The sequence below is a fragment of the Camelus bactrianus genome, chromosome 27 (assembly GCF_048773025.1).
Source record: "Camelus bactrianus isolate YW-2024 breed Bactrian camel chromosome 27, ASM4877302v1, whole genome shotgun sequence".
Taxonomy (NCBI): Eukaryota; Metazoa; Chordata; class Mammalia; order Artiodactyla; family Camelidae; genus Camelus; species Camelus bactrianus.
The window spans coordinates 1,932,479-2,076,657 of NC_133565.1; positions in this window are offsets into that span (position 1 = coordinate 1,932,479).

Here is a 144,179-nt window from a genome sequence, read left to right on the forward strand (position 1 = left end):
AGCCGTCCTTCACCTAGCTTGTTGGGAACACAAAGTTTCTCTTCAGTTGCAAACTCCACTCCATACATATATATGGGGTTGGTACTAGCTCCAACTCGCCTTTACAGTGAAAATTGCAGGAACTTCAAACTGGCACTAGGAAACAGACCGAGGAACCAGAGTTAAAGTTTCTCTTGCAATCCGTTCCATTTGTGCTAGATGAACGAACGTCTCTCCACCTGCTCAGTTCTGAGAGATAATTGTGTGTGAAAGCCGTACTTCACCTAGCTTGTTGGGAACACAAAGTTTCTCTTCAGTTGCAAACTCCACTCCATACATATATAGGGGAAGAACTAGCTCCAACTCGGTTTTACAGTTATAATTGCAGTAACTTCTAACAGGCACTGGGAAACAGACTGAGAAACCAGAGTAATGTTTCTCCTGCAACCCGTTCCCTTTGTGCTAGATGAACGAACGTCTCTCCACATGCTCAGTTCTGAGAAATAATTGTGGGTGAAAGCCGTCCTTCACCTAGCTTGTTGGGAACACAAAGTTTCTCTTCAGTTGCAAACTCCACTCCATACATATATATGGGGAGGTACAAGCTCCAACTCGGTTTTACAGTGAAAATTGCAGGAACTTCAAACCGGCACTAGGAAACAGACTGAGAAACCAGAGTAAAAGTTTCTCCTGCAACCCGTTCCCTTTGTGCTAGATGAACGAACTTCTCTCCACATGCTCTGTTCTGAGAGATAATTGTGTGTGAAAGCCGTCTTTCACCTAGCTTGTTGGGAACACAAAGTTTCTCTTCAGTTGCAAACTCCACTCCATACATATATATGGGGAGGTACTAGCTCCAACTCGGTTTTACTGTGAAAACTGCAGGAACTTCAAACCGGCACTAGGAAACAGACCGAGAAACCAGAGTAAAAGTTTCTCCTACAACCCGTTCCCTTTGTGCTAGATGAACGAACGTCTCTCCACATGCTCAGTTCTGAGAGATATGTGTGTGTGAAAGCCGTCCTTCAACTAGCTTGTTGGGAACACAAAGTTTCTCTACAGTTGCAAACTCCAATCCATACATATATATGGGGAGGTAATAGCTCCAACTCGGATTTACAGTGAAAACTGCAGGAACTTCAAACCAGCACTAGGAAACAGACCGAGAAACCAGAGTAAAAGTTTCTCCTGCAACCCGTTCCCTTTGTGCTAGATGAACGAACGTCTCCCCACATGCTCAGTTCTGAGAGATAAGTGTGTGTGAAAGCCGTACTTCATCTAGCTTGTTGGGAACACAAAGTTTCTCTGCACTTACAAACTCCACTCCATACATATATATGGGGATGTACTGGCTCCAACTCGGTTTTACAGTGAAAACTGCAGGAACTTCAAACCGGCACTAGGAAACAGACTGAGAAACCAGAGAAAAGTTTCTCCTGCAACCCGTTCCCTTTGTGCTAGATGAACGAACGTCTCTCCACATGCTCAGTTCTGAGAGGTAAGTGTGTGTGAAAGCCGTCCTTCACCTAGCTTGTTGGGAACACAAAGTTTCTCTGCAGTTGCAAACTCCACTCCATACATATATATGGGGAGGTACTAGCTCCAACTCGGATTTACAGTGAAAACTGCAGGAACTAGAACCCGGCACTAGGAAATAGACCGAGATACCAGAGTAAAAGTTTCTCCTGCAACCCGTTCCCTTTGTGCTAGATGAACGAACGTCTCTCCACATGCACAGTTCTGAGAGATAAGTGTTTGTGAAAGCCGTCCTTCACCTAGCTTGTTGGGAACACAAAGTTTCTCTTCAGTTGCAAACTCCACTACATACATATATATGGGGAGGTACTAGATCCAACTCGGTTTTACAGTGAAAACTGCAGGAACTTCAAACCGGCACTAGGAAACAGACTGAGAAACCAGAGTAAAAATTTCTCCTGCAAACCGTATCCTTTGTTCTAGATGAACGAACGTCTCCCCACATGCTCAGTTCTGAGAGGTAAGTGTGTGTGAAAGCCGTAATTCATCTAGCTTGTTGGGAACACAAAGTTTCCCTACACTTGCAAACTATACTCTATACATATTTATGGGGAGGTACTAGCTCCAACTCGGTTTTACAGTGAAAACTGCAGGAACTTCAAACCGGCACTAGGAAACAGACCGAGAAACCAGAGTAAAACTTTCACCTGCAACCCGTTCCCTTTGTGCTAGATGAACGATCGTCTCTCCACATGCTCAGTTCTGAGAGAAAAGTGTGTGTGAAAGCCGACCTTCGTCTAGCTTGTTGGGAACACAAAGTTTCTCTTCAGTTGCAAACTCCACTCCATACATATATATGGGGTTGGTACTAGCTCCAAATCGGTTTTACAGTGAAATCTGCAGGAACTTCAAACCGGCACTGGGAAACAGACCGAGATACCAGAGTAAAAGTTTCTCCTGCAACCCGTTCCCTTTGTGCTACATGAACGAAAGTCTCTCCACATGCTCAGTTCTGAGAGATAAGTGTGTGTGAAAGCCGTCCTTCACCTAGCTTGTTGGGAACACAAAGTTTCTCTTCAGTTGCAAACCCCACTCCATACATATATATGGGGAGGTACTAGCTCCAACTCCGTTTTACAGTGAAAAATGCAGGAACTTCAAACCGGCACTAGGAAACAGACCGAGAATCCAGAGTAAAAGTTTCCCCTGCAACCCGTTCCCTTTGTGCTAGATGAACGAACGTCTCTCCACATGCTCAGTTCTGAGAGATACGTGTGTGTGGAAGCCGTCCTTCACCTAGCTTGTTGGGAACACAAAGTTTCTCTACAGTTGCAACTCCACTTCATACATATATATGTGGAGGTACTAGCTCCAACTCGGTTTTACAGTGAAAACTGCAGGAACATGAAACCGGCAGTAGTAAACAGACCGAGAAACCAGAGTAAAAGTTTCTCCTGCAACCCGTTCCATTTGTGCTAGATGAACAAACGTCTCTCCACATGCTCAGTTCTGAGAGATAAGTGTGTGTGAAAGCCGTCCTTCACCTAGCTTGTTGGGAACACAAAGTTTCTCTTCAGTTGCAAACTCCACTCCATACAAATATATGGGGTTGGTACTAGCTCCAACTCGGCTTTACAGTGAAAACTGCAGGAACTTCAAACTGGCACTAGGAAACAGACCGAGAAACCAGAGTAAAAGTTTCTCCTGCAATCCGTTCCCTTTGTGCTAGATGAACGAACGTCTCTCCACATGCTCAGTTCTGAGAGATAAGTGTGTGTGAAAGCCGTCCTTCACCTAGCTTGTTGGGAACACAAAGTTTCTCTTCAGTTGCAAACTCCACTCCATACATATATAGGGGAGGTACTAGCTCCAACTCGGTTTTACAGTGATAATTGCAGGAACTTCTAACAGGCACTGGGAAACAGACTGAGAAACCAGAGTAATGTTTCTCCTGCAAACCGTTCCCTTTGTGCTAGATGAACGAACGTCTCTTCACATGCTCAGTTCTGAGAGATAATTGTGGGTGAAAGCCGTCCTTCACGTAGCTTGTTGGGAACACAAAGTTTCTCTTCAGTTGCAAACTCCACTCCATACATATATATGGGGAGGTACAAGCTCCAACTCGGTTTTACAGTGAAAATTGCAGGAATTTCAAACCGGCACTAGGAAACAGACTGAGAAACCAGAGTAAAAGTTACTCTGCAACCCGTTCCCTTTGTGCTAGATGAACGAACTTCTCTCCACATGCTCAGTTCTGAGAGATAAGTGTGTGTGAAAGCCGTCTTTCACCTAGCTTGTTGGGAACACAAAGTTTCTCTTCAGTTGCAAACTCCACTCCATACATATACAAGGGGAGGTACTAGCTCCAACAAGGTTTTACAGTGAAAACTGCAGGAACTTCAAACCGGCACTAGGAAACAGACTGAGAAACCAGAGAAAAGTTTCTCCTGCAACACGTTCCCTTTGTGCTACATGAACGAACGTCTCTCCACATGCTCAGTTCTGAGAGGTAAGTGTGTGTGAAAGCCGTCATTCCCCTAGCTTGTTGGGAACACAAAGTTTCTCTTCAGTTGCAAACTCCACTCCATACATATATATGGGGAGGTACTAGCTCCAACTCGGTTTTACAGTGAAAACTGCAGGAACTTCAACCCGGCACTAACAAACAGACCGAGATACCAGAGTAAAAGTTTCTCCTGCAACCCGTTCCATTTGTGCTAGATGAACGAACGTCTCTCCACATGCACAGTTCTGAGAGATAAGTGTTTGTGAAAGCCGTCCTTCACCTAGCTTGTTGGGAACACAAAGTTTCTCTTCAGTTGCAAACTCCACTCCATACATATATATGGGGGGGTAATAGCTCCAACTCGGATTTACAGTGAAAACTGCAGGAACTTCAAACCAGCACTAGGAAACAGACCGAGAAACCAGAGTAAAAGTTTCTCCTGCAACCCGTTCCCTTTGTGCTAGATGAACGAACGTCTCCCCACATGCTCAGTTCTGAGAGATAAGTGTGTGTGAAAGCCGTACTTCATCTAGCTTGTTGGGAACACAAAGTTTCTCTGCACTTACAAACTCCACTCCATACATATATATGGGGATGTACTGGCTCCAACTCGGTTTTACAGTGAAAACTGCAGGAACTTCAAACCGGCACTAGGAAACAGACTGAGAAACCAGAGAAAAGTTTCTCCTGCAAACCGTTCAATTTGTGCTAGATGAACGAACGTCTCTCCACATGCTCAGTTCTGAGAGGTAAGTGTGTGTGAAAGCCGTCCTTCACCTAGCTTGTTGGGAACACAAAGTTTCTCTGCAGTTGCAAACTCCACTCCATACATATATATGGGGAGGTACCAGCTCCAACTCGGATTTACAGTGAAAACTGCAGGAACTTCAACCCGGCACTAACAAACAGACCGAGATACCAGAGTAAAAGTTTCTCCTGCAACCCGTTCCCTTTGTGCTAGATGAACGAACGTCTCTCCACATGCACAGTTCTGAGAGATAAGTGTTTGTGAAAGCCGTCCTTCACCTAGCTTGTTGGGAACACAAAGTTTCTCTTCAGTTGCAAACTCCACTACATACATATATATGGGGAGGTACTAGATCCAACTCGGTTTTACAGTGAAAACTGCAGGAACTTCAAACCGGCACTAGGAAACAGACTGAGAAACCAGAGTAAAAATTTCTCCTGCAAACCGTATCCTTTGTTCTAGATGAACGAACGTCTCCCCACATGCTCAGTTCTGAGAGGTATGTGTGTGTGAAAGCCGTAATTCATCTAGCTTGTTGGGAACACAAAGTTTCCCTACACTTGCAAACTATACTCTATACATATTTATGGGGAGGTACTAGCTCCAACTCGGTTTTACAGTGAAAACTGCAGGAACTTCAAACCGGCACTAGGAAACAGACCGAGAAACCAAAGTAAAACTTTCACCTGCAACCCTTTCCCTTTGTGCTAGATGTACGATCGTCTCTCCACATGCTCAGTTCTGAGAGATAAGTGTGTGTGAAAGCCGTCCTTCATCTAGCTTGTTGGGAACACAAAGTTTCTCTTCAGTTGCAAACTCCACTCCATACATATATATGGGGTTGGTACTAGCTCCAAATCGGTTTTACAGTGAAATCTGCAGGAACTTCAAACCGGCACTGGGAAACAGACCGAGATACCAGAGTAAAAGTTTCTCCTGCAACCCGTTCCCTTTGTGCTAGATGAACGAAAGTCTCTCCACATGCTCAGTTCTGAGAGATAAGTGTGTGTGAAAGCCGCCCTTCACCTAGCTTGTTGGGAACACAAAGTTTCTCTTCAGTTGCAAACCCCACTCCATACATATATATGGGGAGGTACTTGCTCCAACTCCGATTTACAGTGAAAAATGCAGGAAATTCAAACCGGCACTAGGAAACAGACCGAGAATCCAGAGTAAAAGTTTCCCCTGCAACCCGTTCCCTTTGTGCTAGATGAACGAACGTCTCTCCACATGCTCAGTTCTGAGAGATACGTGTGTGTGGAAGCCGTCCTTCACCTAGCTTGTTGGGAACACAAAGTTTCTCTACAGTTGCAACTCCACTTCATACATATATATGTGGAGGTACTAGCTCCAACTCGGTTTTACAGTGAAAACTGCAGGAACATGAAACCGGCAGTAGTAAACAGACCGAGAAACCAGAGTAAAAGTTTCTCCTGCAACCCGTTCCATTTGTGCTAGATGAACAAACGTCTCTCCACATGCTCAGTTCTGAGAGGTAAGTGTGTGTGAAAGCCGTCATTCCCCTAGCTTCTTGGGAACACAAAGTTTCTCTTCAGTTGCAAACTCCACTCCATACATATACAAGGGGAGGTACTAGCTCCAACACGGTTTTACAGTGAAAACTGCAGGATCTTCAAACCGGCACTAGGAAACAGACTGAGAAACCAGAGAAAAGTTTCTCCTGCAACACGTTCCCTTTGTGCTACATGAACGAACGTCTCTCCACATGCTCAGTTCTGAGAGGTAAGTGTGTGTGAAAGCCGTCATTCCCCTAGCTTGTTGGGAACACAAAGTTTCTCTTCAGTTGCAAACTCCACTCCATACATATATATGGGGAGGTACTAGCTCCAACTCGGTTTTACAGTGAAAACTGCAGGAACTTCAACCCGGCACTAACAAACAGATCGAGATACCAGAGTAAAAGTTTCTCCTGCAACCCGTTCCCTTTGTGCTAGATGAACGAACGTCTCTCCACATGCACAGTTCTGAGAGATAAGTGTTTGTGAAAGCCGTCCTTCACCTAGCTTGTTGGGAACACAAAGTTTCTCTTCAGTTGCAAACTCCCCTCCATACATATATATGGGGAGGTACTAGATCCAACTCGGTTTTACAGTGAAAACTGCAGGAACTTCAAACCGGCACTAGGAAACAGACTGAGAAACCAGAGAAAAATTTCTCCTGCAACCCGTATCCTTTGTTCTACATGAACGAACGTCTCCCCACATGCTCAGTTCTGAGAGATAAGTGTGTGTGAAAGCCGTAATTCATTTAGCTTGTTGGGAACACAAAGTTTCCCTACACTTGCAAACTATACTCTATACATATTTATGGGGAGGTACTAGCTCCAACTCGGTTTTACAGTGAAAACTGCAGGAACATGAAACCGGCACTAGGAAACAGACCGAGAAACCAGAGTAAAACTTTCACCTGCAACCCGTTCCCTTTGTGCTAGATGAACGATCGTCTCTCCACATGCTCAGTTCTGAGAGATAAGTGTGTGTGAAAGCCGTCCTTCATCTAGCTTGTTGGGAACACAAAGTTTCTCTTCAGTTGCAAACTCCACTCCATACATATATATGAGGAAGTACTAGCTCCAACTCGGTTTTACAGTGAAAACTGCAGGAACTACAAACCGGTACTAGGAAACAGACCGAGATACCAGAGTAAAAGTTTCTCCTGCAACCCGATCCCTTTGTGCTAGATGAACGAACGTCTCTCCCCATGCTCAGTTCTGAGAGATAAGGGTGTGTGAAAGCCGTCCTTCACCTAGCTTGTTGGGAACACAAAGCTTCTCTTCAGTTGCAATCTCCACTCCATACATATATATGGGGAGGTACTAGCTCCAACTCGGTTTTACAGTGAAAACTGAAGGAACTTCAAACTGGCACTAGGAAACAGACCGAGAAACCAGAGTAAAAGTTTCTACTGCAACCCGTTCCCTTTGTGCTAGATGAACGAACTTCTCTCCACATGCTCAGTTCTGAGAGATAAGTGTGTGTGAAAGCCGTCCTTCACCTAGCTTGTTGGGAACACAAAGTTTCTCTTCAGTTGCAAACTCCCCTCCATACATATATATGGGGAGGTACTAGATCCAACTCGGTTTTACAGTGAAAACTGCAGGAACTTCAAACCGGCACTAGGAAACAGACTGAGAAACCAGAGAAAAATTTCTCCTGCAACCCGTATCCTTTGTTCTACATGAACGAACGTCTCCCCACATGCTCAGTTCTGAGAGATAAGTGTGTGTGAAAGCCGTAATTCATTTAGCTTGTTGGGAACACAAAGTTTCCCTACACTTGCAAACTATACTCTATACATATTTATGGGGAGGTACTAGCTCCAACTCGGTTTTACAGTGAAAACTGCAGGAACATGAAACCGGCACTAGGAAACAGACCGAGAAACCAGAGTAAAACTTTCACCTGCAACCCGTTCCCTTTGTGCTAGATGAACGATCGTCTCTCCACATGCTCAGTTCTGAGAGATAAGTGTGTGTGAAAGCCGTCCTTCATCTAGCTTGTTGGGAACACAAAGTTTCTCTTCAGTTGCAAACTCCACTCCATACATATATATGAGGAAGTACTAGCTCCAACTCGGTTTTACAGTGAAAACTGCAGGAACTACAAACCGGTACTAGGAAACAGACCGAGATACCAGAGTAAAAGTTTCTCCTGCAACCCGATCCCTTTGTGCTAGATGAACGAACGTCTCTCCCCATGCTCAGTTCTGAGAGATAAGGGTGTGTGAAAGCCGTCCTTCACCTAGCTTGTTGGGAACACAAAGCTTCTCTTCAGTTGCAATCTCCACTCCATACATATATATGGGGAGGTACTAGCTCCAACTCGGTTTTACAGTGAAAACTGAAGGAACTTCAAACTGGCACTAGGAAACAGACCGAGAAACCAGAGTAAAAGTTTCTACTGCAACCCGTTCCCTTTGTGCTAGATGAACGAACTTCTCTCCACATGCTCAGTTCTGAGAGATAAGTGTGTGTGAAAGCCGTCCTTCACCTAGCTTGTTGGGAACACAAAGTTTCTCTTCAGTTGCAAACTCCACTCCATACATATATATGGGTAGGTACTAGCTCCAACTCGGTTTTACAGTGAAAACTGCAGGAAATTCAAACTGGCACTAGGAAACAGACCGAGAAACCAGAGTAAAATTTTCTACTGCAACCCGTTCCCTTTGTGCTAGATGAACGAACGTCTCTCCACATGCTCAGTTCTGAGATATAAGTGTGTGTGAAAGCCGTCCTTCACCTAGCTTGTTGGGAACACAAAGTTTCTCTTCAGTTGCAAAATCCACTCCATACATATACATGGGGAGGTACTAGCTCCAACTCGGTTTTACAGTGAAAACTGCATGAACTTCAAACCGGCACTAGGAAACAGACTGAGAAACCAGAGAAAAGTTTCTCCTGCAACCCGTTCCCTTTGTGCTAGATGAACGAACGTCTCTCCACATGCTCAGTTCTGAGAGGTAAGTGTGTGTGAAAGCCGTCCTTCACCTAGCTTGTTGGGAACACAAAGTTTCTCTTCAGTTGCAAACTCCACTCCATACATATATATGGGGAGGTACTAGCTCCAACTCGGTTTTACAGTGAAAACTGCAGGAACTTCAACCCGGCACTAGGAAACAGACCGAGATACCAGAGTAAAAGTTTCTCCTGCAACCCGTTCCCTTTGTGCTAGATGAACGAACTTCTCTCCACATGCAAAGTTCTGAGAGATAAGTGTTTGTGAAAGCCGTCCTTCACCTAGCTTGTTGGGAACACAAAGTTTCTCTTCAGTTGCAAACTCCACTCCATACATATATATGGGGAGGTACTAGATCCAACTCGGTTTTACAGTGAAAACTGCAGGATCTTCAAACCGGCACTAGGAAACAGACTGAGAAACCAGAGTAAAAATTTCTCCTGCAACCTGTATCCTTTGTTCTAGATGAACGAACGTCTCCCCACATGCTCAGTTCTGAGAGATAAGTGTGTGTGAAAGCCGTAATTCATCTAGCTTGTTGGGAACACAAAGTTTCCCTACACTTGCAAACTATACTCTATACATATTTAAGGGGAGGTACTAGCTCCAACTCCGTTTTACAGTGAAAACTGCAGGAACTACAAACCGGTACTAGGAAACAGACCGAGATACCAGAGTAAAAGTTTCTCCTGCAACCCGATCCCTTTGTGCTAGATGAACGAAGGTCTCTCCACATGCTCAGTTCTGAGAGATAAGTGTGTGTGAAAGCCGTCCTTCACCTAGCTTGTTGGGTACACAAAGCTTCTCTTCAGTTGCAAACTCCACTCCATACATATATATGGGGAGGTACTAGCTCCAACTCGGTTTTACAGTGAAAACTGCAGGAACTTCAAACCGGCACTAGGAAACAGACCGAGAAACCAGAGTAAAAGTTTCTACTGCAACCCGTTCCCTTTGTGCTAGATGAACGAACTTCTCTACACATGCTCAGTTCTGAGAGATAAGTGTGTGTGAAAGCCGTCCTTCACCTAGCTTGTTGGGAACACAAAGTTTCTCTTCAGTTGCAAACTCCACTCCATACATATATATGAGGAGGTACTAGCTCCAACTCTGTTTTACAGTGAAAACTGCAGGAAGTTCAAACCGGCACTAGGAAACAGACTGAGAAACCAGCGTAAAAGTTTCACCTGCAACCCGTCCCTTTGTGCTAGATGAACGAACGTCTCTCCACATGCTCAGTTCTGAGAGATAAGTGTGTATGAAAGCCGTCTTTCATCTAGCTTGTAGGGAACACAAAGTTTCTCTTCAGTTGCAAAATCCACTCCATACATATATATGGGGTTGGTACTAGCTCCAACTCGGTTTTACAGAGATAAATGCAGGAACTTCAAACCGGCACTAGGAAACAGACTGAGAAACCAGAGTAAAAGTTTCTCCTGCAACCTGTTCCCTTTCTGCTAGATGAACGAACGTCTCTTCACATGCTCAGATCTGAGAGGTAAGTGTGTGTGAAAGCCGTCCTTTACCTAGCTTGTTGGGAACACAAAGTTTCTCTTCATTTGCAAACTCCACTCCATACATATATATGGGGAGGTACTAGCTCCAACTCGGTTTTACAGTGAAAACTGCAGGAACTTCAAACCGGCTCTAGGATACAGACTGAGAAACCAGAGAAAAGTTTCTCCTGCAACCCGTTCCCTTTGTGCTAGATGAACGAACGTCTCCCACATGCTCAGTTTTGAGAGGTAAGTTTGTGTGAAAGCCGTGCTTCACCTAGCTTGTTGGGAACACAAAGTTTCTCTTCAGTTGCAAACTCCACTCCATACATATATATGGGGAGGTACTAGCTCCAACTCGGCTTTACAGTGAAAACTGCAGGAACTTCAACCCGGCACTAGGAAACAGACCGAGATACCAGAGTAAAAGTTTCTCCTGCAACCCGTTACCTTTGTGCTAGATGAACGAACGTCTCTCCACATGCACAGTTCTGAGAGATAAGTTTTTGTGAAAGCCGTCCTTCACCTAGCTTGTTGGGAACACAAAGTTTCTCTTCAGTTGAAGACTCCACTCCATACATATATATGGGGAGGTACTAGATCCAACTCGGTTTTACAGTGAAAACTGCAGGAACTTCAAACCGGCACTAGGAAACAGACTTAGAAACCAGAGTAAAAATTTCTCCTGCAAACCGTATCCTTTGTTCTAGATGAACGAACGTCTCCCCACATGCTCAGTTCTGAGAGATAAGTGTGTGTGAAAGCCGTAATTCATCTACCTTGTTGGGAACACAAAGTTTCCCTACACTTGCAAACTATACTCTATACATATTTATGGGGAGGTACTAGCTCCAACTCGGTTTTACAGTGAAAACTGCAGGAACATCAAACCGGCACTAGGAAACAGACCGAGAAACCAGAGTAAAACTTTCACCTGCAACCCGTTCCCTTTGTGCTAGATGAACGATCGTCTCTCCACATGCTCAGTTCTGAGAGATAAGTGTGTGTGAAAGCCGTCCTTCATCTAGCTTGTTGGGAACACAAAGTTTCTCTTCAGTTGCAAACTCCACTCCATACATATATATGGGGAAGTACTAGCTCCAACTCGGTTTTACAGTGAAAACTGCAGGAACTACAAACCGGTACTAGGAAACAGACCGAGATACCAGAGTAAAAGTTTCTCCTGCAACCCGATCCATTTGTGCTAGATGAACGAACGTCTCTCCACATGCTCAGTTCTGAGAGATAAGTGTGTATGAAAGCCGTCCTTCAAATAGCTTGTTGGGAACACAAAGCTTCTCTTCAGTTGCAAACTCCACTCCATACATATATATGGGGAGGTACTAGCTCCAACTCGGTTTTACAGTGAAAACTGCAGGAACTTCAAACTGGCACTAGGAAACAGACCGAGAAACCAGAGTAAAAGTTTCTACTGCAACCCGTTCCCTTTGTGCTAGATGAACGAACGTCTCTCCACATGCTCAGTTCTGAGAGATAAGTGTGTGTGAAAGCCGTCCTTCACCTAGCTTGTTGGGAACACAAAGTTTCTCTTCAGTTGCAAACTCCACTCCATACATATATATGAGGAGGTACTAGCTCCAACTCGGTTTTACACTGAAAACTGCAGGAACTTCAAACCGGCACTAGGAAACATACTGAGAAACCAGAGTAAAAGTTTCCCCTGCAACCCGTTCCCTTTGTGCTAGATGAACGAACGTCTCTCCACATGCTCAGTTCTGAGAAGTAAGTGTGTGTGAAAGCCATCCTTCACCTAGCTTGTTGGGAACACAAAGTTTCTCTTCAGTTGCAAACTCCACTCCATACATATATATGGGGAGGTACTAGCTCCAACATGGTTTTACAGTGAAAACTGCAGGAACTTCAAACCGGCACTAGGAAACATACTGAGAAACCAGAGTAAAAGTTTCCCTTGCAACCAGTTCCCTTTGTGCTAGATGAACGAACGTCTCTCCACATGCTCAGTTCTGAGAGGTAAGTGTGTGTGAAAGCCGTCCTTCACCTAGCTTGTTGGGAACACAAAGTTTCTATTCAGTTGCAAACTCCACTCCATACATATATATGGGGAGGTACTAGCTCCAACACGGTTTTACAGTGAAAACTGCAGGAAATTCAAACTGGCACTAGGAAACCGTCCGAGAAACCAGAGTAAAAGTTTCTACTGCAACCCGTTCCCTTTGTGCTAGATGAACGAACGTCTCTCCACATGCTCAGTTCTGAGAGATAATAGTGTGTGAAAGCCGTACTTCACCTAGCTTGTTGGGAACACAAAGTTTCTCTTCAGTTGCAAACTCCAATCCATACATATATATGGGGAGGTACTAGCTCCAACTCGGTTTTACAGTGAAAACTACAGGAACTTCAAACCGGCACTAGGAAAAAGACCGAGAAACCAGAGTAAAAGTATCTCCTGCAACCCGTTCCCTTTGTGCTAGATGAACGAACGTCTCTCCACATGCTCAGTTCTGAGAGATAAGTGTGTATGAAAGCCGTCCTTCACCTAGCTTGTTGGGAACACAAAGCTTGTCTTCAGTTGCAAACTCCACTTCATACATATATATGGGGAGGTACTAGCTCCAAATCGGTTTTACAGTGAAAACTGCAGGAACTTCAAACTGGCACTAGGAAACAGACTGAGAAACCAGAGTAAAAGTTTCTACTGCAAACCGTTCCCTTTGTGCTAGATGAACGAACGTCTCTCCACATGCTCAGTTCTGAGAGATAAGTGTGTGTGAAATCCGTCCTTCACCTAGCTTGTTGGGAACACAAAGTTTCTCTTCAGTTGCAAACTCCACTCCATACATATATATGAGGAGGTACTAGCTCCAACTCGGTTTTACAGTGAAAACTGCAGGAACTTCAAACCGGCACTAGGAAACATACTGAGAAACCAGAGTAAAAGTTTCCCCTGCAACCCGTTCCCTTTGTGCTAGATGAACGAACGTCTCTCCACATGCTCAGTTCTGAGAGGTAAGCGTGTGTGAAAGCCGTCCTTCACCTAGCTTGTTGGGAACACAAAGTTTCTCTTCAGTTGCAAAATCCACTCCATACATATATATCGGAGGTACTAGCTCCAACTCGGTTTTACAGTGAAAACTGCAGGAAATTCAAACTGGCACTAGGAAACGGACCGAGAACCCAGAGTAAAAGTTTCTACTGCAACCCGTTCCCTTTGTGCTAGATGAACGAACGTCTCTCCACATGCTCAGTCCTGAGAGATAAGTGTGTGTGAAAGCCGCCCTTCAAATAACTTGTTGGGAACACAATGTTTCTCTTTAGTTGCAAACTCCACTCCATACATGTATATGGGGAGGTACTAGCTCCAACTTGGTTTTACAGTGAAAACTGCAGGAACTTCAAACCGGCACTAGGAAACAGTACGAGAAACCAGAGTAATAGATTAACTTGCAACCCGTTCCCTTTGTGCTACAGGAAAGATCGTCTCTCCACATGCTCAGTTCTGAGAGATAAGTGTGTGTGAAAGCCGTCCTTCACCTAGCTTGTTGGGAACACAAAGATTCTCTTCAGTTGCAAACTCCACTCCATACATATATATGGGGAGGTACTAGCAACAAAGCGGTTTTACAGTGAAAACTGCAGGAACTTCAAACCGGCACTAGGAAACAGAACGAGAAACCAGAGTAAAAGTTTCTCCTGCAACCCGTTCCCATTGTGCTAGATGAACGAACGTCTCTCCACATGCTATGTTCTGAGAGATAAATGTGTGTGAAAGCCGTCCTTCACCTAGCTTCTTGGGAACAAAAAGTTTCTCTTCAGTTGCAAACTCCAATCCATACATATATATGGAGAGGAACAAGCTCCAACTCCGGTTTTACAGTGAAAACTGCAGGAACTTCAAACCAGCACTAGGAAACAGACCGAGAAACCAGAGTAAAAGTTTCCACTGCAACCCGTTCCCTTTTTGCTAGATGAACGAACGTCTCTCTACATGCTCAGTTCTGAGAGATAAGTGTGTGTGAAAGCCGTCCTTCACCTAGCTTGTTGGGAACACAAAGTTTCTCTTCAGTTGCCAACTCCACTCCATACATATATATGGGGAGGTACTTGCTCCAACTCGATTTTACAGTGAAATCTGCAGGAACATCAAACCTGTACTAGGAAACAGACTGAGAAACCAGAGTAAAAGTTTCCCTTGCAACCCGTTTACTTTCTTCTAGATGAACGAACGTCTCTCCACATGCTCAGTACTGAGAGATAAGTGTGTGTGAAAGCCGTCCTTCACCTAGCTTGTTGGGAACACAAAGTTTCTCTTCAGTTGAAAACTCCACTCCATACATATATATGGGGGGTACTAGCTCCAACTCGGTTTTACAGTGAAAACAGTAGGAACATCAAACCGGCACGAGGAAACAGACTGAGAAACCAGAGTAAAAGTTTCTCCTGCAACCCGTTCCCTTTGTTCTAGTTGAACGAAATTCTCTCCACATGCTCAGTTCTGAGAGATATGTGTGTGTGAAATCCGTCCTTCATCTAGCTTGTTGGGAACACAAAATTCTCTTCAGTTGCAAACTCCACTCCAAACATATATATGGGGAGGTACTAGCTCCAACTCGGTTTTACAGTGAAAACTGCAGGAACTTCTAACCGGCACTAGGAAACAGACCGAGAAACCAGAGTAAAAGTTTCCCCTGCATCCCATTCCCTTTGTGCTAGATGAACGAACGTCTGTCCACATGCTCTGTTCTGAGAGATAATTGTGTGTGAAAGCCGTAATTCACCTAGCTTGTTGGGAACACAAAGTTTCTCTTCAGTTGCAAACTCCACTCCATACATATATATGGGGAGGTACTAGCTCCAACTCGGTTTTACAGTGAAAACTGCAGGAACTTCAAACCGGCACTAGGAAAGAGACAGAGATACCAGAGTAAAAGTTCCTCCTGCAACCCGTTCCCTTTGTGCGAGATGAACGAACGTCTCTCCACATGCTCAGTTCTGAGAGATATGTGTGTGTGAAAGCCGTTCTTCACGTAGCTTGTTGGGAACACAAAGATTCTATTCAGTTGCAAACTCCAATCCATAAATATATATGGGGAGGTACTAGCTCCAACTCGGTTTTACAGTGAAATCTCAGGAACATCAAACCTGCACTAGGAAACAGACTGAGAAACCAGAGTAAAAGTTTCCGCTGCAAACCATTCCCTTTCTTCTAGATGAACGAACGACTCTCAACATGCTCAGTTCTGAGAGATAAGTGTGTGTGAAAGCCGTCCTTCACCTAGCTTGTTGGGAACACAAAGTTTCTCTTCAGTTGCAAACTCCACTCCAAACATATATATGGGGAGGTACTAGCTCCAAATCTGTTTTACAGTGAAAACTGCAGGAACTTCAAACCGGCACTAGGAAACAGACCGAGAAACCAGAGTAAAAGTTTCTCCTGCAACCCGTTCCCTTTTTGCTACATGAACGAACGTCTCTCCACATGCTCAGTTCTGAGAGATAAGTGTGTGTGAAAGCCGTACTTCACCTAGCTTTTTGGGAACACAAAGTTTCTCTTCAGTTGCAAACTCCACTCCATACATATATATGGGGAAGTACTAGCTCCAACTCGGTTTTACAGTGAAAACTGCAGGAACTTCAAACCGGCACTAGGAAAGAGACAGAGATACCAGAGTAAAAGTTCCTCCTGCAACCCGTTCCATTTGTGCTAGATGAACGAACGTCTCTCCACATGCTCAGTTCTGAGAGATATGTGTGTGTGAAAGCCGTCCTTCACCTAGCTTGTTGGGAACACAAAGATTCTATTCAGTTGCAAACTCCAATCCATACATATATATAGGGAGGTACTAGCTCCAACTCGGTTTTACAGTGAAAACAGCAGGAACATCAAAACGGCACTAGGAAACAGACTGAGAAACCAGAGTAAAATTTCTCCTGCAAACCGTTCCATTTGTGCTAGATGAACGAACGTCTCTCCACATGCTCAGTTCTGAGAGATAAGTGTGTGTGAAAGCCGTCCTTCACCTAGCTTGTAGGGAACACAAAGTATCTCTTCAGTTGCAAACCCCACTCCATATATATATATGGGGAGGTACTAACTCCAACTCGGTTTTACAGTGAAAACTGCAGGAACTTCAAACCGGCACTCGGAAACAGACCGAGACACCAGAGTAAAAGTTTCCCCTGCAACCCGTTCCCTTTGTGCTAGATGAACGAACGTCTCTCTACATGCTCAGTCCTGAGAGATAAGTGTGTGTGAAAGCCGCCCTTCAAATAACTTGTTGGGAACACAATGTTTCTCTTTAGTTGCAAACTCCACTCCATACATGTATATGGGGAGGTACTAGCCCCAACGCGGTTTTACAGTGAAAACTGCAGGAACTTCAAACCGGCACTAGGAAACAGTACGAGAAACCAGAGTAATAGATTAACTTGCAACCAGTTCCCTTTGTGCTACAGGAAAGATCGTCTCTCCACATGCTCAGTTCTGAGAGATAAGTGTGTGTGAAAGCCGTCCTTCACCTAGCTTGTTGGGAACACAAAGTTTCTCTTCAGTTGCCAACTCCACTCCATACATATATATGGGGAGGTACTTGCTCCAACTCGATTTTACAGTGAAATCTGCAGGAACATCAAACCTGTACTAGGAAACAGACTGAGAAACCAGAGTAAAAGTTTCCCTTGCAACCCGTTCCCTTTCTTCTAGATGAACGAACGTCTCTCCACATGCTCAGTACTGAGAGATAAGTGTGTGTGAAAGCCGTCCTTCACCTAGCTTGTTGGGAACACAAAGTTTCTCTTCAGTTGGAAACTCCACTCCATACATATATATGGGGAGGTACTAGCTCCAACTCGGTTTTACAGTGAAAACTGTAGGAACATCAAACCGGCACGAGGAAACAGACTGAAAACCCAGAGTAAAAGTTTCTCCTGCAACCCGTTCCCTTTGTTCTAGTTGAACGAAAGTCTCTCCACATGCTCAGTTCTGAGAGATATGTGTGTGTGAAATCCGTCCTTCATCTAGCTTGTTGGGAACACAAAGTTTCTCTTCAGTTGCAAACTCCACTCCAAACATATATATGGGGAGGTACTAGCTCCAACTCGGTTTTACAGTGAAAACTGCAGGAACTTCTAACCGGCACTAGGAAACAGACCGAGAAACCAGAGTAAAAGTTTCCCCTGCATCCCATTCCCTTTGTGCTAGATGAACGAACGTCTGTCCACATGCTCAGTTCTGAGAGATAAGTGTGTGTGAAAGCCGTCATTCACCTAGCTTGTTGGGAACACAAAGTTTCTCTTCAGTTGCAAACTCCAATCCATACATATATATGGGGAGGTACTAGCTCCAACTCGGTTTTACAATGAAAACTGCAGTCACTTCAAACCGGCACTAAGAAACAGACCGAAAACCAGAGTAAAAGTTTTCCCTGCAACCCGTTCCATTTGTGCTAGATGAACGAACGTCTCTCCACATGCTCAGTTCTGAGAGATAATTGTGTGTGAAAGCCGTAATTCACCTAGCTTGTTGGGAACACAAAGTTTCTCTTCAGTTGCAAACTCCACTCCATATATATATATGGGGAGGTACTAGCTCCAACTCGGTTTTACAGTGAAAACTGCAGGAACTTAAAACCGGCACTAGGAAAGAGACAGAGATACCAGAGTAAAAGTTCCTCCTGCAACCCGTTCCCTTTGTGCGAGAAGAACGAACGTCTCTCCACATGCTCAGTTCTGAGAGATATGTGTGTGTGAAAGCCGTTCTTCACGTAGCTTGTTGGGAACACAAAGATTCTATTCAGTTGCAAACTCCAATCCATAAATATATATGGGGAGGTACTAGCTCCACCTCGGTTTTACAGTGAAATCTCAGGAACATCAAACCTGCACTAGGAAACAGACTGAGAAACCAGAGTAAAAGTTTCCGCTGCATACCATTCCCTTTCTTCTAGATGAACGAACGACCCTCAACATGCTCAGTTCTGAGAGATAAGTGTGTGTGAAAGCCGTCCTTCACCTAGCTTGTTGGGAACACAAAGTTTCTCTTCAGTTGCAAACTCCACTCCAAACATATATATGGGGAGGTACTAGCTCCAAATCTGTTTTACAGTGAAAACTGCAGGAACTTCAAACCGGCACTAGGAAACAGACCGAGAAACCAGAGTAAAAGTTTCTCCTGCAACCCGTTCCCTTTTTGCTAGATGAACGAACGTCTCTCCACATGTTCATTTCTGAGAGATAATTGTGTGTGAAAGCCGTACTTCACCTAGCTTGTTGGGAACACAAAGTTTCTCTTCAGTTGCAAACTCCACTCCATACATATATAAGGGGAAGTACTAGCTCCAACTCGGTTTTACAGTGAAAACTGCAGGAACTTCAAACCGGCACTAGGAAAGAGACAGAGATACCAGAGTAAAAGTTCCTCGTGCAACCCGTTCCATTTGTGCTAGATGAACGAACGTCTCTCCACATGCTCAGTTCTGAGAGATATGTGTGTGTGAAAGCCGTCCTTCACCTAGCTTGTTGGGAACACAAAGATTCTATTCAGTTGCAAACTCCAATCCATACATATATATAGGGAGGTACTAGCTCCAACTCGGTTTTACAGTGAAAACAGCAGGAACATCAAAACGGCACTAGGAAACAGACTGAGAAACCAGAGTAAAATTTCTCCTGCAAACCGTTCCATTTGTGCTAGATGAACGAACGTCTCTCCACATGCTCAGTTCTGAGAGATAAGTGTGTGTGAAAGCCGTCCTTCACCTAGCTTGTTGGGAACACAAAGTATCTCTTCAGTTGCAAACCCCACTCCATATATATATATGGGGAGGTACTAACTCCAACTCGGTTTTACAGTGAAAACTGCAGGAATTTCAAATCGGCACTAGGAAACAGACCGAGACACCAGAGTAAAAGTTTCCCCTGCAACCCGTTCCCTTTGTGCTAGATGAACGAACGTCTCTCCACATGCTCAGTCCTGAGAGATAAGTGTGTGTGAAAGCCGCCCTTCAAATAACTTGTTGGGAACACAAAGTTTCTCTTTAGTTGCAAACTCCACTCCATACATGTATATGGGGAGGTACTAGCTCCAACTTGGTTTTACAGTGAAAACTGCAGGAACTTCAAACCGGCACTAGGAAACAGTCCGAGAAACCAGAGTAATAGATTAACCTGCAACCCGTTCCATTTGTGCTACAGGAAAGAACGTCTCTCCACATGCTCAGTTCTGAGAGATAAGTGTGTGTGAAAGCCGTCCTTCACCTAGCTTGTTGGGAACACAAAGATTCTCTTCAGTTGCAAACTCCACTCCATACATATATATGGGGAGTTACTAGCCCCAACGCGGTTTTACAGTGAAAACTGCAGGAACTTCAAACCGGCACTAGGAAACAGAACGAGAAACCAGAGTAAAAGTTTCTCCTGCAACCCGTTCCCTTGGTGCTAGATGAACGAACGTCTCTCCACATGCTCTGTTCTGAGACATAATTGTGTGTGAAAGCCGTCCTTCACCTAGCTTGTTGGGAACACAAAGTTTCTCTTCAGTTGCCAACTCCAATCCGTACATATATATGGGGAGGTACTAGCTCCAAATCGTTTTTACAGTGAAAACTGCAGGAACTTCAAACCGGCACTAGGAAACAGACCGAGAAACCAGAGTAATAGTTTCTCCTGCAACCCGTTCCTGTTTTGCTAGATGAACGAACGTCTCTTCACATGCTCAGTTCTGAGAGATAAGTGTGTGTGAAAGCCGTCCTTCACATAGCTTGTTGGGAACACAAAGTTTCTCTTCAGTTGCAAACTCCAATCCATAATTATATAAGGGGAGGTACTAGCTCCAACTCGGTTTTACAGTGAAAACTGCAGGAACATCAAACCGGCACTAGGAAACAGACCGAGAAACCAGAGTAAATGTTTCTCCTGCAACCCGTTCCTTTTGTGCTAGATGAACGAACGTCTCTCCACATGCTCAGTTCTGAGAGATAAGTGTGTGTGAAAGCCGTCCTTCACCTAGCTTGTTGGGAACACAAAGTTTCTCTTCAGTTGCCAACACCACTCCATACATATATATGGGGAGGTACTTGCTCCAACTCGATTTTACAGTGAAATCTGCAGGAACATCAAACCTGTACTAGGAAACAGACTGAGAAACCAGAGTAAAAGTTTCCCCTGCAACCCGTTCCCTTTCTTCTAGATGAACGAACGTCTCTCCACATGCTCAGTTCTGAAAGATACGTGTGTGTGAAAGCCGTACTTCACCTAGCTTGTTGGGAACACCAAGTTACTCTTCAGTTGCAAACTCCACTCCTTACATATATATGGGGATGTACTAGCTCAAACTCGGTTTTATATTGAAAACTGCAGGAAATTCAAACCGGCACAAGGAAACAGACCGAGATACCAGAGTAACAGTTTCTCCTGCAACACGTTCCTTTGTGCTAGTTGAACGAACGTCTCTCCACATGCTCAGTTCTGAGATATGTGTGTGTGAAAGCCGTCATTCATCTAGCTTGTTGGGAACACAAAGATTCTCTTCAGTTGTAAACTACACTCCATACATATATATGGGGAAATAATAACTCCAACTCGGTTTTACAGTGAAAACTGCAGGAACTTCAAACCGGCACTAGGAAACAGACCGAGATACCAGAGTAAAAGTTTCTCCTGCAACCCGTTCCCTTTGTGCTAGATGAACGAACGTCTCTCCACATGCTCAGTTCTGAGAGATAAGTGTGTGTGAAAGCCGTCCTTCACCTAGCTTGTTGGGAACACAAAGTTCCTTTTCAGTTGCAAACTCCAATCCATACATATATATGGGGAGGTACAAGCTCCAACTCGGATTTACAGTGAAAACTGCAGGAACTTCAAACCGGCACTAGGAAACAGACCGAGATACCCGAGTAAAAGTTTCTCCTGCAACCCGTTCCCTTTGTGCTAGATGAACGAACGTCTCTCCACATGTTCAGTTCTGAGAGATAAGTGTGTGTGAAAGCCGTCCTTCACCTAGCTTGTTGGGAACACAAAGTTTCTCTTCAGTTGCAAATTCCACTCCATACATATATAATGGGAGGTACTAGCTCCAACTCGGTTTTACAGTGAAAACTGCAGTCACTTCAAACCGGCACTAAGAAACAGTCCGAAAAACCAGAGTAAATGTTTCCCCTGCAACCAGTTCCATTTGTGCTAGATGAACGAACGTCTCTCCACATGCTCAGTTCTGAGAGATAATTGTGTGTGAAAGCCGTACTTCAACTAGATTGTTGGGAACACAAAGTTTCTCTTCAGTTGCAAACTCCACTCCATACATATATATGGGGAGGTACTAGCTCCACCTCGGTTTTACAGTGAAAAATGCAGGATCTTCAAACCGGCACTAGGAAAGAGACAGAGATACCAGAGTAAAAGTTCCTCCTGCAACCCGTTCCCTTTCTGCTAGATGAACGAACGTCTCTCCACATGCTCAGTTCTGAGAGATATGTGTGTGTGAAAGCCGTCCTTCACCTAGCTTGTTGGGAACACAAAGTTTCTCTTCAGTTGCAAATTCCACTCCATACATTTATATGGGGAGGTACTAGCTCCACCTCGGTTTTACAGTGAAAAATGCAGGGACTTCAAACCGGCACTAGGAAACAGACTGAGATACCCGAGTAAAAGTTTCTCCTGCAACCCGTTCCCTTTGTGCTAGATGAACGAACGTCTCTCCACATGCTCAGTTCTGAGAGATAATTGTGTGTGAAAGCCGTACTTCAACTAGATTGTTGGGAACACAAAGTTTCTCTTCAGTTGCAAACTCCACTCCATACATATATATGGGAAGGTACTAGCTCCACCTCGGTTTTACAGTGAAAAATGCAGGATCTTCAAACCGGCAGTAGGAAAGAGACAGAGATACCAGAGTAAAAGTTCCTCCTGCAACCCGTTCCCTTTCTGCTAGATGAACGAACGTCTCTCCACATGCTCAGTTCTGAGAGATATGTGTGTGTGAAAGCCGTCCTTCACCTAGCTTGTTGGGAACACAAAGATTCTATTCAGTTGCAAACTCCAATCCATAAATATATATGGGGAGGTACTAGCTCCACCTCGGTTTTACAGTGAAATCTCAGGAACATCAAACCTGCACTAGGAAACAGACTGAGAAACCAGAGTAAAAGATTCCGCTGCAAACCATTCCCTTTCTTCTAGATGAACGAACGACTCTCAACATGCTCAGTTCTGAGAGATAAGTGTGTGTGAAAGCCGTCCTTCACCTAGCTTGTTGGGAACACAAAGTTTCTCTTCAGTTGCAAACTCCATTCCAAACATATATATGGGGAGGTACTAGCTCCAGATCTGTTTTACAGTGAAAACTGCAGGAACTTCAAACCGGCACTAGGAAACAGACCGAGAAACCAGAGTAAAAGTTTCTCCTGCAACCCGTTCCCTTTTTGCTAGATGAACGAACGTCTCTCCACATGCTCAGTTCTGAGAGATAATTGTGTGTGAAAGCCGTACTTCACCTAGCTTGTTGGGAACACAAAGTTTCTCTTCAGTTGCAAACTCCACTCCATACATATATATGGGGAAGTACTAGCTCCAACTCGGTTTTACAGTGAAAACTGCAGGAACTTCAAACCGGCACTAGGAAAGAGACAGAGATACCAGAGTAAAAGTTCCTCGTGCAACCCGTTCCATTTGTGCTAGATGAACGAACGTCTCTCCACATGCTCAGTTCTGAGAGATATTTGTGTGTGAAAGCCGTACTTCACCTAGCTTGTTGGGAACACAAAGATTCTATTCAGTTGCAAACTCCAATCCATACATATATATAGGGAGGTACTAGCTCCAACTCGATTTTACAGTGAAAACAGCAGGAACATCAAAACGGCACTAGGAAACAGACTGAGAAACCAGAGTAAAATTTCTCCTGCAAACCGTTCCATTTGTGCTAGATGAACGAACGTCTCTCCACATGTTCAGTTCTGAGAGATAAGAGTGTGTGAAAGCCGTCCTTCACCTAGCTTGTTGGGAACACAAACTATCTCTTCAGTTGCAAACCCCACTCCATATATATATATGGGGAGGTACTAACTCCAACTCGGTTTTACAGTGAAAACTGCAGGAACTTCAAACCGGTACTAGGAAACAGAACGAGACACCAGAGTAAAAGTTTCCCCTGCAACACGTTCCCTATGTGCTAGATGAACGAACGTCTCTCCACATGCTCAGTCCTGAGAGATAAGTGTGTGTGAAAGCCGCCCTTCAAATAACTTGTTGGGAACACAATGTTTCTCTTTAGTTGCAAACTCCACTCCATACATGTATATGGGGAGGTACTAGCTCCAACTTGGTTTTACAGTGAAAACTGCAGGAACTTCAAACCGGCACTAGGAAACAGTCCGAGAAACCAGAGTAATAGATTAAACTGCAACCCGTTCCATTTGTGCTACAGGAAAGAACGTCTCTCCACATGCTCAGTTCTGAGAGATAAGTGTGTGTGAAAGCCGTCCTTCACCTAGCTTTTTGGGAACACAAAGATTCTCTTCAGTTGCAAACTCCACTCCATACATATATATGGGGAGTTACTAGCCCCAACGCGGTTTTACAGTGAAAACTGCAGGAACTTCAAACCGGCACTAGGAAACAGAACGAGAAACCAGAGTAAAAGTTTCTCCTGCAACCCGTTCCCTTGGTGCTAGATGAACGAACGTCTCTCCACATGCTCTGTTCTGAGACATAATTGTGTTTGAAAGCCGTACTTCAACTAGCTTGTTGGGAACACAAAGTTTCTCTTCAGTTGCCAACTCCAATCCGTACATATATATGGGGAGGTACTAGCTCCAAATCGGTTTTACAGTGAAAACTGCAGGAACTTCAAACCGGCACTAGGAAACAGACCGAGAAACCAGAGTAATAGTTTCTCCTGCAACCCGTTCCTGTTTTGCTAGATGAACGAACGTCTCTTCACATGCTCAGTTCTGAGAGATAAGTGTGTGTGAAAGCCGTCCTTCACCTAGCTTGTTGGGAACACAAAGTTTCTCTTCAGTTGTCAACACCAATCCATACATATATATGGGGAGGTACTTGCTCCAACTCGATTTTACAGTGAAATCTGCAGGAACATCAAACCTGTACTAGGAAACAGACTGAGAAACCAGAGTAAAAGTTTCCCCTGCAACCCGTTCCCTTTCTTCTAGATGAACGAACGTCTCTCCACATGCTCAGTTCTGAGAGATAAGTGTGTGTGAAAGCCGTCCTTCACCTAGCTTGTTGGGAACACAAAGTTTTTCTTCAGTTGCAAACTCCACTCCAAACATATATATGGGGAGGTACTAGCTCCAACTCGGGTTTACAGTGAAAACTGCAGTAACTTCTAACAGGCACTAGGACACAGACCTAGAAACCAGAGTAAAAGTTTCCCCTGCATCCCATTCCCTTTGTGCTAGATGAACGAACGTCTCTCCACATGCTCAGTTCTGAGAGATAAGTGTGTGTGAAAGCCGTCCTTCACCTAGCTTGTTGGGAACACAAAGATTCTATTCAGTTGCAAACTCCAATCCATACATATATATAGGGAGGTACTAGCTCCAACTCGGTTTTACAGTGAAAACTGCAGGAACATCAAAACGGCACTAGGAAACAGACTGAGAAACCAGAGTAAAAGTTTCTCCTGCAACCCGTTCCCTTTGTGCTAGATGAACGAACGTCTCTCCACATGCTCAGTTCTGAGAGATAAGTGTGTGTGAAAGCCGTCCTTCATCTAGCTTGTTGGGAACACAAAGTTTCTCTTCAGTTGCAAACTCCACTCCATAAATATATATGGGGAGTTACTAGCTCCAACTCGGTTTTACAGTGAAATCTCAGGAACATCAAACCTGCACTAGGAAACAGACTGAGAAACCAGAGTAAAAGTTTCCCCTGCAAAACGTTCCCTTTCTTCTAGATGAACGAACGACTCTCCACATGCTCAGTTCTGAGAGATAAGTGTGTCTGAAAGCCGTACTTCACCAAGCTTGTTGGGAACACAAAGTTTCTCTTCAGTTGCAAACTCCACTCCAAACATATATATGGGGAGGTACTAGCTACAACTCTGTTTTACAGGGAAAACTGCAGGAACTTCAAACCGGCACTAAGAAACAGTCCGAAAAACCAGAGTAAATGTTTCCCCTGCAACCAGTTCCAATTGTGCTAGATGAACGAACGTCTCTCCACATGCTCAGTTCTGAGAGATAACTGTGTGTGAAAGCCATACTTCAACTAGATTGTTGGGAACACATAGTTTCCCTTCAGTTGCAAACTCCACTCCATACATATATATGGGGGGGTACTTGCTCCAACTCGATTTTACAGTGAAATCTGCAGGAACATCAAACCTGTACTAGGAAACAGACTGAGAAACCAGAGTAAAAGTTTCCCCTGCAACCCGTTCCCTTTCTTCTAGATGAACGAACGTCTCTCCACATGCTCAGTTCTGAGAGATAAGTGTGTGTGAAAGCCGTCCTTCACCTAGCTTGTTGGGAACACAAAGTTTCTCTTCAGTTGCAAACTCCACTCCATACATATATAAGGGGAGGTACTAGCTCCAACTCGGTTTTACAGTGAAAACTGCAGGAAATTCAAGCCGGCACTAGGAAACAGACCGAGAAACCAGAGTAAATGTTTCTCCTGCAACCCGTTCCTTTTGTGCTAGATGAACGAACGTCTCTCCACATGCTCAGTTCTGAGGGATAAGTGTGTGTGAAAGCCGTCCTTCACCTAGCTTGTTGGGAACACAAAGTTTCTCTTCAGTTGCCAACACCACTCCATACATATATATGGGGAGGTACTTGCTCCAACTCGATTTTACAGTGAAATCTGCAGGAACATCAAACCTGTACTAGGAAACAGACTGAGAAACCAGAGTAAAAGTTTCCCCTGCAACCCGTTCCCTTTCTTCTAGATGAACGAACGTCTCTCCACATGCTCAGTTCTGAGAGATAAGTGTGTGTGAAAGCCGTCCTTCACCTAGCTTGTTGGGAACACAAAGTTTTTCTTCAGTTGCAAACTCCACTCCAAACATATATATGGGGAGGTACTAGCTCCAACTCGGGTTTACAGTGAAAACTGCAGTAACTTCTAACAGGCACTAGGACACAGACCTAGAATCCAGAGTAAAAGTTTCCCCTGCATCCCATTCCCTTTGTGCTAGATGAACGAACGTCTCTCCACATGCTCAGTTCTGAGAGATAAGTGTGTGTGAAAGCCGTCCTTCATCTAGCTTGTTGGGAACACAAAGTTTCTCTTCAGTTGCAAACTCCACTCCATAAATATATATGGGGAGGTACTAGCTCCAACTCGGTTTTACAGTGAAATCTCAGGAACATCAAACCTGCACTAGGAAACAGACTGAGAAACCAGAGTAAAAGTTTCCCCTGCAAAACTTTCCCTTTCTTCTAGATGAACGAAAGACTCTCCACATGCTCAGTTCTGAGAGATAAGTGTGTGTGAAAGCCGTACTTCACCAAGCTTGTTGGGAACACAAAGTTTCTCTTCAGTTGCAAACTCCACTCCAAACATATATATGGGGAGGTACTAGCTACAACTCTGTTTTACAGTGAAAACTGCAGGAACTTCAAACCGGCACTAAGAAACAGTCCGAAAAACCAGAGTAAATGTTTCCCCTGCAACCAGTTCCAATTGTGCTAGATGAACGAACGTCTCTCCACATGCTCAGTTCTGAGAGATAACTGTGTGTGAAAGCCATACTTCAACTAGATTGTTGGGAACACATAGTTTCCCTTCAGTTGCAAACTCCACTCCATACATATATATGGGGAGGTACTTGCTCCAACTCGATTTTACAGTGAAATCTGCAGGAACATCAAACCTGTACTAGGAAACAGACTGAGAAACCAGAGTAAAAGTTTCCCCTGCAACCCGTTCCCTTTCTTCTAGATGAACGAACGTCTCTCCACATGCTCAGTTCTGAGAGATAAGTGTGTGTGTAAGCCGTCCTTCACCTAGCTTGTTGGGAACACAAAGTTTTTCTTCAGTTGCAAACTCCACTCCAAACATATATATGGGGAGGTACTAGCTCCAACTCGGGTTTACAGTGAAAACTGCAGTAACTTCTAACAGGCACTAGGACACAGACCTAGAAACCAGAGTAAAAGTTTCCCCTGCATCCCATTCCCTTTGTGCTAGATGAACGAACGTCTCTCCACATGCTCAGTTCTGAGAGATAAGTGTGTGTGAAAGCCGTCCTTCACCTAGCTTGTTGGGAACACAAAGATTCTATTCAGTTGCAAACTCCAATCCATACATATATATAGGGAGGTACTAGCTCCAACTCGGTTTTACAGTGAAAACTGCAGGAACATCAAAACGGCACTAGGAAACAGACTGAGAAACCAGAGTAAAAGTTTCTGCTGCAACCCGTTCCCTTTGTGCTAGATGAACGAACGTCTCTCCACATGCTCAGTTCTGAGAGATAAGTGTGTGTGAAAGCCGTCCTTCATCTAGCTTGTTGGGAACACAAAGTTTCTCTTCAGTTGCAAACTCCACTCCATAAATATATATGGGGAGGTACTAGCTCCAACTCGGTTTTACAGTGAAATCTCAGGAACATCAAACCTGCACTAGGAAACAGACTGAGAAACCAGAGTAAAAGTTTCCCCTGCAAAACTTTCCCTTTGTTCTAGATGAACGAACGACTCTCCACATGCTCAGTTCTGAGAGATAAGTGTGTGTGAAAGCCGTACTTCACCAAGCTTGTTGGGAACACAAAGTTTCTCTTCAGTTGCAAACTCCACTCCATAAATATATATGGGGAGGTACTAGCTCCAACTCGGTTTTACAGTGAAATCTCAGGAACATCAAACCTGCACTAGGAAACAGACTGAGAAACCAGAGTAAAAGTTTCCCCTGCAAAACTTTCCCTTTCTTCTAGATGAACGAAAGACTCTCCACATGCTCAGTTCTGAGAGATAAGTGTGTGTGAAAGCCGTACTTCACCAAGCTTGTTGGGAACACAAAGTTTCTCTTCAGTTGCAAACTCCACTCCAAACATATATATGGGGAGGTACTAGCTACAACTCTGTTTTACAGTGAAAACTGCAGGAACTTCAAACCGGCACTAAGAAACAGTCCGAAAAACCAGAGTAAATGTTTCCCCTGCAACCAGTTCCAATTGTGCTAGATGAACGAACGTCTCTCCACATGCTCAGTTCTGAGAGATAACTGTGTGTGAAAGCCATACTTCAACTAGATTGTTGGGAACACATAGTTTCCCTTCAGTTGCAAACTCCACTCCATACATATATATGGGGAGGTACTTGCTCCAACTCGATTTTACATTGAAATCTGCAGGAACATCAAACCTGTACTAGGAAACAGACTGAGAAACCAGAGTAAAAGTTTCCCCTGCAACCCGTTCCCTTTCTTCTAGATGAACGAACGTCTCTCCACATGCTCAGTTCTGAGAGATAAGTGTGTGTGTAAGCCGTCCTTCACCTAGCTTGTTGGGAACACAAAGTTTTTCTTCAGTTGCAAACTCCACTCCAAACATATATATGGGGAGGTACTAGCTCCAACTCGGGTTTACAGTGAAAACTGCAGTAACTTCTAACAGGCACTAGGACACAGACCTAGAAACCAGAGTAAAAGTTTCCCCTGCATCCCATTCCCTTTGTGCTAGATGAACGAACGTCTCTCCACATGCTCAGTTCTGAGAGATAAGTGTGTGTGAAAGCCGTCCTTCACCTAGCTTGTTGGGAACACAAAGATTCTATTCAGTTGCAAACTCCAATCCATACATATATATAGGGAGGTACTAGCTCCAACTCGGTTTTACAGTGAAAACTGCAGGAACATCAAAACGGCACTAGGAAACAGACTGAGAAACCAGAGTAAAAGTTTCTGCTGCAACCCGTTCCCTTTGTGCTAGATGAACGAACGTCTCTCCACATGCTCAGTTCTGAGAGATAAGTGTGTGTGAAAGCCGTCCTTCATCTAGCTTGTTGGGAACACAAAGTTTCTCTTCAGTTGCAAACTCCACTCCATAAATATATATGGGGAGGTACTAGCTCCAACTCGGTTTTACAGTGAAATCTCAGGAACATCAAACCTGCACTAGGAAACAGACTGAGAAACCAGAGTAAAAGTTTCCCCTGCAAAACTTTCCCTTTGTTCTAGATGAACGAACGACTCTCCACATGCTCAGTTCTGAGAGATAAGTGTGTGTGAAAGCCGTACTTCACCAAGCTTGTTGGGAACACAAAGTTTCTCTTCAGTTGCAAACTCCACTCCAAACATATATATGGGGAGGTACTAGCTACAACTCTGTTTTTCAGTGAAAACTGCAGGAAATTCAAACCGGCACTAAGAAACAGTCCGAAAAACCAGAGTAAATGTTTCCCCTGCAACCAGTTCCAATTGTGCTAGATGAACGAACGTCTCTCCACATGCTCAGTTCTGAGAGATAACTGTGTGTGAAAGCCGTACTTCACCAAGCTTGTTGGGAACACAATGTTCCTTTTCAGTTGCAAACTCCAATCCATACATATATATGGGGAGGTACAAGCTCCAACTCGGATTTACAGTGAAAACTGCAGGAACTTCAAACCGGCACTAGGAAACAGACCGAGATACCCGAGTAAAAGTTTCTCCTGCAACCCGTTCCCTTTGTGCTAGATGAACGAACGTCTCTCCACATGTTCAGTTCTGAGAGATAAGTGTGTGTGAAAGCCGTCCTTCACCTAGCTTGTTGGGAACACAAAGTTTCTCTTCAGTTGCAAATTCCACTCCATACATATATAATGGGAGGTACTAGCTCCAACTCGGTTTTACAGAGGAAACTGCAGTCACTTCAAACCGGCACTAAGAAACAGTCCGAAAAACCAGAGTAAATGTTTCCCCTGCAACCAGTTCCATTTGTGCTAGATGAACGAACGTCTCTCCACATGCTCAGTTCTGAGAGATAATTGTGTGTGAAAGCCGTACTTCAACTAGATTGTTGGGAACACAAAGTTTCTCTTCAGTTGCAAACTCCACTCCATACATATATATGGGGAGGTACTAGCTCCACCTCGGTTTTACAGTGAAAAATGCAGGATCTTCAAACCGGCACTAGGAAAGAGACAGAGATACCAGAGTAAAAGTTCCTCCTGCAACCCGTTCCCTTTCTGCTAGATGAACGAACGTCTCTCCACATGCTCAGTTCTGAGAGATATGTGTGTGTGAAAGCCGTCCTTCACCTAGCTTGTTGGGAACACAGATTCTATTCAGTTGCAAACTTCACTCCATACATATATATGGGGAGGTACTAGCTCCAACTCGGTTTTACAGTGAAAACTGCAGGAACTTCAAACCGGCACTAGGAAACAGACCGAGAAACCAGAGTAACAGTTTGTCCTGCAACACGTTCCCTTTGTGCTAGATGAACGAACGTCTCTCCACATGCTCAGTTCTGAGAGATACGTGTGTGTGAAAGCCGTACTTCACCTAGCTTGTTGGGAACACAAAGATTCTCTTCAGTTGCAAACTCCACTCCATACATATATATGGGGAGATACTAACTCCAACTCGGTTTTACAGTGAAAACTGCAGGAACTTCAAACCGGCACTAGGAAACAGACCGAGATACCAGAGTAAAAGTTTCTCCTGCAACCCGTTCCCTTTGTGCTAGATGAACGAACGTCTCTCCACATGCTCAGTTCTGAGATAAGTGTGTGTGAAAGCCGTCCTTCACCTAGCTTGTTGGGAACACAATGTTTCTCTTCAGTTGCAAATTCCACTCCATACATATATAATGGGAGGTACTAACACCAACTCGGTTTTACAGTGAAAACTGCTGTCACTTCAAACCGGCACTAAGAAACAGTCCGAAAAACCAGAGTAAATGTTTCCCCTGCAACCAGTTCCATTTGTGCTAGATGAACGAACGTCTCTCCACATGCTCAGTTCTGAGAGATAATTGTGTGTGAAAGCCGTACTTCAACTAGATTGTTGGGAACACAAAGTTTCTCTTCAGTTGCAAACTCCACTCCATACATATATATGGGGAGGTACTAGCTCCACCTCTGTTTTACAGTGAAAAATGCAGGATCTTCAAACCGGCACTAGGAAAGAGACAGAGATACCAGAGTAAAAGTTCCTCCTGCAACCCGTTCCCTTTCTGCTAGATGAACGAACGTCTCTCCACATGCTCAGTTCTGAGAGATATGTGTGTGTGAAAGCCGTCCTTCACCTAGCTTGTTGGGAACACAGATTCTATTCAGTTGCAAACTCCAATCCATACATATATATAGGGAGGTACTAGCTCCAACTCGGTTTTACAGTGAAAACGGCAGGAACATCAAAACGGCACTAGGAAACAGACTGAGAACCCAGAGTAACTGTTTCTCCTGCAACCAGTTCCCTTTGTGCTAGATGAACGAACGTCTCTCCACATGCTCAGTTCTGAGAGATACGTGTGTGTGAAAGCCGTACTTCACCTAGCTTGTTGGGAACACCAAGTTTCTCTTCAGTTGCAAACTCCACTCCTTACATATATATGGGGATGTACTAGCTCAAACTCGGTTTTATATTGAAAACTGCAGGAACTTCAAACTGGCACTAGGAAACAGACCGAGATACCCGAGTAAAAGTTTCTCCTGCAACCCGTTCCCTTTGTGCTAGATGAACGAACGTCTCTCCACATGCTCAGTTCTGAGAGATACGTGTGTGTGAAAGCCGTACTTCACCTAGCTTGTTGGGAACACCAAGTTTCTCTTCAGTTGCAAACTCCACTCCTTACATATATATGGGGATGTACTAGCTCAAACTCGGTTTTATATTGAAAACTGCAGGAACTTCAAACCGGCACAAGGAAACAGACCGAGATACCAGAGTAACAGTTTCTCCTGCAACACGGTCCTTTGTGCTAGATGAACGAACGTCTCTCCACATGCTCAGTTCTGAGATTTAAGTGTGTGTGAAAGCCGTCATTCATCTAGCTTGTTGGGAACACAAAGATTCTCTTCAGTTGCAAACTCCACTCCATACATATATATGGGGAGGTACTAGCTCCACCTCGGTTTTACAGTGAAAAATGCAAGATCTTCAAACCGGCACTAGGAAACAGACTGAGAACCCAGAGTAACTGTTTCTCCTGCAACCCGTTCCCTTTGTGCTAGATGAATGAACGTCTCTCCACATGCTCAGTTCTGAGAGATAAGTGTGTGTGAAAGCCGTCATTCATCTAGCTTGTTGGGAACACAAAGATTCTCTTCAGTTGCAAACTCCACTCCATAAATATATATGGGGAGGTACTAGCTCCAACTCGGTTTTACAGTGAAAACTGCAGGAAATTCAAACCGGCACTAGGAAACAGACCGAGATACCAGAGTAAAAGTTTCCCCTGCAACCCGTTCCCTTTGTGCTAGATGAACGAACGACTCTCCACATGCTCAGTTCTGAGAGATAAGTGTGTGTGAAAGCCGTCCTTCACCTAGCTTGTTGGGAACACAAAGTTCCTTTTCAGTTGCAAACTCCAATCCATACATATATATGGGGAGGTACAAGCTCCAACTCGGATTTACAGTGAAAACTGCAGGAACTTCAAACCGGCACTAGGAAACAGACCGAGAAACCAGAGTAAAAGTTTCTCCTGCAACCCGTTCCCTTTGTGCTAGATGAACGAACGTCTCTCCACATGCTCAGTTCTGAGATAAGTGTGTGTGAAAGCCGTCCTTCACCTAGCTTGTTGGGAACACAAAGTTTCTCTTCAGTTGCAAATTCCACTCCATACATATATAATGGGAGGTACTAGCTCCAACTCGGTTTTACAGTGAAAACTGCAGTCACTTCAAACCGGCACCAAGAAACAGTCCGAAAAACCAGAGTAAATGTTTCCCCTGCAACCAGTTCCATTTGTGCTAGATGAACGAACGTCTCTCCACATGCTCAGTTCTGAGAGATAATTGTGTGTGAAAGCCGTACTTCAACTAGATTGTTGGGAACACAAAGTTTCTCTTCAGTTGCAAACTCCACTCCATACATATATATGGGGAGGTACTAGCTCCACCTCGGTTTTACAGTGAAAAATGCAGGATCTTCAAACCGGCACTAGGAAAGAGACAGAGATACCAGAGTAAAAGTTCCTCCTGCAACCCGTTCCCTTTCTGCTAGATGAACGAACGTCTCTCCACATGCTCAGTTCTGAGAAATAATTGTCTGTGAAAGCCGTACTTCACCTAGCTTGTTGGGAACACAAAGATTCTCTTCAGTTGCAAACTCCACTCCATACATATATATGGGGAGGTACTAGCTCCAACTCTGTTTTACAGTGAAAACTGCAGGAACTTCAAACCGGCACTAGGAAACAGACCGAGAAACCAGAGTAATAGTTTGTCCTGCAACCCGTTCCCTTTGTGCTAGATGAACGAACGTCTCTCCACATGCTCAGTTCTGAGAGATACGTGTGTGTGAAAGCCGTACTTCACCTAGCTTGTTGGGAACACCAAGTTTCTCTTCAGTTGCAAACTCCACTCCTTACATATATATGGGGATGTACTAGCTCAAACTCGGTTTTATATTGAAAACTGTAGGAATTTCAAACCGGCACAAGGAAACAGACCGAGATACCAGAGTAACAGTTTCTCCTGCAACACGTTCTTTTGTGCTAGATGAACGAACGTCTCTCCACATGCTCAGTTCTGAGATATAAGTGTGTGTGAAAGCCGTCATTCATCTAGCTTGTTGGGAACACAAAGATTCTCTTCAGTTGCAAACTCCAATCCATACATATATATGGGGAGGTACTAGCTCCAACTCGGTTTTACAGTGAAAACTGCAGGAACTTCAAACCGGCACTAGGAAACAGACCGAGAGACCAGAGTAAAAGTTTCTCCTGCCATCCGTTCCCTTTGTGCTAGATGAACGAACGTCTCTCCACATGCTCAGTTCTGAGAGATAAGTTTGTGTGAAAGCCGTCCTTCACCTAGCTTGTTGGGAACACAAAGTTTCTCTTCAGTTGCAAACTCCACTCCATACATATATATGGGGAGGTACTAGCTCCAACTCGGTTTTACAGTGAAATCTGCAGGAACTTCAAACCAGCACTAGGAAACAGACCGAGAAACCAGAATAAAAATTTCTCCTGCAACCCGTTCCCTTTGTGCTACATGAAAGAACGTCTAACCACATGCTAAATTCTGAGAGAAAAGTGTGTGTGAAAGCCGTCCTTCACCTAGCTTGTTGGGAACACAAAGTTTCTCTTCAGTTGCAAACTCCACTACATACATATATATGGGGAGGTACTAGCTCCAACTCGGTTTTACAGTGAAAACTGCAGGAACTTCAAACAGGCACTAGGAAAGAGACCGAGAAACCAGAGTAAAAGTTTCCCCTGCAACCCGTTCCCTTTGTGCTAGATGAACGAACGACTCTCCACATGCTCAGTTCTGTGAGATAATTGTGTGTGAAAGCCGTCCTTAATCTAGCTTGTTGGGAACACAAAGTTTCTCTTCAGTTGCAAACTCCACTCCATATGTTATATTTGACGTACTAGCTCCAACTCGGTTTTACAGTGAAAACTGCAGGAACTTCAAACCGGCACTAGTAACAGACCAAGAAACCAGAGTAATAGTTTCTCCTGCAACCCGTTCCTTTTGTGCTAGATGAACGAACGTCTCTCCACATGCTCAGATCTGAGAGATAAGTGTGTGTGAAAGCCGTCCTTCACCTAGCTTGTTGGTAACACAAAGTTTCTCTTCAGTTGCAAACTCCACTCGATACATATATATGGGGAGGTACTAGCTCAAACTCGGTTTTACCCTGAAAACGGCAGGAACTTCAAACCGGCACTAGGAAACAGACTGAGAAACAGAGTAAAAGTTTTTCCTGCAACCCGTTCCATTTGTGCTAGATGAAAGAACGTCTCTCCACATGCACAGTTCTGGGAGATAATTGTGTGTGAAAGCCGTACTTCAACTAGATTGTTGGGAACACAAAGTTTCTCTTCAGTTGCAAACTCCACTCCATACATATATATGGGGAGGTACTAGCTCCACCTCGGTTTTACAGTGAAAAATGCAGGATCTTCAAACCGGCACTAGGAAAGAGACAGAGATACCAGAGTAAAAGTTCCTCCTGCAACCCGTTCCCTTTCTGCTAGATGAACGAACGTCTCTCCACATGCTCAGTTCTGAGAGATATGTGTGTGTGAAAGCCGACCTTCACCTAGCTTGTTGGGAACACAGATTCTATTCAGTTGCAAACTCCAATCCATACATATATATAGGGAGGTACTAGCTCCAACTCGGTTTTACAGTGAAAACGGCAGGAACATCAAAACGGCACTAGGAAACAGACTGAGAACCCAGAGTAACTGTTTCTCCTGCAACCCGTTCCCTTTGTGCTAGATGAACGAACGTCTCTCCACATGCTCAGTTCTGAGAGATAAGTGTGTGTGAAAGCCGTCATTCATCTAGCTTGTTGGGAACACAAAGATTCTCTTCAGTTGCAAACTCCACTCCATAAATATATATGGGGAGGTACTAGCTCCAACTCGGTTTTACAGTGAAAACTGCAGGAACTTCAAACCGGCACTAGGAAACAGACCGAGATACCAGAGTAAAAGTTTCCCCTGCAACCCGTTCCCTTTGTGCTAGATGAACGAACGACTCTCCACATGCTCAGTTCTGAGAGATAAGTGTGTGTGAAAGCCGTCCTTCACCTAGCTTGTTGGGAACACAAAGTTCCTTTTCAGTTGCAAACTCCAATCCATACATATATATGGGGAGGTACAAGCTCCAACTCGGATTTACAGTGAAAACTGCAGGAACTTCAAACCGGCACTAGGAAACAGACCGAGAAACCAGAGTAAAAGTTTCTCCTGCAACCCGTTCCCTTTGTGCTAGATGAACGAACGTCTCTCCACATGCTCAGTTCTGAGAGATAAGTGTGTGTGAAAGCCGGCCTTCACCTAGCTTGTTGGGAACACAAAGTTTCTCTTCAGTTGCAAACTCCACTCCATACATATATATGGGGAGGTACTAGCTCCAACTCGGTTTTACAGTGAAAACTGCAGGAACTTCAAACCGGCACTAGGAAACAGACCGAGATACCCGAGTAAAAGTTTCTCCTGCAACCAGTTCCCTTTGTGCTAGATGAACGAAAGTCTCTCCACATGCTCAGTTCTGAGAGATAATTTTGAGTGTAAGCCGTCCTTCACCTAGCTTGTTGGGAACACAAAGTTCCTCTTCAGTTGCAAACTCCACTCCATACATTTATATGGGGAGGTAATAGCTCCAACTCCGTTTAACAGTGAAAACTGCAGGAACATCAAACCGGCACTAGGAAACAGACTGAGAAACCAGAGTAAAAATTTCTCCTGCACCCCGTTCCCTTTGTGCTAGATGAACGAACGTCTCTCCACATGCTCAGTTCTGAGAAATAATTGTCTGTGAAAGCCGTACTTCACCTAGCTTGTTGGGAACACAAAGATTCTCTTCAGTTGCAAACTCCACTCCATACATATATATGGGGAGGTACTAGCTCCAACTCGGTTTTACAGTGAAAACTGCAGGAACTTCAAACCGGCACTAGGAAACAGACCGAGAAACCAGAGTAAAAGTTTCTCCTGCCATCCGTTCCCTTTGTGCTAGATGAACGAACGTCTCTCCACATGCTCAGTTCTGAGAGATAAGTTTGTGTGAAAGCCGTCCTTCACCTAGCTTGTTGGGAACACAAAGTTTCTCTTCAGTTGCAAACTCCACTCCATACATATATATGGGGAGGTACTAGCTCCAACTCGGTTTTACAGTGAAATCTGCAGGAACTTCAAACCGGCACTAGGAAACAGACCGAGAAACCAGAATAAAAATTTCTCCTGCAACGCGTTCCCTTTGTGCTACATGAAAGAACGTCTAACCACATGCTAAGTTCTGAGAGAAAATTGTGTGTGAAAGCCGTCCTTCACCTAGCTTGTTGGGAACACAAAGTTTCTCTTCAGTTGCAAACTCCACTACATACATATATATGGGGAAGTACTAGCTCCAACTCGGTTTTACAGTGAAAACTGCAGGAACTTCAAACCGGCACTAGGAAACAGACCGAGAAACCAGAGTAAAAGTTTCCCCTGCAACCCGTTCCATTTGTTCAAGATGAACGAAAGTCTATCCACATGCTCAGTTCTGTGAGATAATTGTGTGTGAAAGCCGTCCTTAATCTAGCTTGTTGGGAACACAAAGTTTCTCTTCAGTTGCAAACTCCACTCCATATGTTATATTTGACGTACTAGCTCCAACTCGGTTTTACAGTGAAAACTGCAGGAACTTCAAACCGGCACTAGTAACAGACCAAGAAACCAGAGTAATAGTTTCTCCTGCAACCCGTTCCTTTTGTGCTAGATGAACGAACGTCTCTCCACATGCTCAGTTCTGAGAGATAAGTGTGTGTGAAAGCCGTCCTTCACCTAGCTTGTTGGTAACACAAAGTTTCTCTTCAGTTGCAAACTCCACTCGATACATATATATGGGGAGGTACTAGCTCAAACTCGGTTTTACCCTGAAAACGGCAGGAACTTCAAACCGGCACTAGGAAACAGACTGAGAAACAGAGTAAAAGTTTTTCCTGCAACCCGTTCCATTTGTGCTAGATGAAAGAACGTCTCACCACATGCTCAGTTCTGAGAGATAAGTGTGTTTGAAAACAGTCCTTCACCTACCTTGTTCGGAACACAAAGTTTCTCTTCAGTTGCAAACTCCACTCCATACATATATATGGGGAGGTACCAGCTCCAACTCGGTTTTACAGTGAAAACTGCAGGAATATCAAACCGGCACTAGGAAACAGACTGAGAAACCAGATTAAAATTTCTCCTGCAACCCGTTCCCTCTGTTCTAGATGAACGAACGTCTCTCCACATGCTCAGTTCTGAGAGATAAGTGTGTGTGAAAGCCGTCCTTCATCTTGCTTGTTGGGAACACATAGTTTCTCTAGAGTTGCAAACTCCACTCCATACATATATATGGGGAGGTACTAGCTCCAACTCGGTTTTACAGTGAAAACTGCAGGAACTTCAAACCGGCATTAGGAAACAGACTGAGAAACCAGAGTAAAAGTTTCTCCTGTAACCCGTTCCTTTGTGCTAGATGAAAGAAAGTCTCTCCACATGCTCAGTTCTGAGATATAAGTGTGTGTGAATGGCGTCCTTCAACTAGCTTGTTGGGAACACAGAGTTTCTCTTCAGTTGCAAACTCCACTCCATACATATATATGGGGAGGTACTAGCTCCAACTCGGTTTTACAGTGAAAACTGCAGGAACTTCTAACCGGCACTAGGAAACAGACCGAGAAACCAGAGTAAAAGTTTCTCCTGCAACCCGTTCCCTTTGTTCTAGATGAACGAACGTCTCTCCACATGCTCAGTTCTGAGAGATAAGTGTGTGTGAAAGCCGTCCTTCACCTAGCTTGTTGGGAACACAAAGTTTCTCTACAGTTGCAAACTCCACTCCATACATATATATGGGGAGGTACTAGCTCCAACTCGGTTTTACAGTGAAAACTTCAGGAACTTCAAACCGACACTAGGAAACAGACCGAGATACGAGAGTAAAAGTTTCTCCTGAAACCCGTTCCCTTTCTGCTAGATGAACGAACGTCTCTCCACATGCTCAGTTCTGAGAGATAAGTGTGTGTGAAAGCCGTCCTTCACCTAGCTTTTTGGGAACACAAAATTTCTCTTCAGTTTCCAACTCCATTCCATACATATATATGGGGAGTTACTAGCTCCAACTAGGTTTTACAGTGAAAACTGCAGGAACTTCAAACCGGCACTAGGAAACAGACCGAGAAACCAGAGTAAAAGTTTCTCCTGCAACCCGTTCCCTTTGTGCTAGATGAACGAACGTCTCTCCACATGATCAGTTCTGAGAGATAAATGTGTGTAAAAGCCGTCCTTCATCTAGCTTGTTGGGAACACAAAGTTTCTCTTCAGTTGCCAACTCCAATCCATACATATATATGGGGAGGTACTTGCTCCAACTCGGTATTACAGTGAAAACTGCAGGAACTTCAAACCGGCACTAGGAAAGTGACCGAGAAACCAGAGTAAAAGTTTCTCCTGCAACCCGTTCCCTTTGTGCTAGATGAACGAACGTCTCTCCACATGCTCAGTTCTGAGAGATAAGTGTGTTTGAAAGCCGTCCTTCACCTAGCTTGTTGGGAACACAAAGTTTCTCTTCAGTTGCCAACTCCATTCCATACATATATATGGGGAGTTACTAGCTCCAACTCGCTTTTACAGTGAAAACTGCAGGAACTTCAAACCGGCACTAGGAAACAGACCGAGAAACCAGAGTAAAAGTTTCTCCTGCAACCCGTTCCCTTTGTGGTAGATGAACGAACGTCTCTCCACATGCTCAGTTCTGAGAGATAAGTGTGTGTGAAAGCCGTCCTTCACCTAGCTTGTTGGGAACACAAAGTTTCTCTTCAGTTGCAAACTCCACTTCATACATATATATGGGGAGGTACTAACTCCAACTCGGTTTTACAGTGAAAACTGCAGGAACTTCAAACCGGCACTAGGAATCAGACCGAGATACCAGAGTAAAAGTTTCTCCTGCAACCCGTTCCCTTTGTGCTAGATGAACGAACGTCTCTCCACATGCTCAGTTCTGTGAGATAATTGTGTGTGAAAGCCGTCCTTAATCTAGCTTGTTGGGAACACAAAGTTTCTCTTCAGTTGCAAACTCCACTCCATACGTTATATTTGGACGTACTAGCTCCAACTCGGTTTTACAGTGAAAACTGCAGGAACTTCAAACCGGCACTAGTAACAGACCGAGAAACCAGAGTAATAGTTTCTCCTGCAACCCGTTCCTTTTGTGCTAGATGAATGAACGTCTCTCCACATGCTCAGTTCTGAGAGATAAGTGTGTGTGAAAGCCGTCCTTCACCTAGCTTGTTGGTAACACAAAGTTTCTCTTCAGTTGCAAACTCCACTCGATACATATATATGGGGAGGTACTAGCTCAAACTCGGTTTTACCCTGAAAACGGCAGGAACTTCAAACCGGCACTAGGAAACAGACTGAGAAACAGAGTAAAAGTTTTTCCTGCAACCCGTTCCATTTGTGCTAGATGAAAGAACGTCTCTCCACATGCTCAGTTCTGAGAGATAAGTGTGTTTGAAAACAGTCCTTCACCTACCTTGTTAGGAACACAAAGTTTCTCTTCAGTTGCAAACTCCACTCCATACATATATATGGGGAGGTACCAGCTCCAACTCGGTTTTAAAGTGAAAACTGCAGGAATATCAAACCGGCACTAGGAAACAGACTGAGAAACCAGATTAAAATTTCTCCTGCAACCCGTTCCCTCTGTTCTAGATGAACGAACGTCTCTCCACATGCTCAGTTCTGAGAGATAAGTGTGTGTGAAAGCCGTCCTTCATCTTGCTTGTTGGGAACACATAGTTTCTCTAGAGTTGCAAACTCCACTCCATACATATATATGGGGAGGTACTAGCTCCAACTCGGTTTTACAGTGAAAACTGCAGGAACTTCAAACCGGCATTAGGAAACAGACTGAGAAACCAGAGTAAAATTTCTCCTGCAACCCGTTCCTTTGTGCTAGATGAAAGAACGTCTCTCCACATGCTCAGTTCTGAGAGATAAGTGTGTGTGAATGGCGTCCTTCAACTAGCTTGTTGGGAACACAGAGTTTCTCTTCAGTTGCAAACTCCACTCCATACATATATAAGGGGAGGTACTAGCTCCAACTCGGTTTTACAGTGAAAACTGCAGGAACTTCTAACCGGCACTAGGAAACAGACCGAGAAACCAGAGTAAAAGTTTCTCCTGCAACCCGTTCCCTTTGTTCTAGATGAACGAACGTCTCTCCACATGCTAAGTTCTGAGAGATAAGTGTGTGTGAAAGCCGTCCTTCACCTAGCTTGTTGGGAACACAAAGTTTCTCTACAGTTGCAAACTCCACTCCATACATATATATGGGGAGGTACTAGCTCCAAATCGGTTTTACAGTGAAAACTTCAGGAACTTCAAACCGACACTAGGAAACAGACCGAGAAACCAGAATAAAAATTTCTCCTGCAACCCGTTCCCTTTGTGCTACATGAAAGAACGTCTAACCACATGCTAAGTTCTGAGAGATAAGTGTGTGTGAAAGCCGTCCTTCACCTAGCTTGTTGGGAACACAAAGTTTCTCTTCAGTTGCAAACTCCACTACATACATATATATGGGGAGGTACTAGCTCCAACTCGGTTTTACAGTGAAAACTGCAGGAACTTCAAACAGGCACTAGGAAACAGACCGAGAAACCAGAGTAAAAGTTTCCCCTGCAACCCGTTCCATTTGTTCTAGATGAACGAAAGTCTCTCCACATGCTCAGTTCTGTGAGATAATTGTGTGTGAAAGCCGTCCTTAATCTAGCTTGTTGGGAACACAAAGTTTCTCTTCAGTTGCAAACTCCACTCCATATGTTATATTTGACGTACTAGCTCCAACTCGGTTTTACAGTGAAAACTGCAGGAACTTCAAACCGGCACTAGTAACAGACCAAGAAACCAGAGTAATAGTTTCTCCTGCAACCCGTTCCTTTTGTGCTAGATGAACGAACGTCTCTCCACATGCTCAGTTCTGAGAGATAAGTGTGTGTGAAAGCCGTCCTTCACCTAGCTTGTTGGTAACACAAAGTTTCTCTTCAGTTGCAAACTCCACTCGATACATATATATGGGGAGGTACAAGCTCAAACTCGGTTTTACCCTGAAAACGGCAGGAACTTCAAACCGGCACTAGGAAACAGACTGAGAAACAGAGTAAAAGTTTTTCCTGCAACCCGTTCCATTTGTGCTAGATGAAAGAACGTCTCTCCACATGCACAGTTCTGGGAGATAATTGTGTGTGAAAGCCGTACTTCAACTAGATTGTTGGGAACACAAAGTTTCTCTTCAGTTGCAAACTCCACTCCATACATATATATGGGGAGGTACTAGCTCCACCTCGGTTTTACAGTGAAAATTGCAGGATCTTCAAACCGGCACTAGGAAAGAGACAGAGATACCACAGTAAAAGTTCCTCCTGCAACCCGTTCCCTTTCTGCTAGATGAACGAACGTCTCTCCACATGCTCAGTTCTGAGAGATATGTGTGTGTGAAAGCCGACCTTCACCTAGCTTGTTGGGAACAGAGATTCTATTCAGTTGCAAACTCCAATCCATACATATATATAGGGAGGTACTAGCTCCAACTCGGTTTTACAGTGAAAACTGCAGGAACTTCAAACCGGCACTAGGAAACAGACCGAGAAACCAGAGTAAAAGTTTCTCCTGCAACCCGTTCCCTTTGTGCTAGATGAACGAACGTCTCTCCACATGCTCAGTTCTGAGATAAGTGTGTGTGAAAGCCGTCCTTCACCTAGCTTGTTGGGAACACAAAGTTTCTCTTCAGTTGCAAATTCCACTCCATACATATATAATGGGAGGTACTAGCTCCAACTCGGTTTTACAGTGAAAACTGCAGTCACTTCAAACCGGCACCAAGAAACAGTCCGAAAAACCAGAGTAAATGTTTCCCCTGCAACCAGTTCCATTTGTGCTAGATGAACGAACGTCTCTCCACATGCTCAGTTCTGAGAGATAATTGTGTGTGAAAGCCGTACTTCAACTAGATTGTTGGGAACACAAAGTTTCTCTTCAGTTGCAAACTCCACTCCATACATATATATGGGGGGGTACTAGCTCCACCTCGGTTTTACAGTGAAAAATGCAGGATCTTCAAACCGGCACTAGGAAAGAGACAGAGATACCAGAGTAAAAGTTCCTCCTGCAACCCGTTCCCTTTCTGCTAGATGAACGAACGTCTCTCCACATGCTCAGTTCTGAGAGATATGTGTGTGTGAAAGCCGTCCTTCACCTAGCTTGTTGGGAACACAGATTCTATTCAGTTGCAAACTCCAATTCATACATATATATAGGGAAGTACTAGCTCCAACTCGGTTTTACAGTGTAAACTGCAGGAACATCAAAACGGCACTAGGAAACAGACTGAGAACCCAGAGTAACAGTTTCTCCTGCAACCCGTTCCCTTTGTGCTAGATGAACGAACGTCTCTCCACATGCTCAGTTCTGAGAGATAAGTGTGTGTGAAAGCCGGCCTTCATCTTGCTTGTTGGGAACACATAGTTTCTCTAGAGTTGCAAACTCCACTCCATACATATATATGGGGAGGTACTAGCTCCAACTCGGTTTTACAGTGAAAACTGCAGGAACTTCAAACCGGCATTAGGAAACAGACTGAGAAACCAGAGTAAGAGTTTCTCCTGTAACCCGTTCCTTTGTGCTAGATGAAAGAAAGTCTCTCCACATGCTCAGTTCTGAGAGATAAGTGTGTGTGAATGGCGTCCTTCAACTAGCTTGTTGGGAACACAGAGTTTCTCTTCAGTTGCAAACTCCACTCCATACATATATATGGGGAGGTACTAGCTCCAACTCGGTTTTACAGTGAAAACTGCAGGAACTTCTAACCGGCACTAGGAAACAGACCGAGAAACCAGAGTAAAAGTTTCTCCTGCAACCCGTTCCCTTTGTGCTTGATGAACGAACGTCTCTCCACATGCTCAGTTCTGAGAGATAAGTGTGTGTGAAAGCCGTCCTTCACCTAGCTTGTTGGGAACACAAAGTTTCTCTACAGTTGCAAACTCCACTCCATACATATATATGGGGAGGTACTAGCTCCAACTCGGTTTTACAGTGAAAACTTCAGGAACTTCAAACCGACACTAGGAAACAGACCGAGATATCAGAGTAAAAGTTTCACCTGAAACCCGTTCCCTTTCTGCTAGATGAACGAACGTCTCTCCACATGCTCAGTTCTGAGAGATAAGTGTGTGTGAAAGCCGTCCTTCACCTAGCTTTTTGGGAACACAAAATTTCTCTTCAGTTTCCAACTCCATTCCATACATATATATGGGGAGTTACTAGCTCCAACTAGGTTTTACAGTGAAAACTGCAGGAACTTCAAACCGGCACTAGGAAACAGACCGAGAAACCAGAGTAAAAGTTTCTCCTGCAACCCGTTCCCTTTGTGCTAGATGAACGAACGTCTCTCCACATGCTCAGTTCTGAGAGATAAATGTGTGTGAAAGCCGTCCTTCATCTAGCTTGTTGGGAACACAAAGTTTCTCTTCAGTTGCCAACTCCAATCCATACATATATATGGGGAGGTACTTGCTCCAACTCGGTTTTACAGTGAAAACTGCAGGAACTTCAAACCGGCACTAGGAAACAGACCGATAAACCAGAGTAAAAGTTTCTCCTGCAACCCGTTCCCTTTGTGCTAGATGAACGAACGTCTCTCCACATGCTCAGTTCTGAGAGATAAGTGTGTGTGAAAGCCATCCTTCACCTAGCTTTTTGGGAACACAAAGTTTCTCTTCAGTTGCCAACTCCATTCCATACATATATATGGGGAGTTACTAGCTCCAACTCGCTTTTACAGTGAAAACTGCAGGAACTTCAAACCGGCACTAGGAAACAGACCGAGAAACCAGAGTAAAAGTTTCTCCTGCAACCCGTTCCCTTTGTGGTAGATGAACGAACGTCTCTCCACATGCTCAGTTCTGAGAGATAAGTGTGTGTGAAAGCCGTCCTTCACCTAGCTTGTTGGGAACACAAAGTTTCTCTTCAGTTGCAAACTCCACTTCATACATATATATGGGGAGGTACTAACTCCAACTCGGTTTTACAGTGAAAACTGCAGGAACTTCAAACCGGCACTAGGAAACAGACCGAGATACCAGAGTAAAAGTTTCTCCTGCAACCCGTTCCCTTTGTGCTAGATGAACGAACGTCTCTCCACATGCTCAGTTCTGTGAGATAATTGTGTGTGAAAGCCGTCCTTAATCTAGCTTGTTGGGAACACAAAGTTTCTCTTCAGTTGCAAACTCCACTCCATACGTTATATTTGGACGTACTAGCTCCAACTCGGTTTTACAGTGAAAACTGCAGGAACTTCAAACCGGCACTAGTAACAGACCGAGAAACCAGAGTAATAGTTTCTCCTGCAACACGTTCCTTTTGTGCTAGATGAATGAACGTCTCTCCACATGCTCAGTTCTGAGAGATAAGTGGGTGTGAAAGCCATCCTTCACCTAGCTTGTTGGTAACACAAAGTTTCTCTTCAGTTGCAAACTCCACTCGATACATATATATGGGGAGGTACTAGCTCAAACTCGGTTTTACCCTAAAAACGGCAGGAACTTCAAACCGGCACTAGGAAACAGACTGAGAAACAGAGTAAAAGTTTTTCCTGCAACCCGTTCCATTTGTGCTAGATGAAAGAACGTCTCTCCACATGCTCAGTTCTGAGAGATAAGTGTGTTTGAAAACAGTCCTTCACCTACCTTGTTAGGAACACAAAGTTTCTCTTCAGTTGCAAACTCCACTCCATACATATATATGGGGAGGTACCAGCTCCAACTCGGTTTTACAGTGAAAACTGCAGGAACTTCAAACCGGCACTAGGAAACAGACCGAGATACCAGAGTAAAAGTTTCTCCTGCAACCCGTTCCCTTTGTGCTAGATGAACGAACGTCTCTCCACATGCTCAGTTCTGTGAGATAATTGTGTGTGAAAGCCGTCCTTAATCTAGCTTGTTGGGAACACAAAGTTTCTCTTCAGTTGCAAACTCCACTCCATACGTTATATTTGGACGTACTAGCTCCAACTCGGTTTTACAGTGAAAACTGCAGGAACTTCAAACCGGCACTAGTAACAAACCGAGAAACCAGAGTAATAGTTTCTCCTGCAACCCGTTCCTTTTGTGCTAGATGAATGAACGTCTCTCCACATGCTCAGTTCTGAGAGATAAGTGTGTGTGAAAGCCGTCCTTCACCTAGCTTGTTGGTAACACAAAGTTTCTCTTCAGTTGCAAACTCCACTCGATACATATATATGGGGAGGTACTAGCTCAAACTCGGTTTTACCCTGAAAACGGCAGGAACTTCAAACCGGCACTAGGAAACAGACTGAGAAACAGAGTAAAAGTTTTTCCTGCAACCCGTTCCATTTGTGATAGATGAAAGAACGTCTCTCCACATGCTCAGTTCTGAGAGATAAGTGTGTTTGAAAACAGTCCTTCACCTACCTTGTTAGGAACACAAAGTTTCTCTTCAGTTGCAAACTCCACTCCATACATATATATGGGGAGGTACCAGCTCCAACTCGGTTTTACAGTGAAAACTGCAGGAATATCAAACCGGCACTAGGAAACAGACTGAGAAACCAGATTAAAATTTCTCCTGCAACCCGTTCCCTCTGTTCTAGATGAACGAACGTCTCTCCACATGCTCAGTTCTGAGAGATAAATGTGTGTGAAAGCCGTCCTTCATCTAGCTTGTTGGGAACACAAAGTTTCTCTAGAGTTGCCAACTCCAATCCATACATATATATGGGGAGGTACTTGCTCCAACTCGGTTTTACAGTGAAAACTGCAGGAACTTCAAACCGGCACTAGGAAACAGAACGAGAAACCAGAGTAAAAGTTTCTCCTGCAACCCATTCCCTTTGTGCTAGATGAACGAACGTCTCTCCACATGCTCAGTTCTGAGAGATAAGTGTGTGTGAAAGCCGTCCTTCACCTAGCTTGTTGGGAACACAAAGTTTCTCTTCAGTTGCCAACTGCATTCCATACATATATATGGGGAGTTACTAGCTCCAACTCGCTTTTACAGTGAAAACTGCAGGAACTTCAAACCGGCACTAGGAAACAGACCGAGAAACCAGAGTAAAAGTTTCTCCTGCAACCCGTTCCCTTTGTGGTAGATGAACGAACGTCTCTCCACATGCTCAGTTCTGAGAGATAATTGTGTGTGAAAGCCGTCCTTCACCTAGCTTGTTGGGAACACAAAGTTTCTCTTCAGTTGCAAACTCCACTTCATACATATATATGGGGAGGTACTAACTCCAACTCGGTTTTACAGTGAAAACTGCAGGAACTTCAAACCGGCACTAGGAAACAGACCGAGATACCAGAGTAAAAGTTTCTCCTGCAACCCGTTCCCTTTGTGCTAGATGAACGAACGTCTCTCCACATGCTCAGTTCTGAGAGATAAGTGTGTGTGAAAGCCGTCCTTCACCTAGCTTGTTGGGAACACAAAGTTCCTGTTCAGTTGCAAACTCCACTCCATACATATATATGGGGAGGTACAAGCTCCAACTAGGTTTTACAGTGAAAACTGCAGGAACTTCAAACCGGCACTAGGAAACAGACCGAGAAACCAGAGCAATGTTTCTCCTGCAAACAGTTCCCTTTGTGATAGATGAACGAACGTCTCTCAACATGCTCAGTTCTAAGAGATAAGTGTGTGTGAAAGCCGCCCTTCACCTAACTTGTTGGGAACACAAAGTTTCTCTTCAGTTGCAAACTCCACTCCATACGTATATATGGGGAGGTACTAGCTCCAACTCGGTTTTACAGTGAAAATTTTAGGAACTTAAAACGGGCACTAGGAAACAGACCGAAAAACCAGAGTAAAAGTTTCCACTGCAACCCGTTCCTTTTGTGCTAATTGAACGAACGTCTCTCCACATGCTCAGTTCTGAGAGATAATTGTGTGTGAAAGGCGTCCTTCATCTAACTTGTTGGGAACACAAAGTTTCTCTTCAGTTGCAAACTCCACTCCATACATATATATGGGGAGGTACTAGCTCCAACTCGGTTTTACAGTGAAAAGTGCAGGAACTTCAAAACGGCACTAGGAAACAGAGTGAGAAACCAGAGTAATAGTTTCTCCTGCAACCCGTTCCCTTTGTGCAAGATGAACGAACGTCTCTCCACATGCTCAGTTCTGAGAGATAAGTGTGTGTGAAAGCCTTCCTTCACCTAGCTTGTTGGTAACACAAAGTTCCTCATTAGTTGCAAACCTCACTCCATACATATATATGGGGAGGTACTAGCTCCAACTCGGTTTTACAGTGAAAACTGCAGGAACATCAAACCGGCACTAGGAAACAGACTTAGAAACCAGAGTAAAAGTTTCCCCTGCACCCCGTTCCCTTTGTTCTAGATGAACGAACGTCTCTCCACATGCTCAGTTCTGAGAGATAAGTGTGTGTTGAAGACATCCTTCATCTAGTTTGTTGGGAACACAGATTCTCTACAGTTGCATACTCCACTCCATACATATATATGGGGTGGTACTTGCTCCAACTCGGTTTTACAGTGAAAACTGCAGGAACTTCTAACAGGCACTAGGAAACAGACCGAGAAACCAGAGTAAAGTTTCTCCTGCAACCAGTTCCATTTGTGCTAGATGAACGAACGTCTCTCCACATGCTTAGTTCTAAGAGATAAGTGTGTGTGAAAGCCGTCCTTCACCTAGCTTGTTGGGAATACAAAGTTTCTCTTCAGTTGCAAATTCCACTCCGTACATATATATGGGGAGGTACTAGCTCCAACTCGGTTTTACAGTGAAAACTGCAGGAACTTCAAACCGGCACTAGGAAACAGACCGAGAAACCAGAGTAAAAGTTTCTCCTGCAACCCGTTCCCTTTGTGCTAGGTGAACGAACGTCTCTCCACATGCTCAGTTCTGAGAGATAAGTGTGTGTGAAAGCCGTATTTCACCTAGCTTCTTGGGAACACAAAGTTTCTCTTCAGTTGCAAACTCCACTCCATACATGTATATGGGGAGGTAATAGCTCCAACTCGCTTTTACAGTGAAAACTGCAGGAACTTCAAACCGGCACTAGGAAACAGACCGAGAAACCAGAGTAAAAGTTTCTCCTGCAACCCGTTCCCTTGGTGATAGATGAACGAACGTCTCTCCACATGCTTAGTTCTAAGAGATAAGTGTGTGTGAAAGCCGTCCTTCAACTAGCTTGTTGGGAACACAAAGATTCTCTTCAGTTGCAAACTCCACTCCATAAATATATATGGGGAGGTACTAGCTCCAACTCGGTTTTACAGTGAAAACTGCAGGAACTTCAAACCGGCACTAGGAAACAGACCGAGATACCAGAGTAAAAGTTTCCCCTGCAACCCGTTCCCTTTGTGCTAGATGAACGAACGACTCTCCACATGCTCAGTTCTGAGAGATAAGTGTGTGTGAAAGCCGTCCTTCACCTAGCTTGTTGGGAACACAAAGTTCCTTTTCAGTTGCAAACTCCAATCCATACATATATATGGGGAGGTACAAGCTCCAACTCGGATTTACAGTGAAAACTGCAGGAACTTCAAACCGGCACTAGGAAACAGACCGAGAAACCAGAGTAAAAGTTTCTCCTGCAACCCGTTCCCTTTGTGCTAGATGAACGAACGTCTCTCCACATGCTCAGTTCTGAGATAAGTGTGTGTGAAAGCCGTCCTTCACCTAGCTTGTTGGGAACACAAAGTTTCTCTTCAGTTGCAAATTCCACTCCATACATATATAATGGGAGGTACTAGCTCCAACTCGGTTTTACAGTGAAAACTGCAGTCACTTCAAACCGGCACTAAGAAACAGTCCAAAAAACCAGAGTAAATGTTTCCCCTGCAACCAGTTCCATTTGTGCTAGATGAACGAACGTTTCTCCACATGCTCAGTTCTGAGAGATAATTGTGTGTGAAAGCCGTACTTCAACTAGATTGTTGGGAACACAAAGTTTCTCTTCAGTTGCAATCTCCACTCCATACATATATATGGGGAGGTACTAGCTCCACCTCGGTTTTACAGTGAAAAATGCAGGATCTTCAAACCGGCACTAGGAAAGAGACAGAGATACCAGAGTAAAAGTTCCTCCTGCAACCCATTCCCTTTCTGCTAGATGAACGAACGTCTCTCCACATGCTCAGTTCTGAGAAATAATTGTCTGTGAAAGCCGTACTTCACCTAGCTTGTTGGGAACACAAAGATTCTCTTCAGTTGCGAACTCCACTCCATACATATATATGGGGAGGTATTAGCTCCAACTAGGTTTTTCAGTGAAAACTGCAGGAACTTCAAACCGGCACTAGGAAACAGACCGAGAAACCAGAGTAAAAGCTTCTCCTGCAACCCGTTCCCTTTGTTCTAGATGAACGAACCTCTCTCCACATGCTCAGTTCTGAGAGATACGTGTGTGTGAAAGCAGTTCTTCACCTAGCTTGTTGGGAACACAAAGATTCTCTTCAGTTGCAAACTTCACTCCATACATATATATGGGGAGGTACTAGCTCCAACTCTGTTTTACAGTGAAAACTGCAGGAACTTCAAACCGGCACTAGGAAACAGACCGAGAAACCAGAGTAATAGTTTGTCCTGCAACCCGTTCCCTTTGTGCTAGATGAACAAACGTCTCTCCACATGCTCAGTTCTGAGAGATACGTGTGTGTGAAAGCCGTACTTCACCTAGCTTGTTGGGAACACCAAGTTTCTCTTCAGTTGCAAACTCCACTCCTTACATATATATGGGGATGTACTAGCTCAAACTCGGTTTTATATTGAAAACTGTAGGAATTTCAAACCGGCACAAGGAAACAGACCGAGATACCAGAGTAACAGTTTCTCCTGCAACACGTTCCTTTGTGCTAGATGAACGAACGTCTCTCCACATGCTCAGTTCTGAGATATAAGTGTGTGTGAAAGCCGTCATTCATCTAGCTTGTTGGGAACACAAAGATTCTCTTCAGTTGCAAACTCCAATCCATACATATATATGGGGAGGTACTAGCTCCAACTCGGTTTTACAGTGAAAACTGCAGGAACTTCAAACCGGCACTAGGAAACAGACCGAGAAACCAGAGTAAAAGTTTCTCCTGCCATCCGTTCCCTTTGTGCTAGATGAACGAACGTCTCTCCACATGCTCAGTTCTGAGAGATAAGTTTGTGTGAAAGCCGTCCTTCACCTAGCTTGTTGGGAACACAAAGTTTCTCTTCAGTTGCAAACTCCACTCCATACATATATATGGGGAGGTACTAGCTCCAACTCGGTTTTACAGTGAAATCTGCAGGAACTTCAAACCAGCACTAGGAAACAGACCGAGAAACCAGAATAAAAATTTCTCCTGCAACCCGTTCCCTTTGTGCTACATGAAAGAACGTCTAACCAAATGCTAAGTTCTGAGAGAAAAGTGTGTGTGAAAGCCGTCCTTCACCTAGCTTGTTGGGAACACAAAGTTTCTCTTCAGTTGCAAACTCCACTACATACATATATATGGGGAGGTACTAGCTCCAACTCGGTTTTACAGTGAAAACTGCAGGAACTTCAAACAGGCACTAGGAAACAGACCGAGAAACCAGAGTAAAAGTTTCCCCTGCAACCCGTTCCATTTGTTCTAGATGAACGAAAGTCTCTCCACATGCTCAGTTCTGTGAGATAATTGTGTGTGAAAGCCGTCCTTAATCTAGCTTGTTGGGAACACAAAGTTTCTCTTCAGTTGCAAACTCCACTCCATATGTTATATTTGACGTACTAGCTCCAACTCGGTTTTACAGTGAAAACTGCAGGAACTTCAAACCGGCACTAGTAACAGACCAAGAAACCAGAGTAATAGTTTCTCCTGCAACCCGTTCCTTTTGTGCTAGATGAACGAACGTCTCTCCACATGCTCAGTTCTGAGAGATAAGTGTGTGTGAAAGCCGTCCTTCACCTAGCTTGTTGGGAACACAAAGTTCCTTTTCAGTTGCAAACTCCAATCCATACATATATATGGGGAGGTACAAGCTCCAACCCGGATTTACAGTGAAAACTGCAGGAACTTCAAACCGGCACTAGGAAACAGACCGAGAAACCAGAGTAAAAGTTTCTCCTGCAACCCGTTCCCTTTGTGCTAGATGAACGAACGTCTCTCCACATGCTCAGTTCTGAGATAAGTGTGTGTGAAAGCCGTCCTTCACCTAGCTTTTTGGGAACACAAAGTTTCTCTTCAGTTGCAAATTCCACTCCATACATATATAATGGGAGGTACTAGCTCCAACTCGGTTTTACAGTGAAAACTGCAGTCACTTCAAACCGGCACCAAGAAACATTCCGAAAAACCAGAGTAAATGTTTCCCCTGCAACCAGTTCCATTTGTGCTAGATGAACGAACGTCTCTCCACATGCTCAGTTCTGAGAGATAATTGTGTGTGAAAGCCGTACTTCAACTAGATTGTTGGGAACACAAAGTTTCTCTTCAGTTGCAAATTCCACTCCATACATATATATGGGGAGGTACTAGCTCCACCTCGGTTTTACAGTGAAAAATGCAGGATCTTCAAACCGGCACTAGGAAAGAGACAGAGATACCAGAGTAAAAGTTCCTCCTGCAACCCGTTCCCTTTCTGCTAGATGAACGAACGTCTCTCCACATGCTCAGTTCTGAGAAATAATTGTCTGTGAAAGCCGTACTTCACCTAGCTTGTTGGGAACACAAAGATTCTCTTCAGTTGCAAACTCCACTCCATACATATATATGGGGAGGTATTAGCTCCAACTAGGTTTTTCAGTGAAAACTGCAGGAACTTCAAACCGGCACTAGGAAACAGACCGAGAAACCAGAGTAAAAGCTTCTCCTGCAACCCGTTCCCTTTGTTCTAGATGAACGAACCTCTCTCCACATGCTCAGTTCTGAGAGATACGTGTGTGTGAAAGCCGTTCTTCACCTAGCTTGTTGGGAACACAAAGATTCTCTTCAGTTGCAAACTTCACTCCATACATATATATGGGGAGGTACTAGCTCCAACTCTGTTTTACAGTGAAAACTGCAGGAACATCAAACCGGCACTAGGAAACAGACCGAGAAACCAGAGTAATAGTTTGTCCTGCAACCCGTTCCCTTTGTGCTAGATGAACGAACGTCTCTCCACATGCTCAGTTCTGAGAGATACGTGTGTGTGAAAGCCGTACTTCACCTAGCTTGTTGGGAACACCAAGTTTCTCTTCAGTTGCAAACTCCACTCCTTACATATATATGGGGATGTACTAGCTCAAACTCGGTTTTATATTGAAAACTGTAGGAATTTCAAACCGGCACAAGGAAACAGACCGAGATACCAGAGTAACAGTTTCTCCTGCAACACGTTCCTTTGTGCTAGATGAACGAACGTCTCTCCACATGCTCAGTTCTGAGATATAAGTGTGTGTGAAAGCCGTCATTCATCTAGCTTGTTGGGAACACAAAGATTCTCTTCAGTTGCAAACTCCAATCCATACATATATATGGGGAGGTACTAGCTCCAACTCGGTTTTACAGTGAAAACTGCAGGAACTTCAAACCGGCACTAGGAAACAGACCGAGAAACCAGAGTAAAAGTTTCTCCTGCCATCCGTTCCCTTTGTGCTAGATGAACGAACGTCTCTCCACATGCTCAGTTCTGAGAGATAAGTTTGTGTGAAAGCCGTCCTTCACCTAGCTTGTTGGGAACACAAAGTTTCTCTTCAGTTGCAAACTCCACTCCATACATATATATGGGGAGGTACTAGCTCCAACTCGGTTTTACAGTGAAATCTGCAGGAACTTCAAACCAGCACTAGGAAACAGACCGAGAAACCAGAATAAAAATTTCTCCTGCAACCCGTTCCCTTTGTGCTACATGAAAGAACGTCTAACCACATGCTAAGTTCTGAGAGAAAAGTGTGTGTGAAAGCCGTCCTTCACCTAGCTTGTTGGGAACACAAAGTTTCTCTTCAGTTGCAAACTCCACTACATACATATATATGGGGAGGTACTAGCTCCAACTCGGTTTTACAGTGAAAACTGCAGGAACTTCAAACAGGCACTAGGAAACAGACCGAGAAACCAGAGTAAAAGTTTCCCCTGCAACCCGTTCCATTTGTTCTAGATGAACGAAAGTCTCTCCACATGCTCAGTTCTGTGAGATAATTGTGTGTGAAAGCCGTCCTTAATCTAGCTTGTTGGGAACACAAAGTTTCTCTTCAGTTGCAAACTCCACTCCATATGTTATATTTGACGTACTAGCTCCAACTCGGTTTTACAGTGAAAACTGCAGGAACTTCAAACCGGCACTAGTAACAGACCAAGAAACCAGAGTAATAGTTTCTCCTGCAACCCGTTCCTTTTGTGCTAGATGAACGAACGTCTCTCCACATGCTCAGTTCTGAGAGATAAGTGTGTGTGAAAGCCGTCCTTCACCTAGCTTGTTGGTAACACAAAGTTTCTCTTCAGTTGCAAACTCCACTCGATACATATATATGGGGAGGTACTAGCTCAAACTCGGTTTTACCCTGAAAACGGCAGGAACTTCAAACCGGCACTAGGAAACAGACTGAGAAACAGAGTAAAAGTTTTTCCTGCAACCCGTTCCATTTGTGCTAGATGAAAGAACGTCTCTCCACATGCACAGTTCTGGGAGATAATTGTGTGTGAAAGCCGTACTTCAACTAGATTGTTGGGAACACAAAGTTTCTCTTCAGTTGCAAACTCCACTCCTTACATATATATGGGGAGGTACTAGCTCCACCTCGGTTTTACAGTGAAAAATGCAGGATCTTCAAACCGGCACTAGGAAAGAGACAGAGATACCAGAGTAAAAGTTCCTCCTGCAACAAGTTCCCTTTCTGCTAGATGAACGAACGTCTCTCCACATGCTCAGTTCTGAGAGATATGTGTGTGTGAAAGCCGACCTTCACCTAGCTTGTTGGGAACACAGATTCTATTCAGTTGCAAACTCCAATCCATACATATATATAGGGAGGTACTAGCTCCAACTCGGTTTTACAGTGAAAACGGCAGGAACATCAAAACGGCACTAGGAAACAGACTGAGAACCCAGAGTAACTGTTTCTCCTGCAACCCGTTCCCTTTGTGCTAGATGAAGGAACGTCTCTCCACATGCTCAGTTCTGAGAGATAAGTGTGTGTGAAAGCCGTCATTCATCTAGCTTGTTGGGAACACAAAGATTCTCTTCAGTTGCAAACTCCACTCCATAAATATATATGGGGAGGTACTAGCTCCAACTCGGTTTTACAGTGAAAAATGCAGGAACTTCAAACCGGCACTAGGAAACAGACCGAGATACCAGAGTAAAAGTTTCCCCTGCAACCCGTTCCCTTTGTGCTAGATGAACGAACGACTCTCCACATGCTCAGTTCTGAGAGATAAGTGTGTGTGAAAGCCGTCCTTCACCTAGCTTGTTGGGAACACAAAGTTCCTTTTCAGTTGCGAACTCCAATCCATACATATATATGGGGAGGTACAAGCTCCAACTCGGATTTACAGTGAAAACTGCAGGAACTTCAAACCGGCACTTGGAAACAGACCGAGAAACCAGAGTAAAAGTTTCTCCTGCAACCCGTTCCCTTTGTGCTAGATGAACGAACGTCTCTCCACATGCTCAGTTCTGAGATAAGTGTGTGTGAAAGCCGTCCTTCACCTAGCTTGTTGGGAACACAAAGTTTCTCTTCAGTTGCAAATTCCACTCCATACATATATAATGGGAGGTACTAGCTCCAACTCGGTTTTACAGTGAAAACTGCAGTCACTTCAAACCGGCACCAAGAAACAGTCCGAAAAACCAGAGTAAATGTTTCCCCTGCAACCAGTTCCATTTGTGCTAGATGAACGAACGTCTCTCCACATGCTCAGTTCTGAGAGATAATGTGTGTGAAAGCCGTACTTCAACTAGATTGTTGGGAACACAAAGTTTCTCTTCAGTTGCAAACTCCACTCCATACATATATATGGGGAGGTACTAGCTCCACCTCGGTTTTACAGTGAAAACTGCAGGATCTTCAAACCGGCACTAGGAAAGAGACAGAGATACCAGAGTAAAAGTTCCTCCTGCAACCCGTTCCCTTTCTGCTAGATGAACGAACGTCTCTCCACATGCTCAGATCTGAGAGATATGTGTGTGTGAAAGCCGTCCTTCACCTAGCTTGTTGGGAACACAGATTCTATTCAGTTGCAAACTCCAATCCATACATATATATAGGGAGGTACTAGCTCCAACTCGGTTTTACAGTGTAAACTGCAGGAACATCAATCCGGCACTAGGAAACAGAACGAGAATCAAGGGTAACAGTTTCTCCTGCAACCCGTTCCCTTTGTGCTAGATGAACGAACGTCTCTCCACATGCTCAGTTCTGAGAGATAAGTGTGTGTGAAAGCCGGCCTTCACCTAGCTTGTTGGGAACACAAAGTTTCTCTTCAGTTGCAAACTCCACTCCATACATATATATGGGGAGGTACTAGCTCCAACTCGGTTTTACAGTGAAAACTGCAGGAACTTCAAACCGGCACTAGGAAACAGACCGAGATACCCGAGTAAAAGTTTCTCCTGCAACCAGTTCCCTTTGTGCTAGATGAACGAAAGTCTCTCCACATGCTCAGTTCTGAGAGATAATTTTGAGTGTAAGCCGTCCTTCACCTAGCTTGTTGGGAACACAAAGTTCCTCTTCAGTTGCAAACTCCACTCCATACATTTATATGGGGAGGTAATAGCTCCAACTCCGTTTAACAGTGAAAACTGCAGGAACATCAAACCGGCACTAGGAAACAGACTGAGAAACCAGAGTAAAAATTTCTCCTGCACCCCGTTCCCTTTGTGCTAGATGAACGAACGTCTCTCCACATGCTCAGTTCTGAGAAATAATTGTCTGTGAAAGCCGTACTTCACCTAGCTTGTTGGGAACACAAAGATTCTCTTCAGTTGCAAACTCCACTCCATACATATATATGGGGAGGTACTAGCTCCAACTCGGTTTTACAGTGAAATCTGCAGGAAGTTCAAACCGGCACTAGGAAACAGACCAAGAAACCAGAATAAAAATTTCTCCTGCAACACGTTCCCTTTGTGCTACATGAAAGAACGTCTAACCACATGCTAAGTTCTGAGAGAAAAGTGTGTGTGAAAGCCGTCCTTCACCTAGCTTGTTGGGAACACAAAGTTTCTCTTCAGTTGCAAACTCCACTACATACATATATATGGGGAGGTACAAGCTCCAACTCGGTTTTACAGTGAAAACTGCAGGAACTTCAAACCGGCACTAGGAAACAGACCGAGAAACCAGAGTAAAAGTTTCCCCTGCAACCCGTTCCATTTGTTCAAGATGAACGAAAGTCTCTCCACATGCTCAGTTCTGTGAGATAATTGTGTGTGAAAGCCGTCCTTAATCTAGCTTGTTGGGAACACAAAGTTTCTCTTCAGTTGCAAACTCCACTCCATATGTTATATTTGACGTACTAGCTCCAACTCGGTTTTACAGTGAAAACTGCAGGAACTTCAAACCGGCACTAGTAACAGACCAAGGAACCAGAGTAATAGTTTCTCCTGCAACCCGTTCCTTTTGTGCTAGATGAACGAACGTCTCTCCACATGCTCAGTTCTGAGAGATAAGTGAGTGTGAAAGCCGTCCTTCACCTAGCTTGTTGGTAACACAAAGTTTCTCTTCAGTTGCAAACTCCACTCGATACATATATATGGGGAGGTACTAGCTCAAACTCGGTTTTACCCTGAAAACGGCAGGAACTTCAAACCGGCACTAGGAAACAGACTGAGAAACAGAGTAAAAGTTTTTCCTGCAACCCGTTCCATTTTTGCTAGATGAAAGAACGTCTCTCCACATGCTCAGTTCTGAGAGATAAGTGTGTTTGAAAACAGTCCTTCACCTACCTTGTTAGGAACACAAAGTTTCTCTTCAGTTGCAAACTCCACTCCATACATATATATGGGGAGGTACTAGCTCCAACTCGGTTTTACAGTGAAAACTGCAGGAACTTCTAACCGGCACTAGGAAACAGACCGAGAAACCAGAGTAAAAGTTTCTCCTGCAACCCGTTCCCTTTGTTCTAGATGAACGAACGTCTCTCCACATGCTCAGTTCTGAGAGATAAGTGTGTGTGAAAGCCGTCCTTCACCTAGCTTGTTGGGAACACAAAGTTTCTCTACAGTTGCAAACTCCACTATATACATATATATGGGGAGGTACTAGCTCCAACTCGGTTTTACAGTGAAAACTTCAGGAAATTCAAACCGTCACTAGGAAACAGACCGAGATACCAGAGTAAAAGTTTCTCCTGAAACCCGTTCCCTTTCTGCTAGATGAACGAACGTCTCTCCACATGCTCAGTTCTGAGAGATAAGTGTGTGTGAAAGCCGTCCTTCACCTAGCTTTTTGGGAACACAAAATTTCTCTTCAGTTTCCAACTCCATTCCATACATATATATGGGGAGTTACTAGCTCCAACTAGGTTTTACAGTGAAAACTGCAGGAACTTCAAACCGGCACTAGGAAACAGACCGAGAAACCAGAGTAAAAGTTTCTCCTGCAACCCGTTCCCTTTGTGCTAGATGAACGAACGTCTCTCCACATGCTCAGTTCTGAGAGATAAATGTGTGTGAAAGCCGTCCTTCATCTAGCTTGTTGGGAACACAAAGTTTCTCTTCAGTTGCCAACTCCAATCCATACATATATATGGGGAGGTACTTGCTCCAACTCGGTTTTACAGTGAAAACTGCAGGAACTTCAAACCGGCACTAGGAAACAGACCGAGAAACCAGAGTAAAAGTTTCTCCTGCAACCCGTTCCCTTTGTGCTAGATGAACGAACGTCTCTCCACATGCTCAGTTCTGAGAGATAAGTGTGTGTGAAAGCCGTCCTTCACCTAGCTTGTTGGGAACACAAAGTTTCTCTTCAGTTGCCAACTCCATTCCATACATATATATGGGGAGTTACTAGCTCCAACTCGCTTTTACAGTGAAAACTGCAGGAACTTCAAACCGGCACTAGGAAACAGACCGAGAAACCAGAGTAAAAGTTTCTCCTGCAACCCGTTCCCTTTGTGGTAGATGAACGAACGTCTCTCCACATGCTCAGTTCTGAGAGATAAGTGTGTGTGAAAGCCGTCATTCACCTAGCTTTTTGGGAACACAAAGTATCTCTTCAGTTGCAAACTCCACTTCATACATATATATGGGGAGGTACTAACTCCAACTCGGTTTTACAGTGAAAACTGCAGGAACTTCAAACCGGCACTAGGAAACAGACCGAGATACCAGAGTAAAAGTTTCTCCTGCAACCCGTTCCCTTTGTGCTAGATGAACGAACGTCTCTCCACATGCTCAGTTCTGTGAGATAATTGTGTGTGAAAGCCGTCCTTCATCTAACTTGTTGGGAACACAAAGTTTCTCTTCAGTTGCAAACTCCACTCCATACGTTATATTTGGACGTACTAGCTCCAACTCGGTTTTACAGTGAAAACTGCAGGAACTTCAAACCGGCGCTAGTAACAGACCGAGAAACCAGAGTAATAGTTTCTCCTGCAACCCGTTCCTTTTGTGCTAGATGAATGAACGTCTCTCCACATGCTCAGTTCTGAGAGATAAGTGTGTGGGAAAGCCGTCCTTCACCTAGCTTGTTGGTAACACAAAGTTTCTCTTCAGTTGCAAACTCCACTCGATACTTATATATGGGGAGGTACTAGCTCAAACTCGGTTTTACCCTGAAAACGGCAGGAACTTCAAACCGGCACTAGGAAACAGACTGAGAAACAGAGTAAAAGTTTTTCCTGCAACCCGTTCCATTTGTGCTAGATGAAAGAACGTCTCTCCACATGCTCAGTTCTGAGAGATAAGTGTGTTTGAAAACAGTCCTTCACCTACCTTGTTAGGAACACAAAGTTTCTCTTCAGTTGCAAACTCCACTCCATACATATATATGGGGAGGTACCAGCTCCAACTCGGTTTTACAGTGAAAACTGCAGGAATATCAAACCGGCACTAGGAAACAGACTGAGAAACCAGATTAAAATTTCTCCTGCAACCCGTTCCCTCTGTTCTAGATGAACGAACGTCTCTCCACATGCTCAGTTCTGAGAGATAAGTGTGTGTGAAAGCCGTCCTTCATCTTGCTTGTTGGGAACACATAGTTTCTCTAGAGTTGCAAACTCCACTCCATACATATATATGGGGAGGTACTAGCTCCAACTCGGTTTTACAGTGAAAACTGCAGGAACTTCAAACCGGCATTAGGAAACAGACTGAGAAACCAGAGTAAAAGTTTCTCCTGCAACCCGTTCCTTTGTGCTAGATGAAAGAACGTCTCTCCACATGCTCAGTTCTGAGAGATAAGTGTGTGTGAATGGCGTCCTTCAACTAGCTTGTTGGGAACACAGATTTTCTCTTCAGTTGCAAACTCCACTCCATACATATATAAGGGGAGGTACTAGCTCCAACTCGGTTTCACAGTGAAAACTGCAGGAACTTCAAAACGGCACTAGGAAACAGACCGAGAAACCAGAGTAAAAGTTTCTCATGCAACCCGTTCCCTTTGTTCTAGATGAACGAACGTCTCTCCACATGCTAAGTTCTGAGAGATAAGTGTGTGTGAAAGCCGTCCTTCACCTAGCTTGTTGGGAACACAAAGTTTCTCTACAGTTGCAAACTCCACTCCATACATATATATGGGGAGGTACTAGCTCCAACTCGGTTTTACAGTGAAAACTTCAGGAACTTCAAACCGACACTAGGAAACAGACCGAGATACCAGAGTAAAAGTTTCTCCTGAAACCCGTTCCCTTTCTGCTAGATGAACGAACGTCTCTCCACATGCTCAGTTCTGAGAGATAAGTGTGTGTGAAAGCCGTCCTTCATCTAGCTTGTTGGGAACACAAAGTTTCTCTTCAGTTGCCAACTCCAATCCATACATATATATGGGGAGGTACTAGCTCCAACTCGGTTTTACAGTGAAAACTGCAGGAACTTCAAACCGGCACTAGGAAACAGACTGAGAAACAGAGTAAAAGTTTTTCCTGCAACCCGTTCCATTTGTGCTAGATGAAAGAACGTCTCTCCACATGCTCAGTTCTGAGAGATAAGTGTGTTTGAAAACAGTCCTTCACCTACCTTGTTAGGAACACAAAGTTTCTCTTCAGTTGCAAACTCCACTCCATACATATATATGGGGAGGTACCAGCTCCAACTCGGTTTTACAGTGAAAACTGCAGGAACTTCAAACCGGCACTAGGAAACAGACCGAGAAACCAGAGCAATGTTTCTCCTGCAAACAGTTCCCTTTGTGATAGATGAACGAACGTCTCTCCACATGCTCAGTTCTAAGAGATAAGTGTGTGTGAAAGCCGCCCTTCACCTAACTTGTTGGGAACACAAAGTTTCTCTTCAGTTGCAAACTCCACTCCATACGTATATATGGGGAGGTACTAGCTCCAACTCGGTTTTACAGTGAAAAATTTAGGAACTTAAAACCGGCACTAGGAAACAGACCGAGAAACCAGAGTAAAAGTTTCCACTGCAACACGTTCCCTTTGTGCTAGATGAACGAACGTCTCTCCACATGCTCAGTTCTGAGAGATAATTGTGTGTGAATGGCTTCCTTCATCTAACTTGTTGGGAACACAAAGTTTCTCTTCAGTTGCAAACTCCACTCCATACATATATATGGGGAGGTACTAGCTCCAACTCGTTTTTACAGTGAAAAGTGCAGGAACTTCAAAACGGCACTAGGAAACAGTCTGAGAAACCAGAGTAAAAGTTTCTCCTGCAACCCGTTCCTTTGTGCTAGATGAACGAACGTCTCTCCACATGCTCAGTTTTGAGAGATAAGTGTGTGTGATAGCCGTCCTTCACCTAGCTTGTTGGGAACACAAAGTTCCTCTTCAGTTGCAAACTCCACTCCATACATATATATGGGGAGGTAAAAGCTCCAACTAAGTTTTACAGTGAAAACTGCAGGAACTTCAAACCGGCACTAGGAAACAGACCGAGAAACCAGAGCAATGTTTCTCCTGCAAAGAGTTCCCTTTGTGATAGATGAACGAACGTCTCTCCACATGCTCAGTTCTAAGAGATAAGTGTGTGTGAAAGCCGCCCTTCACCTAACTTGTTGGGAACACAAAGTTTCTCTTCAGTTGCAAACACCACTCCATACGTATATATGGGGAGGTACTAGCTCCAACTCGGTTTTACAGTGAAAATTTTAGGAACTTAAAACGGGCACTAGGAAACAGACCGAAAAACCAGAGTAAAAGTTTCCACTGCAACCCGTTCCTTTTGTGCTAATTGAACGAACGTCTCTCCACATGCTCAGTTCTGAGAGATAATTGTGTGTGAAAGGCGTCCTTCATCTAACTTGTTGGGAACACAAAGTTTCTCTTCAGTTGCAAACTCCACTCCATACATATATATGGGGAGGTACTAGCTCCAACTCGGTTTTACAGTGAAAAGTGTAGGAACTTCAAAACGGCACTAGGAAACAGAGTGAGAAACCAGAGTAATAGTTTCTCCTGCAACCCGTTCCCTTTGTGCAAGATGAACGAACGTCTCTCCACATGCTCAGTTCTGAGAGATAAGTGTGTGTGAAAGCCGTCCTTCACCTAGCTTGTTGGTAACACAAAGTTCCTCATTAGTTGCAAACTCCACTCCATACATATATATGGGGAGGTACTAACTCCAACTCGGTTTTACAGTGAAAACTGCAGGAACATCAAACCGGCACTAGGAAACAGACTTAGAAACCAGAGTAATAGTTTCCCCTGCACCCCGTTCCCTTTGTTCTAGATGAACGAACGTCTCTCCACATGCTCAGTTCTGAGAGATAAGTGTGTGTTGAAGACATCCTTCATCTAGTTTGTTGGGAACACAGATTCTCTACAGTTGCATACTCCACTCCATACATATATATGGGGTGGTACTTGCTCCAACTCGGTTTTACAGTGAAAACTGCAGGAACTTCTAACAGGCACTAGGAAACAGACCGAGAAACCAGAGTAAAGTTTCTCCTGCAACCAGTTCCATTTGTGCTAGATGAACGAACGTCTCTCCACATGCTTAGTTCTAAGAGATAAGTGTGTGTGAAAGCCGTCCTTCACCTAGCTTGTTGGGAACACAAAGTTTCTCTTCAGTTGCAAACTCCACTCCGTACATATATATGGGGAGGTACTAGCTCCAACTCGGTTTTACAGTGAAAACTGCAGGAACTTCAAACCGGCACTAGGAAACAGACCGAGAAACCAGAGTAAAAGTTTCTCCTGCAACCCGTTCCCTTTGTGCTAGGTGAACGAACGTCTCTCCACATGCTCAGTTCTGAGAGATAAGTGTGTGTGAAAGCCGTCTTTCACCTAGCTTCTTGGGAACACAAAGTTTCTCTTCAGTTGCAAACTCCACTCCATACGTGTATATGGGGAGGTAATAGCTCCAACTCGCTTTTACAGTGAAAACTGCAGGAACTTCAAACCGGCACTAGGAAACAGACCGAGAAACCAGAGTAAAAGTTTCTCCTGCAACCCGTTCCCTTAGTGATAGATGAACGAACGTCTCTCCACATGCTCAGTTCTGAGAGATAAATGTGTGTGAAAGCCGTCCTTCATCTAGCTTGTTGGGAACACAAAGATTCTCTTCAGTTGCCAACTCCAATCCATACATATATATGGGGAGGTACTTGCTCCAACTCGGTTTTACAGTGAAAACTGCAGAAACTTCAAACCGGCACTAGGAAACAGACCGAGAAACCAGAGTAAAAGTTTCTCCTGCAACCCATTCCCTTTGTGCTAGATGAACGAACGTCTCTCCACATGCTCAGTTCTGAGAGATAAGTGTGTGTGAAAGCCGTCCTTCACCTAGCTTGTTGGGAACACAAAGTTTCTCTTCAGTTGCCAACTCCATTCCATACATATATATGGGGAGTTACTAGCTCCAACTCGCTTTTACAGTGAAAACTGCAGGAACTTCAAACCGGCACTAGGAAACAGAACGAGAAACCAGAGTAAAAGTTTCTCCTGCAACCCGTTCCCTTTGTGGTAGATGAACGAACGTCTCTCCACATGCTCAGTTCTGAGAGATAAGTGTGTGTGAAAGCCGTCCTTCACCTAGCTTGTTGGGAACACAAAGTTTCTCTTCAGTTGCAAACTCCACTTCATACATATATATGGGGAGGTACTAACTCCAACTCGGTTTTACAGTGAAAACTGCAGGAACTTCAAACCGGCACTAGGAAACAGACCGAGATACCAGAGTAAAAGTTTCTCCTGCAACCCGTTCCCTTTGTGCTAGATGAACGAACGTCTCTCCACAGGCTCATTTCTGAGAGATAAGTGTGTGTGAAAGCCGTCCTTCACCTAGCTTGATGGGAACACAAAGTTCCTCTTCAGTTGCAAACTCCACTCCATACATATATATGGGGAGGTACAAGCTCCAACTAGGTTTTACAGTGAAAACTGCAGGAACTTCAAACCGGCACTAGGAAACAGACCGAGAAACCAGAGCAATGTTTCTCCTGTAAACAGTTCCCTTTGTGATAGATGAACGAACGTCTCTCCACATGCTCAGTTCTAAGAGATAAGTGTGTGTGAAAGCCGCCCTTCACCTAACTTGTTGGGAACACAAAGTTTCTCTTCAGTTGCAAACTCCACTCCATACGTATATATGGGGAGGTACTAGCTCCAACTCGGTTTTACAGTGAAAACTTTAGGAACTTAAAACCGGCACTAGGAAACAGACCGAGAAACCAGAGTAAAAGTTTCCACTGCAACCCGTTCCCTTTGTGCTAATTGAACGAACGTCTCTCCACATGCTCAGTTCTGAGAGATAATTGTGTGTGAAAGGCGTCCTTCATCTAACTTGTTGGGAACACAAAGTTTCTCTTCAGTTGCAAACTCCACTCCATACATATATATGGGGAGGTACTAGCTCCAACTCGGTTTTACACTGAAAACTGCAGGAACTTCAAACCGGCACTAGGAAACAGACCGAGAAACCAGAGTAAAATTTTCTCCTGCAACCCGTTCCCTTTGTGCTAGATGAACGAACGTCTCTCCACATGCTCAGTTCTGAGAGATAAGTGTGTGTGAAAGCCGTCCTTCACCTAGCTTTTTGGGAACACAAAATTTCTCTTCAGTTTCCAACTCCATTCCATACATATATATGAGGAGTTACTAGCTCCAACTAGGTTTTACAGTGAAAACTGCAGGAACTTCAAACCGGCACTAGGAAACAGACCGAGAAACCAGAGTAAAAGTTTCTCCTGCCATCCGTTCCCTTTGTGCTAGATGAACGAACGTCTCTCCACATGCTCTGTTCTGAGAGATAAATGTGTGTGAAAGCCGTCCTTCATCTAGCTTGTTGGGAACACAAAGATTCTCTTCAGTTGCCAACTCCAATCCATACATATATATGGGGAGGTACTTGCTCCAACTCGGTTTTACAGTGAAAACTGCAGGAACTTCAAACCGGCACTAGGAAACAGACCGAGAAACCAGAGTAAAAGTTTCTCCTGCAACCCATTCCCTTTGTGCTAGATGAACGAACGTCTCTCCACATGCTCAGTTCTGAGAGATAAGTGTGTGTGAAAGCCGTCCTTCACCTAGCTTGTTGGGAACACAAAGTTTCTCTTCAGTTGCCAACTCCATTCCATACATATATATGGGGAGTTACTAGCTCCAACTCGCTTTTACAGTGAAAACTGCAGGAACTTCAAACCGGCACTAGGAAACAGAACGAGAAACCAGAGTAAAAGTTTCTCCTGCAACCCGTTCCCTTTGTGGTAGATGAACGAACGTCTCTCCACATGCTCAGTTCTGAGAGATAAGTGTGTGTGAAAGCCGTCCTTCACCTAGCTTGTTGGGAACACAAAGTTTCTCTTCAGTTGCAAACTCCACTTCATACATATATATGGGGAGGTACTAACTCCAACTCGGTTTTACAGTGAAAACTGCAGGAACTTCAAACCGGCACTAGGAAACAGACCGAGATACCAGAGTAAAAGTTTCTCCTGCAACCCGTTCCCTTTGTGCTAGATGAACGAACGTCTCTCCACAGGCTCATTTCTGAGAGATAAGTGTGTGTGAAAGCCGTCCTTCACCTAGCTTGATGGGAACACAAAGTTCCTCTTCAGTTGCAAACTCCACTCCATACATATATATGGGGAGGTACAAGCTCCAACTAGGTTTTACAGTGAAAACTGCAGGAACTTCAAACCGGCACTAGGAAACAGACCGAGAAACCAGAGCAATGTTTCTCCTGCAAACAGTTCCCTTTGTGATAGATGAACGAACGTCTCTCCACATGCTCAGTTCTAAGAGATAAGTGTGTGTGAAAGCCGCCCTTCACCTAACTTGTTGGGAACACAAAGTTTCTCTTCAGTTGCAAACTCCACTCCATACGTATATATGGGGAGGTACTAGCTCCAACTCGGTTTTACAGTGAAAACTTTAGGAACTTAAAACCGGCACTAGGAAACAGACCGAGAAACCAGAGTAAAAGTTTCCACTGCAACCCGTTCCCTTTGTGCTAATTGAACGAACGTCTCTCCACATGCTCAGTTCTGAGAGATAATTGTGTGTGAAAGGCGTCCTTCATCTAACTTGTTGGGAACACAAAGTTTCTCTTCAGTTGCAAACTCCACTCCATACATATATATGGGGAGGTACTAGCTCCAACTCGGTTTTACAGTGAAAAGTGCAGGAACTTCAAAACGGCACTAGGAAACAGAGTGAGAAAACAGAGTAAAAGTTTCTCCTGCAACCCGTTCCCTTTGTGCAAGATGAACGAACGTCTCTCCACATGCTCAGTTCTGAGAGTTAAGTGTGTGTGAAAGCCGTCCTTCACCTAGCTTGTTGGTAACACAAAGTTCCTCTTTAGTTGCAAACTCCACTCCATACATATATATGGGGAGGTACTAGCTCCAACTCGGTTTTACAGTGAAAACTGCAGGAACATCAAACCGGCACTAGGAAACAGACTTAGAAACCAGAGTAAAAGTTTCCCCTGCACCCCGTTCCCTTTGTTCTAGATGAACGAACGTCTCTCCACATGCTCAGTTCTGAGAGATAAGTGTGTGTTGAAGACATCCTTCATCTAGTTTGTTGGGAACACAGATTCTCTACAGTTGCATACTCCACTCCATACATATATATGGGGTGGTACTTGCTCCAACTCGGTTTTACAGTGAAAACTGCAGGAACTTAAAACCGGCACTAGGAAACAGACCGAGAAACCAGAGTAAAAGTTTCCACTGCAACCCGTTCCCTTTGTGCTAATTGAACGAACGTCTCTCCACATGCTCAGTTCTGAGAGATAATTGTGTGTGAAAGGCGTCCTTCATCTAACTTGTTGGGAACACAAAGTTTCTCTTCAGTTGCAAACTCCACTCCATACATATATATGGGGAGGTACTAGCTCCAACTCGGTTTTACAGTGAAAAGTGCAGGAACTTCAAAACGGCACTAGGAAACAGAGTGAGAAACCAGAGTAAAAGTTTCTCCTGCAACCCGTTCCCTTTGTGCAAGATGAACGAACGTCTCTCCACATGCTCAGTTCTGAGAGTTAAGTGTGTGTGAAAGCCGTCCTTCACCTAGCTTGTTGGTAACACAAAGTTCCTCTTTAGTTGCAAACTCCACTCCATACATATATATGGGGAGGTACTAGCTCCAACTCGGTTTTACAGTGAAAACTGCAGGAACATCAAACCGGCACTAGGAAACAGACTTAGAAACCAGAGTAAAAGTTTCCCCTGCACCCCGTTCCCTTTGTTCTAGATGAACGAACGTCTCTCCACATGCTCAGTTCTGAGAGATAAGTGTGTGTTGAAGACATCCTTCATCTAGTTTGTTGGGAACACAGATTCTCTACAGTTGCATACTCCACTCCATACATATATATGGGGTGGTACTTGCTCCAACTCGGTTTTACAGTGAAAACTGCAGGAACTTCTAACAGGCACTAGGAAACAGACCGAGAAACCAGAGTAAAGTTTCTCCTGCAACCAGTTCCATTTGTGCTAGATGAACGAACGTCTCTCCACATGCTTAGTTCTAAGAGATAAGTGTGTGTGAAAGCCGTCCTTCACCTAGCTTGTTGGGAACACAAAGTTTCTCTTCAGTTGCAAACTCCACTCCGTACATATATATGGGGAGGTACTAGCTCCAACTCGGTTTTACAGTGAAAAGTGTAGGAACTTCAAAACGGCACTAGGAAACAGAGTGAGAAACCAGAGTAATAGTTTCTCCTGCAACCCGTTCCCTTTGTGCAAGATGAACGAACGTCTCTCCACATGCTCAGTTCTGAGAGATAAGTGTGTGTGAAAGCCGTCCTTCACCTAGCTTGTTGGTAACACAAAGTTCCTCATTAGTTGCAAACTCCACTCCATACATATATATGGGGAGGTACTAGCTCCAACTCGGTTTTACAGTGAAAACTGCAGGAACATCAAACCGGCACTAGGAAACAGACTTAGAAACCAGAGTAAAAGTTTCCCCTGCACCCCGTTCCCTTTGTTCTAGATGAACGAACGTCTCTCCACATGCTCAGTTCTGAGAGATATGTGTGTGTTGAAGACATCCTTCATCTAGTTTGTTGGGAACACAAAGTTTCTCTTCAGTTGCCAACTCCACACCATACATATATATGGGGAGGTACTAGCTCCAACTCGGTTTTACACTGAAAACTGCAGGAACTTCAAACCGGCACTAGGAAACAGACCGAGAAACCAGAGTAAAATTTTCTCCTGCAACCCGTTCCCTTTGTGCTAGATGAACGAACGTCTCTCCACATGCTCAGTTCTGAGAGATAAGTGTGTGTGAAAGCCGTCCTTCACCTAGCTTTTTGGGAACACAAAATTTCTCTTCAGTTTCCAACTCCATTCCATACATATATATTGGGAGTTACTAGCTCCAACTAGGTTTTACAGTGAAAACTGCAGGAACTTCAAACCGGCACTAGGAAACAGACCGAGAAACCAGAGTAAAAGTTTCTCCTGCCATCCGTTCCCTTTGTGCTAGATGAACGAACGTCTCTCCACATGCTCAGTTCTGAGAGATAAATGTGTGTGAAAGCCGTCCTTCATCTAGCTTGTTGGGAACACAAAGATTCTCTTCAGTTGCCAACTCCAATCCATACATATATATGGGGAGGTACTTGCTCCAACTCGGTTTTACAGTGAAAACTGCAGGAACTTCAAACCGGCACTAGGAAACAGACCGAGAAACCAGAGTAAAAGTTTCTCCTGCAACCCATTCCCTTTGTGCTAGATGAACGAACGTCTCTCCACATGCTCAGTTCTGAGAGATAAGTGTGTGTGAAAGCCGTCCTTCACCTAGCTTGTAGGGAACACAAAGTTTCTCTTCAGTTGCCAACTCCATTCCATACATATATATGGGGAGTTACTAGCTCCAACTCGCTTTTACAGTGAAAACTGCAGGAACTTCAAACCGGCACTAGGAAACAGACCGAGAAACCAGAGTAAAAGTTTCTCCTGCAACCCGTTCCCTTTGTGGTAGATGAACGAACGTCTCTCCACATGCTCAGTTCTGAGAGATAAGTGTGTGTGAAAGCCGTCCTTCACCTAGCTTGTTGGGAACACAAAGTTTCTCTTCAGTTGCAAACTCCACTTCATACATATATATGGGGAGGTACTAACTCCAACTCGGTTTTACAGTGAAAACTGCAGGAACTTCAAACCGGCACTAGGAAACAGACCGAGATACCAGAGTAAAAGTTTCTCCTGCAACCCGTTCCCTTTGTGCTAGATGAACGAACGTCTCTCCACAGGCTAATTTCTGAGAGATAAGTGTGTGTGAAAGCCGTCCTTCACCTAGCTTGATGGGAACACAAAGTTCCTCTTCAGTTGCAAACTCCACTCCATACATATATATGGGGAGGTACAAGCTCCAACTAGGTTTTACAGTGAAAACTGCAGGAACTTCAAACCGGCACTAGGAAACAGACCGAGAAACCAGAGCAATGTTTCTCCTGCAAACAGTTCCCTTTGTGATAGATGAACGAACGTCTCTCCACATGCTCAGTTCTAAGAGATAAGTGTGTGTGAAAGCCGCCCTTCACCTAACTTGTTGGGAACACAAAGTTTCTCTTCAGTTGCAAACTCCACTCCATACGTATATATGGGGAGGTACTAGCTCCAACTCGGTTTTACAGTGAAAATTTTAGGAACTAAAAACCGGCACTAGGAAACAGACCGAGAAACCAGAGTAAAAGTTTCCACTGCAACCCTTTCCCTTTGTGCTAATTGAACGAACGTCTCTCCACATGCTCAGTTCTGAGAGATAATTGTGTGTGAAAGGCGTCCTTCATCTAACTTGTTGGGAACACAAAGTTTCTCTTCAGTTGCAAACTCCACTCCATACATATATATGGGGAGGTACTAGCTCCAACTCGGTTTTACAGTGAAAAGTGCAGGAACTTCAAAACGGCACTAGGAAACAGAGTGAGAAACCAGAGTAAAAGTTTCTCCTGCAACCCGTTCCCTTTGTGCAAGATGAACGAACGTCTCTCCACATGCTCAGTTCTGAGAGTTAAGTGTGTGTGAAAGCCGTCCTTCACCTAGCTTGTTGGTAACACAAAGTTCCTCTTTAGTTGCAAACTCCACTCCATACATATATATGGGGAGGTACTAGCTCCAACTCGGTTTTACAGTGAAAACTGCAGGAACATCAAACCGGCACTAGGAAACAGACTTAGAATCCAGAGTAAAAGTTTCCCCTGCACCCCGTTCCCTTTGTTCTAGATGAACGAACGTCTCTCCACATGCTCAGTTCTGAGAGATAAGTGTGTGTTGAAGACATCCTTCATCTAGTTTGTTGGGAACACAGATTCTCTACAGTTGCATACTCCACTCCATACATATATATGGGGTGGTACTTGCTCCAACTCGGTTTTACAGTGAAAACTGCAGGAACTTCTAACAGGCACTAGGAAACAGACCGAGAAACCAGAGTAAAGTTTCTCCTGCAACCAGTTCCATTTGTGCTAGATGAACGAACGTCTCTCCACATGCTTAGTTCTAAGAGATAAGTGTGTGTGAAAGCCGTCCTTCACCTAGCTTGTTGGGAACACAAAGTTTCTCTTCAGTTGGAAACTCCACTCCGTACATATATATGGGGAGGTACTAGCTCCAACTCGGTTTTACAGTGAAAACTGCAGGAACTTCATACCGGCACTAGGAAACAGACCGAGAAACCAGAGTAAAAGTTTCTCCTGCAACCCGTTCCCTTTGTGCTAGGTGAACGAACGTCTCTCCACATGCTCAGTTCTGAGAGATAAGTGTGTGTGAAAGCCGTCTTTCACCTAGCTTCTTGGGAACACAAAGTTTCTCTTCAGTTGCAAACTCCAATCCATACATATATATGGGGAGGTACTAGCTCCAACTCGCTTTTACAGTGAAAACTGCAGGAACTTCAAACCGGCACTAGGAAACAGACCGAGAAACCAGAGTAAAAGTTTCTCCTGCAACCCGTTCCCTTGGTGATAGATGAACGAACGTCTCTCCACATGCTCAGTTCTGAGAGATAAGTGTGTGTGAAAGCCGTCCTTCACCTAGCTTGTTGGGAACACAAAGTTTTTCTTCAGTTGCCAAATCCACTCCATACATATATATGGGGAGGTACTAGTTCCAACTCGGTTTTACAGTGAAAACTGCAGGAAATTCAAACCGGCACTAGGAAACAATCTGAGAAACCAGAGTAAAAGTTTCTCCTGCAACCCGTTCCCATGGTGCTAGATGAACGAACGTCTCTCCACATGCTCAGTTCTGAGAGATAAGTGTGTGTGAAAGCCGTCCTTCACCTAGCTTGTTGGGAACACAAAGTTCGTCTTCAGTTGCAAACTCCACTTCATACATATATATGGGGAGGTACTAACTCCAACTCGGTTTTACAGTGAAAACTGCAGGAACTTCAAACCGGCACTAGGAAACAGATCGAGATACCAGAGTAAAAGTTTCTCCTGCAACCCGTTCCCTTTGTGCTAGATGAACGAACGTCTCTCCACATGCTCTGTTCTGAGAGATAAGTGTTTGTGAAAGCCGTCCTTCACCTAGCTTGTTGGGAACACAAAGTTCCTCTTCAGTTGCAAACTCCAATCCATACATATATATGGGGAGGTACAAGCTACAACTCGGTTTTACAGTGAAAACTGCAGGAACTTCAAACCGGCACTAGGAAACAGACCGAGAAACCAGAGTAATGTTTCTCCTGCAAACAGTTCCCTTTGTGCTAGATGAACGAACGTCTCTCCACATGCTCAGTTCTAAGAGATAAGTGTGTGTGAAAGCCGTCCTTCACCTAGCTTGTTGGGAACACAAAGTTTCTCTTCAGTTGCAAACTCCACTCCATACGTATATATGGGGAGGTACTAGCTCCAACTCGGTTTTACAGTGAAAACTGCAGGAACTTCAAACCGGCACTAGGAAACAGACTGAGAAACCAGAGTAAAAGTTTCCACTGCAACCCGTTCCCTTTGTGCTAGATGAACGAACGTCTCTCCACATGCTCAGTTCTGAGAGAAAATTGTGTGTGAAAGCCGTCCTTCATCTAACTTGTTGGGAACACAAAGTTTCTCTTCAGTTGCAAACTCCACTCCATACATATATATGGGGAGGTACTAGCTCCAACTCGGTTTTACAGTGGAAACTGCAGGAAATTCAAAACGGCACTAGGAAACAGACTGAGAAACCAGAGTAAAAGTTTCTCCTGCAACCAGTTCCGTTTGTGCTAGATGAACGAACGTCTCTCCACATGCTCAGTTCTGAGAGATAAGTGTGTGTGAAAGCCGTCCTTCACCTAGCTTGTTGGGAACACAAAGTTTCTCTTCAGTTGCAAACTCCAATTTATACATATATATGGGGAGGTACTAGCTCCAACTCGGTTTTACAGTGAAACCTGCAGGAATTTAAAACCGGCACTAGGAAACAGAACGAGATACCAGAGTAAAAATTTCTCCTGCAACCCGTTCCCTTTGTGCTAGATGAACGAAAGTCTCTCCACATGCTCAGTTCTGAGAGATAAGTGTGTGTGAAAGCCGTCCTTCACCTAGCTTGTTGGGAACACAAAGTTTCTCTTCAGATGCAAACTCCAGTCCATACATATATATGGAAAGGTACTAGCTCCAACTCGGTTTTACAGTGAAAACTGCAGGTACATCAAACCGGCACTAGTAAACAGACTTAGAAACCAGAGTAAAAGTTTCTACTACACCCCGTTCCCTTTGTTCTAGATGAACGAACGTCTCTCCACATGCTCAGTTCTGAGAGATAAGTGTGTGTTGAAGACATCCTTCATCTAGCTTGTTGGGAACACTGATTCTCTACAGTTGCATACTCCACTCCATACATATATATGGGGAGGTACTTGCTCCAACTCCGTTTTACAGTGAAAACTGCAGGAAATTCTAACAAGCACTAGGAAACAGACCGAGAAACCAGAGTAAAGTTTCTCCTGCAAGCAGTTCCTTTTGTGCTAGATGAACGAACGTCTCTCCACATGCTTAGTTCTAAGAGATAAGTGTGTGTGAAAGCCGTCCTTCACCTAGCTTGTTGGGAACACAAAGTTTCTCTTCAGTTGCAAACTCCACTCCTTACATATATATGGGGTGGTACTAGCTCCAACTCGGTTTTACAGTGAAAACTGCAGGAACTTCAAACCGGCACTAGGAAACAGACTGAGAAACCAGAGTAAAAGTTTCTCCTGCAACCCGTTCCTTTTGTGCTAGATGAAAGAAAGTCTCTCCACATGCTCAGATCTGAGAGATATGTGTGTGTGAATGCCGTCCTTCAACTAGCTTGTGGGGAACACAGAGTTTCTCTTCAGGTGCAAACTCCACTCCATACATATATATGGGGTGGTACTAGCTCCAACTAGGTTTTACAGTGAAACTGCAGGAACATCAAACCGGCACTAGGAAACAGACCGAGAAACCAGAGTAAAAGTTTCTCCTGCAACCCTTTCCCTTTGTGCTAGATGAACGAACGTCTCTCCACATGCTCAGTTCTGAGAGATAAGTGTGTGTGAAAGCCGTCCTTCACCTAGCTTGTTGGGAACACAAAGTTTCTCTTCAGTTGCAAACTCCACTCCATACATGTATATGGGGATGTACTAGCTCCAACTCGCTTTTACAGTGAAAACTGCAGGAACTTCAAACCGGCACAAGGTAACAGACCGAGAAACCAGAGTAAAAGTTTCTCCTGCAACCCGTTCCCTTGGTGCTAGATGAACGAAAGTCTCTCAACATGCTCAGTTCTGAGAGAAAAGTGTGTGTGAAAGCCGTCCTTCACCTAGCTTGTTGGGAACACAAAGTTTCTCTTCAGTTGCAAACTCCACTCCATATATATATATGGGGAGGTACTAGCTCCAACTCGGTTTTACAGTGAAAACTGCAGGAACTTCAAACCGGCACTAGGAAACAGACTGAGAAACCAGAGTAAAAGTTTCTCCTGCATCCCGTTCCCTAGGTGCTAGATGAACGAACGTCTCTCCACATGCTCAGTTTTGAGAGATAAGTGTGTGTGATAGCCGTCCTTCACCTAGCTTGTTGGGAACACAAAGTTCCTCTTCAGTTGCAAACTCCACTCCATACATATATATGGGGAGGTACAAGCTCCAACTAAGTTTTACAGTGAAAACTGCAGGAACTTCAAACTGGCACTAGGAAACAGACCGAGAAACCAGAGCAATGTTTCTCCTGCAAAGAGTTCCATTTGTGATAGATGAACGAACGTCTCTCCACATGCTCAGTTCTAAGAGATAAGTGTGTGTGAAAGCCGCCCTTCACCTAACTTGTTGGGAACACAAAGTTTCTCTTCAGTTGCAAACTCCACTCCATACGTATATATGGGGAGGTACTAGCTCCAACTCGGTTTTACAGTGAAAATTTTAGGAACTTAAAACGGGCACTAGGAAACAGCCCGAAAAACCAGAGTAAAAGTTTCCACTGCAACCCGTTCCCTTTGTGCTAATTGAACGAACGTCTCTCCACATGCTCAGTTCTGAGAGATAATTGTGTGTGAAAGGCGTCCTTCATCTAACTTGTTGGGAACACAAAGTTTCTCTTCAGTTGCAAACTCCACTCCATACATATATATGGGGAGGTACTAGCTCCAACTCGGTTTTACAGTGAAAAGTGCAGGAACTTCAAAACGGCACTAGGAAACAGAGTGAGAAACCAGAGTAAAAGTTTCTCCTGCAACCCGTTCCCTTTGTGCAAGATGAACAAACGTCTCTCCACATGCTCAGTTCTGAAAGTTAAGTGTGTGTGAAAGCCGTCCTTCACCTAGCTTGTTGGTAACACAAAGTTCCTCTTTAGTTGCAAACTCCACTCCATACATATATATGGGGAGGTACTAGCTCCAACTCGGTTTTACAATGAAAACTGCAGGAACATCATACCGGCACTAGGAAACAGACTTAGAAACCAGAGTAAAAGTTTCCCCTGCACCCCGTTCCCTTTGTTCTAGATGAACGAACGTCTCTCCACATGCTCAGTTCTGAGAGATAAGTGTGTGTTGAAGACATCCTTCATCTAGTTTGTTGGGAAAACAGATTCTCTACAGTTGCATACTCCACTCCATACATATATATGGGGTGGTACTTGCTCCAACTCGGTTTTACAGTGAAAACTGCAGGAACTTCTAACAGGCACTAGGAAACAGACCGAGAAACCAGAGTAAAGTTTCTCCTGCAGCCAGTTCCATTTGTGCTAGATGAACGAACGTCTCTCCACATGCTTAGTTCTAAGAGATAAGTGTGTGTGAAAGCCGTACTTCACCTAGCTTGTTGGGAACACAAAGTTTCTCTTCAGTTGCAAACTCCACTCCGTACATATATATGGGGAGGTACTAGCTCCAACTCGGTTTTACAGTGAAAACTGCAGGAACTTCAAACCGGCACTAGGAAACAGACCGAGAAACCAGAGTAAAAGTTTCTCCTGCAACCCGTTCCCTTTGTGCTAGGTGAACGAACGTCTCTCCACATGCTCAGTTCTGAGAGATAAGTGTGTGTGAAAGCCGTCTTTCACCTAGCTTCTTGGGAACACAAAGTTTCTCTTCAGTTGCAAACTCCACTCCATACATGTATATGGGGAGGTACTAGCTCCAACTCGCTTTTACAGTGAAAACTGCAGGAACTTCAAACCGGCACTAGGAAACAGACCGGGAAACCAGAGTAAAAGTTTCTCCTGCAACCCGTTCCCTTGGTGATAGATGAACGAACGTCTCTCCACATGCTCAGTTCTGAGAGATAAGTGTGTGTGAAAGCCGTCCTTCACCTAGATTGTTGGGAACACAAAGTTTCTCTTCAGTTGCCAAATCCACTCCATACATATATATGGGGAGGTACTAGTTCCAACTCGGTTTTACAGTGAAAACTGCAGGAAATTCAAACCGGAACTAGGAAACAATCTGAGAAACCAGAGTAAAAGTTTCTCCTGCAACCCGTTCCCATGGTGCTAGATGAACGAACGTCTCTCCACATGCTCAGTTCTGAGAGATAAGTGTGTGTGAAAGCCGTCCTTCACCTAGCTTGTTGGGAACACAAAGTTCGTCTTCAGTTGCAAACTCCACTTCATACATATATATGGGGAGGTACTAACTCCAACTCGGTTTTACAGTGAAAACTGCAGGAACTTCAAACCGGCACTAGGAAACAGATCGAGATACCAGAGTAAAAGTTTCTCCTGCAACCCGTTCCCTTTGTGCTAGATGAACGAACGTCTCTCCACATGCTCAGTTCTGAGAGATAAGTGTGTGTGAAAGCCGTCCTTCACCTAGCTTGTTGGGAACACAAAGTTTCTTTTCAGTTGCAAACTCCATTCCATACATATATATGGGGAGGTACAAACTCCAACTCGTTTTTACAGTGAAAACTGCAGGAAATTCAAAACGGCACTAGGAAACAGACTGAGAAACCAGAGTAAAAGTTTCTCCTGCAACCAGTTCCGTTTGTGCTAGATGAACGAACGTCTCTCCACATGCTCAGTTCTGAGAGATAAGTGTGTGTGAAAGCCGTCCTTCACCTAGCTTGTTGGGAACACAAAGTTTCTCTTCAGTTGCAAACTCCAATTTATACATATTTGGGGAGGTACTAGCTCCAACTCGGTTTTACAGTGAAACCTGCAGGAATTTAAAACCGGCACTAGGAAACAGAACGAGATACCAGAGTAAAAATTTCTCCTGCAACCCGTTCCCTTTGTGCTAGATGAACGAAAGTCTCTCCACATGCTCAGTTCTGAGAGATAAGTGTGTGTGAAAGCCGTCCTTCACCTAGCTTGTTGGGAACACAAAGTTTCTCTTCAGATGCAAACTCCAGTCCATACATATATATGGAAAGGTACTAGCTCCAACTCGGTTTTACAGTGAAAACTGCAGGTACATCAAACCGGCACTAGTAAACAGACTTAGAAACCAGAGTAAAAGTTTCTACTACACCCCGTTCCCTTTGTTCTAGATGAACGAACGTCTCTCCACATGCTCAGTTCTGAGAGATAAGTGTGTGTTGAAGACATCCTTCATCTAGCTTGTTGGGAACACTGATTCTCTACAGTTGCATACTCCACTCCATACATATATATGGGGAGGTACTTGCTCCAACTCCGTTTTACAGTGAAAACTGCAGGAAATTCTAACAGGCACTAGGAAACAGACCGAGAAACCAGAGTAAAGTTTCTCCTGCAACCAGTTCCTTTTGTGCTAGATGAACGAACGTCTCTCCACATGCTTAGTTCTAAGAGATAAGTGTGTGTGAAAGCCGTCCTTCACCTAGCTTGTTGGGAACACAAAGTTTCTCTTCAGTTGCAAACTCCACTCCTTACATATATATGGGGTGGTACTAGCTCCAACTCGGTTTTACAGTGAAAACTGCAGGAACTTCAAACCGGCACTAGGAAACAGACTGAGAAACCAGAGTAAAAGTTTCTCCTGCAACCCGTTCCTTTTGTGCTAGATGAAAGAAAGTCTCTCCACATGCTCAGATCTGAGAGATATGTGTGTGTGAATGCCGTCCTTCAACTAGCTTGTGGGGAACACAGAGTTTCTCTTCAGGTGCAAACTCCACTCCATACATATATATGGGGTGGTACTAGCTCCAACTAGGTTTTACAGTGAAACTGCAGGAACATCAAACCGGCACTAGGAAACAGACCGAGAAACCAGAGTAAAAGTTTCTCCTGCAACCCTTTCCCTTTGTGCTAGATGAACGAACGTCTCTCCACATGCTCAGTTCTGAGAGATAAGTGTGTGTGAAAGCCGTCCTTCACCTAGCTTGTTGGGAACACAAAGTTTCTCTTCAGTTGCAAACTCCACTCCATACATGTATATGGGGATGTACTAGCTCCAACTCGCTTTTACAGTGAAAACTGCAGGAACTTCAAACCGGCACAAGGAAACAGACCGAGAAACCAGAGTAAAAGTTTCTCCTGCAACCCGTTCCCTTGGTGCTAGATGAACGAATGTCTCTCAACATGCTCAGTTCTGAGAGAAAAGTGTGTGTGAAAGCCGTCCTTCACCTAGCTTGTTGGGAACACAAAGTTTCTCTTCAGTTGCAAACTCCACTCCATATATATATATGGGGAGGTACTAGCTCCAACTCGGTTTTACAGTGAAAACTGCAGGAACTTCAAACCGGCACTAGGAAACAGACTGAGAAACCAGAGTAAAAGTTTCTCCTGCATCCCGTTCCCTAGGTGCTAGATGAACGAACGTCTCTCCACATGCTCAGTTTTGAGAGATAAGTGTGTGTGATAGCCGTCCTTCACCTAGCTTGTTGGGAACACAAAGTTCCTCTTCAGTTGCAAACTCCACTCCATACATATATATGGGGAGGTACAAGCTCCAACTAAGTTTTACAGTGAAAACTGCAGGAACTTCAAACCGGCACTAGGAAACAGACCGAGAAACCAGAGCAATGTTTCTCCTGCAAAGAGTTCCCTTTGTGATAGATGAACGAACGTCTCTCCACATGCTCAGTTCTAAGAGATAAGTGTGTGTGAAAGCCGCCCTTCACCTAACTTGTTGGGAACACAAAGTTTCTCTTCAGTTGCAAACTCCACTCCATACGTATATATGGGGAGGTACTAGCTCCAACTCGGTTTTACAGTGAAAATTTTAGGAACTTAAAACGGGCACTAGGAAACAGCCCGAAAAACCAGAGTAAAAGTTTCCACTGCAACCCGTTCCCTTTGTGCTAATTGAACGAACGTCTCTCCACATGCTCAGTTCTGAGAGATAATTGTGTGTGAAAGGCGTCCTTCATCTAACTTGTTGGGAACACAAAGTTTCTCTTCAGTTGCAAACTCCACTCCATACATATATATGGGGAGGTACTAGCTCCAACACGGTTTTACAGTGAAAAGTGCAGGAACTTCAAAACGGCACTAGGAAACAGAGTGAGAAACCAGAGTAAAAGTTTCTCCTGCAACCCGTTCCCTTTGTGCAAGATGAACAAACGTCTCTCCACATGCTCAGTTCTGAAAGTTAAGTGTGTGTGAAAGCCGTCCTTCACCTAGCTTGTTGGTAACACAAAGTTCCTCTTTAGTTGCAAACTCCACTCCATACATATATATGGGGAGGTACTAGCTCCAACTCGGTTTTACAATGAAAACTGCAGGAACATCATACCGGCACTAGGAAACAGACTTAGAAACCAGAGTAAAAGTTTCCCCTGCACCCCGTTCCCTTTGTTCTAGATGAACGAACGTCTCTCCACATGCTCAGTTCTGAGAGATAAGTGTGTGTTGAAGACATCCTTCATCTAGTTTGTTGGGAAAACAGATTCTCTACAGTTGCATACTCCACTCCATACATATATATGGGGTGGTACTTGCTCCAACTCGGTTTTACAGTGAAAACTGCAGGAACTTCTAACAGGCACTAGGAAACAGACCCAGAAACCAGAGTAAAGTTTCTCCTGCAGCCAGTTCCATTTGTGCTAGATGAACGAACGTCTCTCCACATGCTTAGTTCTAAGAGATAAGTGTGTGTGAAAGCCGTACTTCACCTAGCTTGTTGGGAACACAAAGTTTCTCTTCAGTTGCAAACTCCACTCCGTACATATATATGGGGAGGTACTAGCTCCAACTCGGTTTTACAGTGAAAACTGCAGGAACTTCAAACCGGCACTAGGAAACAGACCGAGAAACCAGAGTAAAAGTTTCTCCTGCAACCCGTTCCCTTTGTGCTAGGTGAACGAACGTCTCTCCACATGCTCAGATCTGAGAGATAAGTGTGTGTGAAAGCCGTCCTTCACCTAGCTTGTTGGGAACACAAAGTTTCTCTTCAGTTGCAAACTCCACTCCATACATGTATATGGGGAGGTACTAGCTCCAACTCGCTTTTACAGTGAAAACTGCAGGAACTTCAAACCGGCACTAGGAAACAGACCGAGAAACCAGAGTAAAAGTTTCTCCTGCAACCCGTTCCCTTGGTGATAGATGAACGAACGTCTCTCCACATGCTCAGTTCTGAGAGAAAAGTGTGTGTGAAAGCCGTCCTTCACCTAGATTGTTGGGAACACAAAGTTTCTCTTCAGTTGCCAAATCCACTCCATACATATATATGGGGAGGTACTAGTTCCAACTCGGTTTTACAGTGAAAACTGCAGGAAATTCAAACCGGAACTAGGAAACAATCTGAGAAACCAGAGTAAAAGTTTCTCCTGCAACCCGTTCCCATGGTGCTAGATGAACGAACGTCTCTCCACATGCTCAGTTCTGAGAGATAAGTGTGTGTGAAAGCCGTCCTTCACATAGCTTGTTGGGAACACAAAGTTCGTCTTCAGTTGCAAACTCCACTTCATACATATATATGGGGAGGTACTAACTCCAACTCGGTTTTACAGTGAAAACTGCAGGAACTTCAAACCGGCACTAGGAAACAGATCGAGATACCAGAGTAAAAGTTTCTCCTGCAACCCGTTCCCTTTGTGCTAGATGAACGAACGTCTCTCCACATGCTCAGTTCTGAGAGATAAGTGTGTGTGAAAGCCGTCCTTCACCTAGCTTGTTGGGAACACAAAGTTCCTCTTCAGTTGCAAACTCCAATCCATACATATATATGGGGAGGTACAAGCTACAACTCGGTTTTACAGTGAAAACTGCAGGAACTTCAAACCGGCACTAGGAAACAGACCGAGAAACCAGAGTAATGTTTCTCCTGCAAACAGTTCCCTTTGTGCTAGATGAACGAACGTCTCTCCACATGCTCAGTTCTAAGAGATAAGTGTGTGTGAAAGCCGTCCTTCACCTAGCTTGTTGGGAACACAAAGTTTCTCTTCAGTTGCAAACTCCACTCCATACGTATATATGGGGAGGTAATAGCTCCAACTCGGTTTTACAGTGAAAACTGCAGGAACTTAAAACCGGCACTAGGAAACAGACTGAGAAACCAGAGTAAAAGTTTCCACTGCAACCCGTTCCCTTTGTGCTAGATGAACGAACGTCTCTCCACATGCTCAGTTCTGAGAGAAAATTGTGTGTGAAAGCCGTCCTTCACCTAGCTTGATGGGAACACAAAGTTCCTCTTCAGTTGCAAACTCCACTCCATACATATATATGGGGATGTACAAGCTCCAACTAGGTATTACAGTGAAAACTGCAGGAACTTCAAACCGGCACTAGGAAACAGACCGAGAAACCAGAGCAATGTTTCTCCTGCAAACAGTTCCCTTTGTGATAGATGAACGAACGTCTCTCCACATGCTCAGTTCTAAGAGATAAGTGTGTGTGAAAGCCGCCCTTCACCTAACTTGTTGGGAACACAAAGTTTCTCTTCAGTTGCAAACTCCACTCCATACGTATATATGGGGAGGTACTAGCTCCAACTCGGTTTTACAGTGAAAACTTTAGGAACTTAAAACCGGCACTAGGAAACAGACCGAGAAACCAGAGTAAAAGTTTCCACTGCAACCCGTTCCCTTTGTGCTAATTGAACGAACGTCTCTCCACATGCTCAGTTCTGAGAGATAATTGTGTGTGAAAGGCGTCCTTCATCTAACTTGTTGGGAACACAAAGTTTCTCTTCAGTTGCAAACTCCACTCCATACATATATATGGGGAGGTACTAGCTCCAACTCGGTTTTACAGTGAAAACTGCAGGAACTTCAAAACGGCACTAGGAAACAGAGTGAGAAACCAGAGTAAAAGTTTCTCCTGCAACCCGTTCCCTTTGTGCAAGATGAACGAACGTCTCTCCACATGCTCAGTTCTGAGAGTTAAGTGTGTGTGAAAGCCGTCCTTCACCTAGCTTGTTGGTAACACAAAGTTCCTCTTTAGTTGCAAACTCCACTCCATACATATATATGGGGAGGTACTAGCTCCAACTCGGTTTTACAGTGAAAACTGCAGGAACATCAAACCGGCACTAGGAAACAGACTTAGAAACCAGAGTAAAAGTTTCCCCTGCACCCCGTTCCCTTTGTTCTAGATGAACGAACGTCTCTCCACATGCTCAGTTCTGAGAGATAAGTGTGTGTTGAAGACATCCTTCATCTAGTTTGTTGGGAACACAGATTCTCTACAGTTGCATACTCCACTCCATACATATATATATGGGGTGGTACTTGCTCCAACTCGGTTTTACAGTGAAAACTGCAGGAACTTCTAACAGGCACTAGGAAACAGACCGAGAAACCAGAGTAAAGTTTCTCCTGCAACCAGTTCCATTTGTGCTAGATGAACGAACGTCTCTCCACATGCTTAGTTCTAAGAGATAAGTGTGTGTGAAAGCCGTCCTTCACCTAGCTTGTTGGGAACACAAAGTTTCTCTTCAGTTGCAAACTCCACTCCGTACATATATATGGGGAGGTACTAGCTCCAAGTCGGTTTTACAGTGAAAAGTGCAGGAACATCAAAACGGCACTAGGAAACAGAGTGAGAAACCAGAGTAATAGTTTCTCCTGCAACCCGTTCCCTTTGTGCAAGATGAACGAACGTCTCTCCACATGCTCAGTTCTGAGAGATAAGTGTGTGTGAAAGCCGTCCTTCACCTAGCTTGTTGGTAACACAAAGTTCCTCATTAGTTGCAAACTCCACTCCATACATATATATGGGGAGGTACTAGCTCCAACTCGGTTTTACAGTGAAAACTGCAGGAACATCAAACCGGCACTAGGAAACAGACTTAGAAACCAGAGTAAAAGTTTCCCCTGCACCCCGTTCCCTTTGTTCTAGATGAACGAACGTCTCTCCACATGCTCAGTTCTGAGAGATAAGTGTGTGTTGAAGACATCCTTCATCTAGTTTGTTGGGAACACAAAGTTTCTCTTCAGTTGCCAACTCCACTCCATACATATATATGGGGAGGTACTAGCTCCAACTCGGTTTTACACTGAAAACTGCAGGAACTTCAAACCGGCACTAGGAAACAGACCGAGAAACCAGAGTAAAATTTTCTCCTGCAACCCGTTCCCTTTGTGCTAGATGAACGAACGTCTCTCCACATGCTCAGTTCTGAGAGATAAGTGTGTGTGAAAGCCATCCTTCACCTAGCTTTTTGGGAACACAAAATTTCTCTTCAGTTTCCAACTCCATTCCATACATATATATGGGGAGTTACTAGCTCCAACTAGGTTTTACAGTGAAAACTGCAGGAACTTCAAACCGGCACTAGGAAACAGACCGAGAAACCAGAGTAAAAGTTTCTCCTGCCATCCGTTCCCTTTGTGCTAGATGAACGAACGTCTCTCCACATGCTCAGTTCTGAGAGATAAATGTGTGTGAAAGCCGTCCTTCACCTAGCTTTTTGGGAACACAAAGATTCTCTTCAGTTGCCAACTCCAATCCATACATATATATGGGGAGGTACTTGCTCCAACTCGGTTTTACAGTGAAAACTGCAGGAACTTCAAACCGGCACTAGGAAACAGACCGAGAAACCAGAGTAAAAGTTTCTCCTGCAACCCATTCCCTTTGTGCTAGATGAACGAACGTCTCTCCACATGCTCAGTTCTGAGAGATAAGTGTGTGTGAAAGCCGTCCTTCACCTAGCTTGTTGGGAACACAAAGTTTCTCTTCAGTTGCCAACTCCATTCCATACATATATATGGGGAGTTACTAGCTCCAACTCGCTTTTACAGTGAAAACTGCAGGAACTTCAAACCGGCACTAGGAAACAGACCGAGAAACCAGAGTAAAAGTTTCTCCTGCAACCCGTTCCCTTTGTGGTAGATGAACGAACGTCTCTCCACATGCTCAGTTCTGAGAGATAAGTGTGTGTGAAAGCCGTCCTTCACCTAGCTTGTTGGGAACACAAAGTTTCTCTTCAGTTGCCAACTCCAATCCATACATATATATGGGGAGGTACTTGCTCCAACTCGGTTTTACAGTGAAAACTGCAGGAACTTCAAACCGGCACTAGGAAACAGACCGAGAAACCAGAGTAAAAGTTTCTCCTGCAACCCATTCCCTTTGTGCTAGATGAACGAACGTCTCTCCACATGCTCAGTTCTGAGAGATAAGTGTGTGTGAAAGCCGTCCTTCACCTAGCTTGTTGGGAACACAAAGTTTCTCTTCAGTTGCCAACTCCATTCCATACATATATATGGGGAGTTACTAGCTCCAACTCGCTTTTACAGTGAAAACTGCAGGAACTTCAAACCGGCACTAGGAAACAGACCGAGAAACCAGAGTAAAAGTTTCTCCTGCAACCCGTTCCCTTTGTGGTAGATGAACGAACGTCTCTCCACATGCTCAGTTCTGAGAGATAAGTGTGTGTGAAAGCCGTCCTTCACCTAGCTTGTTGGGAACACAAAGTTTCTCTTCAGTTGCAAACTCCACTTCATACATATATATGGGGAGGTACTAACTCCAACTCGGTTTTACAGTGAAAACTGCAGGAACTTCAAACCGGCACTAGGAAACAGACCGAGATACCAGAGTAAAAGTTTCTCCTGCAACCCGTTCCCTTTGTGCTAGATGAACGAACGTCTCTCCACAGGCTCATTTCTGAGAGATAAGTGTGTGTGAAAGCCGTCCTTCACCTAGCTTGATGGGAACACAAAGTTCCTCTTCAGTTGCAAACTCCACTCCATACATATATATGGGGAGGTACAAGCTCCAACTAGGTTTTACAGTGAAAACTGCAGGAACTTCAAACCGGCACTAGGAAACAGACCGAGAAACTAGAGCAATGTTTCTCCTGCAAACAGTTCCCTTTGTGATAGATGAACGAACGTCTCTCCACATGCTCAGTTCTAAGAGATAAGTGTGTGTGAAAGCCGCCCTTCACCTAACTTGTTGGGAACACAAAGTTTCTCTTCAGTTGCAAACTCCACTCCATACGTATATATGGGGAGGTACTAGCTCCAAATCGGTTTTACAGTGAAAATTTTAGGAACTTAAAACCGGCACTAGGAAACAGACCGAGAAACCAGAGTAAAAGTTTCCACTGCAACCCTTTCCCTTTGTGCTAATTGAACGAACGTCTCTCCACATGCTCAGTTCTGAGAGATAATTGTGTGTGAAAGGCGTCCTTCATCTAACTTGTTGGGAACACAAAGTTTCTCTTCAGTTGCAAACTCCACTCCATACATATATATGGGGAGGTACTAGCTCCAACTCGGTTTTACAGTGAAAAGTGCAGGAACTTCAAAACGGCACTAGGAAACAGAGTGAGAAACCAGAGTAAAAGTTTCTCCTGCAACCCGTTCCCTTTGTGCAAGATGAACGAACGTCTCTCCACATGCTCAGTTCTGAGAGTTAAGTGTGTGTGAAAGCCGTCCTTCACCTAGCTTGTTGGTAACACAAAGTTCCTCTTTAGTTGCAAACTCCACTCCATACATATATATGGGGAGGTACTAGCTCCAACTCGGTTTTACAGTGAAAACTGCAGGAACATCAAACCGGCACTAGGAAACAGACTTAGAAACCAGAGTAAAAGTTTCCCCTGCACCCCGTTCCCTTTGTTCTAGATGAACGAACGTCTCTCCACATGCTCAGTTCTGAGAGATAAGTGTGTGTTGAAGACATCCTTCATCTAGTTTGTTGGGAACACAGATTCTCTACAGTTGCATACTCCACTCCATACATATATATGGGGTGGTACTTGCTCCAACTCGGTTTTACAGTGAAAACTGCAGGAACTTCTAACAGGCACTAGGAAACAGACCGAGAAACCAGAGTAAAGTTTCTCCTGCAACCAGTTCCATTTGTGCTAGATGAACGAACGTCTCTCCACATGCTTAGTTCTAAGAGATAAGTGTGTGTGAAAGCCGTCCTTCACCTAGCTTGTTGGGAACACAAAGTTTCTCTTCAGTTGGAAACTCCACTCCGTACATATATATGGGGAGGTACTAGCTCCAACTCGGTTTTACAGTGAAAACTGCAGGAACTTCATACCGGCACTAGGAAAAAGACCGAGAAACCAGAGTAAAAGTTTCTCCTGCAACCCGTTCCCTTTGTGCTAGGTGAACGAACGTCTCTCCACATGCTCAGTTCTGAGAGATAAGTGTGTGTGAAAGCCGTCTTTCACCTAGCTTCTTGGGAACACAAAGTTTCTCTTCAGTTGCAAACTCCAATCCATACATATATATGGGGAGGTACTAGCTCCAACTCGCTTTTACAGTGAAAACTGCAGGAACTTCAAACCGGCACTAGGAAACAGACCGAGAAACCAGAGTAAAAGTTTCTCCTGCAACCCGTTCCCTTGGTGATAGATGAACGAACGTCTCTCCACATGCTCAGTTCTGAGAGATAAGTGTGTGTGAAAGCCGTCCTTCACCTAGCTTGTTGGGAACACAAAGTTTTTCTTCAGTTGCCAAATCCACTCCATACATATATATGGGGAGGTACTAGTTCCAACTCGGTTTTACAGTGAAAACTGCAGGAAATTCAAACCGGAACTAGGAAACAATCTGAGAAACCAGAGTAAAAGTTTCTCCTGCAACCCGTTCCCATGGTGCTAGATGAACGAACGTCTCTCCACATGCTCAGTTCTGAGAGATAAGTGTGTGTGAAAGCCGTCCTTCACCTAGCTTGTTGGGAACACAAAGTTCGTCTTCAGTTGCAAACTCCACTTCATACATATATATGGGGAGGTACTAACTCCAACGCGGTTTTACAGTGAAAACTGCAGGAACTTCAAACCGGCACTAGGAAACAGATCGAGATACCAGAGTAAAAGTTTCTCCTGCAACCCTTTCCCTTTGTGCTAGATGAACGAACGTCTCTCCACATGCTCAGTTCTGAGAGATAAGTGTGTGTGAAAGCCGTCCTTCACCTAGCTTTTTGGGAACACAAAATTTCTCTTCAGTTTCCAACTCCATTCCATACATATATATGGGGAGTTACTAGCTCCAACTAGGTTTTACAGTGAAAACTGCAGGAACTTCAAACCGGCACTAGGAAACAGACCGAGAAACCAGAGTAAAAGTTTCTCCTGCCATCCGTTCCCTTTGTGCTAGATGAACGAACGTCTCTCCACATGCTCAGTTCTGAGAGATAAATGTGTGTGAAAGCCGTCCTTCATCTAGCTTGTTGGGAACACAAAGATTCTCTTCAGTTGCCAACTCCAATCCATACATATATATGGGGAGGTACTTGCTCCAACTCGGTTTTACAGTGAAAACTGCAGGAACTTCAAACCGACACTAGGAAACAGACCGAGAAACCAGAGTAAAAGTTTCTCCTGCAACCCATTCCCTTTGTGCTAGATGAACGAACGTCTCTCCACATGCTCAGTTCTGAGAGATAAGTGTGTGTGAAAGCCGTCCTTCACCTAGCTTGTTGGGAACACAAAGTTTCTCTTCAGTTGCCAACTCCATTCCATACATATATATGGGGAGTTACTAGCTCCAACTCGCTTTTACAGTGAAAACTGCAGGAACTTCAAACCGGCACTAGGAAACAGACCGAGAAACCAGAGTAAAAGTTTCTCCTGCAACCCGTTCCCTTTGTGGTAGATGAACGAACGTCTCTCCACATGCTCAGTTCTGAGAGATAAGTGTGTGTGAAAGCCGTCCTTCACCTAGCTTGTTGGGAACACAAAGTTTCTCTTCAGTTGCAAACTCCACTTCATACATATATATGGGGAGGTACTAACTCCAACTCGGTTTTACAGTGAAAACTGCAGGAACTTCAAACCGGCACTAGGAAACAGACCGAGATACCAGAGTAAAAGTTTCTCCTGCAACCCGTTCCCTTTGTGCTAGATGAACGAACGTCTCTCCACAGGCTCATTTCTGAGAGATAAGTGTGTGTGAAAGCCGTCCTTCACCTAGCTTGATGGGAACACAAAGTTCCTCTTCAGTTGCAAACTCCACTCCATACATATATATGGGGAGGTACAAGCTCCAACTAGGTTTTACAGTGAAAACTGCAGGAACTTCAAACCGGCACTAGGAAACAGACCGAGAAACCAGAGCAATGTTTCTCCTGCAAACAGTTCCCTTTGTGATAGATGAACGAACGTCTCTCCACATGCTCAGTTCTAAGAGATAAGTGTGTGTGAAAGCCACCCTTCACCTAACTTGTTGGGAACACAAAGTTTCTCTTCAGTTGCAAACTCCACTCCATACGTATATATGGGGAGGTACTAGCTCCAAATCGGTTTTACAGTGAAAATTTTAGGAACTTAAAACCGGCACTAGGAAACAGACCGAGAAACCAGAGTAAAAGTTTCCACTGCAACCCTTTCCCTTTGTGCTAATTGAACGAACGTCTCTCCACATGCTCAGTTCTGAGAGATAATTGTGTGTGAAAGGCTTCCTTCATCTAACTTGTTGGGAACACAAAGTTTCTCTTCAGTTGCAAACTCCACTCCATACATATATATGGGGAGGTACTAGCTCCAACTCGGTTTTACAGTGAAAACTGCAGGAACATCAAACCGGCACTAGGAAACAGACTTAGAAACCAGAGTAAAAGTTTCCCCTGCACCCCGTTCCCTTTGTTCTAGATGAACGAACGTCTCTCCACATGCTCAGTTCTGAGAGATAAGTGTGTGTTGAAGACATCCTTCATCTAGTTTGTTGGGAACACAGATTCTCTACAGTTGCATACTCCACTCCATACATATATATGGGGTGGTACTTGCTCCAACTCGGTTTTACAGTGAAAACTGCAGGAACTTCTAACAGGCACTAGGAAACAGACCGAGAAACCAGAGTAAAGTTTCTCCTGCAACCAGTTCCATTTGTGCTAGATGAACGAACGTCTCTCCACATGCTTAGTTCTAAGAGATAAGTGTGTGTGAAAGCCGTCCTTCACCTAGCTTGTTGGGAACACAAAGTTTCTCTTCAGTTGGAAACTCCACTCCGTACATATATATGGGGAGGTACTAGCTCCAACTCGGTTTTACAGTGAAAACTGCAGGAACTTCATACCGGCACTAGGAAAAAGACCGAGAAACCAGAGTAAAAGTTTCTCCTGCAACCCGTTCCCTTTGTGCTAGGTGAACGAACGTCTCTCCACATGCTCAGTTCTGAGAGATAAGTGTGTGTGAAAGCCGTCTTTCACCTAGCTTCTTGGGAACACAAAGTTTCTCTTCAGTTGCAAACTCCAATCCATACATATATATGGGGAGGTACTAGCTCCAACTCGCTTTTACAGTGAAAACTGCAGGAACTTCAAACCGGCACTAGGAAACAGACCGAGAAACCAGAGTAAAAGTTTCTCCTGCAACCCGTTCCCTTGGTGATAGATGAACGAACGTCTCTCCACATGCTCAGTTCTGAGAGATAAGTGTGTGTGAAAGCCGTCCTTCACCTAGCTTGTTGGGAACACAAAGTTTTTCTTCAGTTGCCAAATCCACTCCATACATATATATGGGGAGGTACTAGTTCCAACTCGGTTTTACAGTGAAAACTGCAGGAAATTCAAACCGGCACTAGGAAACAATCTGAGAAACCAGAGTAAAAGTTTCTCCTGCAACCCGTTCCCATGGTGCTAGATGAACGAACGTCTCTCCACATGCTCAGTTCTGAGAGATAAGTGTGTGTGAAAGCCGTCCTTCACCTAGCTTGTTGGGAACACAAAGTTCGTCTTCAGTTGCAAACTCCACTTCATACATATATATGGGGAGGTACTAACTCCAACTCGGTTTTACAGTGAAAACTGCAGGAACTTCAAACCGGCACTAGGAAACAGATCGAGATACCAGAGTAAAAGTTTCTCCTGCAACCCGTTCCCTTTGTGCTAGATGAACGAACGTCTCTCCACATGCTCAGTTCTGAGAGATAAGTGTGTGTGAAAGCCGTCCTTCACCTAGCTTGTTGGGAACACAAAGTTCCTCTTCAGTTGCAAACTCCAATCCATACATATATATGGGGAGGTACAAGCTACAACTCGGTTTTACAGTGAAAACTGCAGGAACTTCAAACCGGCACTAGGAAACAGACCGAGAAACCAGAGTAATGTTTCTCCTGCAAACAGTTCCCTTTGTGCTAGATGAACGAACGTCTCTCCACATGCTCAGTTCTAAGAGATAAGTGTGTGTGAAAGCCGTCCTTCACCTAGCTTGTTGGGAACACAAAGTTTCTCTTCAGTTGCAAACTCCACTCCATACGTATATATGGGGAGGTACTAGCTCCAACTCGGTTTTACAGTGAAAACTGCAGGAACTTAAAACCGGCACTAGGAAACAGACTGAGAAACCAGAGTAAAAGTTTCCACTGCAACCCGTTCCCTTTGTGCTAGATGAACGAACGTCTCTCCACATGCTCAGTTCTGAGAGAAAATTGTGTGTGAAAGCCGTCCTTCATCTAACTTGTTGGGAACACAAAGTTTCTCTTCAGTTGCAAACTCCACTCCATACATATATATGGGGAGGTACTAGCTCCAACTCGGTTTTACAGTGGAAACTGCAGGAAATTCAAAACGGCACTAGGAAACAGTCTGAGAAACCAGAGTAAAAGTTTCTCCTGCAACCCGTTCCGTTTGTGCTAGATGAACGAACGTCTCTCCACATGCTCAGTTCTGAGAGATAAATGTGTGTGAAAGCCGTCCTTCACCTAGCTTGTTGGGAACACAAAGTTTCTCTTCAGTTGCAAACTCCAATTTATACATATATATGGGGAGGTACTAGTTCCAACTCGGTTTTACAGTGAATCCTGCAGGAATTTAAAACCGGCACTAGGAAACAGAACGAGATACCAGAGTAAAATTTCTCCTGCAACCCGTTCCCATTGTGCTAGATGAACGAAAGTCTCTCCACATGCTCAGTTCTGAGAGATAAGTGTGTGTGAAAGCCGTCCTTCACCTAGCTTGTTGGGAACACAAAGTTTCTCTTCAGATGCAAACTCCAGTCCATACATATATATGGAAAGGTACTAGCTCCAACTCGGTTTTACAGTGAAAACTGCAGGTACATCAAACCGGCACTAGTAAACAGACTTAGAAACCAGAGTAAAAGTTTCTACTACACCCCGTTCCCTTTGTTCTAGATGAACGAACGTCTCTCCACATGCTCAGTTCTGAGAGATAAGTGTGTGTTGAAGACATCCTTCATCTAGCTTGTTGGTAACACTGATTCTCTACAGTTGCATACTCCACTCCATACATATATATGGGGAGGTACTTGCTCCAACTCCGTTTTACAGTGAAAACTGCAGGAAATTCTAACAGGCACTAGGAAACAGACCGAGAAACCAGAGTAAAGTTTCTCCTGCAACCAGTTCCTTTTGTGCTAGATGAACGAACGTCTCTCCACATGCTTAGTTCTAAGAGATAAGTGTGTGTGAAAGCCGTCCTTCACCTAGCTTGTTGGGAACACAAAGTTTCTCTTCAGTTGCAAACTCCACTCCTTACATATATATGGGGTGGTACTAGCTCCAACTCGGTTTTACAGTGAAAACTGCAGGAACTTCAAACCGGCACTAGGAAACAGACTGAGAAACCAGAGTAAAAGTTTCTCCTGCAACCCGTTCCTTTTGTGCTAGATGAAAGAAAGTCTCTCCACATGCTCAGATCTGAGAGATATGTGTGTGTGAATGCCGTCCTTCAACTAGCTTGTGAGGAACACAGAGTTTCTCTTCAGGTGCAAACTCCACTCCATACATATATATGGGGTGGTACTAGCTCCAACTAGGTTTTACAGTGAAACTGCAGGAACATCAAACCGGCACTAGGAAACAGACCGAGAAACCAGAGTAAAAGTTTCTCCTGCAACCCGTTCCCTTTGTGCTAGATGAACGAACGTCTCTCCACATGCTCAGTTCTGAGAGATAAGTGTGTGTGAAAGCCGTCCTTCACCTAGCTTGTTGGGAACACAAAGTTTCTCTTCAGTTGCAAACTCCACTCCATACATGTATATGGGGAGGTACTAGCTCCAACTCGCTTTTACAGTGAAAACTGCAGGAACTTCAAACCGGCACAAGGAAACAGACCGAGAAACCAGAGTAAAAGTTTCTCCTGCAACCCGTTCCCTTGGTGCTAGATGAACGAAAGTCTCTCCACATGCTCAGTTCTGAGAGAAAAGTGTGTGTGAAAGCCGTCCTTCACCTAGCTTGTTGGGAACACAAAGTTTCTCTTCAGTTGCAAACTCCACTCCATACATATATATGGGGAGGTACTAGCTCCAACTCGGTTTTACAGTGAAAACTGCAGGAACTTCAAACCGGCACTAGGAAACAGACCGAGAAACCAGAGTAAAAGTTTCTCCTGCAACCCGTTCCCTTGGTGCTAGATGAACGAAAGTCTCTCCACATGCTCAGTTCTGAGAGATAAGTGTGTGTGAAAGCCGACCTTCACATAGCTTGTTGGGAACACAAAGTTCGTCTTCAGTTGCAAACTACACTTCATACATATATATTGGGATGTACTAACTCCAACTCGGTTTTACAGTGAAAACTGCAGTAACTTCAAACCGGCACTAGGAAACAGACCGAGATACCAGAGTAAAAGTTTCTCCTGCAAACCGTTCCCTTTGTGCTGGATGAACGAACGTCTCTCCACATGCTCAGTTCTGAGAGATAAGTGTGTGTGAAAGCCGTCCTTCACCTAGCTTGTTGGGAACACAAAGTTCCTCTTCAGTTGCAAACTCCACTCCATACATATATATGGGGAGGTACAAGCTCCAACTCTGTTTTACAGTGAAAACTGCAGGAACTTCAAACCGGCACTAGGAAACAGACCGAGAAACCAGAGTAATGTTTACCTGCAAACAGTTCAATTTGTGCTAGATGAACGAACGTCTCTCCACATGCTCAGTTCTAAGAGATAAGTGTGTGTGAAAGCCGCCCTTCACCTAACTTGTTGGGAACACAAAGTTTCTCTTCAGTTGCAAACTCCACTCCATACCTATATATGGGGAGGTACTAGCTCCAACTCGGTTTTACAGTGAAAACTGCAGGAACTTCAAACCGGCACTAGGAAACAGACCGAGAAACCAGAGTAAAAGTTTCCACTGCAACCCGTTCCCTTTGTGCTAGATGAACGAACGTCTCTCCATATGCTCAGTTCTGAGAGATAATTGTGTGTGAAAGCCGTCCTTCATCTAACTTGTTGGGAACACAAAGTTTCTCTTCAGTTGCAAACTCCACTCCATACATATATATGGGGAGGTACTAGCTCCAACTCGGTTTTACAGTGAAAAGTGCAGGAACTTCAAAACGGCACTAGGAAACATACTGAGAAACCAGAGTAAAAGTTTCTCCTGCAACCCGTTCCCTTTGTGCTAGATGAACGAACGTCTCTCCACATGCTCAGTTTTGAGAGATAAGTGTGTGTGAAAGCCGTCCTTCACCTAGCTTGTAGGGAACACAAAGTTTCTCTTCAGTTGCAAACTCCAATCTATACATATATATGGGGGGGTACTAGCTCCAACTCGGTTTTACAGTGAAAACTGCAGGAACTTAAAACCGGCACTAGGAAACAGACTGAGAAACCAGAGTAAAAGTTTCTCCTGCAACCCGTTCCTTTTGTGCTAGATGAAAGAAAGTCTCTCCACATGCTCAGATCTGAGAGATATGTGTGTGTGAATGCCGTCCTTCAACTAGCTTGTGGGGAACACAGAGTTTCTCTTCAGGTGCAAACTCCACTCCATACATATATATGGGGTGGTACTAGCTCCAACTAGGTTTTACAGTGAAACGGCAGGAACATCAAACCGGCACTAGGAAACAGACCGAGAAACCAGAGTAAAAGTTTCTCCTGCAAACCGTTCCCTTTGTGCTAGATGAACGAACGTCTCTCCACATGCTCAGTTCTGAGAGATAAGTGTGTGTGAAAGCCGTCCTTCACCTAGCTTGTTGGGAACACAAAGTTTCTCTTCAGTTGCAAACTCCACTCCATACATGTATATGGGGAGGTACTAGCTCCAACTCGCTTTTACAGTGAAAACTGCAGGAACTTCAAACCGGCACAAGGAAACAGACCGAGAAACCAGAGTAAAAGTTTCTCCTGCAACCCGTTCCCTTGGTGCTAGATGAAGGAAAGTCTCTCCACATGCTCAGTTCTGAGAGAAAAGTGTGTGTGAAAGCCGTCCTTCACCTAGCTTGTTGGGAACACAAAGTTTCTCTTCAGTTGCAAACTCCACTCCATACATATATATGGGGAGGTACTAGCTCCAACTCGGTTTTACAGTGAAAACTGCAGGAACTTCAAACCGGCACTAGGAAACAGACCGAGAAACCAGAGTAATGTTTCCCTGCAAACAGTTCAATTTGTGCTAGATGAACGAACGTCTCTCCACATGCTCAGTTCTAAGAGATAAGTGTGTGTGAAAGCCGCCCTTCACCTAACTTGTTGGGAACACAAAGTTTCTCTTCAGTTGCAAACTCCACTCCATACCTATATATGGGGAGGTACTAGCTCCAACTCGGTTTTACAGTGAAAACTGCAGGAACTTCAAACCGGCACTAGGAAACAGACCGAGAAACCAGAGTAAAAGTTTCCACTGCAACCCGTTCCCTTTGTGCTAGATGAATGAACGTCTCTCCATATGCTCAGTTCTGAGAGATAATTGTGTGTGAAAGCCGTCCTTCATCTAACTTGTTGGGAACACAAAGTTTCTCTTCAGTTGCAAACTCCAATCCATACATATATATGGGGAGGTACTAGCTCCAACTCGGTTTTACAGTGAAAAGTGCAGGAACTTCAAAACGGCACTAGGAAACATACTGAGAAACCAGAGTAAAAGTTTCTCCTGCAACCCGTTCCCTTTGTGCTAGATGAACGAACGTCTCTCCACATGCTCAGTTTTGAGAGATAAGTGTGTGTGAAAGCCGTCCTTCACCTAGCTTGTAGGGAACACAAAGTTTCTCTTCAGTTGCAAACTCCAATCTATACATATATATGGGGAGGTACTAGCTCCAACTCGGTTTTACAGTGAAAACTGCAGGAACTTAAAACCGGCACTAGGAAACAGACCGAGATACCAGAGTAAAAATTTCTCCTGCAACCCGTTCCCTTTGTGCTAGATGAACGAAAGTCTCTCCACATGCTCAGTTCTGAGAGATAAGTGTGTGTGAAAGCCGTCCTTCACCTAGCTTGTTGGTAACACAAAGTTCCTCTTTAGTTGCAAACTCCACTCCATACATATATATGGGGAGGTACTAGCTCCAACTCGGTTTTACAGTGAAAACTGCAGGAACATCAAACATGCACTAAGAAACAGACTTGAAACCAGAGTAAAAGTTTCTCCTGCACCCCGTTCCCTTTGTTCTAGATGAATGAACGTCTCTCCACATGCTCAGTTCTGAGAGATAAGTGTGTGTTGAAGACATCCTTCATCTAGCTTGTTGGGAACACAAAGTTTCTCTTCAGTTGCAAACTCCACTCCGTACATATATATGGGGAGGTACTAGCTCCAACTCGGTTTTACAGTGAAAATTGCAGGAACTTCAAACCGGCATTAGGAAACAGACCGAGAAACCAGAGTAAAAGTTTCTCCTGCAACCCGTTCCCTTTGTTCTAGATGAACGAACGTCTCTCCACATGCTCAGTTCTGAGAGATAATTGAGTGTGAAAGCCGTCCTTCACCTAGCTAGTGGGGAACACAAAGTTTCTCTTCAGTTGCAAACTCCACTCCATACATATATATGGGGAGGTACTAGCTCCAACTCGGTTTTACAGTGAAAACTGCAGGAACTTCTAAACGGCACTAGGAAACAGACTGAGAAACCAGAGTAATAGTTTCTCCTGCAACCCGTTCCCTTTGTGCTAGATGAACGAACGTCTCTCCACATGCTCAGTTCTGAGAGATAAGTGTGTGTGAAAGCCGTCCTTCACCTAGATTGTTGGGAACACAAAGTTTCTCTTCAGTTGCAAACTCCACTCCATACATATATATGGGGAGGTACTAGCTCCAAATCGGTTTTACAGTGAAAACTGCAGGAACTTCAAACCGGCACTAGGAAACAGACCGAGAAACCAGAGTAAAAATTTCTCCTGCAACCCGTTCCGTTTGTTCTAGATGAACAAACGTCTCCCCACATGCTCAGTTCTGAGAGATAATTGTGTGTAAAAGCTGTCCTTCACCTATCTAGTTGGGAACACAAAGTTTCTCTACAGTTGCAAACTCCACACCATACAAATATATGGGGAGGTACTAGCTCCAACTCGGTTTTACAGTGAAAAATGCAGGAACTTCAAACCGGCGCTAGGAAACAGACCGAGAAACCAGAGTAAAAGTTTCTCCTGCAACCAGTTCCCTTTGTGCCAGATGAACGAACGTCTCTCCACATGCTCAGTTCTGAGAGATATGTTTGTGTGAAAGCCGTCCTTCACCTAGCTTGTTGGGAACACAAAGTTTCTCTTCAGTTGCAAACTCCACTCCATACATATAAATGGGGAGGTACTAGCTCCAACTCGGTTTTACAGTGAAAACTGCAGGAACTTCAAACCGGCACTAGGAAACAGACCGAGAAACAAGAGTAAAATTTCTCCTGCAACCCGTTCCCTTTGTGCTAAATGAACGAACGTCTCTCCACATGCTCAGTTCTGAGAGATAAGTGTGTGTGAAAGCCGTCCTTCATCTAGCTTGTTGGGAACACAGTATCTCTACAGTTGCAATCTCCACTAAATTCGTATATATGGGGAGGTACAAGCTCCAAATCGATTTTACAGTGAAAACTGCAGGAATTTCAAACGGGCACTTGGAAACAGACCGAGAAACCAGAGTAAAAATTTCTCCTGCAAACCGTTCCCTTTGTGCTAGATGAACGAACGTCTCTCCACATGCTCAGTTCTGAGAGATAAGTGTGTGTGAAAGCCGTCCTTCACATAGCTTGTTGGGAACACTAAGTTTCTCTTCAGTTGCAAACTCCACTCCATACATATATATGTGAAGGTACAAGCTCCAACTCGGATTTACAGTGAAAACTGCAGGAACTTCAAACCGGCACTAGGAAACAGACCGAGAAACCAGAGTAAAATTTCTCCTGCAACCCGTTCCCATTGTGCTACATGAAATAACGTCTAACCACATGCTCAGTTCTGAGAGATAAGTGTGTGTGAATGCCGTCCTTCACCTAGCTTGTTGGGAACACAAAGTTTCTCTTCAGTTGCAAACTCCAATCCATACATATATATGGGGAGGTACTAGCTCCAACTCGGTTTTACAGTGAAAACTGCAGGAACTTCAAACAGGCACTAGGAAACAGACCGAGAATCCAGAGTAAATGTTTCCCCTGCAAACCATTCCATTTGTTCTAGATGAACGAACGTCTCTCCACATGCTCAGTTCTGTGAGATAATTGTGTGTGAAAGCCATCCTTAATCTAGCTTGTTGGGAACACAAAGTTTCTCTACAGTTGCATACTCCACACCATACATATATATGGGTAGGTACTAGCTCCAACTCGGTTTTACAGCGAAAACTGCAGGAACTTCAAACCGGCACTAGGAAACAGACTGAGAAACCAGAGTAAAAGTTTCTCATGCAAACCGTTCCCTTTGTGCTAGATGAACGAACGTCTCTCCACATGCTCAGTTCAGAGATAAGTGTGTGTGAAAGCCGTACTTCACCTAGCTTGTTGGGAACACAAAGTTTCTATTCAGTTGCAAACTCCAATCTATACATATATATGGGGAGGTACTAGCTCCAACTCGGTTTTACAGTGAAAACTGCAGGAACTTAAACCCGGCACTAGGAAACAGACAGAGATACCAGAGTAAAAATTTCTCCTGCAACCAGTTCCCTTTGTGCAAGATGAACGAAAGTCTCTCCACATGCTTAGTTCTAAGAGATAAGTGTGTGTTAAAGCCGTCCTTCACCTAGCTTGTTGGGAACACAAAGTTTCTCTTCAGTTGCAAACTCCACTCCGTACATATATATGGGTAGGTACTAGCTCCAACTCGGTTTTACAGTGAAAACTGCAGGAACTTCAAACCGACACTAGGAAACAGACCGAGAAACCAGAGTAACAGTTTCTCCTGCAAACCGTTCCCTTTGTGCTAGATGAACGAACGTCTCTCCACATGCTCAGTTCTGAGAGATAAGTTTGTGTGAAAGCCGTCCTTCACCTAGCTTGTTGGGAACACAAATTTTCTATACAGTTGCAAACTCCACTCCATACATATATATGGGGAGGTACTAGCTCCAACTCGGTTTTACAGTGAAAACTGCAGGAACTTCTAAACGGCACTAGGAAACAGACTGAGAAACCAGAGTAATAGTTTCTCCTGCAACCCGTTCCCTTTGTGCTAGATGAACGAACGTCTCTCCACATGCTCAGTTCTGAGAGATAATTGAGTGTGAAAGCCGTCCTTCACCTAGCTAGTGGGGAACACAAAGTTTCTCTTCAGTTGCAAACTCCACTCCATACATATATATGGGGAGGTACTAGCTCCAACTCGGTTTTACAGTGAAAACTGCAGGAACTTCTAAACGGCACTAGGAAACAGACTGAGAAACCAGAGTAATAGTTTCTCCTGCAACCCGTTCCCTTTGTGCTAGATGAACGAACGTCTCTCCACATGCTCAGTTCTGAGAGATAAGTGTGTGTGAAAGCCGTCCTTCACCTAGATTGTTGGGAACACAAAGTTTCTCTTCAGTTGCAAACTCCACTCCATACATATATATGGGGAGGTACTAGCTCCAACTCGGTTTTACAGTGAAAACTGCAGGAACTTCAAACCGGCACTAGGAAACAGACCGAGAAACCAGAGTAAAAATTTCTCCTGCAACCCGTTCCGTTTGTTCTAGATGAACAAACGTCTCCCCACATGCTCAGTTCTGAGAGATAATTGTGTGTAAAAGCTGTCCTTCACCTATCTAGTTGGGAACACAAAGTTTCTCTACAGTTGCAAACTCCACAGCATACAAATATATGGTGAGGTACTAGCTCCAACTCGGTTTTACAGTGAAAAATGCAGGAACTTCAAACCGGCACTAGGAAACAGACCGAGAAACCAGAGTAAAAGTTTCTCCTGCAACCAGTTCCCTTTGTGCTAGATGAACGAACGTCTCTCCACATGCTCAGTTCTGAGAGATAAGTGTGTGTGAAAGCCGTCCTTCACCTAGCTTGTTGGGAACACAAAGTTTCTCTTCAGTTGCAAACTCCACTCCATACATATAAATGGGGAGGTACTAGCTCCAACTCGGTTTTACAGTGAAAACTGCAGGAACTTCAAACCGGCACTAGGAAACAGACCGAGAAACCAGAGTAAAAGTTTCTCCTGCATCCCGTTCCCTTTGTGCTAAATGAACGAACGTCTCTCCACATGCTCAGTTCTGAGAGATAAGTGTGTGTGAAAGCCGTCCTTCATCTAGCTTGTTGGGAACACAGTATCTCTACAGTTGCAATCTCCACTCCATTCGTATATATGGGGAGGTACAAGCTCCAAATCGATTTTACAGTGAAAACTGCAGGAATTTCAAACGGGCACTTGGAAACAGACCGAGAAACCAGAGTAAAAATTTCTCCTGCAAACCGTTCCCTTTGTGCTAGATGAACGAACGTCTCTTCACATGCTCAGTTCTGAGAGATAAGTGTGTGTGAAAGCCGTCCTTCACATAGCTTGTTGGGAACACTAAGTTTCTCTTCAGTTGCAAACTCCACTCCATACATATATATGTGAAGGTACAAGCTCCAACTCGGTTTTACAGTGAAAACTGCAGGAACTTCAAACCGGCACTAGGAAACAGACAGAGAAACCAGAGTATAAATTTCTCCTGCAACCCGTTCCCATGGTGCTACATGAAATAACGTCTAACAACATGCTCAGTTCTGAGAGATAAGTGTGTGTGAATGCCGTGCTTCACCTAGCTTGTTGGGAACACAAAGTTTCTCTTCAGTTGCAAACTCCAATCCATACATATATATGGGGAGGTACTAGCTCCAACTCGGTTTTACAGTGAAAACTGCAGGAACTTCAAACAGGCACTAGGAAACAGACCGAGATTCCAGAGTAAAAGTTTCCCCTGCAAACCATTCCATTTGTTCTAGATGAACGAACGTCTCTCCACATGCTCAGTTCTGTGAGATAATTGTGTGTGAAAGCCGTCCTTAATCTAGCTTGTTGGGAACACAAAGTTTCTCTACAGTTGCAAACTCCACACCATACATATATATGGGTAGGTACTAGCTCCAACTCGGTTTTACAGCGAAAACTGCAGGAACTTTAAACCGGCACTAGGAAACAGACTGAGAAACCAGAGTAAAAGTTTCTCATGCAACCCGTTCCCTTTGTGCTAGATGAACGAACGTCTCTCCACATGCTCAGTTCTGAGAGATAAGTGTGTGTGAAAGCCGTACTTCACCTAGCTTGTTGGGAACACAAAGTTTCTCTTAAGTTGCAAACTCCACTCCGTACATATATATGGGGAGGTACTAGCTCCAACTCGGTTTTACAGTGAAAATTTCAGGAACTTCAAACCGGCACTAGGAAACAGACCGAGATACCAGAGTAAAAGTTTATCCTGCAACCCGTTCCCTTTGTGCTAGATGAACGAACGTCGCTCCACATGCTCAGTTCTGAGAGAAAAGTGTGTGTGAAAGCCGACCTTCACCTAGCTTGTTGGGAACACAAAGTTTCTCTTCAGTTGCAAACTCCAATCTATACATATATATGGGGAGGTACTAGCTCCAACTCGGTTTTACAGTGAAAACTGCAGGAACTTAAACCCGGCACTAGGAAACAGACCGAGATACCAGAGTAAAAATTTCTCCTGCAACCAGTTCCCTTTGTGCTAGATGAAAGAAAGTCTCTCCACATGCTTAGTTCTAAGAGATAAGTGTGTGTGTAAGCCGTCCTTCACCTAGCTTGTTGGGAACACAAAGTTTCTCTTCAGTTGCAAACACCACTCCGTACATATATATGGGTAGGTACTAGCTCCAACTCGGTTTTACAGTGAAAACTGCAGGAACTTCTAAACGGCACTAGGAAACAGACTGAGAAACCAGAGTAATAGTTTCTCCTGCAACCCGTTCCCTTTGTGGTAGATGAACGAACGTTCTCCACATGCTCAGTTCTGAGAGATATGTGTGTGTGAAAGCCGTCCTTTACCTAGCTTGTTGGGAACACAAAGTTTCTCTTCAGTTGCAAATTCCAATCCATACATATATATGGGGAGGTACTAACTCCAACTCGGTTTTACAGTGAAAACTGCAGGAACTTCAAACCGACACTAGGAAACAGACAGAGAAACCAGAGTAAAAGTTTCTCCTGCAATCCGTTCCCTTTGTGCTAGATGAACGAACGTCTCTCCACATGCTCAGTTCTGAGAGATAAGTTTGTGTGAAAGCCGTCCTTCACCTAGCTTGTTGGGAACACAAAGTTTCTCTTAAGTTGCAAACTCCACTCCGTACATATATATGGGGAGGTACTAGCTCCAACTCGGTTTTACAGTGAAAATTTCAGGAACTTCAAACCGGCACTAGGAAACAGACCGAGATACCAGAGTAAAAGTTTATCCTGCAACCCGTTCCCTTTGTGCTAGATGAACGAACGTCGCTCCACATGCTCAGTTCTGAGAGAAAAGTGTGTGTGAAAGCCGACCTTCACCTAGCTTGTTGGGAACACAAAGTTTCTCTTCAGTTGCAAACTCCAATCTATACATATATATGGGGAGGTACTAGCTCCAACTCGGTTTTACAGTGAAAACTGCAGGAACTTAAACCCGGCACTAGGAAACAGACCGAGATACCAGAGTAAAAATTTCTCCTGCAACCAGTTCCCTTTGTGCTAGATGAACGAAAGTCTCTCCACATGCTTAGTTCTAAGAGATAAGTGTGTGTGTAAGCCGTCCTTCAACTAGCTTGTTGGGAACACAAAGTTTCTCTTCAGTTGCAAACTCCACTCCGTACATATATATGGGTAGGTACTAGCTCCAACTCGGTTTTACAGTGAAAACTGCAGGAACTTCTAAACGGCACTAGGAAACAGACTGAGAAACCAGAGTAATAGTTTCTCCTGCAACCCGTTCCCTTTGTGGTAGATGAACGAACGTTCTCCACATGCTCAGTTCTGAGAGATATGTGTGTGTGAAAGCCGTCCTTTACCTAGCTTGTTGGGAACACAAAGTTTCTCTTCAGTTGCAAACTCCACACCATACATATATATGGGTAGGTACTAACTCCAACTCGGTTTTACAGTGAAAACTGCAGGAACTTCAAACCAACACTAGGAAACAGACAGAGAAACCAGAGTAAAAGTTTCTCCTGCAATCCGTTCCCTTTGTGCTAGATGAACGAACGTCTCTCCACATGCTCATTTCTGAGAGATAAGTTAGTGTGAAAGCCGTCCTTCACCTAGCTTGTTGGGAACACAAAGTTTCTCTTCAGTTGCAAACTCCACTCCATACATATACATGGGGAGGTACTAGCTCCAACTCGGTTTTACAGTGAAATCTGCAGGAACTTCAAACCGGCACTAGGAAACAGACCGAGAAACCAGAGTAAAAGTTTCTCCTGCAACCGTTCCCTTTGTGCTACATGAAAGAACGTCTAAGCACATGCTCAGTTCTGAGAGAAAAGTGTGTGTGAAAGCCGTCCTTCACCTAGCTTGTTGGGAACACAAAGTTTCTCTTCAGTTGCAAACTCCACTCCATACATATATATGGGGAGGTACTAGCTCCAACTCGGTTTTACAGTGAAAACTGCAGGAACTTCAAACAGGCACTAGGAAACAGACTGAGAAACCAGAGTAAAAGTTTCCACTGCAACCCGTTCCCTTTGTGCTAGATGAACGAACGTCTCTCCACATGCTCAGTTCTGAGAGATAATTGTGTGTGAAAGCCGTACTTCACCTAGCTTGTTGGGAACACAAAGCTTCTCTTAAGTTGCAAACTCCACTCCGTACATATATATGGGGAGGTACTAGCTCCAACTCGGTTTTACAGTGAAAATTTCAGGAACTTCAAACCGGCACTAGGAAACATACTGAGAAACCAGAGTAAAAGTTTCTCCTGCAACCCGTTCCCTTTGTGCTAGATGAACGAACGTCGCTCCACATGCTCAGTTCGGAGAGAAAAGTGTGTGTGAAAGCCGTCCTTCACCTAGCTTGTTGGGAACACAAAGTTTCTCTTCAGTTGCAAACTCCAATCTATACATATATATGGGGAGGTACTAGCTCCAACTCGGTTTTACAGTGAAAACTGCAGGAACTTAAACCCGGCACTAGGAAACAGACCGAGATACCAGAGTAAAAATTTCTCCTGCAACCAGTTCCCTTTGTGCTAGATGAACGAAAGTCTCTCCACATGCTTAGTTCTAAGAGATAAGTGTGTGTGAAAGCCGTCCTTCACCTAGCTTGTTGGGAACACAAAGTTTCTCTTCAGTTGCAAACTCCACTCCGTACATATATATTGGTAGGTACTAGCTCCAACTCGGTTTTACAGTGAAAACTGCAGGAACTTCTAAACGGCACTAGGAAACAGACTGAGAAACCAGAGTAATAGTTTCTCCTGCAACCCGTTCCCTTTGTGCTAGATGAACGAACGTCTCTCCACATGCTCAGTTCTGAGAGATAAGTGTGTGTGAAAGCCGTCCTTCACCTAGATTGTTGGGAACACAAAGTTTCTCTTCAGTTGCAAACTCCACTCCATACATATATATGGGGAGGTACTAGTTCCAACTCGGTTTTACAGTGAAAACTGCAGGAACATCAAACCTGCACTAGGAAACAGACTTGAAACCAGAGTAAAAGTTTCTCCTGCACCCCGTTCCCTTTGTTCTAGATGAATGAACGTCTCTCCACATGCTCAGTTCTGAGAGATAAGTGTGTGTTGAAGACATCCTTCATCTAGCTTGTTGGGAACACAAAGTTTCTCTTCAGTTGCAAACTCCACTCCGTACATATATATGGGGAGGTACTAGCTCCAACTCGGTTTTACAGTGAAAATTGCAGGAACTTCAAACCGGCATTAGGAAACAGACCGAGAAACCAGAGTAAAAGTTTCTCCTGCAACCCGTTCCCTTTGTGCTAGATGAACGAACGTCTCTCCACATGCTCAGTTCTGAGAGATAAGTGTGTGTGAAAGCCGTCCTTCACCTAGATTGTTGGGAACACAAAGTTTCTCTTCAGTTGCAAACTCCACTCCATACATATATATGGGGAGGTACTAGCTCCAACTCGGTTTTACAGTGAAAACTGCAGGAACTTCAAACCGGCACTAGGAAACAGACCGAGAAACCAGAGTAAAAATTTCTCCTGCAACCCGTTCCGTTTGTTATAGATGAACAAACGTCTCCCCACATGCTCAGTTCTGAGAGAAAATTGTGTGTAAAAGCTGTCCTTCACCTATCTAGTTGGGAACACAAGGTTTCTCTACAGTTGCAAACTCCACACCATACAAATATATGGGGAGGTACTAGCTCCAACTCGGTTTTACAGTGAAAAATGCAGGAACTTCAAACCGGCACTAGGAAACAGACCGAGAAACCAGAGTAAAAGTTTCTCCTGAAACCAGTTCACTTTGTGCTAGATGAACGAACGTCTCTCCATATGCTCAGTTCTGAGAGATAAGTTTGTGTGAAAGCCGTCCTTCATCTAGCTTGTTGGGAACACAGTATCTCTACAGTTGCAATCTCCACTCCATTCGTATATATGGGGAGGTACAAGCTCCAAATCGATTTTACAGTGAAAACTGCAGGAATTTCAAACGGGCACTTGGAAACAGACCGAGAAACCAGAGTAAAAATTTCTCCTGCAAACCGTTCCCTTTGTGCTAGATGAACGAACGTCTCTCCACATGGTCAGTTCTGAGAGATAAGTGTGTGTGAAAGCCGTCCTTCACATAGCTTGTTGGGAACACTAAGTTTCTCTTCAGTTGCAAACTCCACTCCATACATATATATGTGAAGGTACAAGCTCCAACTCGGTTTTACAGTGAAAACTGCAGGAACTTCAAACCGGCACTAGGAAACAGACCGAGAAACCAGAGTAAAAATTTCTCCTGCAACCCGGTCCCATTGTGCTACATGAAATAACGTCTAACCACATGCTCAGTTCTGAGAGATAATTGTGTGTGAATGCCGTCCTTCACCTAGCTTGTTGGGAACACAAAGTTTCTCTTCAGTTGCAAACTCCAATCTATACATATATATGGGGAGGTACTAGCTCCAACCCGGTTTTACAGTGAAAACTGCAGGAACTTCAAACAGGCACTAGGAAACAGACCGAGAATCCAGAGTAAAAGTTTCCCCTGCAAACCATTCCATTTGTTCTAGATGAACGAACGTCTCTCCACATGCTCAGTTCTGTGAGATAATTGTGTGTGAAAGCCGTCCTTAATCTAGCTTTTTGGGAACACAAAGTTTCTCTACAGTTGCAAACTCCACACCATACATATATATGGGTAGGTACTAGCTCCAACTCGGTTTTACAGCGAAAACTGCAGGAACTTCAAACCGGCACTAGGAAAAAGACTGAGAAACCAGAGTAAAAGTTTCTCATGCAACCCGTTCCCTTTGTGCTAGATGAACGAACATCTCTCCACATGCTCAGTTCTGAGAGATAAGTGTGTGTGAAAGCCGTACTTCACCTAGCTTGTTGGGAACACAAAGTTTCTCTTAAGTTGCAAACTCCACTCCGTACATATATATGGGGAGGTACTAGCTCCAACTCGGTTTTACAGTGAAAATTTCAGGAACTTCAAACCGGCACTAGGAAACAGACCGAGATACCAGAGTAAAAGTTTATCCTGCAACCCGTTCCTTTCTTCTAGATAAACGAACGTCTCTAAACATGCTCAGTTCTGAGAGATAAGTGTGTGTGAAAGCCGTCCTTCACCTAGCTTGTTGGGAACACAAAGTTTCTCTTCAGTTACCAATTCCACTCCATACATATATATGGGGAGGTACTAGCTCCAACTCGGTTTTACAGTGAAAACTGCAGGAACTTCAAACCGGCACTAGGAAACAGACTGAGAAACCAGAGTAAAAGTTTCTCCTGCAACCCGTTCCCTTTGTGCTAGATGAACGAACGTCTCTCCACATGCTCAGTTCTGAGAGATAATTGTGTGTGAAAGCCGTCCTTCACCTAGCTTGTTGGGAACACAAAGTTTCTCTTCAGTTTCCAACTCCATTACATACATATATATGGGGAGTTACTACCTCCAACTAGGTTTTACAGTGAAAACTGCAGGAACTTCAAACCGGCACTAGGAAACAGAACGAGAAACCAGAGTAATAGTTTCTCCTGCATACCGTTCCCTTTGTGCTAGATGAACGAACGTCTCTCCACATGCTCAGTTCTGAGAGGTAAGTGTGTGTGAAAGCCGTCCTTCACCTAGCTTGTTGGGAACACAAAGTTTCTCTTCAGTCTCCAACTCCACTCCATACATATATATGGGGAGGTACAAGCTCCAACTAGGTTTTACAGTGAAAAGTGCAGGAACTTCAAACCGGCACTAGGAAAAAGACTGAGAAACCAGAGTAAAAGTTTCTCCTGCAACCCGTTCCCTTTGTGCTAGATGAACGAACGTCTCTCCACATGCTCAGTTCTGAGAGATAAGTGTGTGTGAAAGCCGTCCTTCACCTAGCTTTTTGGGAACACAAAGTTTCTCTTCAGTTGCAAACTCCATTCCACACATATATATGGGGAGTTACTAGCTCCAACTCGGTTTTACAGTGAAAACTGCATCAACTTCAAACCGGCACTAGGAAACAGACCGAGAAACCAGAGTAAAAGTTTCTCCTGCAACCCGTTCCTTTTGTGCTAGTTGAACGAACGTCTCTCCACATGCTCAGTTCTGAGAGATAAGTGTGTGTGAAAGCCGTCCTTCATCTAGCTTGTTGGGAACACAAAGTTTCTCTTCAGATGCAAACTCCACTCCATACATGTATATGGGGAGGTACTAGCTCCAAATCGGTTTTACAGTGACAACTGCAGGTACTTCAAACCGGCACTAGGAAACAGACAGAGAAACCAGAGTAAAAGTTTCTCCTGCAATCCGTTCCCTTGGTGCTAGATGAACGAACGTCTCTCCACAAGCTCAGTTCTGAGAGATAAGTGTGTGTGAAAGCCGTCCTTCACCTAGCTTGTTGGGAACACAAAGTTTCTCTTCAGTTGCAAACTCCACTCCATACATATATATGGGGTGGTACTAGCTCCAACACGATTTTACAGTGAAAACTGCAGGAACTTCAAACCGGCACTAGGAAAAAGACCGAGAAACCAGAGTAAAAGTTTCTCCTGCAACCCGTTCATTTTGTTCTAGATGAAAGAACGTCTCTCCACATGCTCAGTTCTGAGAGATAAGTGTGTGTAAAGCCGTCCTTCACCTACCTTGTTCGAACACAAAGTTTCTCTTCAGTTGCAAAATCCACTCCATACAAATATATGGGGAGGTACTAGCTCCAACTCGGTTTTACAGTGAAAACTGCAGGAACTTCAATCCGGCACTAGGAAACAGACCGAGAAACCAGAGTAAAAGTTTCTCCTGCAACCCGTTCCATTTGTTCTAGATGAACGAACGTCTCTCCACATGCTCAGTTCTGAGAGATAATTGTGTGTGAAAGCCGTCCTTAATCTAACTTGTTGGGAACACAAAGTTTCTCTACAGTTGCAAACTCCACACCGTACATATATATCTGGAGGTACTAGCTCCAAGTCGGTTTTACAGTGAAAACTGCAGGAATTTCAAACCGGCACTATGAAACAGACTGAGAAACCAGAGTAAATGTTTCTCCTGCAACCCGTTCCCTTTGTGCTAGATGAACGAACGTCACTCCACATGCTCAGTTCTGAGAGATAAGTGTGTGTGAAAGCCGTCCTTCATCTAGCTTGTTGGGAACACAAAGTTTCTCTTCAGTTGCAAACTCCACTCCATACATATATATGGGGAGGTACTAGCTCCAACTCGATTTTACAGTGAAAAGTGCAGGAACTTCAAACCGGCACTAGGAAACAGACCGAGAGACCAGAGTAAAAGTTTCTCCTGCAACCCGTTCCCTTTCTGCTAGATGAACGAACGTCTCTCCACATGCTCAGTTCTGAGAGATAAGTGTGTGTGAAGCCGTCCTTCAACTTGCTTCTTGGGAACACATAGTTTCTCTAGAGTTGCAAACTCCACTCCATACATATATATGGGGAGGTACTAGCTCCAACTCGGTTTTACAGTGAAATCTGCAAGAACTTCAAACCGGCACTAGGAAACAGACTGAGAAACCAGAGTAAAAGTTTCTCCTGCAACCCTTCCCCTTGTGCTAGATGAAAGAACGTCTCTCCACATGCTCAGTTCTGAGAGATAAGTGTGTGTGAATGCCGTCATTCACCTAGCTTGTTGGGAACACAAAGTTTCTCTTCAGTTGCAAACTCCACTCCATACATATATATGGGGAGGTCCTAGCTCCAAATCGGTTTTACAGTGAAATCTGCAGGAACTTAAACCGGCACTAGGAAACAGACCGAGAAACCAGAGTAAAGGTTTCTCCTGCAAACCGTTCCCTTTGTGCTAGATGAACGAACTTCTCTCCACATGCTCAGTTCTGAGAGATAAGTGTGTGTGAAAGCCGTCCTTCACCTAGCTTGTTGGGAACACAAAGTTTCTCTTAAGTTGCAAACTCCACTCCATACATATATATGGGGAGGTACTAGCTCCAACTCGGTTTTACAGTGAAAACTACAGGAACATCAAACCGGCACTTGGAAACAGACCGAGAAACCAGAGTAAAAGTTTATCCTGCAACCCGTTCCCTTTGTGCTAGATGAACGAACGTCTCTCCACATGCTCAGTTCTGAGAGGTAAGTGTGTGTGAAAGCCGTACTTCACCTAGCTTGTTGGGAACACAAAGTTTCTCTTCAGTTGCAAACTCCACTCCATACATATATATGGGTTTGGTACTAGCTCCAACTCGGTTTTACAGTGAAAACTGCAGGAACTTCAAACCGGCACTAGGAAACAGACCGAGAATCCAGAGTAAAAGTTTCTCCTGCAACCCGTTCCCTTTGTGCTAGATGAACGAACGTCTCTCCACATGCTCAGTTCTGAGAGATAAGTGTGTGTGAAAGCCGTACTTCACCTAGCTTGTTGGGAACACAAAGCTTCTCTTCAGTTGCAAAATCCACACTATATATATATAAGGGGAGGTACAAGCTCCAACTCGGTTTTACAGTGAAAACTGCAGGAACATCAAACAGGCACTAGGAAACATACTGAGAAACCAGAGTAAAAGTTTCTCCTGCAACCCGTTCCCTTTTTTCTAGATGAACGAACTTCTCTCCACATGCTCAGTTCTGAGAGTTAAGTGTGTGTGAAACCGTCCTTCATCTTGCTTGTTGGGAACACAAATTTTCTATACAGTTGCAATTTCCACTCCATACCTATATACGGGGAGGTACTAGCTCCAACTCGGTTTTACATTGAAAACTGCAGGAACTTCAAACCGGCACTAGGAAACACACCGAGAAACCAGAGTAAATGTTTCCCCTGCAACCCGTTCGCTTTGTGATAAAAGAACGAACGTCTCTCCACATGCACAGTTCTGAGAGGTAAGTGTGTGTTAAAGCCGTCCTTCACCTAGCTTGTTGGGAACACAAAGTTTCTCTTCAGTTGCAAACTCCAATCCATATATATATATGGGGAGGTACTAGCTCCAACTCGGTTTTACAGTGAAAACTGCAGGAACTTCAAACCGGCACTAGGAAACAGACCGAGAACCCAGAGTAAAAGTTTCTCCTGCAACCCATTCCCTTTGTGCTAGATGAACGAACGTCTCTCCACATGCTCAGTTCTGAGAGATAAGTGTGTGTGAAAGCCGTCCTTCACCTAGCTTGTTGGGAACACAAAGTTTCTCTTCAGTTGCAAACTCCACTCCATACATATATATGGGTAGGTACTAGCTCCAACTCGGTTTTACAGTGAAAACTGCAGGAACATCAAACCGGCCCTAGGAAACATACTGAGAAACCAGAGTAAAAGTTTCTCCTGCAACCCGTTCCCTTTGTTCTAGATGAACGAACTTCTCTCCACATGCTCAGTTCTGAGAGATAAGTTTGTGTGAAAGCCGTCCTTAATCTTGCTTGTTGGAAACACAAATTTTCTATACAGTTGCAAACTCCACTCCATACATATATATGGGGAGGTACTAGCTCCAACTCGGTTTTACAGTGAAAACTGCATGAACTTCAAACCTGCACTAGGAAACAGACTGAGAAACCAGAGTAAAAGTTTATCCTGCAACCCGTTCCCATTGTGATAGAAGAACGAACGTCTCTCCACATGTTCTGTTCTGAGAGATAAGTGTGTGTTAAAGCCGTCCTTCACCTAGCTTGTTGGGAACACAAAGTTTCTCTTCAGTTGCAAACTCCACTCCATAAATATATATGGGGAGGTACTAGCTCCAACTCGGTTTTACAGTGAAAACTGCAGGAACTTCAAACCGGCACTAGGAAACAGACCGAGAAACCAGAGTAAAAGTTTCTCCTGCAATCCGTTCCCATTGTGCTAGATGAACGAACGTCTCTCCACATGCTCAGTTCTGAGAGATAAGTGTGTGTGAAAGCCGTCCTTCAACTAGCTTGTTGGGAACACAAAGTTTCTCTTCAGTTGCAAACTCCACTCCATACATAAATATGGGGTGGTACAAGCTCCAACTCGGTTTTACAGTGAAAACTGCAGGAACTTCAAACCGGCACTAGGAAACAGACCGAGAAACCAGAGTAAAAGTTTCTCCTGCAAACCGTTCCCTTTGTTCTAGATGAACGAAAGCCTATCCACATGCTCAGTTCTGAGAGATAAGTGTGTGTGAAAGCCGTTCTTCATCTAGCTTGATGGGAACACAAAGTTTCTCTACAGTTGCAAACTCCATTCCATAAATATATATGGGGAGGTACTAGCTCCAACTCGGTTTTACAGTGAAAAATGCAGGAACTTCAAACCTGCACTAGGAAACAGACCGAGAAACCAGAGTAAAAGTTTCTCCTGCAACCCGTTCCGTTTGTGCTAGATGAACGAACGTCTCTCCACATGCTCAGTTCTGAGAGATAAGTGTGTGTGAAAGCCGTACTTCATCTAGCTTGTTGGGAACACAAAGTTTCTCTTCAGTTGCAAACTCCACTCCATACATATATAAGGGGAGGTCTTAGCTCCAACTCGGTTTTACAGTGAAATCTGCAGGAACTTATACCGGCACTAGGAAACAGACCGAGAAACAAGAGTAAAAATTTCTCCTGCAACCCTTTCCTTTTGTGCTAGATGAACGAACTTCTCTCCACATGCTCAGTTCTGAGAGATAAGTGTGTGTGAAAGCCGTCCTTCACCTAGCTTGTTGGGAACACAAAGTATCTCTTCAGTTGCAAACTCCACTCCATACATATATATGGGGAGGAACAAGCTCCAACTCGGTTTTACAGTGAAAATTGCAGGAACTTCAAACCGGCACTAGGAAACAGACTGAGAAACCAGAGTAAAAGTTTCTCCTGCAACCCGTTCCCTTTGTGCTAGATGAACGAACGTCTCTCCACATGCTCAGTTCTGAGAGATAAGTGTGTGTGAAAGCCGTACTTCACCTAGCTTGTTGGGAACACAAAGTTTCTCTTCAGTTGCAAACTCCACTCCATACATATATATGGGGTTGGTACTAGCTCCAACTCGGTTTTACAGTGAAAACTGCAGGAACTTCAAACCGGCACTAGGAAACAGACCGAGAAACCAGAGCAAAAGTTTCTCCTGCAAACCGTTCCCTTTGTTCTAGATGAACGAAAGCCTATCCACATGCTCAGTTCTGAGAGATAAGTGTGTGTGAAAGCCGTTCTTCATCTAGCTTGATGGGAACACAAAGTTTCTCTTCAGTTGCAAACTCCACTCCATACATATATAAGGGGAGGTCCTAGCTCCAACTCGGTTTTACAGTGAAAACTGCAGGAACATCAAACAGGCACTAGGAAACATACTGAGAAACCAGAGTAAAAGTTTCTCCTGCAACCCGTTCCCTTTTTTCTAGATGAACGAACTTCTCTCCACATGCTCAGTTCTGAGAGTTAAGTGTGTGTGAAACCGTCCTTCATCTTGCTTGTTGGGAACACAAATTTTCTATACAGTTGCAATTTCCACTCCATACCTATATATGGGGAGGTACTAGCTCCAACTCGGTTTTACAGTGAAAACTGCAGGAACTTCAAACCGGCACTAGGAAACACACCGAGAAACCAGAGTAAATGTTTCCCCTGCAACCCGTTCCCTTTGTGATAAAAGAACGAACGTCTCTCCACATGCACAGTTCTGAGAGGTAAGTGTGTGTTAAAGCCGTCCTTCACCTAGCTTGTTGGGAACACAAAGTTTCTCTTCAGTTGAAAACTCCAATCCATATATATATATGGGTAGGTACTAGCTCCAACTCGGTTTTACAGTGAAAACTGCAGGAACTTCAAACCGGCACTAGGAAACAGACCGAGAACCCAGAGTAAAAGTTTCTCCTGCAACCCGTTCCCTTTGTGCTAGATGAACGAACGTCTCTCCACATGCTCAGTTCTGAGAGATAAGTGTGTGTGAAAGCCGTCCTTCACCTAGCTTGTTGGGAACACAAAGTTTCTCTTCAGTTGCAAACTCCACTCCATACATATATATGGGTAGGTACTAGCTCCAACTCGGTTTTACAGTGAAAACTGCAGGAACATCAAACCGGCCCTAGGAAACATACTGAGAAACCAGAGTAAAAGTTTCTCCTGCAACCCGTTCCCTTTGTTCTAGATGAACGAACTTCTCTCCACATGCTCAGTTCTGAGAGATAAGTTTGTGTGAAAGCCGTCCTTAATCTTGCTTGTTGGGAACACAAATTTTCTATACAGTTGCAAACTCCACTCCATACATATATATGGGGAGGTACTAGCTCCAACTCGGTTTTACAGTGAAAACTGCAGGAACATCCAACAGGCACTAGGAAACAGACCGAGAAACCAGAGTAAAATTTATTCCTTCAACCCGTTCCCTTTGTTCTAGATGAACGAACGTCTCTCCACATGCTCAGTTCTGAGAGATAATTGTGTGTGAAAGACGTCCTTCATCTAGCTTGATGGGAACACAAAGTTTCTCTACAGTTGCAAACTCCAATGCATACATATATATGGGGATGTACTAGCTCCAACTCGGTTTTACTGTGAAAACTGCAGGAACTTCAAACCGGCACTAAGAAACAGACCGAGAAACCAGAATAAAAGTTTCTGCTGCAACCCGTTCCCTTTGTGCTAGATGAACGAACGTCTCTCCACATGCTCAGTTCTGAGAGATAAGTGTGTGTGAAAGCCGTAATTCACCAAGCTTGTTGGGAACACAAATTTTCTCTTCAGTTGCAAACTACACTCCATACATATATATGGGGTTGGTACTAGCTCCAACTCGGTTTTACATTGAAAATTGCTGGAACTTCAAACCGGCACTAGGAAACAGACCGAGAAACCAGAGTAATAGTTTCTCCTGCAACCCGTTCCCTTTGTGCTAGATGAACGAACGCCTCCCCACATACTCATTTCTGAGAGATAAGTGTGTGTGAAAGCCGTCCTTCACCTAGCTTGTTGGGAACACAAAGCTTTTCTTCAGTTGCAAAATCCACACTATATATATATAAGGGGAGGTACTAGCTCCAACTCGGTTTTACAGTGAAAACTGCAGGAACATCAAACAGGCACTAGGAAACATACTGAGAAACCAGAGTAAAAGTTTCTCCTGCAACCCGTTCCCTTTTTTCTAGATGAACGAACTTCTCTCCACATGCTCAGTTCTGAGAGTTAAGTGTGTGTGAAACCGTCCTTCATCTTGCTTGTTGGGAACACAAATTTTCTATACAGTTGCAATTTCCACTCCATACCTATATATGGGCAGGTACTAGCTCCAACTCGGTTTTACATTGAAAACTGCAGGAACTTCAAACCGGCACTAGGAAACACACCGAGAAACAAGAGTAAATGTTTCCCCTGCAACCCGTTCCCTTTGTGATAAAAGAACGAACGTCTCTCCACATGCACAGTTCTGAGAGGTAAGTGTGTGTTAAAGCCGTCCTTCACCTAGGTTGTTGGGAACACAAAGTTTCTCTTCAGTTGCAAACTCCAATCCATATATATATATAGGGAGGTACTAGCTCCAACTCGGTTTTACAGTGAAAACTGCAGGAACTTCAAACCGGCACTAGGAAACAGACCGAGAACCCAGAGTAAAAGTTTCTCCTGCAACCCGTTCCCTTTGTGCTAGATGAACGAACGTCTCTCCACATGCTCAGTTCTGAGAGATAAGTGTGTGTGAAAGCCGTCCTTCACCTAGCTTGTTGGGAACACAAAGTTTCTCTTCAGTTGCAAACTCCACTCCATACATATAAATGGGTAGGTACTAGCTCCAACTCGGTTTTACAGTGAAAACTGCAGGAACATCAAACCGGCCCTAGGAAACATACTGAGAAACCAGGGTAAAAGTTTCTCCTGCAACCCGTTCCCTTTGTTCTAGATGAACGAACTTCTCTCCACATGCTCAGTTCTGAGAGAAAATTTTGTGTGAAAGCCGTCCTTAATCTTGCTTGTTGGGAACACAAATTTTCTATACAGTTGCAAACTCCACTCCATACATATATATGGGGAGGTACTAGCTCCAACTCGGTTTTACAGTGAAAACTGCATGAACTTCAAACCTGCACTAGGAAACAGACTGAGAAACCAGAGTAAAAGTTTATCCTGCAACCCGTTCCCATTGTGATAGAAGAACGAACGTCTCTCCACATGTTCTGTTCTGAGAGATAAGTGTGTGTTAAAGCCGTCCTTCACCTAGCTTGTTGGGAACACAAAGTTTCTCTTCAGTTGCAAACTCCACTCCATATATATATATGGGGAGGTACTAGCTCCAACTCGGTTTTACAGTGAAAACTGCAGGAACTTCAAACCGGCACTAGGAAACAGACCGAGAAACCAGAGTAAAAGTTTCTCCTGCAATCCGTTCCCATTGTGCTAGATGAACGAACGTCTCTCCACATGCTCAGTTCTGAGAGATAAGTGTGTGTGAAAGCCGTCCTTCACCTAGCTTGTTGGGAACACAAAGTTTCTCTTCAGTTGCAAACTCCACTCCATAAATAAATATGGGGAGGTACAAGCTCCAACTCGGTTTTACAGTGAAAACTGCAGGAACTTCAAACCGGCACTAGGAAACAGACCGAGAAACCAGAGTAAAAGTTTCTCCTGCAAACCGTTCCCTTTGTTCTAGATGAACGAAAGCCTATCCACATGCTCAGTTCTGAGAGATAAGTGTGTGTGAAAGCCGTTCTTCATCTAGCTTGATGGGAACACAAAGTTTCTCTACAGTTGCAAACTCCATTCCATAAATATATATGGGGAGGTACTAGCTCCAACTCGGTTTTACAGTGAAAAATGCAGGAACTTCAAACCTGCACTAGGAAACAGACCGAGAAACCAGAGTAAAAGTTTCTCCTGCAACACGTTCCGTTTGTGCTAGATGAACGAACGTCTCTCCACATGCTCAGTTCTGAGAGATAATTGTGTGTGAAAGCCGTACTTCATCTAGCTTGTTGGGAACACAAAGTATCTCTTCAGTTGCAAACTCCACTCCATACGTATATAAGGGGAGGTCCTAGCTCCAACTCGGTTTTACAGTGAAATCTGCAGGAACTTCAAACCGGCACTAGGAAACAGACCGAGAAACAAGAGTAAAAATTTCTCCTGCAACCCGTTCCTTTTGTGCTAGATGAACGAACTTCTCTCCACATGCTCAGTTCTGAGAGATAAGTGTGTGTGAAAGCCGTCCTTCACCTAGCTTGTTGGGAACACAAAGTATCTCTTCAGTTGCAAACTCCACTCCATACATATATATGGGGAGGAACTAGCTCCAACTCGGTTTTACAGTGAAAACTGCAGGAACTTCAAACCGGCACTAGGAAACAGACCGAGAAACCAGAGTAAAAGTTTCTCCTGCAACCCGTTCCCTTTTTGCTAGATGAACGAACGTCTCTCCACATGCTCAGTTCTGAGAGATAAGTGTGTGTGAAAGCCGTACTTCACCTAGCTTGTTGGGAACACAAAGTTTCTCTTCAGTTGCAAACTCCACTCCATACATATATATGGGGTTGGTACTAGCTCCAACTCGGTTTTACAGTGAAAACTGCAGGAACTTCAAACCGGCACTAGGAAACAGACCGAGAAACCAGAGCAAAAGTTTCTCCTGCAAACCGTTCCCTTTGTTCTAGATGAACGAAAGCCTATCCACATGCTCAGTTCTGAGAGATAAGTGTGTGTGAAAGCCGTTCTTCATCTAGCTTGATGGGAACACAAAGTTTCTCTACAGTTGCAAACTCCATTCCATAAATATATATGGGGAGGTACTAGCTCCAACTCGGTTTTACAGTGAAAAATGCAGGAACTTCAAACCTGCACTAGGAAACAGACCGAGAAACCAGAGTAAAAGTTTCTCCTGCAACCCGTTCCGTTTGTGCTAGATGAACGAACTTCTCTCCACATGCTCAGTTCTGAGAGATAAGTGTGTGTGAAAGCCGTACTTCATCTAGCTTGTTGGGAACACAAAGTTTCTCTTCAGTTGCAAACTCCACTCCATACATATATAAGGGGAGGTCCTAGCTCCAACTCGGTTTTACAGTGAAAACTGCAGGAACATCAAACAGGCACTAGGAAACATACTGAGAAACCAGAGTAAAAGTTTCTCCTGCAACCCGTTCCCTTTTTTCTAGATGAACGAACTTCTCTCCACATGCTCAGTTCTGAGAGTTAAGTGTGTGTGAAACCGTCCTTCATCTTGCTTGTTGGGAACACAAATTTTCTATACAGTTGCAATTTCCACTCCATACCTATATATGGGGAGGTACTAGCTCCAACTCGGTTTTACATTGAAAACTGCAGGAACTTCAAACCGGCACTAGGAAACACACCGAGAAACCAGAGTAAATGTTTCCCCTGCAACCCGTTCCCTTTGTGATAAAAGAACGAACGTCTCTCCACATGCACAGTTCTGAGAGGTAAGTGTGTGTTAAAGCCGTCCTTCACCTAGCTTGTTGGGAACACAAAGTTTCTCTTCAGTTGCAAACTCCAATCCATATATATACATGGGGAGGTACTAGCTCCAACTCGGTTTTACAGTGAAAACTGCAGGAACTTCAAACCGGCACTAGGAAACAGACCGAGAACCCAGAGTAAAAGTTTCTCCTGCAACCCGTTCCCTTTGTGCTAGATGAACGAACGTCTCTCCACATGCTCAGTTCTGAGAGATAAGTGTGTGTGAAAGCCGTCCTTCACCTAGCTTGTTGGGAACACAAAGTTTCTCTTCAGTTGCAAACTCCAATCCATACATATATATGGGTAGGTACTAGCTCCAACTCGGTTTTACAGTGAAAACTGCAGGAACATCAAACCGGCCCTAGGAAACATACTGAGAAACCAGAGTAAAAGTTTCTCCTGCAACCCGTTCCCTTTGTTCTAGATGAACGAACTTCTCTCCACATGCTCAGTTCTGAGAGATAAGTTTGTGTGAAAGCCGTCCTTAATCTTGCTTGTTGGGAACACAAATTTTCTATACCGTTGCAAACTCCACTCCATACATATATATGGGGAGGTAATAGCTCCAACTCGGTTTTACAGTGAAAACTGCATGAACTTCAAACCTGCACTAGGAAACAGACTGAGAAACCAGAGTATAAGTTTATCCTGCAACCCGTTCCCATTGTGATAGAAGAACGAACGTCTCTCCACATGTTCTGTTCTGAGAGATAAGTGTGTGTTAAAGCCGTCCTTCACCTAGCTTGTTGGGAACACAAAGTTTCTCTTCAGTTGCAAACTCCACTCCATATATATATATGGGGAGGTACTAGCTCCAACTCGGTTTTACAGTGAAAACTGCAGGAACTTCAAACCGGCACTAGGAAACAGACCGAGAAACCAGAGTAAAAGTTTCTCCTGCAATCCGTTCCCATTGTGCTAGATGAACGAACGTCTCTCCACATGCTCAGTTCTGAGAGATAAGTGTGTGTGAAAGCCGTCCTTCACCTAGCTTGTTGGGAACACAAAGTTTCTCTTCAGTTGCAAACTCCACTCCATACATAAATATGGGGAGGTACAAGCTCCAACTCGGTTTTACAGTGAAAACTGCAGGAACTTCAAACCGGCACTAGGAAACAGACCGAGAAACCAGAGTAAAAGTTTCTCCTGCAAACCGTTCCCTTTGTTCTAGATGAACGAAAGCCTATCCACATGCTCAGTTCTGAGAGATAAGTGTGTGTGAAAGCCGTTCTTCATCTAGCTTGATGGGAACACAAAGTTTCTCTACAGTTGCAAACTCCATTCCATAAATATATATGGGGAGGTACTAGCTCCAACTCGGTTTTACAGTGAAAAATGCAGGAACTTCAAACCTGCACTAGGAAACAGACCGAGAAACCAGAGTAAAAGTTTCTCCTGCAACCCGTTCCGTTTGTGCTAGATGAACGAACGTCTCTCCACATGCTCAGTTCTGAGAGATAAGTGTGTGTGAAAGCCGTACTTCATCTAGCTTGTTGGGAACACAAAGTTTCTCTTCAGTTGCAAACTCCACTCCATACATATATAAGGGGAGGTCCTAGCTCCAACTCGGTTTTACAGTGAAATCTGCAGGAACTTATACCGGCACTAGGAAACAGACCGAGAAACAAGAGTAAAAATTTCTCCTGCAACCCGTTCCTTTTGTGCTAGATGAACGAACTTCTCTCCACATGCTCAGTTCTGAGAGATAAGTGTGTGTGAAAGCCGTCCTTCACCTAGCTTGTTGGGAACACAAAGTATCTCTTCAGTTGCAAACTCCACTCCATACATATATATGGGGAGGAACTAGCTCCAACTCGGTTTTACAGTGAAAACTGCAGGAACTTCAAACCGGCACTAGGAAACAGACCGAGAAACCAGAGTAAAAGTTTCTCCTGCAACCCGTTCCCTTTGTGCTAGATGAACGAACGTCTCTCCACATGCTCAGTTCTGAGAGATAAGTGTGTGTGAAAGCCGTACTTCACCTAGCTTGTTGGGAACACAAAGTTTCTCTTCAGTTGCAAACTCCACTCCATACATATATATGGGGTTGGTACTAGCTCCAACTCGGTTTTACAGTGAAAACTGCAGGAACTTCAAACCGGCACTAGGAAACAGACCGAGAAACCAGAGCAAAAGTTTCTCCTGCAAACCGTTCCCTTTGTTCTAGATGAACGAAAGCCTATCCACATGCTCAGTTCTGAGAGATAAGTGTGTGTGAAAGCCGTTCTTCATCTAGCTTGATGGGAACACAAAGTTTCTCTACAGTTGCAAACTCCATTCCATAAATATATATGGGGAGGTACTAGCTCCAACTCGGTTTTACAGTGAAAAATGCAGGAACTTCAAACCTGCACTAGGAAACAGACCGAGAAACCAGAGTAAAAGTTTCTCCTGCAACCCGTTCCGTTTGTGCTAGATGAACGAACGTCTCTCCACATGCTCAGTTCTGAGAGATAAGTGTGTGTGAAAGCCGTACTTCATCTAGCTTGTTGGGAACACAAAGTTTCTCTTCAGTTGCAAACTCCACTCCATACATATATAAGGGGAGGTCCTAGCTCCATCTCGGTTTTACAGTGAAATCTGCAGGAACTTAAACCGGCACTAGGAAACAGACCGAGAAACCAGAGTAAAAATTTCTCCTGCAACCCGTTCCCTTTGTGCTAGATGAACGAACTTCTCTCCACATGCTCAGTTCTGAGAGATAAGTGGGTGTGAAAGCCGTCCTTCACCTAGCTTGTTGGGAACACAATGTATCTCTTCAGTTGCAAACTCCACTCCATACAAATATATGGGGAGGAACTAGCTCCAAATCGGTTTTACAGTGAAAACTGCAGGAACTTCAAACCGGCACTAGGAAACAGACCGAGAAACCAGAGTAAAAGTTTCTCCTGCAACCCGTTCCCTTTGTGCTAGATGAACGAACGTCTCTCCACATGCTCAGTTCTGAGAGATAAGTGTGTGTGAAAGCCGTACTTCACCTAGCTTGTTGGGAACACAAAGTTTCTCTTCAGTTGCAAACTCCACTCCATACATATATATGGGGTTGGTACTAGCTCCAACTCGGTTTTACAGTGAAAACTGCAGGAACTTCAAACCGGCACTAGGAAACAGACAGAGAATCCAGAGTAAAAGTTTCTCCTGCAACCCGTTCCCTTTGTTCTAGATGAACGAACTTCTCTCCACATGCTCAGTTCTGAGAGATAAGTGTGTGTGAAAGCCGTCCTTAATCTTGCTTGTTGGGAACACAAATTTTCTATACAGTTGCAAATTCCACTCCATACATATATATGGGGAGGTACTAGCTCCAACTCGGTTTTACAGTGAAAACTGCAGGAACTTCAAACCTGCACTAGGAAACAGACTGAGAAACCAGAGTAAAAGTTTCTCCTGCAACCCGTTCCCATTGTGATAGAAGAACGAACGTCTCTCCACATGTTCTGTTCTGAGAGATAAGTGTGTGTTAAAGCCGTCCTTCACCTAGCTTGTTGGGAACACAAAGTTTCTCTTCAGTTGCAAACTCCACTCCATATATATATATGGGGAGGTACTAGCTCCAACTCGGTTTTACAGTGAAAACTGCAGGAACTTCAAACCGGAACTAGGAAACAGACCGAGAAACCAGAGTAAAAGTTTCTCCTGCAAACCGTTCCCTTTGTTCTAGATGAACGAAAGCCTATCCACATGCTCAGTTCTGAGAGATAAGTGTGTGTGAAAGCCGTCCTTCATCTAGCTTGATGGGAACACAAAGTTTCTCTAAAGTTGCAAACTCCATTCCATAACTATATATGGGGAGGTACTAGCTCCAACTCGGTTTTACAGTGAAATCTGCAGGAACTTAATCCGGCACTAGGAAACAGACCGAGAAACCAGAGTAAAAATTTCTCCTGCAACCCGTTCCCTTTGTGCTAGATGAACGAACTTCTCTCCACATGCTCAGTTCTGAGAGATAAGTGTGTGTGAAAGCCGTCCTTCACCTAGCTTGTTGGGAACACAAAGTATCTCTTCAGTTGCAAACTCCACTCCATACATATATATGGGGAGGGACTAGCTCCAACTCGGTTTTACAGTGAAAACTCCAGGAACTTCAAACCGGCACTAGGAAACAGACCGAGAAACCAGAGTAAAAGTTTCTCCTGCAACCCGTTCCCTTTGTGCTAGATGAACGAACGTCTCTCCACATGCTCATTTCTGAGAGATAAGTGTGTGTGAAAGCCGTACTTCACCTAGCTTGTTGGGAACACAAAGTTTCTCTTCAGTTGCAAACTCCACACCATACATATATATGGGGTTGGTACTAGCTCCAACTCGGTTTTACAGTGAAAACTGCAGGAACTTCAAACCGGCACTAGGAAACAGACAGAGAATCCAGAGTAAAAGTTTCTCCTGCAACCCGTTCCTTTGTGCTAGATGAACGAACGTCTCTCCACATGCTCAGTTCTGAGAGATAAGTGTGTGTGAAAGCCGTACTTCACCTAGCTTGTTGGGAACACAAAGCTTCTCTTCAGTTGCAAACTCCGCTCCATACATATATATGGGGAGGTACTAGCTCCAACTCGGTTTTACAGTGAAAACTGCAGGAAATTCAAACCGGCAGTAGGAAACAGACCGAGAAACAAGAGTAATAGTTTCTCCTGCAACCCGTTCCCTTTGTGCTAGATGAACGAACGCCTCCCCACATGCTCAGTTCTGAGAGATAAGTGTGTGTGAAAGCCGTCCTTCACCTACCTTGTTGGGAACACAAAGTTTCTCTTCAGTTGCAAACTCCAATCCATACATATATATGGGTAGGTACTAGCTCCAACTCGGTTTTACAGTGAAACTGCAGGAACATCAAACTGGCCCTAAGAAACATACTGAGAAACCAGAGTAAAAGTTTCTCCTGCAACCCGTTCCCTTTGTTCTAGATGAACGAACTTCTCTCCACATGCTCAGTTCTGAGAGATAAGTGTGTGTGAAAGCCGTCCTTAATCTTGCTTGTTGGGAACACAAATTTTCTATACAGTTGCAAACTCCACTCCATACATATATATGGGGAGGTACTAGCTCCAACTCGGTTTTACAGTGAAAACTGCAGGAACTTCAAACCGGAACTAGGAAACAGACTGAGAATCCAGAGTAAAAGTTTCTCCTGCAACCCGTTCCCATTGTGATAGAAGAACGAACGTCTCTCCACATGTTCTGTTCTGAGAGATAAGTGTGTGTTAAAGCAGTCCTTCACCTAGCTTGTTGGGAACACAAAGTTTCTCTTCACTTGCAAACTCCACTCCATATATATATATGGGGAGGTACTAGCTCCAACTCGGTTTTACAGTGAAAACTGCAGGAACTTCAAACCGGCACTAGGAAACAGACCGAGAAACCAGAGTAAGAGTTTCTCCTGCAATCCGTTCCCTTTGTGCTAGATGAACGAACGTCTCTCCACATGCTCAGTTCTGAGAGATAAGTGTGTGCTAAAGCCGTCCTTCAGCTAGCTTGTTGGGAACACAAAGTTTCTCTTCAGTTGCAAACTCCACTCCATACATAAATATGGGGAGGTACAAGCTCCAACTCGGTTTTACAGTGAAAACTGCAGGAACTTCAAACCGGCACTGGGAAACAGACCGAGAAACCAGAGTAAAAGTTTCTCCTGCAAACCGTTCCCTTTGTTCTAGATGAACGAAAGCCTCTCCACATGCTCAGTTCTGAGAGATAAGTGTGTGTGAAAGCCGTCCTTCACCTAGCTTGTTGGGAACACAAAGTATCTCTTCAGTTGCAAACACCACTCCATACATATATATGGGGAGGTACTAGCTCCAACTGGGTTTTACAGTGAAAACTGCAGGAACTTCAAACCGGCACTAGGAAACAGACCGAGAAACCAGAGTAAAAGTTTCTCCTGCAACCCGTTCCCTTTTTGCTAGATGAACGAACGTCTCTCCACATGCTCAGTTCTGAGAGATAAGTGTGTGTGAAAGCCGTACTTCACCTAACTTGTTGGGAACACAAAGTTTCTCTTCAGTTGCAAACTCCACTCCATACATATATATGGGGTTGGTACTAGCTCCAATTCGGTTTTACAGTGAAAACTGCAGGAACTTCAAACCGGCACTAGGAAACAGACAGAGAATCCAGAGTAAAAGTTTCTCCTGCAACCCGTTCCTTTGTGCTAGATGAACGAACGTCTCTCCACATGCTCAGTTCTGAGAGATAAGTGTGTGTGAAAGCCGTACTTCACCTAGCTTGTTGGGAACACAAAACTTCTCTTCAGTTGCAAACTCCACTCCATACATATATATGGGGAGGTACTAGCTCCAACTCGGTTTAACAGTGAAAACTGCAGGAACATCAAACCGGCACTAGGAAACATACTGAGAAACCAGAGTAAAAGTTTCTCCTGCAACCTGTTCCCTTTGTTCTAGATGAACGAACCTCTCTCCACATGCTCAGTTCTGAGAGATAAGTGTGTGTGAAAGCCGTCCTTCATCTAGCTTGTTGGGAACACAAATTTTCTATACAGTTGCAAACTCCACTCCATACATATATATGGGGTGGTACAAGCTCCAACTCTGTTTTACAGTGAAAACTGCAGGAACTTCAAACCGGCACTAGGAAACAGACTGAGAAACCAGAGTAAAAGTTTCTCCTGCAACCCGTTCCCTTTGTGCTAGATGAACGAACGTCTCCCCACATGCTCAGTTCTGAGAGATAAGTGTGTGTGAAAGCCGTACTTCATTTAGCTTGTTGGGAACACAAAGGTTCTCTTCAGTTTCAAACTCCACTCCATACATATATATGGGGAGGTACTAGCTCCAACTCGTTTTTATAGTGAAAACTGCAGGAACATCAATCTGGCACTAGGAAACAGAACGAGAAACCAGAGTAAAAATTTCTCCTGCAACCCGTTCCCTTTGTGCTAGATGAACGAACGTCTCTCCACATGCTCAGTTCTGAGAGATAAGTGTGTGTGAAAGCAGTCCTTCACCTAGCTTGTTGGGAACACAAAGTTTCTCTTCAGTTGCAAACACCACTCCATACATATATATGGGGAGTTATTAGCTCCAACTCGGTTTTACAGTGAAAACTGCCGGAACTTCAAACCTGCACTAGGAAACAGACCGATAAACCACAGTAAATGTTTCTCCTGCAACCCGTTCCGTTTGTGCTAGATGAACGAACATCTCTCCACATGCTCAGTTCTGAGAGATAAGTGTGTGTGAAAACCGTCCTTCATCTTGCTTGTTGGGAACACAAATTTTCTATACAGTTGCAATCTCCACTCCATACATATATATGGGTAGGTACTAGCTCCAACTCGGTTTTACAGTGAAAACTGCAGGAACTTCAAACCGGCACTAGGAAACAGACCGAGAAACCAGAGTAAATGTTTCTCCTGCAACCCGTTCCCTTTGTGATAGAAGAACGAACGTCTCTCCACATGCTCAGTTCTGAGAGTTAAGTGTGTGTTAAAGCTCTCCTTCACCTAGCTTGTTGGGAACACAAAGTTTCTCTTCAGTTGCAAACTCCACTCCAAATATATATATGGGGAGGTACTAGCTCCAACTCGGTTTTACAGTGAAAACTGCAGGTACTTCAAACTGGCACTAGGAAACAGACCGAGAAACCAGAGAAAAAGTTTCTCCTGCAACCCTTTCCCTTTGAGCTAGATGAACGAAAGTCTCTCCACATGCTCAGTTCTGAGAAATAAGTGTGTGTGAAAGCCGTACTTCATCTATCTTGTTGGGAACACAAAGTTTCTCTTCAGTTGCCAACTCCACTCCATACATATATATGGGGAGGTACTATCTCCAACTCGGTTTTACAGTGAAATCTGCAGGAACTTAAACCGGCACTAGGAAACAGACCGAGAAACCAGAGTAAAGGTTTCTACTGTAAACCGTTCCCTTTGTGCTAGATGAACGAACGTCTCTCCACATGCTCAGATCTGAGAGATAAGTGTGTGTGAAAGCCGTCCTTCAACTAGCTTGTTGGAAACACAAAGTTTCTCTTCAGTTGCAAACTCCACTCCATACATATATATGGGGATGTACTAGCTCCAACTCGGTTTTACAGTGAAAACTGCAGGAACTTCAAACCGGCACTAGGAAACAGACCGAGAAACCAGAGTAAAAGTTTCTCCTGCAAACCGTTCCCTTTGTGCTAGATGAACGAACGTCTCTCCACATGCTCAGTTCTGAGAGATAAGTGTGTGTGAAAGCCGTACTTCACCTAGCTTGTTGGGAACACAAAGTTTCTCTTCAGTTGCAAACTCCACTCCATATATATATATGGGGTTGGTACTAGCTCCAACTCGGTTTTACAGTGAAAACTGCAGGAATTTCAAACCGGCACTAGGAAACAGACCGAAAATCCAGAGTAAAAGTTTCCCCTGCAACCCGTTCCCTTTGTGCTAGATGAACGAACGTCTCCCCACATGCTCAGTTCTGAGAGATAAGTGTGTGTGAAAGCCGTACTTCATCTAGCTTGTTGGGAACACAAAGGTTCTATTCAGTTGCAAACTCCACTTCATACATATATATGGGGATTTACTGGCACCAACTCGGTTTTACAGTGAAAACTGCAGGAACTTGAATCCGGCACTAGGAAACAGACCGAGAAACCAGAGTAAAAATTTCTCCTGCAACCCGTTCCCTTTGTGTTAGATGAACGAACGTCTCTCCACATGCTCAGTTCTGAGAGATAAGTGTGTGTGAAAGCCGTCCTTCACCTAGCTTGTTGGGAACACAAAGTTTCTCTTCAGTTGCAAACTCCACTCCATATATATATATGGGGAGGTAAAAGCTCCAAATCGGTTTTACAGTGAAAACTGCAGGAACTTCAAACCGGCACTGGGAAACAGACCGAGATACCAGAGTAAAAGTTTCTCCTGCAACCCGTTCCCTTTGTGCTAGATGAACGAACGTGTCTCCACATGCTCAGTTCAGAGAGATATGTGTGTGTGAAAGCCGTCCTTCACCTAGCTTGTTGGGAACACAAAGTTTCTCTTCAGTTGCAAACTCCACTCCATACATATATATTGGGAGGTACTAGCTCCAACTCGGTTTTACAGTGAAAACTGCAGGAACATCAAACCGGCACTAGGAAACAGACTGAGAAACCAGAGTAAAAGTTTCTCCTGCAACCCGTTCCCTTTGTGCTACATGAAAGAACGTCTATCCACATGCTCAGTTCTGAGAGATAAGTGTGTGTGAAAGCCGTCCTTCACCTAGCTTGCTGGGAACACAAAGTTTCTCTTCAGTTGCAAACTCCACTCCATACATATATATGGGGAGGTTCAAGCTCCAACTCCGTTTTACATGAAAAATGCAGGAACATCAAACCGGCACTAGGAAACAGACTGAGAAACCAGAGTAAATGTTTCTCCTGCAACCCGTTCCCTTTGTGCTAGATGAACGAACGTCTCTCCACATGCTCAGTTCTGAGAGATAAGTGTGTGTGAAAGCCGTACTTAATCTAGCTTGTTGGGAACACAAAGATTCTCTTCAGTTGCCAACTCCACTCCATACATATATATGGGGAGGTACTAGCTCCAACTCGTTTTTATAGTGAAAACTGCAGGAACATCAATCTGGCACTAGGAAACAGACCGAGAAACCAGAGTAAAAATTTCTCCTGCAACCCGTTCCCTTTGTGCTAGATGAACGAACGTCTCTCCACATGCTTAGTTCTGAGAGATAAGTGTGTGTGAAAGCAGTCCTTCACCTAGCTTGTTGGGAACACAAAGTTTCTCTTCAGTTGCAAACACCACTCCATATATATATATGGGGAGGTATTAGCTCCAACTCGGTTTTACAGTGATAACTGCCGGAACTTCAAACCTGCACTAGGAAACAGACCGATAAACCAGAGTAAATGTTTCTCCTGCAACCCGTTCCCTTTGTGCTAGATGAACGAACATCTCTCCACATGCTCAGTTCTGAGAGATAAGTGTGTGTGAAAGCCGTCCTTCATCTTGCTTGTTGGGAACACAAATTTTCTATAGAGTTGCAATCTCCAATCCATACATATATATGGGGAGGTACTAGCTCCAACTCGGTTTTACAGTGAAAACTGCAGGAACTTCAAACCGGCACTAGGAAACAGACCGAGAAACCAGAGTAAATGTTTCTCCTGCAACCCGTTCCCTTTGTGATAGAAGAAAGAACGTCTCTCCACATGCTCAGTTCTGAGAGTTAAGTGTGTGTTAAAGCCGTCCTTCACCTAGCTTGTTGGGAACACAAAGTTTCTCTTCAGTTGCAAACTCCACTCCATATATATATATGGGGAGGTACTAGCTCCAACTCGGTTTTACAGTGAAAACTGCAGGTACTTCAAACCGGCACTAGGAAACAGACCGAGAAACCAGAGTAAAAGTTTCTCCTGCAACCCGTTCCCTTTGTGCTAGATGAACGAACGTCTCTCCACATGCTCAGATCTGAGAGATAAGTGTGTGTGAAAGCCGTACTTCATCTATCTTGTTGGGAACACAAAGTTTCTCTTCAGTTGCAAACTCCACTCCATACATATATATGGGGAGGTACTATCTCCAACTCGGTTTTACAGTGAAATCTGCAGGAACTTAAACCGGCACTAGGAAACAGACCGAGAAACCAGAGTAAAGGTTTCTCCTGTAAACCGTTCCCTTTGTGCTAGATGAACGAACGTCTCTCCACATGCTCAGATCTGAGAGATAAGTGTGTGTGAAAGCCGTCCTTCACCTAGCTTGTTGGAAACACAAAGTTTCTCTTCAGTTGCAAACTCCACTCCATTCATATATATGGGGATGTACTAGCTCCAACTCGGTTTTACAGTGAAAACTGCAGGAACTTCAAACCGGCACTAGGAAACAGACCGAGAAACCAGAGTAAAAGTTTCTCCTGCAAACCGTTCCCTTTGTGCTAGATGAACGAACGTCTCTCCACATGCTCAGTTCTGAGAGATAAGTGTGTGTGAAAGCCGTACTTCACCTAGCTTGTTGGGAACACAAAGTTTCTCTTCAGTTGCAAACTCCACTCCATATATATATATGGGGTTGGTACTAGCTCCAAATCGGTTTTACAGTGAAAACTGCAGGAATTTCAAACCGGCACTAGGAAACAGACCGAAAATCCAGAGTAAAAGTTTCTCCTGCAACCCGTTCCCTTTGTGCTAGATGAACGAACGTCTCCCCACATGCTAAGTTCTGAGAGATAAGTGTGTGTGAAAGCCGTACTTCATCTAGCTTGTTGGGAACACAAAGGATCTCTGCACTTGCAAACTCCACTCCATACATATATATGGGGATTTACTGGCTCCAAATCGGTTTTACAGTGAAAACTGCAAGAACTTGAATCCGGCACTAGGAAACAGACCGAGAAACCAGAGTAAAAATTTCTCTTGCAACCCGTTCCCTTTGTGCTAGATGAACGAACGTCTCTCCACATGCTCAGTTCTGAGAGATAAGTGTGTGTGAAAGCCGTACTTCACCTAGCTTGTTGGGAACACAAAGTTTCTCTTCAGTTGCAAACTCCACTCCATATATATATATAGGGAGGTAAAAGCTCCAAATCGGTTTTACAGTGAAAACTGCAGGAACTTCAAACCGGCACTGGGAAACAGACCGAGATACCAGAGTAAAAGTTTCTCCAGCAACCCGTTCCCTTTGTGCTAGATGAACGAACGTGTCTCCACATGCTCAGTTCTGAGAGATAAGTGTGTGTGTAAGCCGTACTTCACCTAGCTTGTTGGGAACACAAAGTTTCTCTTCAGTTGCAAACTCCACTCCATACATATATATGGGGTTGGTACTAGCTCCAACTCGGTTTTACAGTGAAAACTGCAGGAACTTCAAACCGGCACTAGGAAACGGACCGAAAATCCAGAGTAAATGTTTCTCCTGCAACCCGTTCCCGTTGTGCTAGATGAACGAACGTCTCCCCACATGCTCAGTTCTGAGAGATAAGTGTGTGTGAAAGCCGTACTTCATCTAGCTTGTTGGGAACACAAAGGTTCTCTGCACTTGCAAACTCCACTCCATACATATATATGGGGATTTACTGGCTCCAAATCGGTTTTACAGTGAAAACTGCAGGAACTTGAATCCGGCACTTGGAAACAGACCGAGAAACCAGAGTAAAAATTACACTTGCAACCCGTTCCCTTTTTGCTAGATGAACGAACGTCTCTCCACATGCTCAGTTCTGAGAGATATGTGTGTGTGAAAGCCGTCCTTCACCTAGCTTGTTGGGAACACAAATTTTCTATACAGTTGCTAACTCCACTCCATACATATATATGGGGTGGTACAAGCTCCAACTCAGTTTTACAGTGAAAACTGCAGGAACTTCAAACCGGCACTAGGAAACAGACTGAGAAACCAGAGTAAAAGTTTCTCCTGCAACCCGTTCCCTTTGTGCTAGATGAACGAACGTCTCTCCACATGCAGAGTTCTGAGAGATAAGTGTGTGTGAAAGCCGTCCTTCACCTAGCTTGTTGGGAACACAAAGTTTCTCTTCAGTTGCAAACTCCACTCCATACATATATATGGGGAGGTACTAGCTCCAACTCGGTTTTACAGTGAAAACTGCAGGAACATCAAACCGGCACTAGGAAACAGACTGAGAAACCAGAGTAAAAGTTTCTCCTGCAACCCGTTCCCTTTGGGCTACATGAACGAACGTCTCTCCACATGCTCAGTTCTGAGAGAAAAGTGTGTGTGAAAGCCGTCCTTCACCTAGCTTGTTGGGAACACAAAGTTTCTCTTCATTTGCAAACTCCACTCCATACATATATATGGGGAGGTACAAGCTCCAACTCCGTTTTACATGAAAAATGCAGGAACATCAAACCGGCACTAGGAAACAGACTGAGAAACCAGGGTAAATGTTTCTCCTGCAACACGTTCCCTTTGTGCTAGATGAACGAACGTCTCCCCACATGCTCAGTTCTGAGAGATAAGTGTGTGTGAAAGCCGTACTTCATCTAGCTTGTTGGGAACACAAAGGTTCTCTGCACTTGCAAACTCCACTCCATACATATATATGGGGATTTACTGGCTCCAAATCGGTTTTACAGTGAAAACTGCAGGAACTTGAATCCGGCACTTGGAAACAGACCGAGAAACCAGAGTAAAAATTACTCTTGCAAACCGTTCCTTTTTGTTAGATGAACGAACGTCTCTCCACATGCTCAGTTCTGAGAGATAAGTGTGTGTGAAAGCCGTTCTTCACCTAGCTTGTTGGGAAAACAAAGTTTCTCTTCAGATGCAAACTCCATTCCATATATATATATGGGGAGGTAAAAGCTCCAAATCGGTTTTACAGTGAAAACTGCAGGAACTTCAAACCGGCACTAGGAAACAGACCGAGATACCAGAGTAAAAGTTTCTCCTGCAACCCGTTCCCTTTGTGCTAGATGAACGAACGTGTCTCCACATGCTCAGTTCTGAGAGATAAGTGTGTGTGAAAGCCGTCCTTCACCTAGCTTGTTGGGAACACAAAGTTTCTCTTCAGATGCAAACTCCACACCATACATATATATGGGAGGTACAAGCTCCAACTAAGTTTTACATTGAAAAATGCAGGAACATCAAACCTGCACTAGGAAACAGACTGAGATACCAGAGTAAAATTTTCTCCTGCAACCCGTTCCCTTTGTTCTAGATGAACGAACGTCTCTCCACATGCTCAGTTGTGAGAGATAAGTGTGTGTGAAAGCCGTCCTTCATCTAGCTTGTTGGGAACACAAATTTTCTATACAGTTGCAAACTCCACTCCATACATATATATGGGGTGGTACAAGCTCCAACTCAGTTTTACAGTGAAAACTGCAGGAACTTCAAACCGGCACTAGGAAACAGACTGAGAAACCAGAGTAAAAGTTTCCCCTGCAACCCGTTCCCTTTGTGCTAGATGAACGAACGTCTCTCCACATGCAGAGTTCTGAGAGATAAGTGTGTGTGAAAGCCGTCCTTCACCTAGCTTGTTGGGAACACAAAGTTTCTCTTCAGTTGCAAACTCCACTCCATACATATATATGGGGAGGTACTAGCTCCAACTCGGTTTTACAGTGAAAACTGCAGGAACATCAAACCGGCACTAGGAAACAGACTGAGAAACCAGAGTAAAAGTTTCTCCTGCAACCCGTTCCCTTTGTGCTACATGAACGAACGTCTCTCCACATGCTCAGTTCTGAGAGAAAAGTGTGTGTGAAAGCCGTCCTTCACCTAGCTTGTTGGGAACACAAAGTTTCTCTTCAGTTGCAAACTCCACTCCATACATATATATGGGGAGGTACAAGCTCCAACTCCGTTTTACATGAAAAATGCAGGAACATCAACCCGGCACTAGGAAACAGACTGAGAAACCAGGGTCAATGTTTCTCCTGCAACCCGTTCCCTTTGTGCTAGATGAACGAACGTCTCTCCACATGCTCAGTTCTGAGAGATAAGTGTGTGTGAAAGCCGTACTTAATCTAGTTTGTTGGGAACACAAAGATTCTCTTCAGTTGCCAACTCCACTCCTTACATATATATGGGAAGGTACTAGCTCCAACTCGTTTTTATAGTGAAAATTGCAGGAACATCAATCTGGCACTAGGAAACAGACCGAGAAACCAGAGTAAAAATTTCTCCTGCAACCCGTTCCCTTTGTGCTAGATGAACGATCTTCTCTCCACATGCTCAGTTCTGAGAGATAAGTGTGTGTGAAAGCAGTCCTTCACCTATCTTGTTGGGAACACAAAGTTTCTCTTCAGTTGCAAACACCACTCCATACATATATATGGGGAGGTATTAGCTCCAACTCGGTTTTACAGTGAAAACTGCCGGAACTTCAAACCTGCACTAGGAAACAGACCGATAAACCAGAGTAAATGTTTCTCCTGCAACCCGTTCCCTTTGTGCTAGATGAACGAACGTCTCTCCACATGCTCAGTTCTGAGAGATAAGTGTGTGTGAAAGCCGTCCTTCACCTAGCTTGTTGGGAACACAAAGTTTCTCCTCAGTTGCAAACTACACTCCATAGATATATATGGGGTTGGTATTAGTTCCAACTCGGTTTTACAGTGAAAACTGCAGGAACTTCAAACCGGCACTTGGAAACATACTGAGAAACCAGAGTAAAAGTTTCTCCTGTAACCCGTTCCCTTTGTTCTAGATGAACGAACGTCTCTCCACATGCTCAATTCTGAGAGATAAGTGTGTGTGAAAGCCGTACTTCACCTAGCTTGTTGGGAACACAAAGTTTCTCTTCAGGTGCAAACTCCACTCCATACATATATATAGGGAAGTACTAGCTCCAACTCGGTTTTACAGTGAAAAATGCAGGAACTTCAACCCGGCACTAGGAAACAGACCGAGAAACCAGAGTAAAAGTTTCTCCTGCAACCCGTTCCCTTTGTGCTTGATGAACGAACGTCTCCCCACATGCTCAGTTCTGAGAGATAAGTGTGTGTGAAAGCCGTACTTCATCTAGCTTGTTGGAAACACAAAGGTTCTCTGCACATGCAAACTCCACTCCATACATATATATTGGGATTTACTGGCTCCAAATCGGTTTTACAGTGAAAACTGCAGGAACTTGAATCCGGCACTAGGAAACAGACCGAGAAACCAGAGTAAAAATTTCTCCTGCAACCCGTTCCCTTTGTGCTAGTTGAACGAACGTCTCTCCACATGCTCAGTTCTGAGAGATAAGTGTGTGTGAAAGCCGTCCTTCACATAGCTTGTTGGGAACACAAAGTTTCTCTTCAGTTGCAAACTCCACTCCATACATATATATGGGGATGTACTAGCTCCAACTCGGTTTTACAGTGAAAACTGCAGGAACTTCAAACCGGCACTAGGAAACAGACCGAGAAACCAGAGTAAAAGTTTCTCCTGCAAACCGTTCCCTTTGTGCTAGATGAACGAACGTCTCTCCACATGCTCAGTTCTGAGAGATAAGTGTGTGTGAAAGCCGTACTTCACCTAGCTTGTTGGGAACACAAAGTTTCTCTTCAGTTGCAAACTCCACTCCATACATATATATGGGGTTAGTACTAGCTCCAACTCGGTTTTACAGTGAAAACTGCAGGAACTTCAAACCGGCACTAGGAAACAGACCGAAAATCCAGAGTAAAAGTTTCTCATGCAACCCGTTTCCTTTTGTGCTAGATGAACGAACGTCTCCCCACATGCTCAGTTCTGAGAGATAAGTGTGTGTGAAAGCCGTACTTCATCTAGCTTGTTGGGAACACAAAGGTTCTCTGCACTTGCAAACTCCACTCCATACATATATATGGGGATTTACTGGCTCCAACTCGGTTTTACAGTGAAAAATGCAGGAACTTGAATCCGGCACTAGGAAACAGACCGAGATACCAGAGTAAAAATTTCTCCTGCAACCCGTTCCCTTTGTGCTAGATGAACGAACGTCTCTCCACATGCTCAGTTCTGAGAGATAATTGTGTGTGAAAGCCATCCTTCATCTAGCTTGTTGGGAACACAAAGTTTCTCTTCAGTTGCAAACTCCACTCCATATATATATATGGGGAGGTAAAAGCTCCAAATCGGTTTTACAGTGAAAACTGCAGGAACTTCAAACTGGCACTGGGAAACAGACCGAGATACCAGAGTAAAAGTTTCTCCTGCAACCCGTTCCCTTTGTGCTAGATGAACGAACGTGTCTCCACATGCTCAGTTCTGAGAGATAAGTGTGTGTGAAAGCCGTCCTTCACCTAGCTTGTTGGGAACACAAAGTTTCTCTTCAGTTGCAAACTCCACACCATACATATATATGGGGAGGTACAAGCTCAAACTCAGTTTTACAGTGAAAAATGCAGGAACATCAAACCGGCACTAGGAAACAGACTGAGAAACCAGAGAAAAATTTTCTCCTGCAACCCGTTCCCTTTGTTCTAGATGAACGAACGTCTCTCCACATGCTCAGTTCTGAGAGAGAAGTGTGTGTGAAAGCCGTACTTAATCTAGCTTGTTGGGAACACAAAGATTCTCTTCAGTTGCAAACTCCACTCCATACATATATATGGGGAGGTACTAGCTCCAACTCGTTTTAATAGTGAAAACTGAAGGAAATTCAAACCTGCACTAGGAAACAGACCGAGAAACCAGAGTAAATGTTTCTCCTGCAAACCGTTCCCTTTGTGCTAGATGAACGAACGTCGCTACACATGCTCATTTCTGACAGATAAGTGTGTGTGAAAGCCGTCCTTCACCTAGCCTGTTGGGAACACAAAGCTTCTCTTCAGTTGCAAAACCCACTCCAAACATATATACGGGGAGGTACTAGCTCCAACTCTGTTTTACAGTGAAAACTGCAGGAACATCAAACCGGTACTAGGATACATACTGAGAAACCAGAGTAAAAGTTTCTCCTGCAACCCGTTCCCTTTGTTCTAGATGAACGAACGTCTCTCCACATGCTCAGTTCTGAGAGATAAGTGTGTGTGAAAGCCGTCCTTATCTAGCTTGTTGGGAACACAAATTTTCTATACAGTTGCAAACTCCACTCCATACATATATATGGGGTGGTACAAGCTCCAACTCAGTTTTACAGTGAAAACTGCAGGAACTTCAAACCGGCACTAGGAAACAGACTGAAAAACCAGAGTAAAAGTTTCTTTTGCAACCCGTTCCCTTTTGTGCTAGATGAACGAACGACTCTTTACATGCAGAGTTCTGAGAGATAAGTGTGTGTGAAAGCCGTCCTTCACCTAGCTTGTTGGGAACACAAAGATTCTCTTCAGTTGCAAACTCCACTCCATACATATATATGGGGAGGTACTAGCTCCAACTCGTTTTTACAGTGAAAACTGCAGGAACATCAAACCGGCACTAGGAAACAGGCTGAGAAACCAGAGTAAAAGTTTCTCCTGCAACCAGTTCCCTTTGTGCTACATGAACGAACGTCTCTCCACATGCTCAGTTCTGAGAGATAAGTGTGTGTGAAAGCCGTACTTAATCTACCTTGTTGGGAACACAAAGATTCTCTTCAGTTGCCAACTCCACTCCATACATATATATGGGGAGGTAGTAGCTCCAACTCGTTTTTATAGTGAAAACTGCAGGAACATCAATCTGGCACTAGGAAACAGACCGAGAAACCAGAGTAAAAATTTCTCCTGCAACCCGTTCCCTTTGTGCTAGATGAACGAACGTCTCTCCACATGCTCAGTTCTGAGAGATAAGTGTGTGTGAAAGCAGTCCTTCACCTAGCTTGTTGGGAACACAAAGTTTCTCTTCAGTTGCAAACACCACTCCATACATATATATGGGGAGGTATTAGCTCCAACTCGGTTTTACAGTGAAAACTGACGGAACTTCAAACCTGCACTAGGAAACAGACCGATAAACCAGAGTAAATGTTTCTACTGCAACCCGTTCCGTTTGTGCTACATGAACGAACGTCTCTCCACATGCTCAGTTCTGAGAGATAAGTGTGTGTGAAAGCCGTCCTTCACCTAGCTTGTTGGGAACACAAAGTTTCTCTTCAGTTGCAAACTACACTCCATAGATATATATGGGGTTGGTACTAGTTCCAACTCGGTTTTACAGTGAAAACTGCAGGAACTTCAAACCGGCACTAGGAAACAGACCGAGATACCAGAGTAAAAGTTTATCCTGCAACCCGTTCCCTTTGTGCTAGATGATCGAACGTCTCCCCACATGCTCATTTCTGACAGATAAGTGTGTGTGAAAGCCGTCCTTCACCTAGCTTGTTGGGAACACAAAGCTTCTCTTCAGTTGCAAAATCCAATCCATACATATATACGGGGAGGTACTAGCTCCAACTCGGTTTTACAGTGAAAACTGCAGGAACATCAAACCGGCACTAGGAAACATACTGAGAAACCAGAGTAAAAGTTTCTCCTGCAACCCGTTCCCTTTGTTCTAGATGAACGAACGTCTCTCCACATGCTCAGTTCTGAGAGATAAGTGTGTGTGAAAGCCGTCCTTATCTAGCTTGTTGGGAACACAAATTTTCTATACAGTTGCAAACTCCACTCCATACATATATATGGGGTGGTACAAGCTCCAACTCAGTTTTACAGTGAAAACTGCAGGAACTTCAAACCGGCACTAGGAAACACACTGATAAACCAGAGTAAAAGTTTCTCCTGCAACCCGTTCCTTTTGTGCTACATGAACGAACGTCTCTCCACATGCTCAGTTCTGAGAGATAAGTGTGTGTGAAAGCCGTACTTAATCTAGCTTGTTGGGAACACAAAGATTCTCTTCAGTTGCAAACTCCACTCCATACATATATATGGGGAGGTACTAGCTCCAACTCGTTTTTACAGTGAAAACTGCAGGAACATCAAACCGGCACTAGGAAACAGACTGAGAAACCAGAGTAAAAGTTTCTCCTGCAACCCGTTCCCTTTGTGCTACATGAACGAACGTCTCTCCACATGCTCAGTTCTGAGAGATAAGTGTGTGTGAAAGCCGTACTTAATCTAGCTTGTTGGGAACACAAAGATTCTCTTCAGTTGCCAACTCCACTCCATACATATATATGGGGAGGTATTAGCTCCAACTCGTTTTTATAGTGAAAACTGCAGGAACATCAATCTGGCACTAGGAAACAGACCGAGAAACCAGAGTAAAAATTTCTCCTGCAACCCGTTCCCTTTGTGCTAGATGAACGAACGTCTCTCCACATGCTCAGTTCTGAGAGATAAGTGTGTGTGAAAGCAGTCCTTCACCTAGCTTGTTGGGAACACAAAGTTTCTCTTCAGTTGCAAACACCACTCCTTACATATATATGGGGAGGTATTAGCTCCAACTCGGTTTTACAGTGAAAACTGCCGGAACTTCAAACCTGCACTAGGAAACAGACCGATAAACCACAGTAAATGTTTCTCCTGCAACCCGTTCCCTTTGTGCTAGATGAACGAACGTCTCTCCACATGCTAAGTTCTGAGAGATAATTGTGTGTGAAAGCCGTCCATCACCTAGCTTGTTGGGAACACAAAGTTTCTCTTCAGTTGCAAACTCCACTCCGTACATATATATGGGGATGTACTAGCTCCAACTCGGTTTTACAGTGAAAAGTGCAGGAACTTCAAACCGGCACTAGGAAACAGACCGAGAAACGAGAGTAAAAGTTTCTCCTGCAACCCGTTCCCTTTGTGCTAGATGAACGAACGTCTCTCCACATGCTCAGTTCTGAGAGATAAGTGTGTGTGAAAGCCGTCCTTCACCTAGCTTGTTGGGAACACAAAGATTCTCTTCAGTTGCAAACTCCACTCCATGCATATATAAGGGGTTGGTACTAGCTCCAACTCAACTTTACAGTGAAAACTGCAGGAACTTCAAACCGGAACTAGGAAACAGAACGAGAATCAAGGGTAAAAGTTTCTCTTGAAACCCGTTCCCTTTGGGCTAGATGAACGAAAGTCTCTCCGCATGCTCAGTTCTGAGAGATAAGTGTGTGTGAAAGCAGTCCTTCACCTAGCTTGTTGGGAACACAAAGTTTCTCTTCATTTGCAAACTCAACTCCATACATATATATGGGGAGGTACTAGCTCCAACTCGGTTTTACAGTGAAAACTGCAGGAAATTCAAACCTGCACTAGGAAACAGACCGAGAAACCAGAGTAAATGTTTCTCCTGCAACCCGTTCCCTTTGTGCTAGATGAACGAACGTCTCTCCACATGCTCAGTTCTGAGAGATAAGTGTGTGTGAAAGCCGTCCTTCACCAATCTTGTTGGGAACACAAAGTTTCTCTTCAGTTGCAAACTCCACTCCGTACATATATATGGGGATGTACTAGCTCCAACTCGGTTTTACAGTGAAAACTGCAGGAACTTCAAACCGGCACTAGGAAAAAGACCGAGAAACCAGAGTATAAGTTTCTCCTGCAACCCGTTCCCTTTGTGCTAGATGAACGAAAGTCTCTCCACATGCTCAGTTCTGAGAGATAAGTGTGTGTGAAAGCCGTCCTTCACCTAGCTTGTTGGGAACACAAAGTTTCTCTTCAGTTGCAAACACCACTCCTTACATATATATGGGGAGGTATTAGCTCCAACTCGGTTTTACAGTGAAAACTGCCGGAACTTCAAACCTGCACTAGGAAACAGACCGATAAACCAGAGTAAATGTTTCTCCTGCAACCCGTTCCCTTTGTGCTAGATGAACGAACGTCTCTCCACATGCTAAGTTCTGAGAGATAATTGTGTGTGAAAGCCGTCCTTCACCTAGCTTGTTGGGAACACAAAGTTTCTCTTCAGTTGCAAACTCCACTCCGTACATATATATGGGGATGTACTAGCTCCAACTCGGTTTTACAGGGAAAAGTGCAGGAACTTCAAACCGGCACTAGGAAACAGACCGAGAAACGAGAGTAAAAGTTTTTCCTGCAACCCGTTCCCTTTGTGCTAGATGAACGAACGTCTCTCCACATGCTCAGTTCTGAGAGATAAGTGTGTGTGAAAGCCGTCCTTCACCTAGCTTGTTGGGAACACAAAGATTCTCTTCAGTTGCAAACTCCACTCCATGCATATATAAGGGGTTGGTACTAGCTCCAACTCAATTTTACAGTGAAAACTGCAGGAACTTCAAACCGGCACTAGGAAACAGAACGAGAATCAAGGGTAAAAGTTTCTCCTGAAACCCGTTCCCTTTGGGCTAGATGAACGAACGTCTCTCCACATGCTCAGTTCTGAGAGATAAGTGTGTGTGAAAGCAGTCCTTCACCTAGCTTGTTGGGAACACAAAGTTTCTCTTCAGTTGCAAACTCCACTCCATACATATATATGGGGAGGTACTAGCTCCAACTCGGTTTTACAGTGAAAACTACAGGAACTTCAAACCTGCACTAGGAAACAGACCGAGAAACCAGAGTAAATGTTTCTCCTGCAACCCGTTCCCTTTGTGCTAGATGAACGAACGTCTCTCCACATGCTCAGTTCTGAGAGATAAGTGTGTGTGAAAGCCGTCCTTCACCAATCTTGTTGGGAACACAAAGTTTCTCTTCAGTTGCAAACTCCACTCCGTACATATATATGGGGATGTACTAGCTCCAACTCGGTTTTACAGTGAAAACTGCAGGAACTTCAAACCGGCACTAGGAAAAAGACCGAGAAACCAGAGTATAAGTTTCTCCTGCAACCCGTTCCCTTTGTGCTAGATGAACGAAAGTCTCTCCACATGCTCAGTTCTGAGAGATAAGTGTGTGTGAAAGCCGTCCTTCACCTAGCTTGTTCGGAACACAAAGATTCTCTTCAGTTGCAAACTCCACTCCATACATATATATGGGTCTGGTACTAGCTCCAACTCAATTTTACAGTGAAAACTGCAGGAACTTCAAACCGGCACTAGGAAACAGAACGAGAATCCAGAGTGAAAGTTTCTCCTGCAACCCGTTCCCTTTGTGCTAGATGAACGAACGTCTCTCCACATGCTCAGTTCTGAGAGATAAGTGTGTGTGAAAGCCATCCTTCACCTAGCTTGTTGGGAACACAAAGTTTCTCTTCAGTTGCAAACTCCACTCCATACATATATATGGGGTTGTTACTAGCTCCAACTCGGCTTTACAGTGAAAACTGCAGGAACTTCAAACTGGCACTAGGAAACAGACCGAGAAACCAGAGTAAAAGTTGCTCTTGCAATCCGTTCCATTTGTGCTAGATGAAAGAACGTCTCTCCACCTTCTCAGTTCTGAGAGATAAGTGTGTGTGAAAGCCGTCCTTCACCTAGCTTGTTGGGAACACAAAGTTTCTCTTCAGTTGCAAACTCCACTCCATACATATATAGGGGAAGTACTAGCTCCAACTCGGTTTTACAGTGATAATTGCAGTAACTGCTAACAGGCACTGGGAAACAGACTGAGAATCAAGAGTAATGTTTCTCCTGCAAACCGTTCCCTTTGTGCTAGATGAACGAACGTCTCTCCACATGCTCAGTTGTGAGAAATAATTGTGGGTGAAAGCCGTCCTTCACCTAGCTTGTTGGGAACACAAAGTTTCTCTTCAGTTGCAAACTCCACTCCATACATATATATGGGGAGGTACTAGCTCCAACTCGGTTTTACTGTGAAAACTGCAGGAACTTCAAACCGGCACTAGGAAACAGACCGAGAAACCAGAGTAAAAGTTTCTCCTGCAACCCGTTCCCTTTGTGCTAGATGAACGAACGTCTCTCCACATGCTCAGTTCTGAGAGATATGTGTGTGTGAAAGCCGTCCTTCACCTAGCTTGTTGGGAACACAAAGTTTCTCTACAGTTGCAAACTCCACTCCATACATATATATGGGGAGGTAATAGCTCCAACTCGGATTTACAGTGAAAACTGCAGGAACTTCAAACCGGCACTAGGAAACAGACCGAGAAACCAGAGTAAAAATTTCTCCTGCAACCCGTTCCCTTTGTGCTAGATGAACGAAAGTCTCCCCACATGCTCAGTTCTGAGAGATAAGTGTGTGTGAAAGCCGTACTTCATCTAGCTTGTTGGGAACACAAAGTTTCTCTGCACTTACAAACTCCACTCCATACATATATATGGGGATGTACTGGCTCCAACTCGGTTTCACAGTGAATATTGCAGGAACTTGAATCCGGCACTAGGAAACAGACCGAGAAACCAGAGTAAAAATTTCTCCTGCAACCCGTTCCCTTTGTGCTAGATGAACGAACGTCTCTCCACATTCTCAGTTCTGAGAGATAAGTGTGTGTGAAAGCCGTCCTTCACCTAGCTTGTTGGGAAAACAAAGTTTTTCTTCAGTTGCAAACTCCACTCCATATATATATATGGAGAGGTACTAGCTCCAAATCGGTTTTACAGTGAAATCTGCAGGAACTTCAAACCAGCACTGGGAAACAGACCGAGATACCAGAGTAAAAGTTCCTCCTGCAATCCGTTCCGTTTGTGCTAGATGAACGAACGTCTCTCCACATGCTCAGTTCTGAGAGATAAGTGTGTGTGAAAGCCGTCCTTCACCTAGCTTGTTGGGAACACAAAGTTTCTCTTCAGTTGCAAACACCACTCCATACATATATATGGGGAGGTGCTAGCTCCAACTCCGTTTTACAGTGAAAAATGCAGGAACATCAAACCGGCACTAGGAAACAGAATGAGAAACCAGAGTAAAAGTTTCTCCTGCAACCCGTTCCCTTTGTTCTAGATGAACGAACATCTCTCCACATGCTCAGTTCTGAGAGATATATGTGTGTGAAAGCCGTACTTAATCTAGCTTGTAGGGAACACAAAGATTCTCTTCAGTTGCAAACTCCACTCCATACATATATATGGGGAGGTACTAGCTCCAACTCGGTTTTACAGTGAAAACTGCAGGAACATCAATCCGGCACTAGGAAACAGACCGAGAAACCAGAGTAATAGTTTCTCCTGCAACCCGTTCCCTTTGTGCTAGATGAACGAACGTCTCTCCACATGCTCAGTTCTGAGAGATAAGTGTGTGTGAAAGCCGTCCTTCACCTAGCTTGTGGGGAACACAAAGATTCTCTTCAGTTGCAAACTCCACTCCATGCATATATATGGGGTTGGTACTAGCTCCAACTCAATTTTACAGTGAAAACTGCAGGAACTTCAAACTGGCACTAGGAAACAGTACGAGAATCAAGGGTAAAAGTTTCTACTGAAACCCGTTCCCTTTGGGCTAGATGAACGAACGTCTCTCCACATGCTCAGTTCTGAGAGATAAGTGTGTGTGAAAGCAGTCCTTCACCTAGCTTGTTGGGAACACAAAGTTTCTCTTCAGTTGCAAACACCACTCCATACATATATATGGGGAGGTACTAGCTCCAACTCGGTTTTACAGTGAAAACTGCAGGAACTTCCAACCTGCACTAGGAAACAGACCGAGAAACCAGAGTAAATGTTTCTCCTGCAACCCGTTCCCTTTGTGCTAGATGAACGAACGTCTCTCCACATGCTCAGTTCTGAGAGATAAGTGTGTGTGAAAGCCGTCCTTCACCTAGCTTGTTGGGAACACAAAGATTCTCTTCAGTTGCAAACTCCACTCCATGCATATATATGGGGTTGGTACTAGCTCCAACTCAATTTTACAGTGAAAACTGCAGGAACTTCAAACCGGCACTAGGAAACAGAACGAGAATCAAATGTAAAAGTTTCTACTGAAACCCGTTCCCTTTGGGCTAGATGAACGAACGTCTCTCCACATGCTCAGTTCTGAGAGATAAGTGTGTGTGAAAGCAGTCCTTCACCTAGCTTGTTGGGAACACAAAGTTTCTCTTCAGTTGCAAACACCACTCCATACATATATATGGGGAGGTACTAGCTCCAACTCGGTTTTACAGTGAAAACTGCAGGAACATCAATCCGGCACTAGGAAACAGACCGAGAAACCAGAGTAAAAGTTTCTCCTGCAAGTCGTTCCTTTTGTGCTAGATGAACGAACGTCTCTCCACATGCTCAGTTCTGAGAGATAAGTGTGTGTGAAAGCCGTCCTTCACCTAGCTTGTTGGGAACACAAAGATTCTTTTCAGTTGCAAACTCCACTCCATACATATATATGGGGTTGGTACTAGCTCCAACTCAATTTTACAGTGAAAACTGCAGGAACTTCAAACCGGCACTAGGAAACAGAACGAGAATCCTGAGTGAAAGTTTCTCCTGAAACCCGTTCCCTTTGTGCTAGATGAACGAACGTCTCTCCACATGCTCAGTTCTGAGAGATAAGTGTGTGTGAAAGCCTTCCTTCACCTAGCTTGTTGGGAACACAAAGTTTCTCTTCAGTTGCAAACTCCACTCCATACATATATATGGGGTTGGTACTAGCTCCAACTCGGCTTTACAGTGAAAACTGCAGGAACTTCAAACTGGCACTAGGAAACAGACCGAGAAACCAGAGTAAAAGTTTCTCCTGCAATCCGTTCCCTTTGTGCTACATGAACGAACGTCTCTCCACATGCTCAGTTCTGAGAGGTAAGTGTGTGTGAAAGCCGTAATTCATCTAGCTTGTTGGGAACACAAAGTTTCCCTACACTTGCAAACTATACTCTATACATATTTATGGGGAGGTACTAGCTCCAACTCCGTTTTACAGTGAAAACTGCAGGAACATCAAACCGGCACTAGGAAACAGACCGAGAAACCAGAGTAAAAGTTTCTCCTGCAACCCGATCCCTTTGTGCTAGATGAACGAACGTCTCTCCACATGCTCAGTTCTGAGAGATAAGTGTGTGTGAAAGCCGTCCTTCAACTAGCTTGTTGGGTACACAAAGCTTCTCTTCAGTTGCAAACTCCACTCCATACATATATATGGGGAGGTACTAGCTCCAACTCGGTTTTACAGTGAAAACTGCAGGAACTTCAAACCGGCACTAGGAAACAGACCGAGAAACCAGAGTAAAAGTTTCTACTGCAACCCGTTCCCTTTGTGCTAGATGAACGAACTTCTCTCCACATGCTCAGTTCTGAGTGATAGGTGTGTGTGAAAGCCGTCCTTCACCTAGCTTGTTGGGAACACAAAGTTTCTCTTCAGTTGCAAAATCCACTCCATACATATATATGAGGAGGTACTAGCTCCAACTCGGTTTTACACTGAAAACTGCAGGAACTTCAAACCGGCACTAGGAAACAAACTGAGAAACCAGAGTAAAAGTTTCCCCTGCAACCCGTTCCCTTTGTGC